Source organism: Carassius auratus, chromosome 9 (genome assembly GCF_003368295.1).
Source record: "Carassius auratus strain Wakin chromosome 9, ASM336829v1, whole genome shotgun sequence".
In the NCBI taxonomy this organism is placed as follows: domain Eukaryota; kingdom Metazoa; phylum Chordata; class Actinopteri; order Cypriniformes; family Cyprinidae; genus Carassius; species Carassius auratus.
In genome coordinates, this window is record NC_039251.1 from 32,817,697 (window position 1) to 32,959,361 (window position 141,665).

Here is a 141,665-nt window from a genome sequence, read left to right on the forward strand (position 1 = left end):
ATTCAGACCTTTACTTATTTGAATTCGTTTTACCCCTCTTCCTATTTTGGTTATACACTTAACCACTATTGTTTTACTTATTGATTTCCTCTTTTAATTTCATTTTTGCATATTTTGCCCATTTATTATTTTTTTTTAATTTTACTTTTTCTTACCATTTCTTTACTTTTGTGTATCCTAGCCTGGGAACGACAAACCTGAGCCCTAAAAGGAGACATTGTTATCCCTCACTACGAGTTCAAATAAATTAGAAAGACAACCCCCTTTCACTTAAAGTTTATTTTGTTTGATTAGTTGTGCAGCAACTAACACAACACTCTCCTTGTAGTTGAGATAACCGCTACTGAGACTTACCATCTCCTTCCTCTCTCTCCTTTACTTTCCTCTTCTCTTTTTACATTTGTAGGACATGTAAGAACCATCAATCAATTCTAAGTGAAGTAAATACACAATCGTGCCAAAGACGACGAATCATCCTTATGAATTTGATTGTAATCATCCTCTCATTTGTTCTTCCTAACCTCCCTACATTTGGAAACGCAATCCAAGTTTTAGCATCTCATCCAACTTTGAGATCAATTTAATAGAGATACGTGTTGAACAACTGTCGCCTTCGCAGCCTCCCTGGTGCGCGGTCCAACTGAAAGGTGTACGGTGTCAATCCTGTCAGACTAAGAAAAGAGATATCAGAATTATTATTGTATTCTTTTGTCCAAAGCAAGAAATATAATAATAGTGTTTACGTTTTTGATAACATTTAATTGGAAAAAATAATTTTCCCCATTTGAAAAACAGAAATTTTGCTTGTCATTTGAATTTGTTTTTCACCTCTGTCTCTTTTTTCCTCTTCCTCATTAGAGTGACAAAGTCTTCGCATCTCTAGTCTACTTAGACACCCTGAGACCAACACAGTCATCACCACATTTCACTAGTGGTTCACAATCACTGATACAACACTTAGTTGTCCCACCACACATAGGCTTTTACTCCACACAGATCTGTGTCAGTCTCTCTTCTCCCCAGCGTGCCAACATGCCGCAGACTGCAGACCCCATTTCCCATGGGGAAGATGTGAACATTTGGCTGAGAGGCATAACAGACAGCCTCACTCCAAAGACATTTGAACTGTTATTATTTTTAATAATAATCCTAATCCTGAGAAGATTCCTGACACAAGATTCAAGCCAGAACAACAACCACGAAGAGCTAGTCATGATCACGAGCTCACTAAGCTATGCCTTCACAACCCAGCTGAAACTGAGCGACAAGCACATCACCCACCTTCAAGAGGAGCTGACACGTGCTCAACGTCGCATAGACAAGCTGGAAGTGAAAGTTCAAAATCAACTCAAAGCACCCAACGAGAGGGAGCAGGATACAACAGAACAAGTTATGAAGCTCCTAGCAGCCCTGGCAGCAGCTCAGCTCGACCAGCAACATGCAACGGCTGCTCAGAGAGACCTGGTAAACAGACTCCAGTATGCCGAACAGCTACTGGAGAAAGCCAAGATAGACATCAGAAACAAGAATTCCGAAATCAGCGCTTTGAAAGACCACCTTGAAAGGTACAGAACTGAAATGGACAATCTGACCCAACAACTAGATGATACCAACGATGAGCTCTACATGGTCAGAAAAGAACTCCAAAATGCTTACAAGCACAACTGTCACGTTGTTGAAAGAGAAACCTCTCTTAGCCTCATCACTGCTGAGCAGAGCAGAGTCCCACGTCCAAGAACTGGCATATGACGAAAGGAGCGAAGGGCCACAACCCAAAACCTCACCTGCCTTCGCCACACAACCCTTTCCTGCCAACGAAAGAAAACCTTCCGTCCAAGACCTTGAAGCTGCACACGGGATGACAATCAAAGACCTCAACAAGCTGTCTAAAAACATCAGCAGGTTCAACCCGAACTCCACAGAGAGCCCCGACATCCAAGCTTATCTGCGAGATATCGAATTTCAACTGGAAGTGAGACCTCATGTGACTGACAGAGACTGGTTATACCTCCTTAGAGCCACGTCCAGTTCCGAGGTACGAAACTTTCTAGATCGACAGCCCAGTCAAACCAAGTCAAACTACCAGCGACTTCGTGAGGTCCTGATTAAAGAGTTTACAGACCCAGAGTCTGAACATGGACTGTTAACTGCCTTGGAAACCAAACAAGGTCGTCAAGAGACTCCACAAGCTTATTACAACCGACTCCGACAAGCCTACTTTGGTGCACACAACAGCCCTGACCTTGAAGAGGATGTGAACTTCAAAACCCTCTTCCTAAAAAATCTGCACCCCGGAGTCAGTCACCATCTAGGTGTCATGGCCTGTCCGAACTCCATGACCATCCAACAGTTGCGTGACCTAACACAGAAGGCCTATAACAAGCAGAAGTTGGCCTCAAAGAAAGGTAACAAAACCTCCACACTCTTGAACTCTGTCAACAAAGACTCAAGCCTTGCACTGGACGACACCCAGTGGCATCACAACACCAGAGTCTTCCATCAAGAGCACAGAGAACGTGACGCCCATATCCACGACCGCTTTCAGCCCAACTGCTGGAAAAATCCATGGGACCAGCCACGCTTCTCAAGAAACCAAAAGGATAACATCTGGAAACCTAACCAGAGATCCAAAGGTAATCACCTGACTCATCCAAGAGCAACTCGTGTGGGTAAGCGACAACAAAACCCACCTCAGCACCACTCAGACATGCACAGTGCTGAGTATGCACAAGAACATAACCGCTTACCATTAGAAGACACGGAACAAGTCATGGAACAACAAAGAGAGTTCCTTCAAGACAATTTACATGCATATGACCACAAAGTTGAGTCATGCTCGCTGTGACCAGCGACAGAACGGAAGGCCGGTGAACACCTGGTGCACCACATCAGAGATGACAAGCACCTGTTCAACAACAACCCAGAATGAACAAGTCTTTCACGGCCAACTGTTGATGAAAAATCTGAGGTACTAAAGGACATCACCTCAGTCACTAACAAACTGTCAAATGAACTCCAACTCCAAGTTCCAAATTCCCTGTCTGTGCAACAGCAACCACCAGAGCACAGAAGGTCAGAAAGTCTGCTACAGCCAGAAGGCATCACAAGAAGAATGCAACATAGGAGACAAGTTTTGCAACTCAGCTTCACACAGCCATGCCAAACTGCCTCCGACTGTCTGCTAAAGAACTTCCTGCCTTGCTGGACTGACCCCTCATTAGACCATGGACACGCCCTCATCCAAGCCAAGGATGCTGAGAGCCAGTCTTAAGTGACATGCTAGAAAAAGGGGGAGACAACACAGACTTGAACAGATCTGACCACACATGCACTACACCAGTAATACACAACATTACCTACACCCAGAGGTAAACACATCTACTGATAACACAGTCAACAAACATATTCTTCCCACAGGTAGAATATCCAACTTTTAGCGTAACAAAGTTACACATACCCACCATGAAGAAACGTGCAGCCATCCTCACAATAGGTAGAACACCTGACACTAAGTTAAGGTTCACGACACACTAGCTGCACCTGACATCCTAGCTCAATAGTAGTTGTAACACATGCTAGGAAAACCCACAGCAGCCTTGTTTTGTTTTGTTCTTCTTTTACCTATCCTTCTCCTTCCCCTCTTTCCTGAGTAGGTGAAACGCCTAGACACCCTGCAAGGGTCGAAGGTCTGATATTAGGATTGACTCGCAACACCTAATATCCGCCAGCCACTCTAAACTGAATGGAAGCCAGAGAGCTCCATGCATGATAGGTCAATTCATTGAATTGAAAATGAAATTACTAGACAACTAATGGTAAACATGTAAAGTAAGACAACCTAGAAGAACCAAACAAAGTTAACCACAAATTTGATTGATGAATCAAAATAAAAACAATTTCCAAGACGATCTAAACTATCCTCAATGTGCTAAACTACATTGACTAATTGAACTTAACCACGTCTACCTAAATAACCTGATGCCTGCACCAGTACAGTAACTGTCATGGAGGTGTTGTCTTGCTGTTTGCTGTGTTTGTATGCTTCTTCTGCCTTTGTTTCTCCAGCGATCGACGATGTCTTCACCTAAACACCTCGCCGATCGAAAGGGGGATATATGTAGCAGAAATGAGTCAAATCAGACAAATCAAAGAGTCTATCAGAGCTGTGTGCATTGAAACATGAGCTGAATTCCTCAGGAAGTCATAAATCAGTTCTAGTGCCACAAGAACCAAGCAAGATAACCAACCAACCAACTTGTTCACACAACAGCTTTCAACATTAACACCAATAGAACAATTATTGACAATTTTAATTCGAAGAAGAGATTGTCAAATTTATTGTTTGTGATTGGAATGCAACGCTGGACATCACATGTAAACCCAGGAGATCAAGTTAAATACTTGCATTGACTTCCTCCCCCCCCCCCCCCCAGCCAGTGAAACCAGACTGAAATTCCTAAGGGGGAAGGGCTTTAAACCTTTGTCTTCACAGAAAAGTCCTTTGCCAGAGAATGGCAAAGAAACCCTTTTTATACATTATATATGGACCAGAATGAACTCAAAAAAGACTCATGAATGAATCATTCCATTGCTTAACTCCATATTCATTTACGTGTAACCCACACATTTGACTATCATGTATAATCACTTATTGTGTATGTCTTTTGATAACTATAGGATACCTAGTCATGTCTAGTATTGAAATAATCGCATTTTCTTGCTTGATATTGTCCTGACAATCATTTATTTGTAAAATATATCATAATCATGTTATAGGAATCATGTCCAAAATTAGACCCTGTGAGGCAAGAACCACATGCTTGGTAAGATAAACAAATGATTTATGATACCCACCCCAAGAACATATCTGATTGGTCAAGGCAACATTTGAGGGGTGGCCAACAAGGAAGTTTTAAATACTTTGGATCCCATGAAATTTTGCTTTTAGTCTGCTTTTAGTTCTAGTCTAGCTGCTGCTATTAGCCATGTCGGCTTTTAGTTCCAGCCTTGCTCGTGCTATCAGTCATGCCTGCTCTTAGCTTGTAGCTTTGCTACCTAGCTTTAGCTTGTAGCATCTAGCCATGCGGTTAGTCATCATGGTTCTTTGAGCGCGGTTCCAGCATGCCTGCCTGCTGCTACTTATGCCACAATGAGAAGGAACACAACCTAGTCTCTTCAAACTTTATTTCTTTCCTTTTCCGTTTGAGAGTTTCGTGTTCTGAGTTAAGTTTTGTAACGTCCATTCAACTTCAACCAGCGAACACGACTCTGCACTTTCAGCCAACGCCCAACAACCACGGGCTTCCCAAGACGTCACTTCACTACTGAACTTCAAGCCAATCAGCGACACCGGGATACCCCTTTCAACTGGAGTCCCTTTCACAGCAAACTAAGGCAACGTATTCCCAGATATTTGTTGTGCTGGTGTATCTAATATAATTTTAACCCCATTGAGGAACTCAATGCGAGTGCTAATTACGTGATTGATGGTTGTTCATGTCTATGCAATTTATGTATTGCTGTAAACTTGGGATTCCATATTTCCATTCTCTTAAACTCATCTTTCCCTAACTTTCGACCTTCCTGCAACTTGTGTGAATGTGTGTGTGCGTGCGTTTATGTGTTAGATTAGTTTATATGTCTTAGATTTATCTAATAAAGCCTTATTCATATTGAAAAGAGAAGTATCTTGTGTTTTGTGCTTACAAGTTAATGTCTTAAACTGCCGATCTTGTTACTGTGCTAATTGATAGTGGTTTCACTATAGTTTGGATATTAGTATCCAGCGCAGATTTGATGTTAAACGGCTCGTTCACTGAACCGCAGGCGCGTCTCCGTGAACAGCCGTGAAACAGTGATTCTGTTCAAATTCCCTTTAAAATCTTAAATGATTCCCTTTGAGCTAAATTGACCTGTTTCCCTTACACCGGTCTTCACAGTAATTGCACTTCTGTTAATTGCACCAGGTGCAGGCACTCTTAGAGTTGGGGTACTCGAACTTGGACTCGGACTCGAGTCCGGACTCGAGTCCAATTTTGAATGAACTCGGACTTGTCACGCACTCGGGTGAATTTGTACTCGGACTTGACACGGACTTGAACATTTTGGACTCGGAAAATATTCTGAGTACAGTCGAGTCCACGTCATGTGTAACAATAAAACCAGCATAAAATTGAAATGATAAATTAATGAATGTCTCCCCTTCTGTCATTTTACTGCACCACACCGGCAGGCAGAAGTCTCATGCTTGCAGACGAAACACACGCACCACTCACTGGATATCAATGTGGATTAGTTGATGGGAAGTTCGATTCTTTTCCGAGAACCGGTTCTTTCGGACGGTTTGATTCAATAAACCGGTTGAAAAAAAAAAACAGTTCACCGGATACATAATCCATTGCGATGTATTTGTTATTAAATGAACTTACGTTTCGTCAGATTGCCCTTCATTCAAGCCCTCGGTTTACCTGCACTCGTTACATTAGCACAAAATCAGTTCAGAATCAATCACCAAAAGAATCAGTTCGGTTCAGACGCGCTGTGAGTCATTCGGCTTCATGCTGAATAATGAATGAGCAGTATCATCAGCTCTTCGGTTCTCGAATCGGACGCGTCCGAATGAAATGGTTTTCGGTTCAGTTTACTGATGATCTGAAAACTGATACAACCGGTTCTTGACTCGAGAACGAGAATCGCTCAAAACCCGGGTAGGAAAATCTGACAGGGTAGGATAAAATGTCAGGACACCGGCACATGCTGCAGTTCAGTATCATCAGCTGCTCTACTCGTGTTCATGTTCTGTTTACTACAAACTCAGTTTGTGAATCTGTCATCATTAACTATAAATACAGTACAGATATTTCATAAATCATCCCTTATTCATATTAAACATGGAGTCTTTAGAGTCTTAACTATTGTCCAACTTCCCTGAAAACCCCTTTGGCCCATACATAATCTACAATATACAGATTAGAAACATGTAGCCCCTATCTTAAAACAAAAACGTATATATATATATATATTTATTTATTGTTTTATCAGACTTTCCGATGTTTAACAAAATACTTGAAAAATTACCCGCATGCGCAGTATCATCAGTTCATCGGTTCTCAAATCGGACGCCTCCGAAAGAAACGGTTTTCGGTTCAGTGTACTGGTGATCCGACAACCGATGCAACCGACTACCAAAGACAGCAGCAGCAACCAACAGATTCTGCACAGCTCAGCATTGCAGGATTTGCAAGACCAGAACTGACCAAACAAGCAGTGCAACTCTATGATGCAAGTTCTCCAAGACAACAAGAAATTCATAATGCCATCATTAAGGATCTCCTCATTGGCTGCACTTTACCTCTGTCAAATGTGGGGGAGAGGAATTAAATAACTGAAATGTCATCTTTAACTGGAGGACAATATAGTGTGATACAATAATAAAATAGGTTCATTTGTATTTTCATGCACTTGTAATACAATAAAACCTTTGAAACCTTTTTTGATAGGAAACTAGTTCTGTTGACATAAAATAAAAATGTTCAATGGCAATGACTAGATGTAACAGTGGTATTTTTTTTATTACATTTTTATATTGCCATTGGTTTAATGGGTTGAAAGGTTAAAATATTAATAGAATGTAAAAATGTACAATACCAATTTATAATCTTTTTTAATTTAATTACTTTCTGGACTCGGGCGGACTCGACTCGGACTCGGCCTTTAAGAACTCGGACTTGAGTCCAACTCGGCCCCTTTTGGACTCGGACTCGGACTTAGACTCGATGTTTGTGGACTTGGTCTTGACTCGTACTCGACAAAGGTGGACTCGGACCCAACTCTAGGCACTCTATTGTCATTAGCCTCCCTATATATTCCAGTCTTTTCCTGTTGTTAGTATGGAGTCCTTACCCTTCGTGTATGCAGAATTCTCGTCTCCCGAGATTTACCCTTTGTGTTACCAGCTTTCTCGTATTCTGAGTTTCTCCTTAGTCTTCTCGTCCTCCGAGTTCTCGTTTGTAATAATATTAACTCCATATTCATCGGGAAGAAGGAGGCGGGAACCGGCGGACAATCCAAATGAAACTTTAATAATCACGAAATAAACAAAACACAACTAAAAGCCCAGGCCTGGTCCTCTCTCGTCCTTCACTGTCTTCGCTCCAGTTTAATATCCTTCCATTTCCTATGTGGCACTCGAGGACTCACTCCTTGTTCCCACATCCCTCGGCCCCGCCCCACTCGCCACACCGTTCCTTTCTTTTCCAGTTCCCTCCTTTGTTTCCTTTGTTTGTTTTGGACTGATTGTTTGGTTTTGACCCTGGCTTGTTTCGACCACGATTTAGATTATCCTAATAAATACATCTGCAAATGGATCTACTCTCTCCCTGTGTCTCTCTGGTACATGAATGTCACAGAAGAACTGCATCAACGAGATCCAGTAGTATGTATTTTGATACTTCCTCCCCAGCCACTGAGCGGGATAGAGGAAATGGTTTTGAGGGTACCCGCCTGGTCGTGTTCCGTGGGACCAGGGGAGGTCACTCAGGAGTGAGTAGTTGAGAGGAGGTCCGGCATTGCTCTCCACTGTGGCCCCCTGTCGACCCTGGGTTCGGATGGGAGCCGCCGTCTCTCCATTGTGGATGGAGAGGGGAGAGGAGGCGCAAGTCTGCCGAGCCAGCGCCGCTGCACAAGATGGCCGCCAACCCAGCGCCGCTGCGCAGAATGGCCACCGACCCGGCGCCATTGCACAGGATGGCCACCAACCCAGCACCACGAGGCAAGATAGAAGCCAGCCCAACACCAAAGCACAAGATGGCCGCCAGCTCAGCGCTACGAGGCAAGATGGACGCCAGCCTAGCGCCACAGCACAAGATGGCCACCGGCCCAGCGCCACTGCCCATGATGGCCGCAGGTCCAGCGACACTGCACAAGATGGCCGTCAACCCAGCGCCACGAGGCAAGATGGATGCCAGCACAGCGCCACAGCACAAAGTGGTCACCAGCCCAGCGCCACGGTGTAAGATGGCCATCAGCTCAGCGCCAACGCCCAAGATGGCAGACGATTTTGGATTATTTCTCCAGGTTGTCAAAAATCCTAGAGATTCCCAGGAGTGTTCATATCACATCTGCTGATCCTGAGACTGTTCACGTCATGTCTGCTGAGCCAGCACCACTGTACAAGATGGCCACCAACCCAGCGCCACTGCACAAGGTGGCCGCCAGCCCGCAGCCACTGCAGAGGATGGCAACTACAGTGGGATTTTCTGAGTTGAGTCAGGTTCCGGTTGACACTCCAGAGTTGAGTCAGGGCTAGTTACCAAGGACTTTCCAGGGTCAAGGCTAGTCACCGTTGACCTTTCAGAGTTAAGTCAAGTCACTGGTGATCTTCAAGGACCGAGTCAAGTCACTGGTGATCTTCAAGGACAGTCAAGTCACCGGGGTTCTTCATGGGAGAATTCAAGTCACCAGTGATCTTTATGAACAAAGGCAAGTCACAATTGATCTTCATGGACAAAGGCAAGTCACCATTGATCTTCATGAGAAAATACAAGTCACGAATGATCTTCATGAACAAATGCAAGTCACCAATAATCTTCATGAGAAGAGTCAAGTCAGCAACGATCTTCTGGAATCCAGTATAAACACCATGGGATTACCAGAGTCTCGTCACTCCTCTGTGGAACTACCAGAGCCTCTCCACATCTCTGATGAACTACCAGAACCATTCAACGTCACTGTTGAACTACCAGAGTCTCTCCTCGCCTCTGCGGAACTTCCAGAGACCCGTCATGTTTCAGTCGATCTCTCTGAGCACCTGACTGTTCCTGTTGTGGCCACGGAGGCTACCCTTAACATGTTCATGTTCTATGTTTCAGACTTGCCCAATCAGACTTGTCCTCCTGTGGGTCCGGCCGCACGGTTGTGGTTTTCTTCTGCTCCGCCCTGGGGGGCGTCTGGTTCGACCACACGGACATGGTGGTCTTCTGTTCCACCCTGGGGGACTCCGATCTTGACCACATGGACGTGGTGGTCTTCTGCTCCGCCCTGGGGGGCACCCATTCCGACCATACGGTTGTGGTGGTCTTCTGCTCCGCCCTGGGTGGCTTCTGCCCTGACAACATGGTTGTGGTGGTCTTCTGCTCCGCCCTGGGGGGCGTCCGTCTTGACCACATGGTTGTGGTGGTCTTCTGCTCTGCCCTGGGGGGCATCCGTCCCGACCACATGGTTATGGTGGTCTTCTGCTCCGCCCTGGTGGGTGTCACGTGATGTCCTTCTTGGACTTGTGTTTTTGTGTTTATTTTTTTGTTGTTCTTCTGTCTGTGTCTTTCTTTCTGTTTCCTCCTATGGATGTGGCCCTCCGTTCCTCCCCCTGATCCTCCACCGGTCCACCTCCCTCCTGGGTGTGTTGTCTGTGTCTTTCGTTCTGTTTCCCTCTAAGGACCTGGCCCTCCGTCCCTCCCCCTGATCCTCCGCCATTCCACCCCCCCAGGACTCCTTGTTTTGTGTTGCACTTCTCTTGTCTCTGTTTCCCCATTTTACCTGGTCGTCTTGTCTCTGTTTTACCATTTTATCTGGCCCTCCGTCCCTCCCCCTGATCCTCCGCCACTCCGCCTCCCTCCTGGTCTCTTTGTGTCTTTGGTTTTCCCTTGGGTTCAGGTGGAGCATCTGGCAGCTGCTCCGTGGAGGAAAGGGTAATGTCACGCTGTTTAGTCTCTGTTTCTCTGGGTGTCCACTAGTGGGCTCACTTCTCCTTAGGCACTTCACCTTAGGCACTAGAATTCTTCTAGTCTGGTCCTGTCTTCACAGTAATTGTACCCCTGTTAATTGCACCAGATGCAGGCACTCTATTGTCATTGACCTCCCTATATATTCCAGTCTTTTCCTGTTGTTTGTATGGAGTCCTTACCCTTCATGTATGCAGCATTCTCGTCTCCCGAGATTTATCCTTTGTGTTACCAGCTTTCTCGTATTCTGAGTTTCTCCTTAGTCTTCTTGTCCTCCGAGTTCCGGTTCCTTTCTTTTCCAGTTCCCTCTTTTGTTTCCTTTGTTTGTTTTGTTTTGGACTGATTGTTTGGTTTTGATCCTGGCTTGTTTCGACCACGATTTGGATTATCCTAATAAATACATCTGCAAATGGATCTACTCTCTCCTTGTGTCTCTCTGGTACACGAACGTCACACTATCAGAGCAACCTGGATTTTCATAACACTTGAGCAGTGCCACAGACTGGTCGACTCCATGCCAAGCCGCATTGCTGCAGTAATTCAGGCAATTCAGACAAAAGGAGCCTCAACTAAGTATTGAGTGCTGTACATGCTCATATTTTTCATGTTCATACTTTTCAGTTGGCCAAGATTTCTAAAAATCCTTTTTTTTTTGGTCTTAAATAATGTTCAAATTTTTTGAGAAACTGATCTTGGGATTTTCCTTAGATGTCAGTTATACCCTTACGAAAATTAACCATGGTTTTACTACAAATAAAACCAAAAAACCATGGTTACTGTAGTTAAACCATGGTAACCACAAATTAACCATGGTTTTGCTATATTAACCATAGTTTAACCATGGTATTTGTAGTAAATCTGTGGTTTTACAAATGGCAGTCAATACGCCAAAAAACCATGGGTTACTACAGTTTTACTATAATAAAACCATGGTTATTTTTCGTAAGGGTAATCATGAAAATTTAAATAAATAAATGTTTGAAAGATATAAGTCTGTGTGTAATGAATGAATATAATATACAAGTTTCACTTTTTGAAGGGAATTAGTGAAATAAACTTTTTGGTGATATTCTAATTATATGACCAGCACCTGTATGTATTGTTAGGGTTTGTTATCTCTGCATCAAGAAAACGAGTGAATTGTTGCACCTCTACTAAATACTATATTCAGACATCATTTCCAGATGTCAAATCACATATCCTGCTGATTCCAGTCACATATGTGACTTCTGGAGATTTTTATAAAAACTGGGTGCAGGTCAGTCATTATTAGTCATTGTCCAGAGGCAGATATACATTTCAGATTTTTTTTCCATATATAAGGATGCAAGGAAATAGAAATAGCACTGTGCCACTAATGGATGAGGTGAAATGCTTGAGGATGGAGTCATTGGGAAATACCTTGTCTTTCAGTGGGACCAGTCATATGGATGAAGATATGGTGGGTGGGAGGCCAAGATAATTAGCATTAGCTGCTGTTAGAAGTCCCAGTTTCTATAGAAACAGACAGCATTCTGAGACGTGCTCTTAGGACTGTGCACATTCACTGACTGGTCTAGCCTGAAAAAATATGTTCCCTTTCAGTCGGTCATGTTCTACATTACATAAGAAAGAGACTGACAAATGGGATCTTGCCCGATAGTACAATCACCTTCGAGTGGTTACAAAATGAGCCAATGGTAGGCAGAGTACCTTGGTCTGTGGAATTTGCACCCCCCCCCCCCCCCCCCAAAAAAGGAAGGAAATAAATACATCTCAGCTGTAGTCACCTTCTCAGTGAGACTTTGCCATCTGAATGGGAGAACTGAGATATATTGGAGCAGCCTTCCCTGCTCTTAGCCTCCCTAACATGTTGTGGTCCATAAAAAATATAGCATAAAATATTATTTCTATAATCTATAGGCCTATGTAATTATTCATTTATTATGTTTAAATATGTCTTTTATTTATTTTCCATTGCAACTTTAAACAGGTCTAAAGAGTTTGTTGTTTTCATGTAGCCTTGGCAACTAGCCTGAATAATATGCAGGTGAAATGTTTTATGTGCTCAATGTGCACATTAGCACACACACGCAAGGTCTCTCGCTCCATCTCACCCTCTGCTGTGCGCGCGCTACACGGTTTGAAACACATTATATGTTTCGCATGCACGCATTTGCTCGCTCGGTCTACATTCCGGGACTAATTTGCGGGTCTCAGGGAGCCGCTTTCAATATGCGGGAGACTCCCGGATCTTCCGGGAGACTTGGGATGTCTGTGTGTGACGGCACGATTCAGCGGTTCATCTGGGTTTCCTGCAGTCTGCTCCCGCGTTCCCCTGAGCGCTTCAGCGCCACTGAAAGAGCTTTTTCTCTCACAAAAGAGTAACGGGTTGAATTTGTGTCTTTTAAAGATGCCATTTCGGCCGTGTGTTTCTGGGTGCAGTCGATATCTCTCTCCTTGTGACGGCCACAATAGCTGTGTCACATGTCTGGGCTTTTGGCACCCTGAGACTGCGTTTGTGGATGACTAATGTTTTCATTGCGGGGACATGATCATCTCTGTGTTAAGAACAAGCCTTAAAAGGTTACCTTAAAGGTACAGATTCCAGGGTGATCTGAGGGTTACCGAGTGGGCTTCCCCGACGAGCCAGCCTCCTTGGGCCACACCGCCCTCACAAATGCTGCAGCCGGTTGAGTTTCTGGATGAGTTCCTTGACCCTCTCAGGCTCCTGACATCTCATTTGGGGCTCAAGAGGAAGACCTTATGTCGATCGTCAAATCACAAGGCGAGCTTGAGTCCTCGGGAGATGAGAATTCGGCTGCGTTGCCTCGAGATTGATCCCGAGCTGACAGCCATGCTTTCCCGGGAAGCTGAGAGCATCGGGCTTGACTGGAATCCACCACCATTCCCCTACCGCTCGAGGCTGGATGATTGGTTGCTGGGGGCTGCTCGTGCTGACCCAGCACCCCCCACTTTTCGGAAGTGCACCAGGAAGTGACCAGTTCATGGAGGGCCCCTTTAAATGCCCGAAAATGTTCTGGTGCTTCCTCCGCATTCACTGCACTCTATGGCGGAGCGGCCAAGGGGTTTGCTGGGATTCCCCCAGTGGAGTGTTCTGTTGCGATGCAACTGTGTCCTCAGAGCTCCTCTGCATGGCGTGGTGGTCCCAAGCTTCCCTCCAAGGCCTGTAAGTTGTCGTCCACGCTGTGGCCAAGGTTTACAAAGCTGCGGGTCAGACCGCTTCTGCCCTGCACACCATGGCCACCCTTCAAGTCTAACAGACCAAGCTGCTCAAAGAGCTGCACAGGGGCAGTGCTGAGCCAGGGGTTTTGCAGGAGGTGTGCAATGCTACGGACCTTGTTCTCTGGTCGATGAAGGTTACTGCGCGCTCCTTGGGTCAGGTGATGTCCACTTTGGTGGTCCAGCAGCTCAACCTATGGCTGACCATGGTAGAGATGGGGGAGTCTGAAAGGACCAAACTCCGCAGCATCTATACAGTGCGCGTAAAGGAGCTCAAGGAGTTTTGTGACTTTGTACAGCTTGACTATCAGAAATTACTGCAGCATGGTAGCAACTCTCTTGGTCCATCTCTTGAACGAATTCTGCACCTTTTTGATGGTCTCCGTGCATACTTTCTTTCTCAAGAAAAGTGCCCAAAGTTTCTAAAAGACACATTCAGCAAGCCTTGCACAAAACTTTGGCTTGGATTTGCACTTAAGCAAACTGCAGCTTGCCATCGTGCATTGGAGACAGTAGAGCAAGACAATATATCTGCCACAGAAGTGGCTTTGCACATTTATGATCTGAGAAATGTCTTGCAGGCCAGGCTGGAGGAATCATTTATTCCCTCTGACATCAAAACACAGTTAGACACCCTTGTTGAAGCTGGTGACATAAAAGCTGATGATTTTCATTGTGCAGTGAAAAGCTTTTACTCAGCATCAGTGGATTACCTTGATAATTGGAGCTGCTCACTAGAGAATACAAAAGAACTAGAGTGGGTTCTACTGAGAAGTGTTCCAGAATGGAGAGACATTCAGAACAGCCTCAGCAACCTCTACTCAAGAATACCTGCTCTCACATCGGTTGACGAAACCATGCTCTTTGATGAGTGGGCCTGTGCTAAAAACATTGTCACTTGTCACATCACTGAGTGGAACAAAAACAAGGTGGCTGTGTCTGATAGATGGACAGACGTGTTTAGTGAGATGGGGAGCAAGTCACTCAACTTTGGAGTCTTATCTTTGGCTGTGGAGTTTGTGTGTTCTCGTTAATGAATGCATCATGGACGGATGAAAAATCTCGACAGAGTGTAACAACAATGAAGGCAATGCTTTTCGTACGAATTAATTTCGGACTGGACTGCTCCGCATTTTATGATAAACTCTTGAAAGACAAGCGCACGCTGGCAAAAATTGGTTCCAGTGGAAAATACAAAACAGCAACAGTGAATGATGCTGTTGCACCATCTTGTTCCCACTGATCTGCAATTTTATGTAAGTCTACATTTATTTTTTTACATAGCTAACAATAGTATTAAGTGTAAATACTTGTACGTGTCCAGTAGGTGTTGTGGGTCTGTGGGTTCTGTGTCTGTCCCGTATTCCACTCTGAGAAATCTGGTCACCCTACTTCTACCACGCTACAACCCATCACGCACCCTAAGGTCACAAAACGCTGGACTTTCGGTAGTTCCTAGGATAGTAAATTCCACTAAAGGAGGTAGAGCTTTTTCACATTTGGCTCCCAAACTCTGGAATAGCCTTACTGATAATGTTCGGGGTTCAGACACACTCTCTCTGTTTAAATCTAGATTTAAAACGCATCTCTTTCACCAAGCATTCACATAATGCATCTCTTAAATTGTGAGTATAGTTGCATCTGATCAAATGTGCATTTTTATTCATTAGCTTGTGTTAAACTAATTTTACTTTGTTGGATCAGCAGCTATCCTAATGATGTCTCTATTTTGTTTCTATGTTTTGCCACGGGATTTACATTTACACAAGCTCCAGTCTGGATCCAGAACACCTGAGAAGAGATGATGCTGACCCTCAGAGGACCCCAGATGATGCTAACCCTGAATCAACAAACATAACTAACAATTAATGCTACATATGTGACTGCATCATATAACAATTATTAATTAATAATGTTAATAATATTCATCGTCTAGCTGACTACGTCTTGTATTAATTTTTTCAAAAAATCCCGTCATATGTGCACAAACTGACAGTCACCACATATAAGCTACTACTAAATATTGTAGAAACATTATTTTCTGTAAAGTTGCTTTGTAACGATTCGTATTGTAAAAAGCGCTATACAAATAAACTTGAATTGAATTAAACAAACAACAAACAGCTGTTTTTTTATTAACTAATACTTACAAAGTTTAATGAATAATTTAACAAATTTATTGCTCATAGTAAATATTAGTTAAGACATCAATGTAAAAAAAAACATATTGTAAAGTGTTGCCTTTAAAAACAATATTCTGCCTGAGAGAAAAATATATAGTTGAGAAAACAAAAAAATTGTCATAAGAGTTTAGTTACCCTCTGTTAAGTGACATTAACCAAATTAGCAAACAGACCCCGCTATATCCACTAAAACATTTATTTAGATTTTAGTTTCAGTTGCCAATTCAAGTCAAATAAAATAAATAAATAAATAAACCACTCATTCATTCATTCATGCGGAAGTAGCAGTCTATAGAACAGAAGCCAGCAAGCTCTTCATCTGAACAGAACGCTGTGAAGACCCCCTTCGTTTCATGGCCACAGTATCCAGTGGTGTTTTTATAGATGCATCTGCAGCCATCACACCTCACATCTGGACCGACAGACTTCCAGTCAACGATTCCTACAAAAATAAATAAATGAAATCTCTGAATAAATGCAATAAACTTTCTAAATATCTTTATAAAACTTGTTCAGTTAATAAAATTGTAAATATTCATAATGTCCAGCCAGGTAAAGTGAGCTCTTCTTTGAAAACTGATGCCATAAAACTTTCTGCACACTAGTGACAGAGTGAGAAAGCCTCCTTCTCCTTCTTTATAGACAACATCTAGAAGAATGTCTGAGCAGCTCTGATGGTAGCTGAATAATAACAAAAAAAATAATATATATACAAAACTATTTAAAATATGAAATTACAACAAAAATACACACAGAAAAATCAAGTTACAAGAATGTATCTAAAAGAGTACAAATGCCGACCTGCCAACCTTGAAAATTTGTTTTAAGTACCATCAGTGTGGCGGGCAGTCGAGGGGGGCGGGGGGTAAACAGTTTACTGTTTTATGTAACTGTTTAGTTAGGTTTTGCTATTTTTTATGACATTTTTAAAATTAAATAAACAAAATAAAAAATCCAGACCACTTTTTGAATAACTCCAGTACACGTCTGTTATATTATAATTTTAAAGCAGAAGTTAGTTACAAAGCTAAAAATGAAAATAATAAAAAGCAGAGACTATGGCCTAATGGAGTAAGCTTCCTGCTTGTTTATGTTACTTTGTTAAAATGAGCCAAAGCAAAGTCATTCTTTAACATTTTGTCACAATTTGATTTAATTATATTCAGTGCTTTTGAATGTGTAAAATTTAAACATTTCTATTCCGTAAACATTGTGGGGACTACTTGAATTACTACTTAATTTTTTGGTGACTTAAATTCTGTCTAACACCAAGTGGACTTTTTTCCATGAATACATTATGCTAGTTAACACTCTGCCCCAGACTCTTTCTGATCCTGTTCTGCTTCTTGACACTTTTCTCCCTTCTCTCGACTGTATTTGTGGAGAAACTACACATATTGATCTGTGGCCCGTCGGGCTGAGGTTTCAGCTGCTGTGTGTTCAGACTCCTCCAGCATCCACACAGAGCCCCTCACAGACTGGAGCAGAGGATCAAAACCCTTCATTGTGTGGCGGCCATTAGTCCATGATCCTCTGCTCTTTCTGTAGGTGATCAGGAAGCTGTTCTCTGCACTTCCTGTGTCACTCCTGCTCACCCTATACAAACAATCAGAAGCATTTATCTAGTCTGATCCTAACAAGACAATCCAGCCATGACTGCTGTGAGTCAGATAAGTGTGTGTCACTGGCCACCTGCTCAGTGTAACCAGGGGTGGCGCTCAATGTCGTCTAAACTGGGCCGATCTGATGCCGCTGCACTGAGGCACCAGCGAATCAGCTGACGGCACTCTGTTACACACAACACAGTGTTCAGGAACACAAAACCACACGCTTCACCTGGATCTGGACCTGATTTCTGTCTCTTGCCTGTCGACAGCTCTCTAGGAAAGAGCAGTCTGCTTTTGGAGGTGACCCTCAATGCGCCTCTGAAGGGGAAACAGCTGCACAGGACGTGGTAGAGCGTCACCCCCACTGACCAAACCGTAGCCGGTCCCGCATGATAACGGTGATGCCGAAACCACTCAGGAGGGGCGTACTGAAGAGTGCCTGAGAGACCCAACAAGACCACAAACATCATCTGAAGAGGCCCCAGTCCAAACAGATTCCCTTCGCTCGATCATCAAAAGTCCACAAACAAACACAGATCACTGCAGGGAGATCAAACCAACCTGCAAAGTGTTTGTAGGCCGAGTCTTTCAGCAGATCTCCACAGCCGAAGTCCAGCAGCTTGATGTCATGTGAGTCTGTGGAGATCAGCAGGTTCTCTGGTTTGACGTCCCGGTGCAGGACTCCACGGCTCTCGCAGTGTTTCAGCGCCGTGATCAGCTGCAGCAGCACTTTCTTGGCCAGACTCTCCTCCAGGCGTCCGTTCTCCTCACAGAAACTCTCCAGATCTTGGCAAGGAAGCGGGCGCTCCAGGATCATGGTGTAGCGTCTGGGACGGTCAAACCACTCCAGCAGCTGCAGGACGTTGGGGCAGGCAGGAGCCGAATTGACCAGGGTCATCAACGCCACCTCCAGCGGCAGCCGACCCTGACCTTCCTGCAGGACAAACGCTCCGTTATATCCAGCGCTGAATCAGACCAAACAGAGCAACAGATTCACTCTCAACTCACAACTCTCAGTCTCTGTGTTCCTCGTTTAGAGACGTACTTGATGGCAACCTGTAGACGGATGAAGCACAGTAAACCACGCTGCCTAATTATCACCCACGAGGGACATTTACTGACATCAACATTTCTAAAAGCTGTTTAACTGCAGGAGGTAAGAAAATGTCTCACTGGCAGTCCATCAGACCTGCGGGTCCCAGCATACACAGAGCCGAATCCTCCTCGCCCCAGCAATGGGCCCTTCACATACGCTTCTGCAACACACAAGATCACAAGAAACGTCTTTAACAGAAAACATGCTGCAGCATCTAAACCTGTTACAGAACGTTACTGTAATTCAGCTGAAGAACATTTTCAGTGACTAATCATTGAGTGAGTCTTTAATCAGGTGTTTAATATGAGTGTATCTGACCTCTGCGGGAGCGTTTGGCAGCTCTTCTGTATGAAGGAGACGGATGCTCATCCTCCTGGCTGCCGCTCTGCCACTTCCTCTTCCTGTGAGGCTGATCTGTGGACACAGAAACGGCCAACTCTGAAGGCAGAGGTGCGATGTATCCAGGCAGCTCTTGGCTCAGCGGCTGGTTTGGGTTTGGCAGCGGTTCCTGAGCGCCGTCACCAGAGCCACGTCTCTCAAGCTCCTGATCATCCGTCTGAGAGACAGCAGCACTCCTGGATCTGGAGCGGCCCGAGCCTGCAATATTACACACATCAAACACTTACAGCCTTTATTAGCAACATTTATTAATAATCAACCACCAATGGTACTGCTCACATCCAATTAGGTTACTTTACATTTTAATTGTCTTGAATTGCATTTGAGCAGCTCTATAATTTTCCAGCGTTATAATTGTGTCAAAGAATTAAACACATATTTTACTGATTTTCATACACAAGGAATAAAATACATGTGATGAGTGAGCTGGTATAAATGTGTGATTAAATGAGTTAACCTGCACACATTTCTTCACATCACTTCATTAACACAATGAACAACATCGTACTATAATAACATATCAATAATAAACAAACTAAATTAAAACACTCACCTCGTCTTTCACCCAAATGAGCCATTGACAAACTCCTCCAAGCTCCAATCAAAACAAGAAATTAATCAACAAAAAGGTAATTAATTAATCAATTAATTAATTACAGAAAGCAAGAAAGAAAGAAATAAAAATCTGAAATAAGAATAGAAAAATAGAATAAGTCTTTCCTCAGAAATAATCAGAAATCCTTCAAAAATAAAACTCTACTCAAAGAAAAATCCTCCGATCTCCTAAAATAAAAGTCTCTTCTCTGAACTCCATCGAAAATCACAATCTCAGCACAGAAAATGTTCTCCAGAAGTCTCTGAAGTCGCCTCGTCTCTCAACCAGCAGATATCGATCAGATCATAACACGCGTCGCTATAGCAACTACAATTCGCGTGCGTTAGTACAAAACTATTGAAAAGATTAATAAACTCTAATTCAGTTTAACCAGAGCTCATTATAGCATCTCTGATATATACTGATTTATGCCTTTATTAATAAATCTCACAAGTTAATATAAAAAAGTATATAAAAATTCAATGTATAAGATAAATGTGTGCGCTCGCGCTTTTGCGCACGCGACGTCAGGCGAGCATAAGTGAATCTAAAGGCGGTCGCACACCGGACGAGACGCGCCGCGTCGCGTCGCGCCACATGTAGGACAACTCGAGGTATCGCACACTGGACGCGCACATTCTATATGCGTGAGCTCAATTTCGCAGCAAGATGGGAGAGTTTTAACTTCATCTATTATTTTAATTTTAAATATATGATTTTAATTGATAAAAGATTAGTTTTTAACGTTAATTAATGAAAAGAATCTGTGTTATTATAATACGTCTGTTATTGTTTTGTTGTATCTGTTGTCTAGGCAACTGTGCTGCTGAAAACGTAACCAAACACTTTGTAATGTTTTATTTGAATGAAACAAGTGTGCTGTACTTTAATTTCAGTTTCAGTTTATAACATCTGGGTTTTTTAATATAAAACTATGCGGATGGCGCTCTGTGGCGCGGCAGAAATTTGAACAGCGTTCTGAGTCGTAGCTGGGCGCCGCGGACAGACGCCGAATGGCGCCGCCGGTGTGTGTACTCACATAGAGAATAATGTGTTCGAATTTTAAAGACGTGGCGCGACGCGACGCGGCGCTGCGCTTCTCGTCCGGTGTGCGACCCCCTTAATTGTAGTTGCTATAGCGACGCGTGTTGTGTTATGATTTCGGCATAAATATTTGTACACGTTTTCAACTAAAACCTTGAGATATAACGTAATGTTGTTGTAGAATATTGTTGTGAATAATTCCCAACCATAAAGTGCTCAGAAATGGTTAAAAAAAATTATTAATAGATATTGTCTTTCTCCCGCATGGGATTTATCTGGGCTATGTGGGTGTCAACTGGGCATGGGCTCAGAGTGGGGACTTTGATGGGCTGAATGTGTGCCCAGCTTGGATACAGTTGTGGACCCAGTTAGGCTGCCCATTATTGTTTATTTGTGGGTCCCAGATGGGCCACATTTGGGCTATATTAGGATATATTTATAGTTACATAATTTTTTCGTTATTATTTATTTTTATGCAGTTATTGGTAGCTACATAACCCTAATAATTAAATTGATTTAATTGTATGTATTTCATGTTTTATTCATTAAGGGTTATATCATAATGTAACAATATAAGATTATTTATTTTATGAAGAATCCTATTTTATTTATTTATAAGTACCTCAAAGTGTTTTTTGTTGGCCGACCGGCTGGACCATCATGAGGCAGGCGGGAAGAGTCATCGCCATAAAGAAGAACATTTTATGTTTTGAGATGATATGTGTTCTCTGAATATTGTTGTATAGTCTTTCTAATTAAGTACATTAACTCTTTTAAAATTGTATTTTTATATTTACACCCATTATTTTCCACTGGCAAAATGTGTTATCTGTGATTTTACTTGTAGGCTATGTTCATTGATGAAATAAGGTTAATATTCTCATAATTCTGTGTTGTTAAAGTTCAGCTTTGAAAAACAAAAGATGAATCATGAATAAAGCTGTTGGTGTGAAGCAATAACTTGTGTTATTGAATATATAACAAAATGAAAAATAATAAAATAATATTACTTTTAAAATTACATTTCTAAACTGAATAGTGTCACTTTTAACTTGTTCATATTACCTTTAGTAGTATAACTATACCTTTAAGTGACATTTTTGTACTGGCACAACTTATAACCATGCATGCTTTTTAATGCTTTTGTGAATGTTTTAGTGGTATTTTAAAATAATTGCCTTGTCTGTTTTTCTTTCTTTACTGTTTTATTTTTTATTTTTTAGGTATGAACCTGAGAAGTCTGCACAGGCCCTGGAATAATACCATTTCATTCTGTTCTGTTCAAGTATTTTTGTGTTCAAGTATTTTTGTATTAACACTTTCTATGAAGCCCATATTATACATTATAAGGGTATTCTTAAAGCATTATAAGGACTGCATTATGATACAACTTATAATATGTTGGATCATCTCATGAATATTCATAAGAACAAGTTTAATATATTTACTTATTTGTGGTTATAGCTTTTAAGAGTATGATTATTTATAATCTCTTGTTAAACTCAGGACCTAGTCAAAACCATGTGAAAGCTACATGCAGGTAGGAGAAATGGGCATGCCAAAGGTAGGGGGCATTCCAAAAGGTTTCTCATTGGTGAAACAAAAGGTGGCGGGCGTGCCAAAAGGTTTCTCATTGGTAAAACGAAAGATGCGTTTTTAATATATAGATTTAAACAGAGAGAGTGTGTCTGAACCCCGAACATTATCAGGAAGGCTATTCCAGAGTTTGGGAGCCAAATATGTAAAAGCTCTACCTCCTTTAGTGGACTTTGCTATCCTAGGAACTACCGAAAGTCCAGCATTTTATGACCTTAGGGAGCATGATGAATTATAACGTGGTATAAGGCTAGTTAGGTACGCAGGAGCTAAACCATTTAGGGCCTTATAGGTAAGTAATGATAATTTGTAACTGATACAGAACTGAATAGGTTGCCAGTGCAGAGACTGTAAAATTGGGGTAATATGATCATATTTTCTTGACCTGGTAAGGACTCTAGCTGCTGAATTTTGGACTACCTGTAGCTTGTTTATTGAAGAAGCAGGACAACCATCTAGAAGGGCATTACAATAGTCCAGTCTAGAGGTCATGAATGTATGAACTAGCTTTTCTGCTTCAGAAACCGATAACATGTTTCATAGCTTGGCAATGTTTCAAAGATGGAAGAATGCAATTTTTGTAACATGGGAAATATGATTTTCAAAAGACAAGTTGCTTTCTTATATAACACCCAGATTTTTGACTGTAGAGGTAGTAACAGTACATCCGTCTAGTTGCAGACTGTAATTACAAGATTCTGTGTACGTCTTTTTGTTGCAATATTTAATATCTCTGTCTTATCCGAATTTAATAGGATAAAATTATTGGTCATCCAATCTTTTACATTTTTAACACACTCTGTTATATTAGATGATTTAGAAGTTGAATCTGGTCTCGTTGAGATATATAGCTGAGTATCATCAGGATAACAGTGGAAGCTAATTCCGTATTTTCTAATAATATTACAAAGGGGCAACGTGTATATTGAAAATATAAGTGGACCTAGGACGGATCCTTGTGGCACTCCACATTTTACTGGTGATAAATGAGATGATTCCCCATTTAAATAAAAAAAATGGTAGCGATCGGACAGGTAGGATCTAAACCATCTTAGAGCCTGCCCTTGAATACCTCTATAGGTTAGTAATTGATCTATGAGTATGTCATGATCTATGGTGTTGAATGCAGCACTAAGATCAAGTAAAACTAGCAATGAGATGCAGCCTTGATCTGTCGCAAGAAGCAGGTCATTTGTTATTTTAACAAGTGCAGTTTCGGTGCTATGGTGGGGGCTGAAACCTGACTGAAATTTTTCATACAGATATTTTTTTTTTGCAGGAAGGAGATCAATTGAGCAGATACAACTTTTTCTAAAATTTTAGACATAAATGGAAGATTTGAAATAGGCCTATAATTTGCCAGTTCACTAGGATCTAATTTTGGTTTCTTAGTAAGAGGCTTAATAACCGCCAGCTTGAATGGTTTTGGGACGTGACCTAAAGATAACGATGAGTAAATGATATTGAGAAGCGGTTCTTCAGCTACAGGTAACAACTCTTTCGTTAATTTAGTGGGTACAGGATCTAATAAACATGTTGTTGGTTTAGTTACAGTGATAAGTTCATTTAGCTCTTCTTGTCCTATATTTGTAGGCACTGCAGTTTATCTTTGGGTGCGTTGGATGAAACTGAAGTGTTAGAGGCTGTAGATTTTACATTCGCTATTGTATTTCAAATGTTATCTATTTTATCAGTGAAGAAATTCATAAAGTCATTACTATTAAACGTTGATGGAATATTTGAATCAGGTGTCATATGGTAATTTGTTAAATTTTTCCACTCTGTTAAATAAAATCCTTGGATTGTTTTGGTTATTTTCAATGAGTTTGTGTATATGCTCTGCCCCAGCAGTTTTTAGAGCCTGTCTATAGCTGGACATACTGTTTTTCAATGCAATTCTAAAAACTTCCATGTTAGTTTTTCTCCATTTGCGTTCAAGACTACGAGTTTCTTTTTTGAGAGAGTGAGTATTACTGTTATACCATGGCACAGTACATTTTTCTCTAACCTTTTTCAATTTGATGGGGGCAACAGCTTCTAATGTATTAGAGAAAATAGTGCCCATGTTGCCAGTCATTTCGTCTAGTTCATGTGTAGACATATAGTTAATATCAGTGATACGCAGCATGCACAATACAAGGACATGGTCTGTAATATGATCACATTGAGGTACGATTTCTATATCAGTAAGATCGATTCCATGCGATATAATTAAATCTAGCGATGATTAAAACGATGAGTGGGCTCGGTGACATTTTGCTTGACTCCAAAAGAGTTTATTAGGTCAGTAAACGCAAGTCCTAATGCATAATTTGAATTGTCAACGTGAATATTAAAATCTCCCATGATTAGCAACTTATCAACTGTAACCAGAAGGTCTGAGAGGAAATCTGCAAATTCTTTTAAGAATTCTGGAGGCCTTCTGCCTGATAGAGAAAAATATATAGTTGACAAAACAAAAAAAGTGTCATGAGAGTTTAGTTACCCTCTGTCAAGTGACATTAACCAATTTAGCAAACAGACAAAGCTTTATCAAAGAATAATGCTTAACCTTTTTATCAAAGCAAACAGACACAGCTTTATCCACTAAAACATTTATTTAGATTTTAGTTTCAGTTGCCAGTTCAAGTCAAATAAAATAAATAAATAAATAAACCAATCATTCATTCATTCATTTATGCGGAAGTAGCAGTCTATAGAACAGAAGCCAGCAAGCTCTTCGTCTGAACAGAACGCTGTGAAGACCCCCTTCGTTTCATGGCCACAGTATCCAGTGGTGTTTTTGTAGATGCATCTGCAGCCATCACACCTCACATCTGGACCGACAGACTTCCAGTCAACGATCCCTAAGAAAATAAATAAATAAAATCTCTGTAATGTAATAAACTTTCTAAATATCTTAAAAAAACTTGTTCAGTTAATAAAATTGTAAATATTCATAATGTCCAGCCAGGTAAAGTGAGCTCTTCTTTGAAAACTGATGCCATAAAACTTTCTGCACACTAGTGACAGAGTGAGAAAGGCTCCTTCTCCTTCTTTATAGACAACATCTAGAAGAATGTCTGTGCAGCTCTGATGGTAGCTGAATAATAACAAAAAATATATATATATATACAAAACTATTTAAAATATGAAATTAAAACAAAAATACACACAGAAAAATCAAGTTACACGAATGTACCTAAAAGAGTACAAATGCCGACCTGCCAACCTTGGAAATTTGTTTTAAGTAACATCAGTGTGGCGGGCGGTCGAGGGGGGCGGGGGGTAAACAGTTTACTGTTTTATGTAACTGTTTAGTTAGGTTTTGCTATTTTTTTTTAATGACATTTTAAAAAAGATAATAAAAAGTCGAGTACACTTTATGAAAAACTCTTTATGAATTTTTTTTTATGAACAAATAAAGTGAATGTAAGCATGTATTATGTGCAAAAAAAGGGTTAAAATCACAAATCACATTGTAATCTTAAAACAAAAATAAGCCTTTTAAAGCAGAAGTTAAAGTTACTAAGCTAAAAATGAAAATAATAAAAAGCAGAGACTAGGGCCTAATGGAGTAAGCTTCCTGCTTGTTTATGTTACTTTGTTAAAATGAGCCAAAGCAAAGTCATTCTTTAACATTTTGTCACAATTTGATTTAATTATATTCATTGCTTTTGAATGTGTAAAATTTCAACATTTCTGTTTCGTAAACATTGTGGGGACTACTTGAATTACTACTTAATTTTTTGGTGACTTAAATTCTGTCTAACACCAAGTGGACTTTTTTCCATGAATACATTATGCTAGTTAACACTCTGCCCCAGACTCTTTCTGATCCTGTTCTGCTTCTTGACACTTTTCTCCATTCTCTCGACTGTATTTGTGGAGAAACTACACATATTGATCTGTGGCCCGTCGGGCTGAGGTTTCAGCTGCTGTGTGTTCAGACTCCTCCAGCATCCACACAGAGCCCCTCACAGACTGGAGCAGAGGATCAAAACCCTTCATTGTGTGGCGGCCATTAGTCCATGATCCTCTGCTCTTTCTGTAGGTGATCAGGAAGCTGTTCTCTGCACTTCCTGTGTCACTCCTGCTCACCCTATACAAACAATCAGAAGCATTTATCTAGTCTGATCCTAACAAGACAATCCAGCCATGACTGCTGTGAGTCAGATAAGTGTGTGTCACTGGCCACCTGCTCAGTGTAACCAGGGGTGGCGCTCAATGTCGTCTAAACTGGGCCGATCTGATGCCGCTGATTTCGGCATAAATATTTGTACACGTTTTCAACTAAAACCTTGAGATATAACGTAATGTTGTTGTAGAATATTGTTGTGAATAATTCCTATCCATAAAGTGCTCAGAAATGGTTAAAAAAATATATTAATAGATATTGTCTTTCTCCCGCATGGGATTTATCTGGGCTATGTGGGTGTCAACTGGGCATGGGCTCAGAGTGGGGACTTTGATGGGCTGAATGTGTGCCCAGCTTTGATACAGTTGTGGACCCAGTTAGGCTGCCCATTATTGTTTATTTGTGGGTCCCAGATGGGCCACATTTGGGCTATATTAGGATATATTTATAGTCACATAATTTTTTTCATATTATTTATTTTTATGCAGTTATTGGTAGCTACATAACCCTAATAATTAAATTGATTTAATTGTATGTATTTCATGTTTTATTCATTAAAGGTTATATCATAATGTAACAATATAAGATTATTTATTTTATGAAGAATCCTATTTTATTTATTCATAAGTACCTCAAAGTGTTTTTTGTTGGCCGACCGGCTGGACCATCATGAGGCAGGCGGGAAGAGTCATCGCCATAAAGACCATTTTATGTTTTGAGATGATATGTGTTCTCTGAATATTGTTGTATAGTCTTTCTAATTAAGTACATTAACACTTTTAAAATTGTATTTTTATATTTACGCCATTTATTTTCCACTGGCAAAATGTGTTATCTGTGATTTTACTTGTAGGCTGTGTGAAGCAATAACTTGTGTTATTGAATATATAACAAAATGAAAAATAATAAAATAATATTACTTTTAAAATTACATTTCTAAACTGAATAGTGTCACTTTTAACTTGTTCATATTACCTTTAGTAGTATAACTATACCTTTGAGTGACAGTTTTGTACTGGCACAACTTATAACCATGCATGCTTTTTAATGCTTTTGTGAATGTTTTAGTGGTATTTTAAAATAATTGCCTTTTCTGTTTTTCTTTCTTTACTGTTTTATTTTTTATTTTTTAGGTATGAACCTGAGAAGTCTGCACAGGCCCTGGAATAATACCATTTCATTCTGTTCTGTTCAAGTATTTTTGTATTAAGACTTTCTATGAAGCCCATATTATACATTATAAGGGTATTCTTAAAGCATTATAAGGACTGCATTATAATACAACTTATAATATGTTGGATCATCTCATGAATATTCATAAGAACAAGTTTAATATATTTACTTATTTGTGGTTATAGCTTTTAAGAGTATGATTATTTATAATCTCTTGTTAAACACAGCTCAGGACCTAGTCAAAACCATGTGAAAGCTACATGCAGGTAGGAGAAATGGGCATACCAAAGGTAGGGGGTATTCCAAAATGTTTCTCATTGGTGAAACAAAAGGTGGCGGGCGTGCCAAAAGGTTTCTCATTGGTAAAACGAAAGATGCGTTTTTAATATATAGATTTAAACAGAGAGAGTGTGTCTGAACCCCGAACATTATCAGGAAGGCTATTCCAGAGTTTGGGAGCCAAATGTGAAAAAGCTCTACCTCCTTTAGTGGACTTTTCTTATTGGATAGCTGTGCCAGGTAGGACAGTGATAAACGGATAAGCAGATTAAGGAATCGCGAGGAAAAGCCCCACGGATACCGCTTTGAGAAAGTATAAGTGAAATTCTCGAAGGACAGAAATAGGTGGGCCCTTAAGGAGCTCTAGGTGAGCTGTGTTTTGTTGTGTGGATGTATCTGTGTCCGGACGAATGAATGTGTGAACAAATAAATTCTGTGTTGGGTGGGTAAAAGTTGCGCACCATTCTTGGACCGTCACTTCAGGCTGGCTGGGTGGAGTTGGACGCAACTAGTATCCACTTGAGAGTCTATTAAATCATTTTACAAAGAGGAAGGGAACTAGTTGCTTAAAGAATTAAATTTAATTATTTTATTTACAGTAATAGGAATTATTTTATGTTGGTTAGGAAACATTAATTCACAAATACTAGATTATTCTGAATCATGTATACAAATATAGAAGAAAAATGATGATTGAAGTCTTTATTTTACCATATGCATGTCATGCTGATATAAAAGGAAGGTTTATTTTGTTTTATTGCAGTATACTTAGATAATAAAGGTAGCTGGTTTCTGCATTATGCAAAGAAGAAAAAATGCTTGCTATTTTCCTGCAATGAACAGAGATGTATAGTAACGAAGTAGAACTACTTCACTACTGTACTTAAGTACTAAAAGGCGGTATCTGTACTTTACTAGAGTATTACTTTTTTTCTCCTACTTCCACTTTTACTTCAGTACATATTTTCGCTGAGTTTAATACTTTTACTCCGATATTTTTTTTATGTGCTGCATCGTTACTCGTTACAATTATAAAAATGTTACGAATCATTCCATTACAAACCACTGCCAGAACTGTAGATGGCAGGTTTGATGAAGCTGCCACATCATTGAGCGAATCAAGCGAGACTGCGCGTGCTGACTGAACTGCTGTGAAGAGAGAGATAAACACCGAGCCGAGCCAGATAATGACTCGTTCACGAGTCAAGAACCGGTTGCATCAGTTCTCGGATGACCAGTAACGTTAGTTCTTTCTGACAGTTCAATTCAATAAACCAGTAGAAGAAAACAGTTCACCGATTCTTTTGCGCTCGATGCAATGGCGTCATTGGCGTTGACTGCACCTGGGCTCATAACATTAACACAGAATCAGTTCAGAATCAATCACCAAGAGAATCAGTTCGGTTCAGACGCTATGTGTCTGTGTGTCGGTTTGCTTCACGCTAAATCACACATGCGCAGTATCATCAGCTCCTCGGTTCATGAATCGGACGCGTCTGACAGAAACGGTTCTTGACTCGTGAACGAGTCATTATCTGGCTCGGCTCGGTGTTCATCTTCAGTTCTCTCTTCACATCAGTTCAGTCAGTGTACTGTTTGAGTCAATGAATTACTCCGGGATATTGGTTTGTTTTAACTCAGAGGGAGTGTCAGACACATTAAACAAGTTAACAGCTTAATTCATCTGTGGATTAATGCGTATTGGAGACGCGAACCGTTTAAAACGATTCAGTTCGATTTGGTGAACTGTTTCAAAAAGATCCGGTTACATCGAATGATTCGTTCGCGAACCAGATATCACAAACTGCTTTGTTTTTAACTGTCTTACAACAGACACAGAAGAGAAGACAATGCTGAATAAAGTCGTAGTTTTTTGCTATTTTTGGACCAAAATGTATTTTCGATGCTGTAAAAAATTCTAAATGACCCTCAGATGTCTTACGGGTTTGGAACAACATGAGGTTAAGTTATTAATGACATAATTTTGCAAATTGGGCTAACTAACCCTAGTAACCGTTTTTTGTTTACAAGAAGTTACAGTCAAAGGAATTGTGATTGACCTTTAGGTTAAACATTTGAAATAGTAAAAACAATATGTTCAAACTTTGGACTACTTTCTTTAATAGCTACATAACACAATACTTCTACTTTTACTTTCAGTACTTGAGTAGTAAATTTTAAAATAGACTACTTGCGATACTTAAGTACAAAAAATGTTGAATACTTTAGTACTTCTACTTAAGTGTGGTGCTTAAAGAGCACTTCAACTTCTACTCAAGTCACTTTTTTGATAGAGCAGTTGTACTTTTACTCAAGTATGGGTCTCTAGTACTTTATACATCTCTGGCAATGAAGAACTTGCTTTACTAACAAAGAATAAGAGAACTGCGGTTTTCAACCAGATGATTTTGTTTTTATTAAGGGACCACTGAAAGAAGAGGTTGAAAAGTGAAAATTAGGAAAAGAGCTGATTGCTCAGACACAATTTGGTCAGAAGTTACATAGGTACATTTGATTAATGCAGTCTCTGAGTGTTCAAATTTCAGATGACTTTCGGAACAGTGCCTTGACAAAGGAAAGCAATGAAATAGAGTCTGTCGAGGAATGGCAAAGCAGCAAACAGCTGAAGAAAGAAGAAGAGGGAGGGGCTGATGGATGTTCCCCTCCCCTCTTGAAAGAGAAGAACACACTTCTAAATTCGCCCATTGGCCTCGGACCATCATGGCCTCCTAACAGTCCCCATATCTACTGATTGGCTTCATCACTCTGTCTCCTCTCCACCAGTAAGCTGGTGTGTGGTGGGCGTTCTGGCGCACTATGGCTGCCGTCGCATCATCCAGGTGGATGCTGCACACTGGTGGTGGATGAGGAGATACCCCCTGTCTATGTAAAGCGCTTTGAGTGCTAGAAAAGCGCTATATAAATGTAAGGAATTATTATTATTATTATTATTATTACACTTCAGCAAGGAGAAGCAGGAAAAGGTGAATCTTTCACTTGAGACTTTTCCTGAGGGTGAAAAGAACATTATGAAATGCAAAACTCTGGCAGAAAGCAACCAGAAGCCAGACTGAGAAGAAGCAGAGAAACAACGGAGACCGTACACCACAACATCAGGTCTTTGAGTGCCATCACAGCCTGACAACCCGGTAAAACAGCCCAGACTGATGATGTAACCAGAAGGACTTCCATCCCTTAAGTGCACAGGTGCTGCATATTCAATGAACACTATAGAGACTGCTTCAAATGTTAAATATTTTATTTCATTATCTTGTTTACTATGTTTTACTCTTGATTATTCACTGGTCTCACAGCACTTCCTTAAATTCTGTGTTTTAACTAACTCTCTCAATCTGCTTTTCAATAGGTACCAGACCAGCCTTATGTCTTAAAGAAAAAAATAATTTTGACAGACAGAAGTGAGTACTTGACTCACCAATCAGATAAACACGGAGCTGGATTTGGCAGAGTAAGACTGTTTCATTAAACAACTAGGGGAAAATGCACAACTGAATACTTGACAACAATGCTGAGCTCTTTGGGAAAGAAGAGAATAAATAAATGAATAAAAAAGGGTATCTTGATGAACAATAGAAAAAATGTATATGGTTGACAAAATAGAAATATTGGTCACTCCATTTTGTTTTAAGGTAATTTTCTAAGGTAAAACTGAATAAAATAATAATGAATAAAAGATTATTCCAAAGATCCAAAATCATGTAATCACATATACTGTCATCACTGGGGATAACCAGATGGAAATGTTGATGGCCATGGATCCAAGATTTACAGAGATCTCCAATCCTCTTCTCAGAGTTGCTCATGAGCAATAACAAAAAAGTATTTGACTAAACTTTAAATTAGACAAACACATGACATTTGAGAAATGATAATTGGCTCTCTCAAATGCCCAATGCCTAGGCCTAATATTCTAAACAAATTAATCTATGAGATTTTGAGAAAAAAAAAAAAAGGGGGAATGAAAGTGTGTGAAAAAGTATGAATGATGGTGTTGTATGGCATGAAAGAGAGTGTCTGACGAGACACTGAGGCAATTCAATCAATTTGCCCAAACAGCTGTATACAAATTCGATTGTGGACCCACAGGGCAAACTTATGCCCAGAAAAATAATGACCATGGATGTATTTGGTTAAGTTTCCTGGTCAGTACCAAGGTCTTTGTTGTGGCAGAAAGAAAAACAGTGCCACACATGCGCAGCGTATAACATGGGAAGGCAGAGCAAAGCAAGCTTGCTCTGTCCACCCACATCTAACTTTCTTTTCAGCATATCATGATGGAGCAGATTGTGTCAAAAGGATGAAATATTATCTTTCTGACTGTTAAAATAAATACAGTGGGTTGAGTGTTTTCCAGGTCAAAAGGCCTATGCTACCGAGCAACATAGGCCTAGATAAATTATCCATTAAAATAGTGGAACTCAGTTTACACAACAAAGAGATAACTGAATAAGGAAATTGCTGAGAATTAAATTGAAAGGAATAAAAAAATAGTAAAGACAGCACTGAAATTGTGAAAACTCAAAAAGGGGCCAAGACAGCCCTAAACCCACATTAAATTTCCACAGGTCACACCAAGAAGGACGACTGGCAAGATGAACAAATTAGCATGCTTGATAACACTAACAAAAAATTCTTAAGTTTTCCATTTACAGGTGACAGCAGTTCCAGTAAGACCAAGGAATGCTTCGCTCCATCAAAGAGAACCAGTGAGGGTGCAGTTATGAGCTCAAGAGAGCCTGGCATTTATCAGCAAAATGGTTACAGAGTGACACCTGAGTTCACATCTCTAACCTTAAAATACCCCAACCAGCTTCAACAACTCCACACAGCATAAAGTGAGGGATGAAGGGAGTGCTAGTAACGACCCACCCTTGCCAACGAGGGAAAGACCATTGCAACGACTCGCAAAGAGTCTCCCTGGTGAAGATGGAATGAGAGAGTGATGGGACTGCTACTGAGATCAAAATACTTGGGAGCAGATATGAGCCAACAAATAGAAAAGAAAAGGTGGAAAGAGAATGTTAAGTAATGGTAGATGAAGAATTTGAAGGTTATGAGAAGGGAAATATGGATGTAGGAAGATTTGAAGGGAAAATAGAGCAATTGGATGCAACAAATAGAATGAAAGGAGCAAAATAGAAAATTGAAGAAGGAAAAGTATGTGTTATGTTTTGGGGAAAATGCTGTATTTATAGAAGGGAGCATTTAATGAAGTAATGATCAAATTGAAAAGGCTAAGAATAGTAGATAAAGAAAATGTTGGAAAAGATAATAAAATGTAAGACTGGTTCGATTTACAGTTAGGAGCATGGGTAGCATAGTTTATAACTAAATAGGGAAAGTTTTTAGGAATGGCATTAATGACAGGAGATTTACTATTTTACTGTATACTTCCTATTGAGGTCACTAGTCAAAGCCACAGCTAAGCAAATTAAATTCAAAGATATCAAAATAATGGGAAATTGATACATATCTAAGCTGAAGTTCAACTCTTATAATCTTGTGATATTCAATGTGTGATGTGATTTGTATTTGTATGTGTATGTATTTTTATGCCTTTTATACAAAACTGTGATAACCAGGCAAATGCTGAACCATTTGCACATTCATGCTTTTAACAATGTTTACTATTAAAGAGGGGTTAGGGAGACTGGATCTTTTACTCACTCCTTGTCAAATTAGGAGAGAGATGTTTGGTCCAGTAATCCCTCAGAGTGGAATTTCATAATCTAGTCACTGGTGATAATATAATGTGACCTATTTAGTCACTAGGTAGTGTAACTAATATGACTGGATTATGGAGTAGCACTCTGGATAAGAACAATCAAATGTGAGACTTATTACGTCTCAAAGGGGAGAATATGTGGAAGATTTTTATTAGTAAGATTTTAATCAATCAAGAATAATCAATGTGAATCAAGCCATTTTGTTGCTAGTTGTTTTTCCATTATAATCCTATAGGTAATGGATAGAAAGTTGCCTACGCCCTGGAATGTTCAGAACTGAGGAGAAACATATGGCCAGAAAGGGCCTATCTTCATACTAAATCAAGCAGAGGGCCTCTCCTCTCCTGGGATGGATGAAAAGTGTAGTCTAAAAGAAAAGTTTGACTATGTGGAACCGCCCAACATAGTGTATATAAGGAGAAACCAAATTGCATTCGAGAGATCTCCTTGCAAGGACCTCTTGGCTTTGTTTTGCTTAAAATTAAATCTTTTCTTCTGAGAGAAAAATCCCTGGCTGAGTTCGATTGTTTGGAGAACCGGCAAAATACACCACATAATTTAGTGGGTACAGGATCTAATAAACATGTTGTTGGTTTAGTTACAGTGATAAGTTCATTTAGCTCTTCTTGTCCTATATTTGTAGGCACTGCAGTTTATCTTTGGGTGCGTTGGATGAAACTGAAGTGTTAGAGGCTGTAGAATTTACATTCGCTATTGTATTTCAAATGTTATCTATTTTATCAGTGAAGAAATTCATAAAGTCATTACTATTAAACGTTGATGGAATATTTGAATCAGGTGTCATCTGGTAATTTGTTAATTTATCCACTGTGTTAAATAAAAACCTTGGATTGTTTTGGTTATTTTCAATGAGTTTGTGTATATGCTCTGCCCTAGCAGTTTTTAGAGCCTGTCTATAGCTGGACATACTGTTTTTCCATGCAATTCTAAAAACTTCCAAGTTAGTTTTTCTCCATTTGCATTCAAGACTACGAGTTTCTTTCTTGAGAGAGTGAGTATTACTGTTATACCATGGCACAGTACGTTTTTCTCTAACCTTTTTCAATTTGATGGGGGCAACAGCTTCTAATGTATTAGAGAAAATAGTGCCCATGTTGCCAGTCATTTCGTCTAGTTCATGTGTAGTTTTAGGTACAAATAGCAGTTGAGATAGATCAGACGGGCTATTTGCGAATCTGTCTATAGACGGTAACGCTGAGACATGTAGTTAATATCAGTGATACGCAGCATGCACAATACAAGGACATGGTCTGTAATATTATTACATTGAGGTACGATATCTATATCAGTAAGATTGATTCCATGCGATATAATTAAATCTAGCGATGATTAAAACGATGAGTGGGCTCGGTGACATTTTGCTTGACTCCAAAAGAGTTTATTAGGTCAGTAAACGCAAGTCCTAATGCATCATTTGAATTGTCAACGTGAATATTAAAATTTCCCATGATTAGCAACTTATCAACTGTAACCAGAAGGTCTGAGAGGAAATCTGCAAATTCTTTTAAGAATTTTGGAGGCCTTCTGCCTGATAGAGAAAAATATATAGTTGACAAAACAAAAAAAAGTGTCATAAGAGTTTAGTTAACCTCTGTCAAGTGACATTAACCAATTTAGCAAACAGACAAAGCTTTATCAAAGAATAATGCTTAACCTTTTTATCAAAGCAAACAGACACAGCTTTATCCACTAAAACATTTATTTAGATTTTAGTTTCAGTTGCCAATTCAAGTCAAATAAAATAAATAAATAAATAAACCACTCATTCATTCATTCATCCATTTATGCGGAAGTAGCAGTCTATAGAACAGAAGCCAGCAAGCTCTTCGTCTGAACAGAACGCTGTGAAGACCCCCTTCGTTTCATGGCCACAGTATCCAGTGGTGTTTTTGTAGATGCATCTGCAGCCATCACACCTCACATCTGGACCGACAGACTTCCAGTCAACGATTCCTAAGAAAATAAATAAATAAAATCTCTGTAATGTAATAAACTTTCTAAATATCTTAAAAAAACTTGTTCAGTTAATAAAATTGTAAATATTCATAATGTCCAGCCAGGTAAAGTGAGCTCTTCTTTGAAAACTGATGCCATAAAACTTTCTGCACACTAGTGACAGAGTGAGAAAGGCTCCTTCTCCTTCTTTATAGACAACATCTAGAAGAATGTCTGAGCAGCTCTGATGGTAGCTGAATAATAACAGAAAAAAATATATGTATATATATAAAACTATTTAAAATATGAAATTAAAACAAAAATACACACAGAAAAATCAAGTTACACGAATGTACCTAAAAGAGTACAAATGCCGACCTGCCAACCTTGTAAATTTGTTTTAAGTACCATCAGTGTGGCGGGCGGTCGAGGGGGGCGGGGGGTAAACAGTTTACTGTTTTATGCAACTGTTTAGTTAGGTTTTGCTATTTTTTTATGACATTTTAAAAAAGAAAATAAAAAGTCGAGTACACTTTATGAAAAACTCTTTCTGATTTTTTTTTATAAACAAATAAAGTGAATGTAAGCATGTATTATGTGCAAAAAAAGGGTTAAAATCACAAATCACATTGTAATCTTAAAACAAAAATAAGCCTTTTAAAGCAGAAGTTAAAGTTACTAAACTAAAAATGAAAATAATAAAAAGCAGAGACTAGGGCCTAATGGAGTAAGCTTCCTGCTTGTTTATGTTACTTTGTTAAAATGAGCCAAAGCAAAGTCATTCTTTAACATTTTGTCACAATTAGATTTAATTATATTCATTGCTTTTGAATGTGTAAAATTTCAACATTTCTATTTCGTAAACATTGTGGGGACTACTTGAATTACTACTTAATTTTTTGGTGACTTAAATTCTGTCTAACACCAAGTGGACTTTTTTCCATGAATACATTATGCTAGCCCCAGACTCTTTCTGATCCTGTTCTGCTTCTTGACACTTTTCTCCCTTCTCTCGACTGTATTTGTGGAGAAACTACACATATTGATCTGTGGCCCGTCGGGCTGAGGTTTCAGCTGCTGTGTGTTCAGACTCCTCCAGCATCCACACAGAGCCCCTCACAGACTGGAGCAGAGGATCAAAACCCTTCATTGTGTGGCGGCCATTAGTCCATGATCCTCTGCTCTTTCTGTAGGTGATCAGGAAGCTGTTCTCTGCACTTCCTGTGTCACTCCTGCTCACCCTATACAAACAATCAGAAGCATTTATCTAGTCTGATCCTAACAAGACAATCCAGCCATGACTGCTGTGAGTCAGATAAGTGTGTGTCACTGGCCACCTGCTCAGTGTAACCAGGGGTGGCGCTCAATGTCGTCTAAACTGGGCCGATCTGATGCCGCTGCACTGAGGCACCAGCGAATCAGCTGACGGCACTCTGTTACACACAACACAGTGTTCAGGAACACAAAACCACACGCTTCACCTGGATCTGGACCGGATTTCTGTCTCTTGCCTGTCGACAGCTCTCTAGGAAAGAGCAGTCTGCTTTTGGAGGTGACCCTCAATGCGCCTCTGAAGGGGAAACAGCTGCACAGGATGTTGTAGAGCGTCACCCCCACTGACCAAACCGTAGCCGGTCCCGCATGATAACGGTGATGCCGAAACCACTCAGGAGGGGCGTACTGAAGAGTGCCTGAGAGACCCAACAAGACCACAAACATCATCTGAAGAGGCCCCAGTCCAAACAGATTCCCTTCGCTCGATCATCAAAAGTCCACAAACAAACACAGATCACTGCAGGGAGATCAAACCAACCTGCAAAGTGTTTGTAGGCCGAGTCTTTCAGCAGATCTCCACAGCCGAAGTCCAGCAGCTTGATGTCATGTGAGTCTGTGGAGATCAGCAGGTTCTCTGGTTTGACGTCCCGGTGCAGGACTCCACGGCTCTCGCAGTGTTTCAGCGCCGTGATCAGCTGCAGCAGCACTTTCTTGGCCAGTCTCTCCTCCAGGCGTCCGTTCTCCTCACAGAAACTCTCCAGATCTTGGCAAGGAAGCGGGCGCTCCAGGATCATGGTGTAGCGTCTGGGACGGTCAAACCACTCCAGCAGCTTCAGGACGTTGGGGCAGGCAGGAGCCGAATTGACCAGGGTCATCAACGCCACCTCCAGCGGCAGCCGACCCTGACCTTCCTGCGGGACAAACGCTCCGTTATATCCAGCGCTGAATCAGACCAAACAGAGCAACAGATTCACTCTCAACTCACAACTCTCAGTCTCTGTGTTCCTCGTTTAGAGACGTACTTGATGGCAACCTGTAGACAGATGAAGCACAGTAAACCACGCTGCCTAATTATCACCCATGAGGGACATTTACTGACATCAACATTTCTAAAAGCTGTTTAACTGCAGGAGGTAAGAAAATGTCTCACTGGCAGTCCATCAGACCTGCGGGTCCCAGCATACACAGAGCCGAATCCTCCTCGCCCCAGCAATGGGCCCTTCACATACGCTTCTGCAACACACAAGATCACAAGAAACGTCTTTAACAGAAAACATGCTGCAGCATCTAAACCTGTTACAGAACGTTACTGTAATTCAGCTGAAGAACATTTTCAGTGACTAATCATTGAGTGAGTCTTTAATCAGGTGTTTAATATGAGTGTATCTGACCTCTGCGGGAGCGTTTGGCAGCTCTTCTGTATGAAGGAGACGGATGCTCATCCTCCTGGCTGCCGCTCTGCCACTTCCTCTTCCTGTGAGGCTGATCTGTGGACACAGAAACGGCCAACTCTGAAGGCAGAGGTGCGATGTATCCAGGCAGCTCTTGGCTCAGCGGCTGGTTTGGGTTTGGCAGCGGTTCCTGAGCGCCGTCACCAGAGCCACGTCTCTCAAGCTCCTGATCATCCGTCTGAGAGACAGCAGCACTCCTGGATCTGGAGCGGCCCGAGCCTGCAATATTACACACATCAAACACTTACAGCCTTTATTAGCAACATTTATTAATAATCAACCACCAATGGTACTGCTCACATCCAATTAGGTTACTTTACATTTTAATTGTCTTGAACTGCATTTGAGCAGCTCTATAATTTTCCAGCATTATAATTGTGTCAAAGAATTAAACACATATTTCACTGATTTTCATACACAAGGAATAAAATACATGTGATCAGTGAGCTGGTATAAATGTGTGATTAAATGAGTTAACCTGCACACATTTCTTCACATCACTTCATTTAACACAATGAACAACATCGTACTATAATAACATACCAATAATAAACAAACTAAATTAAAACACTCACCTTGTCTTTCACCCAAATGAGCCATTGACAAACTCCTCCAAACTCCAATCAAAACAAGAAATTAATCAACAAAAAGGTAATTAATTAATCAATTAATTAATTACAGAAAGAAAGAAAGAAAGAAAGAAAGAAAGAAAAATCTGAAATAAGAAGAGAAAAATAGAATAAGTCTTTCCTCAGAAATAATCAGAAATCCTTCAAAAATAAAACTCTACTCAAAGAAAAATCCTCCGATCTCCTAAAATAAAAGTCTCTTCTCTGAACTCCGTCGAAAATCACAATCTCAGCACAGAAAATGTTCTCCAGAAGTCTCTGAAGTCGCCTCGTCTCTCAACCAGCAGATATCGATCAGATCATAACACGCGTCGCTATAGCAACTACAATTCGCGTGCGTGAGTTCAAAACTATTGAAAACCTTAATAAACTCTAATTCAGTTTAACCAGAGCTCATTATAGCATCTCTGATATATACTGATTTATGCCTTTATTAATAAATCTCACAAGGTAATATAAAAAGTATATTAAAATTCAATGTATAAGATAAATGTGTGCGCTCGCGCTTTTGCGCACGCGACATCAGGCGAGCATAAGTGAATTCGAATTGTAGTTGCTATAGCGACGCGTGTTATGTTATGATTTCGGCATAAATATTTGTACACGTTTTCAACTAAAACCTTGAGATATAACGTAATGTTGTTGTAGAATATTGTTGTGAATAATTCCTAACCATAAAGTGCTCAGAAATGGTAAAAAAAAAAAAATATTAATAGATATTGTCTTTCTCCCAGCCAACATGTCCATGTGGGTCCCGCATGGGATTTATCTGGGCTATGTGGGTGTCAACTGGGCATGGGCTCAGAGTGGGGACTTTGATGGGCTGAATGTGTGCCCAGCTTGGATACAGTTGTGGACCCAGTTAGGCTGCCCATTATTGTTTATTTGTGGGTCCCAGATGGGCCACATTTGGGCTATATTAGGATATATTTATAGTTACATAATTTTTTTCACATTATTTATCTTTATGCAGTTATGGGTAGCTACATAACCCTAATAATTAAATTGATTTAATTGTTCAGGCCCTGGAATAATACCATTTCATTCTGTTCTGTTCAAGTATTTTTGTATTAACACTTTCTATGAAGCCCATATTATACATTATAAGGGTATCCTTAAAGCATTATAAGGACTGCATTATGATACAACTTATAATATGTTGGATCATCTCATGAATATTCATAAGAACAAGTTTAATATATTTACTTATTTGTGGTTATAGCTTTTAAGAGTATGATTATTTATAATCTCTTGTTAAACACAGCTCAGGACCTAGTCAAAACCATTTAAAAGCTACATGCAGGTAGGAGCAATGGGCATGCCAAAAGGTTTCTCATTAGTCAAACGAAAGGCGGGGAACACGCCAAAATGTTTCTCATTGGTGAAACGAAAGGTGGGGAACGTGCCGAAAGGTTTCTCATTGGTGAAACGAAAGGTGGGGGCCTTTTCAATTAAATTCAATTATTATTTTTTTGTGCTTTGTACAATACAAACCATTACAAACTTTAAAGGAAATAACGTTTCTACAATATTTAGTAGTAGCTTATAAGTGGTGACTGTCAGTTTGTGCGCATATGAAAATTAATACAAGACGTAGTCAGCCAGATGGTGAATATTATTAACAGCAATTATTATGATGCAGTCACACTTGTAGCAATATTTGTTAGTTCTGTTTGTTGATTCAGGATAAGCATCAGGGTCAGCATCATCTCTTCTCAGGTGTTCTGGATCCAGACTGGAGCTTGTGTAAATCCTACATCCCGTAGCAAAACATAGAAACAAATAGAGACATCATCAGCATAGCTGCTGTTCCAACAAAGTAAAATTAATTAGTTTAACCCAAGCTAAAGAATAAGAATGCGCATTTGATCAGATGCAACTACACTCACAATTTAAGAGCTGCATTATTCGAATGCTTGGCGAAAGAGATGCATTTTTAATATATAGATTTAAACAGAGAGAGTGTGTCTGAACCCCGAACATTATCAGGAAGGCTATTCCAGAGTTTGGTAGCCAAATATGTAAAAGCTCTACCTCCTTTAGTGGACTTTGCTATCCTAGGAACTACCGAAAGTCCAGCGTTTTATGACCTTAGGGAGCGTGACGAATTATAACGTGGTATAAGGCTAGTTAGGTACGCAGGAGCTAAACCATTTAGGGCCTTATAGGTAAGTCATGATCATTTGTAACTGATATGGAACTCAATAGGTAGCCAGTGCAGAGACTATAAAACTGGGGTAATATGATCATATTTTCTTGACCTGGTAAAGACTCTAGCTGCTGAATTTTGGACTACCTGTAGCTTATTTATTGAAGAAGCAGGACAACCACCTAGAAGTGCATTACAATAGTCCAGTCTAGAGGTCATGAATGTATGAACTAGCTTTTCTGCTTCAGAAACCGATAACATGTTTCATAGCTTGGCAATGTTTCTAAGATGGACGAATGCAATTTTTGTAACATGGGAAATATGATTTTCAAAAGACAAGTTGCTTTCTAATATAACACCCAGATTTTTGACTGTAGAGGTAGTAACAGTACATCCGTCTAGTTGCAGATTGTAATTACAAGATTCTGTGTACATTTTTTTGTTGCAATATTTAATATCTCTGTCTTATCCAAATTTAATAGGATAAAATTATTGGTCATCCAATCTTTTAAATTTTTAACACACTCTGTTATATTAGATAATTTAGAAGTTGAATCTGGTCTCGTTGAGATATATAGCTGAGTATCATCAGCATAACAGTGGAAGCTAATTCCGTATTTTCTAATAATATTACAAAGGGGCAACATGTATATTGAAAATATAAGTGGACCTAGGACGGATCCTTGTGGCACTCCACATTTTACTGGTGATAAATGAGATGATTCCCCATTTAAATAAACAAAATGGTAGATATCGGACAGGTAGGATCTAAACCATCTTAGATCCTGCCCTTGAATGCCTCTATAGATTAGTAATTGATCTATGAGTATGTCATGATCTATGGTGTTGAATGTAGCACTAAGATCAAGTAAAACTAGCAATGAGATGCAGCCTTGATCTGTCGCAAGAAGCAGGTCATTTGTTATTTTAACAAGTGCAGTTTCGGTGCTATGGTGGGGGCTGAAACCTGACTGAAATTCTTCATACAGATAATTTTTTTTTGCAGGAAGGAGTTCAATTGAGCAGATACAACTTTTTCTAAAATTTTAGACATAAATGGAAGATTTGAAATAGGCCTATAATTTGCCGGTTCACTAAGATCTAATTTTGGTTTCTTAATAAGAGGCTTAATAACCGCCAGCTTGAATGGTTTTGGGACGTGACCTAAAGATAACGATGAGTAAATGATATTGAGAAGCGGTTCTTCAGCTACAGGTAACAACTCTTTCAGTAATTTAGTGGGTACAGGATCTAATAAACATGTTGTTGGTTTAGTTACAGTGATAATTTTATTTAGCTCTTCTTGTCCTATATTTGTAGGCACTGCAGTTTATCTTTGGGTGCGTTGGATGAAACTGAAGTGTTAGAGGCTGTAGAATTTACATTCGCTATTGTATTTCAAATGTTATCTATTTTATCAGTGAAGAAATTCATAAAGTCATTACTATTAAACGTTGATGGAATATTTGAATCAGGTGTCATCTGGTAATTTGTTAATTTATCCACTGTGTTAAATAAAAACCTTGGATTGTTTTGGTTATTTTCAATGAGTTTGTGTATATGCTCTGCCCCAGCAGTTTTTAGAGCCTGTCTATAGCTGGACATACTGTTTTTCCATGCAAATCTAAAAACTTCCAAGTTAGTTTTTCTCGGTGACATTTTGCTTGACTCCAAAAGAGTTTATTAGGTCAGTAAATGCAAGTCCTAATGCATCATTTGAATTGTCAACGTGAATATTAAAATCTCCCATGATTAGCAACTTATCAACTGTAACCAGAATGTCTGGGAGGAAATCTGCAAATTCTTTTAAGAATTCTGGAGGCCTTCTGCCTGATAGAGAAAAATATATACAGTATTGTTCAAAATAATAGCAGTACAATGTGACTAACCAGAATAATCAAGGTTTTTCGTATATTTTTTTATTGCTACGTGGCAAACAAGTTACCAGTAGATTCAGTAGATTCTCAGAAAACAAATGAGACCCAGCATTCATGATATGCACGCTCTTAAGGCTGTGCAATTGGGCAATTAGTTGAATTAGTTGAAAGGGGTGTGTTCAAAAAAATAGCAGTGTGGCATTCAATCACTGAGGTCATCAATTTTGTGAAGAAACAGTTGTGAATCAAGTGGCCCCTATTTAAGGATGAAGCCAACACTTGTTGAACATGCATTTGAAAGCTGAGGAAAATGGGTCGTTCAAGACATTGTTCAGAAGAACAGTGTACTTTGATTAAAAAGTTGATTAGAGAGGGGAAAACCTATAAAGAGGTGCAAAAAATGATAGGCTGTTCAGCTAAAATGATCTCCAATGCCTTAAAATGGAGAGCAAAACCAGAGAGACGTGGAAGAAAACGGAAGACAACCATCAAAATGGATAGAAGAATAACCAGAATGGCAAAGGCTCAGCCAATGATCACCTCCAGGATGATCAAAGACAGTCTGGAGTTACCTGTAAGTACGGTGACAGTTAGAAGACGTCTGTGTGAAGCTAATCTATTTTCAAGAATCCCCCGCAAAGTCCCTCTGTTAAAAAAAAGGCATGTGCAGAAGAGGTTACAATTTGCCAAAGAACACATCAACTGGCCTAAAGAGAAATGGAGGAACATTTTGTGGACTGATGAGAGTAAAATTGTTCTTTTTGGGTCCAAGGGCCACAGGCAGTTTGTGAGACGACCCCCAAACTCTGAATTCAAGCCACAGTACACAGTGAAGACAGTGAAGCATGGAGGTGCAAGCATCATGATATGGGCATGTTTCTCCTACTATGGTGTTGGGCCTATTTATCGCATACCAGGGATCATGGATCAGTTTGCATATGTTAAAATACTTGAAGAGGTCATGTTGCCCTATGCTGAAGAGGACATGCCCTTGAAATGGTTGTTTCAACAAGACAATGACCCAAAACACACTAGTAAACGGGCAAAGTCTTGGTTCCAAACCAACAAAATTAATGTTATGGAGTGGCCAGCCCAATCTCCAGACCTTAATCCAATTGAGAACTTGTGGGGTGATATCAAAAATGCTGTTTCTGAAGCAAAACCAAGAAATGTGAATGAATTGTGGAATGTTGTTAAAGAATCATGGAGTGGAATAACAGCTGAGAGGTGCCACAAGTTGGTTGACTCCATGCCACACAGATGTCAAGCAGTTTTAAAAAACTGTGGTCATACAACTAAATATTAGTTTAGTGATTCACAGGATTGCTAAATCCCAGAAAAAAAAAATGTTTGTACAAAATAGTTTTGAGTTTGTACAGTCAAAGGTAGACACTGCTATTTTTTTGAACACACCCCTTTCAACTAATTGCCCAATTGCACAGCCTTAAGAGCGTGCATATCATGAATGCTGGGTCTTGTTTGTTTTCTGACAATCTACTGAACCTACTGGTAACTTGTTTGCCACGTAGCAATAAAAAATATACTAAAAACCTTGATTATTCTGGTTAGTCACATTGTACTGCTATTATTTTGAACAATACTGTAGTTGACAAAACAAAAAAAGTGTCATAAGAGTTTAGTTACCCTCTGTCAAGTGACATGAACCAATTTAGCAAACAGACAAAGCTTTATCAAAGAATAATGCTTAACCTTTTTATCAAAGCAAACAGACACAGCTTTATCCACTAAAACATTTATTTAGATTTTAGTTTCAGTTGCCAATTCAAGTCAAATAAAATAAATAAATAAATAAACCATTCATTCATTTATGCGGAAGTAGCAGTCTATAGAACAGAAGCCATCAAGCTCTTCGTCTGAACAGAACGCTGTGAAGACCCCCTTCGTTTCATGGCCACAGTATCCAGTGGTGTTTTTGTAGATGCATCTGCAGCCATCACACCTCACATCTGGACCGACAGACTTCCAGTCAACCATTCCTACCAAAATAAATACATGTAAATTAAATCTCTGAATTAATGCAATAAACTTTCTAAATATCTTTAAAAAACTTGTTCAGTTAAGAAAAGTGTAAATATACACAATGTCCAGCCAGGTAAAGTGAGCTCTTCTTTGAAAACTGATGCCATAAAACTTTCTGCACACTAGTGACAGAGTGAGAAAGCCTCCTTCTCCTTCTTTATAGACAACATCTAGAAGAATGTCTGAGCAGCTCTGATGGTAGCTGAATAATAACAGAAAAAAAAAAATATATATATATATATAAAACTATTTAAAATATGAAATTAAAACAAAAATACACACAGAAAAATCAAGTTACACGAATGTACCTAAAAGAGTACAAATGCCGACCTGCCAACCTTGGAAATTTGTTTTAAGTACCATCAGTGTGGCGGGCAGTCGAGGGGGGCGGGGGGTAAACAGTTTACTGTTTTATGGAACTGTTTAGTTAGGTTTTGCTATTTTTTTTATGACATTTTAAAAAAGAAAATAAAAAGTCGAGTACACTTTATGAAAAACTTTTTATGAATTTTTTTTTATAAACAAATAAAGTGAATGTAAGCATGTATTATGTGCAAAAAAAGGGTTAAAATCACAAATCACATTGTAATCTTAAAACAAAAATAAGCCTTTTAAAGCAGAAGTTAAAGTTACTAAACTAAAAATGAAAATAATAAAAAGCAGAGACTAGGGCCTAATGGAGTAAGCTTCCTGCTTGTTTATGTTACTTTGTTAAAATGAGCCAAAGCAAAGTCATTCTTTAACATTTTGTCACAATTAGATTTAATTATATTCATTGCTTTTGAATGTGTAAAATTTCAACATTTCTATTTCGTAAACATTGTGGGGACTACTTGAATTACTACTTAATTATTTGGTGACTTAAATTCTGTCTAACACCAAGTGGACTTTTTTCCATGAATACATTATGCTAGTTAACACTCTGCCCCAGACTCTTTCTGATCCTGTTCTGCTTCTTGACACTTTTCTCCCTTCTCTCGACTGTATTTGTGGAGAAACTACACATATTGATCTGTGGCCCGTCGGGCTGAGGTTTCAGCTGCTGTGTGTTCAGACTCCTCCAGCATCCACACAGAGCCCCTCACAGACTGGAGCAGAGGATCAAAACCCTTCATTGTGTGGCGGCCATTAGTCCATGATCCTCTGCTCTTTCTGTAGGTGATCAGGAAGCTGTTCTCTGCACTTCCTGTGTCACTCCTGCTCACCCTATACAAACAATCAGAAGCATTTATCTAGTCTGATCCTAACAAGACAATCCAGCCATGACTGCTGTGAGTCAGATAAGTGTGTGTCACTGGCCACCTGCTCAGTGTAACCAGGGGTGGCGCTCAATGTCGTCTAAACTGGGCCGATCTGATGCCGCTGCACTGAGGCACCAGCGAATCAGCTGACGGCACTCTGTTACACACAACACAGTGTTCAGGAACACAAAACCACACGCTTCACCTGGATCTGGACCTGATTTCTGTCTCTTGCCTGTCGACAGCTCTCTAGGAAAGAGCAGTCTGCTTTTGGAGGTGACCCTCAATGCGCCTCTGAAGGGGAAACAGCTGCACAGGATGTTGTAGAGCGTCACCCCCACTGACCAAACCGTAGCCGGTCCCGCATGATAACGGTGATGCCGAAACCACTCAGGAGGGGCGTACTGAAGAGTGCCTGAGAGACCCAACAAGACCACAAACATCATCTGAAGAGGCCCCAGTCCAAACAGATTCCCTTCGCTCGATCATCAAAAGTCCACAAACAAACACAGATCACTGCAGGGAGATCAAACCAACCTGCAAAGTGTTTGTAGGCCGAGTCTTTCAGCAGATCTCCACAGCCGAAGTCCAGCAGCTTGATGTCATGTGAGTCTGTGGAGATCAGCAGGTTCTCTGGTTTGACGTCCCGGTGCAGGACTCCACGGCTCTCGCAGTGTTTCAGCGCCGTGATCAGCTGCAGCAGCACTTTCTTGGCCAGTCTCTCCTCCAGGCGTCCGTTCTCCTCACAGAAACTCTCCAGATCTTGGCAAGGAAGCGGGCGCTCCAGGATCATGGTGTAGCGTCTGGGACGGTCAAACCACTCCAGCAGCTTCAGGACGTTGGGGCAGGCAGGAGCCGAATTGACCAGGGTCATCAACGCCACCTCCAGCGGCAGCCGACCCTGACCTTCCTGCGGGACAAACGCTCCGTTATATCCAGCGCTGAATCAGACCAAACAGAGCAACAGATTCACTCTCAACTCACAACTCTCAGTCTCTGTGTTCCTCGTTTAGAGACGTACTTGATGGCAACCTGTAGACAGATGAAGCACAGTAAACCACGCTGCCTAATTATCACCCATGAGGGACATTTACTGACATCAACATTTCTAAAAGCTGTTTAACTGCAGGAGGTAAGAAAATGTCTCACTGGCAGTCCATCAGACCTGCGGGTCCCAGCATACACAGAGCCGAATCCTCCTCGCCCCAGCAATGGGCCCTTCACATACGCTTCTGCAACACACAAGATCACAAGAAACGTCTTTAACAGAAAACATGCTGCAGCATCTAAACCTGTTACAGAACGTTACTGTAATTCAGCTGAAGAACATTTTCAGTGACTAATCATTGAGTGAGTCTTTAATCAGGTGTTTAATATGAGTGTATCTGACCTCTGCGGGAGCGTTTGGCAGCTCTTCTGTATGAAGGAGACGGATGCTCATCCTCCTGGCTGCCGCTCTGCCACTTCCTCTTCCTGTGAGGCTGATCTGTGGACACAGAAACGGCCAACTCTGAAGGCAGAGGTGCGATGTATCCAGGCAGCTCTTGGCTCAGCGGCTGGTTTGGGTTTGGCAGCGGTTCCTGAGCGCCGTCACCAGAGCCACGTCTCTCAAGCTCCTGATCATCCGTCTGAGAGACAGCAGCACTCCTGGATCTGGAGCGGCCCGAGCCTGCAATATTACACACATCAAACACTTACAGCCTTTATTAGCAAAATTTATTAATAATCAACCACCAATGGTACTGCTCACATCCAATTAGGTTACTTTACATTTTAATTGTCTTGAATTGCATTTGAGCAGCTCTATAATTTTCCAGCATTATAATTGTGTCAACGAATTAAACACATATTTCACTGATTTTCATACACAAGGAATAAAATACATGTGATCAGTGAGCTGGTATAAATGTGTGATTAAATGAGTTAACCTGCACACATTTCTTCACATCACTTCATTAACACAATGAACAACATCGTACTATAATAACATATCAATAATAAACAAACTAAATTAAAACACTCACCTCGTCTTTCACCCAAATGAGCCATTGACAAACTCCTCCAAACTCCAATCAAAACAAGAAATTAATCAACAAAAAGGTAATTAATTAATCAATTAATTAATTAATTACAGAAAGAAAGAAAGAAAGAAAGAAAGAAAGAAAGAAAGAAAGAAAAATCTGAAATAAGTATCGAAAAATAGGATAACTTAAGTCTTTCCTCAGAAATAATCAGAAATCCTTCAAAAATAAAACTCTACTCAAAGAAAAATCCTCCGATCTCCTAAAATAAAAGTCTCTTCTCTGAACTCCGTCGAAAATCACAATCTCAGCACAGAAAATGTTCTCCAGAAGTCTCTGAAGTCGCCTCGTCTCTCAACCAGCAGATATCGATCAGATCATAACACGCGTCGCTATAGCAACTACAATTCGCGTGCGTGAGTACAAGACTATTGAAAAGATTAATAAACTCTAATTCAGTTTAACCAGAGCTCATTATAGCATCTCTGATATATACTGATTTATGCCTTTATTAATAAATCTCACAAGTTAATATAAAAAAGTATATAAAAATTCAATGTATAAGATAAATGTGTGCGCTCGCGCTTTTGCGCACGCGACGTCAGGCGAGCATAAGTGAATCGAATTGTAGTTGCTATAGCGACGCGTGTTATGATATGATTTCGGCATAAATATTTGTACACGTTTTCAACTAAAACCTTGATATATAACGTAATGTTGTTGTAGAATATTGTTGTGAATAATTCCTATCCATAAAATGCTCAGAAATGGTTAAAAAAAAAATATTAATAGATATTGTCTTTCTCCCACATGGGATTTATCTGGGCTATGTGGGTGTCAACTGGGCATGGGCTCAGAGTGGGGACTTTGATGGGCTGAATGTGTGCCCAGCTTGGATACAGTTGTGGACCCAGTTAGGCTGCCCATTATTGTTTATTTGTGGGTCCCAGATGGGCCACATTTGGGCTATATTAGGATATATTTATAGTCACATAATTTTTTTCATATTATTTATTTTTATGCAGTTATTGGTAGCTACATAACCCTAATAATTAAATTGATTTAATTGTATGTATTTCATGTTTTATTCATTAAGGGTTATATAATGTAACAATATAAGATTATTTATTTTATGAAGAATCCTATTTTATTTATTCATAAGCACCTCAAAGGGTTTTTTGTTGGCCGACCGGCTGGACCATCATGAGGCAGGCGGGAAGAGTCATCGCCATAAAGAAGACCATTTTATGTTTTGAGATGATATGTGTTCTCTGAATATTGTTGTATAGTCTTTCTAATTAAGTACATTAACTCTTTTAAAATTGTATTTTTATATTTACACCATTTCTTTTCCACTGGCAAAATGTGTTATCTGTGATTTTACTTGTAGGCTATGTTCATTGATGAAATATGGTTAATATTCTCATAATTCTGTGTTGTTAAAGTTCAGCTTTGAAAAATAAAAGATGAATCATGAATAAAGCTGTTGGTGTGAAGCAATAACTTGTGTTATTGAATATATAACAAAATGAAAAATAATAAAATAATATTACTTTTAAAATTACATTTCTAAACTGAATAGTGTCACTTTTAACTTGTTCATATTACCTTTAGTAGTATAACTATACCTTTGAGTGACATTTTTGTACTGGCACAACTTATAACCATGCATGCTTTTTAATGCTTTTGTGAATGTTTTAGTGGTATTTTAAAATAATTGCCTTTTCTGTTTTTCTTTCTTTACTGTTTTATTTTTTATTTTGTAGGTATGAATCTGAGAAGTCTGCACAGGCCCTGGAATAATACCATTTCATTCTGTTCTGTTCAAGTATTTTTGTATTAACACTTTCTATGAAGCCCATATTATACATTATAAGGGTATTCTTAAAGCATTATAAGGACTGCATTATAATACAACTTATAATATGTTGGATCATCTCATGAATATTCATAAGAACAAGTTTAATATATTTACTTATTTGTGGTTATAGCTTTTAAGAGTATGATTATTTATAATCTCTTGTTAAACACAGCTCAGGACCTAGTCAAAACCATGTGAAAGCTATATGCAGGTAGGAGCAATGGGCATGCCAAAGGTAGGGGGCATTCCAAAAGGTTTCTCATTGGTAAAACGAAAGATGCGTTTTTAATATATAGATTTAAACAGAGAGAGTGTGTCTGAACCCCGAACATTATCAGGAAGGCTATTCCAGAGTTTGGGAGCCAAATGTGAAAAAGCTCTACCTCCTTTAGTGGACTTTGCTATGCTAGGAACTACCGAAAGTCCAGCATTTTATGACCTTAGGGAGCGTGATGAATTATAACGTGGTATAAGGCTAGTTAGGTACGCAGGAGCTAAACCATTTAGGGCCTTATAGGTAAGTAATGATAATTTGTAACTGATATGTGTCACAGTGTCTGGGTTGTTGTTCCCTGGGGTTCCACTAGATGTCCTCCTTTCTCACGATGTCTGTCACCAGATCACTTCCTGTTCCCTTATTTGGTCACCTTCCTCCTTGTTATGTAATTGATTGTCCCCCACCCTTCTCTTGTTCCCTCATTATCCTTCTGTCTACTTATACCCAGTCTGTCTTAGTCTGTGTACGGAGTCCTTGTTTAACGTTATGTTATTTCATGTCCGTCATCCTTGCCTTGTCTTCTTGTCTTGCTTTCATGTTTATTTCGGATTTGGATTCTCTGGTTTTGACCCTGCCTGGACTGTTTACCCGATTGGATTACCCCTATTAAACTAACATACCTGCACTTGGTTCTCTCGCTTTGTTCCTGCAACGCCGAACGTGACAGAAGGACTCCGTCACAAAGAGAACCAGCGGTATGTCATTTTTCCGTTCCCCAGCCAAGATGGCGGTTAATCGCCCTCCGCCAAGAGGACAATGAAGTGGGTGCCCTGGCTCAGGTGTTCTGGTCCCTGGCAGAGGGCATGGGGTACAACGACACGGCCCTTAAAGATTATTTTAATGGCGGTCTGGATGATCCAGTGTCTCTGGAGGAGATGGCGCAGGTAGAGACACTGGAATTCTGGGAATTCATGCGCTACCTGCAGCATTGGTGTCGGTGGGATGCCCAGCCACTCCTGTCTCTTCCAGCGGGGTGGTCGTCAGCCCAGCACCACTGCAAAAGATGGCCGCCAGCCTAGCGCCACAACACAAGATGGCCGCCAGCCTAGCGCCACAGCACAAGATGGCCGCTAACCCAGCGCCACAGCCCAAGATGGCCGCTAACCCAGCGCCACAGCCCAAGATGGCCGTCAGCCTAGCGCCACAGCCCAAGATGGCCGTGAGCCTAGCGCCACAGCACAAGATGACTGTCAGTCCAGCGCCACAGTACAAGATGGTGCCCGATGCAGAGGTGGTGCTCGATGCTGTTCCGGAGGCAGAGGTAGTGCCCGATGCTGTTCCGGAGGTCGAGGCGGTGCCCAATGCTGTTCCGGAGGTCGAGGCGGTGCCCGATGCTGTTCCGGAGGTCGAGGCGGTGCCCGATGCCGAGGCGGTACCCGATGCTGTTCCGGAGGCCGAGGCGGTGCCCGATGCCGTTCCGGAGGCCGAGGCGGTGCCCGATGCCGTTCCGGAGGCCGAGGCGGTGCCCGATGCTGTTCCGGAGGCCGAGGCGGTGCCCGATGCCGTTCCGGAGGTCGAGGCGCTGCCCGATGCCGTTCCGGAGGTCGAGGCGGTGCCCGATGCCGTTCCGGAGGTCGAGGCGGTGCCCGATGCCGTTCCGGAGGTCGAGGCGGTGCCTGATGCCGAGGCCGTTCCCGATACCATTCCGGGTGCCCGATGCCGTTCCGGAGGCCGAGGCGGTGCCCGATGCCGTTCCGGAGGCCGAGGCGGTGCCCGATGCCGTTCCGGAGGCCGAGGTGGTGCCCGATGCTGTTCCGGAGGCCGAGGTGGTGCCTGATGCCGAGGCCGTTCCCGATGCAGTGTCTGAGGCCGTTCCAGAGACAGTGCCCGAAGCCGAGGCGCCTCAGGTTTCCACAGACAGTCCGGAGTCATGTCATGTTCCCGTGAACTCTCCAGAGTCGAGTCATGTTCCGGTGGACTCTCAGGAGTCGAGTCATGTTCCGGTGGACTCTCAGGAGTCGAGTCAGGTTCCGGTGGACTCTCAGGAGTCGAGTCAGGTTCCAGTGGACTCTCAGGAGTCGAGTCAGGTTCCGGTGGACTCTCAGGAGTCGAGTCAGGTTCCGGTGGACTCTCAGGAGTCGAGTCAGGTTCCGGTGGACTCTCAGGAGTCGAGTAAGGTTCCGGTGGACTCTCCGGAGTCAGGGCTAGTCACCGCTGACCCTCCAGAGTCAGGGCTAGTCACCGCTGACCCTCCAAAGTCAGGGCTAGTCACCGCTGACCCTCCAGAGTCAGGTCAAGTCACCGATCTTCTGGAGTCCAGTAAAGACACCAGGGGGTTACCGGAGTTTCGTAGTGGTGGGCACCTCAACACGCCCTTCTTGGACTTTATTTTGTGTTCTTGGTTTCTGTTTTGTTTCTGTCTGTTCCCCATAAGTTAGTCTTGCCCTCCATCCCTCCCCCTGAACCTCCTCCGGTCCTCCTCCCTCCTGGTCTCCCTGTTTTATGTTTACATTTCTGGTGTTTGTTCCCCATGTTTTTCTTTTCCGGCCCTCCGTCCCTCCCCCTGAGCATCCACCTGTCCGCCTCCATCCTGGTCTCTGTGTTGTGTCTTGTCATGGAGCGTCTGGGAGCCGCTCCGTAGTGGGGGGTACTGTCACAGTGTCTGGGTTGTTGTTCCCTGGGGTTCCACTAGATGTCCTCCTTTCTCACGGTGTCTGTCACCAGATCACTTCCTGTTCCCTTATTTGGTCACCTTCCTCCTTGTTATGTAATTGATTGTCCCCCACCCTTCTCTTGTTCCCTCGTTATCCTTCTGTCTACTTATACCCAGTCTGTCTTAGTCTGTGTTACGGAGTCCTTGTTTAACGTTATGTTATTTCATGTCCGTCATCCTTGCCTTGTCTTCTTGTCTTGCTTTCATGTTTATTTTGGATTTGGATTCTCTGGTTTTGACCCTGCCTGGACTGTTAACCCGGTTGGATTACCCCTATTAAACTAAAATACCTGCACTTGGTTCTCTCGCTTCGTTCCTGCAACGCCGAACGTGACAATATGGAACTCAATAGGTAGCCAGTGCAGAGACTGTAAAATTGGGGTAATATGATCATATTTTCTTGACCTGGTAAGGACTCTAGCTGCTGAATTTTGGACTACCTGTAGCTTGTTTATTGAAGAAGCAGGACAACCATCTAGAAGTGCATTACAATAGTCCAGTCTAGAGGTCATGAATGTATGAACTAGCTTTTCTGCTTCAGAAACCGATAACATGTTTCATAGCTTGACAATGTTTCAAAGATGGAAGAATGCAATTTTTGTAACATGGGAAATATGATTTTCAAAAGACAAGTTGCTTTCTTATATAACACCCAGATTTTTGACTGTAGAGGTAGTAACAGTACATCCGTCTAGTTGCAGACTGTAATTACAAGATTCTGTGTACGTCTTTTTGTTGCAATTTTTAATATCTCTGTCTTATCCGAATTTAATAGGATAAAATTATTGGTCATCCAATCTTTTACATTTTTAACACACTCTGTTATATTAGATAATTTAGAAGTTGAATCTGGTCTCGTTGAGATATATAGCTGAGTATCATCAGGATAACAGTGGAAGCTAATTCCGTATTTTCTAATAATATTACAAAGGGGCAACGTGTATATTGAAAATATAAGTGGACCTAGGACGGATCCTTGTGGCACTCCACATTTTACTGGTGATAAATGAGATGATTCCCCATTTAAATAAAAAAAAATGGTAGCGATCGGACAGGTAGGATCTAAACCATCTTAGAGCCTTTGAATGCCTCTATAGATTAGTAATTGATCTATGAGTATGTCATGATCTATGGTGTTGAATGCAGCACTAAGATCAAGTAAAACTAGCAATGAGATGCAGCCTTGATCTGTCGCAAGAAGCAGGTCATTTGTTATTTTAACAAGTGCAGTTTTGGTGCTATGGTGGGGACTGAAACCTGACTGAAAGTCTTCATACAGATAATTTTTTTTTTTTTTTTGCAGGAAGGAGATCAATTGAGCAGATACAACTTTTTCTAAAATTTTAGACATAAATGGAAGATTTGAAATAGGCCTATAATTTGCCAGTTCACTAGGATCTAATTTTGGTTTCTTAGTAAGAGGCTTAATAACCGCCAGCTTGAATGGTTTTGGGACGTGACCTAAAGATAACGATGAGTAAATGATATTGAGAAGTGGTTCTTCAGCTACAGGTAACAACTCTTTCGTTAATTTAGTGGGTACAGGATCTAATAAACATGTTGTTGGTTTAGTTACAGTGATAAGTTTATTTAGCTCTTCTTGTCCTATATTTGTAGGCACTGCAGTTTATCTTTGGGTGCGTTGGATGAAACTGAAGTGTTTGACACTGTAGAATTTACATTCGCTATTGTATTTCAAATGTTATCTATTTTATCAGTGAAGAAATTCATAAAGTCATTACTATTAAACGTTGATGGAATATTTGAATCAGGTGTCATCTGGTAATTTGTTAAATTATCCACTGTGTTAAATAAAAACCTTGGATTGTTTTGGTTATTTTTTATGAGTTTGTGGATATGCTCTGCCCTAGCGGTTTTTAGAGCCTGTCTATAGCTGGACATACTGTTTTTCAATGCAATTCTGAAAACATCCAAGTTAGTTTTTCTCCATTTGCGTTCAAGACTACGAGTTTCTTTCTTGAGAGAGTGAGTATTACTTTTATACCATGGCACAGTACGTTTTTCTCTAACCTTTTTCAATTTGATGGGGGAAACAGCTTCTAATGTATTAGAGAAAATAGTGCCCATGTTGTCAGTCATTTCATCTAGTTCATGTGTAGTTTTAGGTACAAATAGCAGTTGAGATAGATCAGACGGGCTATTTGCGAATCTGTCTATAGACGGTAACGCTGAGACATATAGTTAATATCAGTGATACGCAGCATGCACAATACAAGGACATGGTCTGTAATATTATCACATTGAGGTACGATTTCTATATCATTAAGATCGATTCCATGCGATATAATTAAATCTAGCGATGATTAAAACGATGAGTGGGCTCTGTGACATTTTGGTTGACTCCAAAAGAGTTTATTAGGTCAGTAAACGCAAGTCCTAATACATCATTTGAATTGTCAACGTGAATAATAAAATCCCCCATGATTAGCAACTTATCAACTGTAACCAGAAGGTCTGAGAGGAAATCTGCAAATTCTTTTAAGAATTCTGGAGGCCTTCTGCCTGATAGAGAAAAATATATAGTTGACAAAACAAAAAAAAGTGTCATAAGAGTTTAGTTAACCTCTGTCAAGTGACATTAACCAATTTAGCAAACAGACAAAGCTTTATCAAAGAATAATGCTTAACCTTTTTAATAAAGGAAACAGACAAAGCTTTATCCACTAAAACATTTATTTAGATTTTAGTTTCAGTTGCCAATTCAAGTCAAATAAAATAAATAAATGAATAAACCAATCATTCATTCATTCATTTATGCGGAAGTAGCAGTCTATGGAACAGAAGCCAGCAAGCTCTTTGTCTGAACAGAACGCTGTGAAGACCCCCTTCGTTTCATGGCCACAGTATCCAGTGGTGTTTTTGTAGATGCATCTGCAGCCATCACACCTCACATCTGGACCGACAGACTTCCAGTCAACGATTCCTACGAAAATAAATACATGTAAATAAAATCTCTGAATTAATGTAATAAACTTTCTAAATATCTTTAAAAAACTTGTTCAGTTAATAAAAGTGTAAATATACATAATGTCCAGCCAGGTAAAGTGAGCTCTTCTTTGAAAACTGATGCCATAAAACTTTCTGCACACTAGTGACAGAGTGAGAAAGGCTCCTTCTCCTTCTTTATAGACAACATCTAGAAGAATGTCTGAGCAGCTCTGATGGTAGCTGAATAATAACAGAAAAAAAAAATTATATATATATATATATATATATATATATATATAAAACTATTTAAAATATGAAATTAAAACAAAAATACACACAGAAAAATCAAGTTACACGAATGTACCTAAAAGAGTACAAATGCCGACCTGCCAACCTTGGAAATTTGTTTTAAGTACCATCAGTGTGGCGGGCGGTCGAGGGGGGCGGGGGGTAAACAGTTTACTGTTTTATGGAACTGTTTAGTTAGGTTTTGCTATTTTTTTATGACATTTTAAAAAATAAAATAAAAAGTCGGTACACTTTATGAAAAACTCCTTATGAATTTTTTTTTATAAACAAATAAAGTGAATGTAAGCATGTATTATGTGCAAAAAAAGGGTTAAAATCACAAATAACATTGTAATCTTAAAACAAAAAATAAGCCTTTTAAAGCAGAAGTTAAAGTTACTAAGCTAAAAATGAAAATAATAAAAAGCAGAGACTAGGGCGTAATTGAGTAAGCTTCCTGCTTGTTTATGTTACTTTGTTAAAATGAGCCAAAGCAAAGTCATTCTTTAACATTTTGTCACAATTTGATTTAATTATATTCATTGCTTTTGAATGTGTAAAATTTCAACATTTCTATTTCGTAAACATTGTGGGGACTACTTGAATTTACAACTTAATTTTTTGGTGACTTAAATTCTGTCTAACACCAAGTGGACTTTTTTCCATGAATACATTATGCTAGTTAACACTCTGCCCCAGACTCTTTCTGATCCTGTTCTGCTTCTTGACACTTTTCTCCCTTCTCTCGACTGTATTTGTGGAGAAACTACACATATTGATCTGTGGCCCGTTGGGCTGAGGTTTCAGCTGCTGTGTGTTCAGACTCCTCCAGCATCCACACAGAGCCCCTCACAGACTGGAGCAGAGGATCAAAACCCTTCATTGTGTGGCGGCCATTAGTCCATGATCCTCTGCTCTTTCTGTAGGTGATCAGGAAGCTGTTCTCTGCACTTCCTGTGTCACTCCTGCTCACCCTATACAAACAATCAGAAGCATTTATCTAGTCTGATCCTAACAAGACAATCCAGCCATGACTGCTGTGAGTCAGATAAGTGTGTGTCACTGGCCACCTGCTCAGTGTAACCAGGGGTGGCGCTCAATGTCGTCTAAACTGGGCCGATCTGATGCCGCTGCACTGAGGCACCAGCGAATCAGCTGACGGCACTCTGTTACACACAACACAGTGTTCAGGAACACAAAACCACACGCTTCACCTGGATCTGGACCTGATTTCTGTCTCTTGCCTGTCGACAGCTCTCTAGGAAAGAGCAGTCTGCTTTTGGAGGTGACCCTCAATGCGCCTCTGAAGGGGAAACAGCTGCACAGGATGTTGTAGAGCGTCACCCCCACTGACCAAACCGTAGCCGGTCCCGCATGATAACGGTGATGCCGAAACCACTCAGGAGGGGCGTACTGAAGAGTGCCTGAGAGACCCAACAAGACCACAAACATCATCTGAAGAGGCCCCAGTCCAAACAGATTCCCTTCGCTCGATCATCAAAAGTCCACAAACAAACACAGATCACTGCAGGGAGATCAAACCAACCTGCAAAGTGTTTGTAGGCCGAGTCTTTCAGCAGATCTCCACAGCCGAAGTCCAGCAGCTTGATGTCATGTGAGTCTGTGGAGATCAGCAGGTTCTCTGGTTTGACGTCCCGGTGCAGGACTCCACGGCTCTCGCAGTGTTTCAGCGCCGTGATCAGCTGCAGCAGCACTTTCTTGGCCAGACTCTCCTCCAGGCGTCCGTTCTCCTCACAGAAACTCTCCAGATCTTGGCAAGGAAGCGGGCGCTCCAGGATCATGGTGTAGCGTCTGGGACGGTCAAACCACTCCAGCAGCTTCAGGACGTTGGGGCAGGCAGGAGCCGAATTGACCAGGGTCATCAACGCCACCTCCAGCGGCAGCCGACCCTGACCTTCCTGCAGGACAAACGCTCCGTTATATCCAGCGCTGAATCAGACCAAACAGAGCAACAGATTCACTCTCAACTCACAACTCTCAGTCTCTGTGTTCCTCGTTTAGAGACGTACTTGATGGCAACCTGTAGACAGATGAAGCACAGTAAACCACGCTGCCTAATTATCACCCGTGAGGGACATTTACTGACATCAACATTTCTAAAAGCTGTTTAACTGCAGGAGGTAAGAAAATGTCTCACTGGCAGTCCATCAGACCTGCGGGTCCCAGCATACACAGAGCCGAATCCTCCTCGCCCCAGCAATGGGCCCTTCACATACGCTTCTGCAACACACAAGATCACAAGAAACGTCTTTAACAGAAAACATGCTGCAGCATCTAAACCTGTTACAGAACGTTACTGTAATTCAGCTGAAGAACATTTTCAGTGACTAATCATTGATTGAGTCTTTAATCAGGTGTTTAATATGAGTGTATCTGACCTCTGCGGGAGCGTTTGGCAGCTCTTCTGTATGAAGGAGACGGATGCTCATCCTCCTGGCTGCCGCTCTGCCACTTCCTCTTCCTGTGAGGCTGATCTGTGGACACAGAAACGGCCAACTCTGAAGGCAGAGGTGCGATGTATCCAGGCAGCTCTTGGCTCAGCGGCTGGTTTGGGTTTGGCAGCGGTTACTGAGCGCCGTCACCAGAGCCACGTCTCTCAAGCTCCTGATCATCCGTCTGAGAGACAGCAGCACTCCTGGATCTGGAGCGGCCCGAGCCTGCAATATTACACACATCAAACACTTACAGCCTTTATTAGCAACATTTATTAATAATCAACCACCAATGGTACTGCTCACATCCAATTAGGTTACTTTACATTTTAATTGTCTTGAATTGAATTTAAGCAGCTCTGTAATTTTACAGCGTTATAATTGTGTCAAAGAATTAAACACAAATTTCACTGATTTTCATACACAAGGAATAAAATACATGTGATCAGTGAGCTGGTAGAAATGTGTGATTAAATGAGTTAACCTGCACACATTTCTTCACATCACTTCATTAACACAATGAACAACATCGTACTATAATAACATACCAATAATAAACAAACTAAATTAAAACACTCACCTCGTCTTTCACCCAAATGAGCCATTGACAAACTCCTCCAAGCTCCAATCAAAACAAGAAATTAATCAACAAAAAGGTAATTAATTAATCAATTAATTACAGAAAGAAAGAAAGAAAGAAAGAAAAATCTGAAATGAGAAGAGAAAAATAGAATAATTCTTTCCTCAGAAATAATCAGAAATCCTTCAAAAATAAAACTCTACTCAAAGAAAAATCCTCCGATCTCCTAAAATAAAAGTCTCTTCTCTGAACTCCGTCGAAAATCACAATCTCGGCACAGAAAATGTTCTCCAGAAGTCTCTGAAGTCGCCTCGTCTCTCAACCAGCAGATATCGATCAGATCATAACACGCGTCGCTATAGCAACTACAATTCGCGTGCGTGAGTTCAAAACTATTGAAAACCTTAATAAACTCTAATTCAGTTTAACCAGAGCTCATTATAGCATCTCTGATATATACTGATTTATGCCTTTATTAATAAATCTCACAAGTTAATATAAAAAGTATATAAAAATTCAATGTATAAGATAAATGTGTGCGCTCGCGCTTTTGCGCACGCGACATCAGGCGAGCATAAGTGAATCGAATTGTAGTTGCTATAGCGACGCGTGTTATGTTATGATTTCGGCATAAATATTTGTAAACGTTTTCAACTAAAACCTTGATATATAACGTAATGTTGTTGTAGAATATTGTTGTGAATAATTCCTATCCATAAAGTGCTCAGAAATGGTTAAAAAAAATGATTAATAGATATTGTCTTTCTCCCGCATGGGATTTATCTGGGCTATGTGGGTGTCAACTGGGCATGGGCTCAGAGTGGGGACTTTGATGGGCTGAATGTGTGCCCAGCTTGGATACAGTTGTGGACCCAGTTAGGCTGCCCATTATTGTTAATTTGTGGGTCCCAGATGGGCCACATTTGGGATACATTAGGATATATTTATAGTTACATAATTTTTTTCACATTATTTATTTTTATGCAGTTATGGGTAGCTACATAACCCTAATAATTAAATTGATTTAATTGTATGTATTTCATGTTTTATTCATTAAGGGTTATATAATGTAACAATACAAGATTATGTATTGTATGAATAATCCTATTTTATTTATTCATAAGTACCTCAAAGGGTTTTTTGCTGGCCGACCGGCTGGACCATCATGAGGCAGGCGGGAAGAGTCATTGCCATAAAGAAGAACATTTTATGTTTTGAGATGATATGTGTTCTCTGAATATTGTTGTATAGTCTTTCTAATTAAGTACATTAACTCTTTTAAAATTTTATTTTTATATTTACACCATTTATTTTCCACTGGCAAAATGTGTTATCTATGATTTTACTTGTAGGCTATGTTCATTGATGAAATATGGTTAATATTCTCATAATTCTGTGTTGTTAAAGTTCAGCTTTGAAAAATAAAAGATGAATCATGAATAAAGCTGTTGGTGTGAAGCAATAACTTGTGTTATTGAATATATAACAAAATGAAAAATAATAAAATAATATTACTTTTAAAATTACATTTCTAAACTGAATAGTGTCACTTTTAACTTGTTCATATTACCTTTAGTAGTATAACTATACCTTTGAGTGACATTTTTGTACTGGCACAACTTATAACCATGCATGCTTTTTAATGCTTTTGTGAATGTTTTAGTGGTATTTTAAAATAATTGCCTTTTCTGTTTTTCTTTCTTTACTGTTTTATTTTTTAATTTTTTAGGTATGAACCTGAGAAGTCTGCACAGGCCCTGGAATAATACCATTTCATTCTGTTCTGTTCAAGTATTTTTGTATTAACACTTTCTATGAAGCCCATATTATACATTATAAGGGTATCCTTAAAGCATTATAAGGACTGCATTATGATACAACTTATAATATGTTGGATCATCTCATGAATATTCATAAGAACAAGTTTAATATATTTACTTATTTGTGGTTATAGCTTTTAAGAGTATGATTATTTATAATCTCTTGTTAAACACAGCTCAGGACCTAGTCAAAACCATGTGAAAGCTACATGCAGGTAGGAGCAATGGGCATGCCAAAGGTAGGGGGCATTCCAAAAGGTTTCTCATTGGTGAAACAAAAGATGCGTTTTTAACATATAGATTTAAACAGAGAGAGTGTGTCTGAACCCCGAACATTATCAGGAAGGCTATTCCAGAGTTTGGGAGCCAAATGTGAAAAAGCTCTACCTCCTTTAGTGGACTTTGCTATGCTAGGAACTACCGAAAGTCCAGCATTTTATGACCTTAGGGAGCGTGATGAATTATAACGTGGTATAAGGCTAGTTAGGTACGCAGGAGCTAAACCATTTAGGGCCTTATAGGTAAGTAATGATAATTTGTAACTGACATGGAACTCAATAGGTAGCCAGTGCAGAGACTGTAAAATTGGGGTAATATGATCATATTTTCTTGACCTGGTAAGGACTCTAGCTGCTGAATTTTGGACTACCTGTAGCTTGTTTATTGAAGAAGCAGGACAACCACCTAGAAGTGCATTACAATAGTCCAGTCTAGAGGTCATGAATGTATGAACTAGCTTTTCTGCTTCAGAAACAGACAACATGTTTCATAGCTTGGCAATGTTTCAAAGATGGAAGAATGCAATTTTTGTAACATGGGAAATATGATTTTCAAAAGACAAGTTGCTTTCTTATATAACACCCAGATTTTTGACTGTAGAGGTAGTAACAGTACATCCGTCTAGTTGCAGACTGTAATTACAAGATTCTGTGTACGTTTTTTTGTTGCAATATTTAATATCTCTGTCTTATCCGAATTTAATAGGATAAAATTATTGGTCATCCAATCTTTAAAATTTTTAACACACTCTGTTATATTAGATAATTTAGAAGTTGAATCTGGTCTCATTGAGATATATAGCTGAGTATCATCAGGATAATAGTGGAAGCTAATTCCGTATTTTCTAATAATATTACAAAGGGGCAACGTGTATATTGAAAATATAAGTGGACCTAGGACGGATCCTTGTGGCACTCCACATTTTACTGGTGGTAAATGAGATGATTCCCCATTTAAATAAAAAAAAAATGGTAGCGATCGGACAGGTAGGATCTAAACCATCTTAGAGCCTGCCCTTGAATGCCTCTATAGATTAGTAATTGATCTATGAGTATGTCATGATCTATGGTGTTGAATGCAGCACTAAGATCAAGTAAAACTAGCAATGAGATGCAGCCTTGATCTGTCGCAAGAAGCAGGTCATTTGTTATTTTAACAAGTGCAGTTTCGGTGCTATGGTGGGGGCTGAAACCTGACTGAAATTCTTCATACAGATAATTTTTTTTTTTTGCAGGAAAGGAGATCAATTGAGCAGATACAACTTTTTCTAAAATTTTAGACATAAATGGAAGATTTGAAATAGGCCTATAATTTGCCAGTTCACTAAGATCTAATTTTGGTTTCTTAATAAGAGGCTTAATAACCGCCAGCTTGAATGGTTTTGGGACGTGACCTAAAGATAACGATGAGTAAATGATATTGAGAAGTGGTTCTTCAGCTACAGGTAACAAGTCTTTCGTTAATTTAGTGGGTACAGGATCTAATAAACATGTTGTTGGTTTAGTTACAGTGATAAGTTTATTTAGCTCTTCTTGTCCTATATTTGTAGGCACTGCAGTTTATCTTTGGGTGCGTTGGATGAAACTGAAGTGTTAGACACTGTAGAATTTACATTCGCTATTGTATTTCAAATGTTATCTATTTTATCAGTGAAGAAATTCATAAAGTCATTACTATTAAATGTTGATGGAATATTTGAATCAGGTGTCATCTGGTAATTTGTTAATTTATCCACTGTGTTAAATAAAAACCTTGGATTGTTTTGGTTATTTTCTATGACTTTGAGTTATTTGCGTTCAAGACTACGAGTTTCTTTCTTGAGAGAGTGAGTATTACTGTTATACCATGGCACAGTACGTTTTTCTCTAACCTTTTCAATTTGATGGGGGCAACAGCTTCTAATGTATTAGAGAAAATAGTGCCCATGTTGCCAGTCATTTCATAGTTCATGTGTAGTTTTTGGTAAAAATAGCAGTTGAGATAGATCAGGCAGGCTATTTGCGAATCTGTCTATAGACGGTAACGCTGAGACATAGTTAATATCAGTGATACGCAGCATGCACAATACAAGGACATGGTCTGTAATATTATTACATTGAGGTACGATTTCTATATCATTAAGATCGATTCCATGCGATATAATTAAATCTAGCGATGATTAAAACGATGAGTGGGCTCTGTGACATTTTGCTTGACTCCAAAAGAGTTTATTAGGTCAGTAAACGCAAGTCCCAATGCATCATTTGAATTGTCAACGTGAATAATAAAATCTCCCATGATTAGCAACTTATCAACTGTAACCAGAAGGTCTGAGAGGAAATCTGCAAATTATTTTAAGAATTCTGGAGGCGTTCTGCCTGATAGAGAAAAATATATAGTTGACAAAACAAAAAAAAGTGTCATAAGAGTTTAGTTAACCTCTGTCAAGTGACATGAACCAATTTAGCAAACAGACAAAGCTTTATCAAATAATAATGCTTAACCTTTTTAATAAAGGAAGCAGACACAGCTTTATCCACTAAAACATTTATTTAGATTTTAGTTTCAGTTGCCAATTCAAGTCAAATAAAATAAATAAATAAATAAGCCAATCATTCATTCATTCATTTATGCGGAAGTAGCAGTCTATAGAACAGAAGCCAGCAAGCTCTTCGTCTGAACAGAACGCTTTGAAGACCCCCTTCGTTTCTTGGCCACAGTATCCAGTGGTGTTTTTGTAGATGCATCTACAGCCATCACACCTCACATCTGGACCGACAGACTTCCAGTCAACGATTCCTACCAAAATAAATACATGTAAATAAAATCTCTGAATTAATGTAATAAACTTTCTAAATATCTTTAAAAAACTTGTTCAGTTAATAAAAGTGTAAATATACATAATTTCCAGCCAGGTAAAGTGAGCTCTTCTTTGAAAACTGATGCCATAAAACTTTCTGCACACTAGTGACAGAGTGAGAAAGGCTCCTTCTTTATAGACAACATCTAGAAGAATGTCTGAGCAGCTCTGATGGTAGCTGAATAATAACAAAAAAAAAAAAAAAAAAAAAAAATATATATATATATATATATAAACTATTTAAAATATGAAATTAAAACAAAAATACACACAGAAAAATCAAGTTACACGAATGTACCTAAAAGAGTACAAATGCCGACCTGCCAACATTGGAAATTTGTTTTAAGTACCATCAGTGTGGCGGGCGGTCGAGGGGGGCGGGGGGTAAACAGTGTACTGTTTTATGGAACTGTTTAGTTAGGTTTTGCTATTTTTTTAGGACATTTTAAAAAATAAAATAAAAAGTCGAGTACACTTTATGAAAAACTCTTTCTGAATTTTTTTTTATAAACAAATAAAGTGAATGTAAGCATGTACGCATGTATTATGTGCAAAAAAAGGGTTAAAATCACAAATCACATTGTAATCTTAAAACAAAAATTATTTTAAAGCAGAAGTTAAAGTTACTAAGCTAAAAATGAAAATAATAAAAAGCAGAGACTAGGGCCTAATTGAGTAAGCTTCCTGCTTGTTTATGTTACTTTGTTAAAATGAGCCAAAGCAAAGTCATTCTTTAACATTTTGTCACAATTTGATTTAATTATATTCATTGCTTTTGAATGTGTAAAATTTCAACATTTCTGTTTCGTAAACATTGTGGGGACTACTTGAATTACTACTTAATTTTTTGGTGACTTAAATTCTGTCTAACACCAAGTGGACTTTTTTCCATGAATACATTATGCTAGTTAACACTCTGCCCCAGACTCTTTCTGATCCTGTTCTGCTTCTTGACACTTTTCTCCCTTCTCTCGACTGTATTTGTGGAGAAACTACACATATTGATCTGTGGCCCGTCGGGCTGAGGTTTCAGCTGCTGTGTGTTCAGACTCCTCCAGCATCCACACAGAGCCCCTCACAGACTGGAGCAGAGGATCAAAACCCTTCATTGTGTGGCGGCCATTAGTCCATGATCCTCTGCTCTTTCTGTAGGTGATCAGGAAGCTGTTCTCTGCACTTCCTGTGTCACTCCTGCTCACCCTATACAAACAATCAGAAGCATTTATCTAGTCTGATCCTAACAAGACAATCCAGCCATGACTGCTGTGAGTCAGATAAGTGTGTGTCACTGGCCACCTGCTCAGTGTAACCAGGGGTGGCGCTCAATGTCGTCTAAACTGGGCCGATCTGATGCCGCTGCACTGAGGCACCAGCGAATCAGCTGACGGCACTCTGTTACACACAACACAGTGTTCAGGAACACAAAACCACACGCTTCACCTGGATCTGGACCTGATTTCTGTCTCTTGCCTGTCGACAGCTCTCTAGCAAAGAGCAGTCTGCTTTTGGAGGTGACCCTCAATGCGCCTCTGAAGGGGAAACAGCTGCACAGGATGTTGTAGAGCGTCACCCCCACTGACCAAACCGTAGCCGGTCCCGCATGATAACGGTGATGCCGAAACCACTCAGGAGGGGCGTACTGAAGAGTGCCTGAGAGACCCAACAAGACCACAAACATCATCTGAAGAGGCCCCAGTCCAAACAGATTCCCTTCGCTCGATCATCAAAAGTCCACAAACAAACACAGATCACTGCAGGGAGATCAAACCAACCTGCAAAGTGTTTGTAGGCCGAGTCTTTCAGCAGATCTCCACAGCCGAAGTCCAGCAGCTTGATGTCATGTGAGTCTGTGGAGATCAGCAGGTTCTCTGGTTTGACGTCCCGGTGCAGGACTCCACGGCTCTCGCAGTGTTTCAGCGCCGTGATCAGCTGCAGCAGCACTTTCTTGGCCAGTCTCTCCTCCAGGCGTCCGTTCTCCTCACAGAAACTCTCCAGATCTTGGCAAGGAAGCGGGCGCTCCAGGATCATGGTGTAGCGTCTGGGACGGTCAAACCACTCCAGCAGCTTCAGGACGTTGGGGCAGGCAGGAGCCGAATTGACCAGGGTCATCAACGCCACCTCCAGCGGCAGCCGACCCTGACCTTCCTGCGGGACAAACGCTCCGTTATATCCAGCGCTGAATCAGACCAAACAGAGCAACAGATTCACTCTCAACTCACAACTCTCAGTCTCTGTGTTCCTCGTTTAGAGACGTACTTGATGGCAACCTGTAGACAGATGAAGCACAGTAAACCACGCTGCCTAATTATCACCCATGAGGGACATTGACTGACATCAACATTTCTAAAAGCTGTTTAAATGCAGGAGGTAAGAAAATGTCTCACTGGCAGTCCCAGGTCCCAGCATACACAGAGCCGAATCCTCCTCGCCCCAGCAATGGGCCCTTCACATACACTTCTGCAACACACAAGATCACAAGAAACGTCTTTAACAGAAAACATGCTGCAGCATCTAAACCTGTTACAGAACGTTACTGTAATTCAGCTGAAGAACATTTTCAGTGACTAATCATTGAGTGAGTCTTTAATCAGGTGTTTAATATGAGTGTATCTGACCTCTGCGGGAGCGTTTGGCAGCTCTTCTGTATGAAGGAGACGGATGCTCATCCTCCTGGCTGCCGCTCTGCCACTTCCTCTTCCTGTGAGGCTGATCTGTGGACACAGAAACGGCCAACTCTGAAGGCAGAGGTGCGATGTATCCAGGCAGCTCTTGGCTCAGCGGCTGGTTTGGGTTTGGCAGCGGTTCCTGAGCGCCGTCACCAGAGCCACGTCTCTCAAGCTCCTGATCATCCGTCTGAGAGACAGCAGCACTCCTGGATCTGGAGCGGCCCGAGCCTGCAATATTACACACATCAAACACTTACAGCCTTTATTAGCAACATTTATTAATAATCAACCACCAATGGTACTGCTAACATCCAATTAGGTTACTTTACATTTTAATTGTCTTGAATTGAATTTGAGCAGCTCTGTAATTTGCCAGCGTTATAATTGTGTCAAAGAATTAAACACATATTTCACTGATTTTCATACACAAGGAATAAAATACATGTGATCAGTGAGCTGGTAGAAATGTGTGATTAAATGAGTTAACCTGCACACATTTCTTCACATCACTTCATTAACACAATGAACAACATCGTACTATAATAACATACCAATAATAAACAAACTAAATTAAAACACTCACCTCGTCTTTCACCCAAATGAGCCATTGACAAACTCCTCCAAACTCCAATCAAAACAAGAAATTAATCAACAAAAAGGTAATTAATTAATCAATTAATTAATTACAGAAAGAAAAAAAAGAAAGAAAGAAAAATCTGAAATAAGAAGAGAAAATTAGGATAAAAGTCTTTCCTCAGAAATAATCAGAAATCCTTCAAAAATAAAACTCTACTCAAAGAAAAATCTTCCGATCTTGTAAAATAAAAGTCTCTTCTCTGAACTCCGTCGAAAATCACAATCTCAGCACAGAAAATGTTCTCCAGAAGTCTCTGAAGTCGCCTCGTCTCTCAACCAGCAGATATCGATCAGATCATAACACGCGTCGCTATAGCAACTACAATTCGCGTGCGTGAGTTCAAAACTATTGAAAACCTTAATAAACTCTAATTCAGTTTAACCAGAGCTCATTATAGCATCTCTGATATATAATGATTTATGCCTTTATTAATAAATCTCACAAGTTAATATAAAAAAGTATATAAAAATTCAATGTATAAGATAAATGTGTGCGCTCGCGCTTTTGCGCACGCGACGTCAGGCGAGCATAAGTGAATCTAATTGTAGTTGCTATAGCGACGCGTGTTATGTTATGATTTCGGAATAAATATTTGTACACGTTTTCAACTAAAACCTTGATATATAACGTAATGTTGTTGTAGAATATTGTTGTGAATAATTCCTATCCATAAAATGCTCAGAAATGGTTAAAATGGTTTAAAAAATTATTAATAGATATTGTCTTTCTCCCGCATGGGATTTGTCTGGGCTATGTGGGGGTCAACTGGGCATGGGCTCAGAGTGGGGACTTTGATGGGCTGAATGTGTGCCCAGCTTGGATACAGTTGTGGACCCAGTTAGGCTGCCCATTATTGTTTATTTGTGGGTCCCAGATGGGCCACATTTGGGCTATATTAGGATATATTTATAGTCACATAATTTTTTTCATATTATTTATTTTTATGCAGTTATTGGTAGCTACATAACCCTAATAATTAAATTGATTTAATTGTATGAATTTCATGTTTTATTCATTAAGGGTTATATCATAATGTAACAATATAAGATTGTTTATTTTATGAAGAATCCTATTTTATTTATTCATAAGTACCTCAAAGTGTTTTTTGTTGGCCGACCGGCTGGACCATCATGAGGCAGGCGGGAAGAGTCATCGCCATAAAGAAGACCATTTTATGTTTTGAGATGATATGTGTTCTCTGAATATTGTTGTATAGTCTTTCTAATTAAGTACATTAACTCTTTTAAAATTGTATTTTTATATTTACACCATTTATTTTCCACTGGCAAAATGTGTTATCTGTGATTTTACTTGTAGGCTATGTTCATTGATGAAATATGGTTAATATTCTCATAATTCTGTGTTGTTAAAGTTCAGCTTTGAAAAATAAAAGATGAATCATGAATAAAGCTGTTGGTGTGAAGCAATAACTTGTGTTATTGAATATATAACAAAATGAAAAATAATAAAATAATATTACTTTTAAAATTACATTTCTAAACTGAATAGTGTCACTTTTAACTTGTTCATATTACCTTTAGTAATATAACTATACCTTTGAGTGACATTTTTATACTGGCACAACTTATAACCATGCATGCTTTTTAATGCTTTTGTGAATGTTTTAGTGGTATTTTAAAATAATTGCCTTTTCTGTTTTTCTTTCTTTACTGTTTTATTTTTTATTTTTTAGGTATGAACCTGAGAAGTCTGCACAGGCCCTGGAATAATACCATTTCATTCTGTTCTGTTCAAGTATTTTTGTATTAACACTTTCTATGAAGCTCATATTATACATTATAAGGGTATTCTTAAAGCATTATAAGGACTGCATTATAATACAACTTATAATATGTTGGATCATCTCATGAATATTCATAAGAACAAGTTTAATATATTTACTTATTTGTGGTTATAGCTTTTAAGAGTATGATTATTTATAATCTCTTGTTAAACACAGCTCAGGACCTAGTCAAAACCATGTGCAAGCTACATGCAGGTAGGAGCAATGGGCATGCCAAAGGTAGGGGGCATTCCAAAAGGTTTCTCATTGGTAAAACGAAAGATGCGTTTTTAATATATAGGTTTAAACAGAGAGAGTGTGTCTGAACCCCGAACATTATCAGGAAGGCTATTCCAGAGTTTGGGAGCCAAATGTGAAAAAGCTCTACCTCCTTTAGTGGACTTTGCTATGCTAGGAACTACCGAAAGTCCAGCATTTTATGACCTTATGGAGCGTGATGAATTAAAACGTGGTATAAGGCTAGTTAGGTACGCAGGAGCTAAACCATTTAGGGCCTTATAGGTAAGTAATGATAATTTGTAACTGATATGTGTCACAGTGTCTGGGTTGTTGTTCCCTGGGGTTCCACTAAATGTCCTCCTTTCTCACGGTGTCTGTCACCAGATCACTTCCTGTTCCCTTATTTGGTCACCTTCCTCCTTGTTATGTAATTGATTGTCCCCCACCCTTCTCTTGTTCCCTCATTATCCTTCTGTCTACTTATACCCAGTCTGTCTTAGTCTGTGTTACGGAGTCCTTGTTTAACGTTATGTTATTTCATGTCCGTCATCCTTGCCTTGTCTTCTTGTCTTGCTTTCATGTTTATTTCGGATTTGGATTCTCTGGTTTTGACCCTGCCTGGACTGTTTACCCAATTGGATTACCCCTATTAAACTAACATACCTGCACTTGGTTCTCTCGCTTTGTTCCTGCAACGCTGAACGTGACAGAAGGACTCCGTCACAAAGAGAACCAGCGGTATGTCATTTTTCCGTTCCTCAGCCAAGATGGCGGTTAATCGCCCTCCGCCAAGAGGACAATGAAGTGGGTGCCCTGGCTCAGGTGTTCTGGTCCCTGGCAGAGGGCATGGGGTACAACGACACGGCCCTTAAAGATTATTTTAATGGCGGTCTGGATGATGTCTCTGGAGGAGATGGCGCAGGTAGAGACACTGGAATTCTGGGAATTCGTGCGCTACCTGCAGCATTGGTGTCGGTGGGATGCCCAGCCACTCCTGTCTCTTCCAGCGGGGTGGTCGTCAGCCCAGCACCACTGCAAAAGATGGCCGCCAGCCTCGCGCCACAACACAAGATGGCCGCTAGCCTAGCGCCACAGCACAAGATGGCCGCTAACCCTGCGCCACAGCCCAAGATGGCCGCTAACCCAGCGCCACAGCCCAAGATGGCCGTCAGCCTAGCGCCACAGCCCAAGATGGCCGCGAGCCTAGCGCCACAGCACAAGATGACTGTCAGTCCAGCGCCACAGTACAAGATGGTGCCCGATGCAGAGGTGGTGCTCGATGCTGTTCCGGAGGCCGAGGTAGTGCCCGATGCTGTTCCGGAGGTCGAGGCGGTGCCCGATGCTGTTCCGGAGGTCGAGGCGGTGCCCGATGCTGTTCCGGAGGTCGAGGCGGTGCCCGATGCTGTTCCGGAGGTCGAGGCGGTGCCCGATGCCGAGGCGGTACCCGATGCCGAGGCGGTGCCCGATGCTGCCGAGGCGGTGCCCGATGCCGTTCCGGAGGCCGAGGCGGTGCCCGATGCCGTTCCGGAGGTCGAGGCGGTGCCCGATGCCGTTCCGGAGGTCGAGGCGGTGCCCGATGCCGTTCCGGAGGTCAAGGCGGTGCCCGAAGCCGTTCCAGAGGCCGAGGCGGTGCCCGATACCGTTCCGGGTGCCCGATGCCGTTCCGGAGGCCGAGGCGGTGCCCGAAGCCGTTCCAGAGGCCGAGGCGGTGCCCGATACCGTTCCGGGTGCCCGATGCCGTTCCGGAGGCCGAGGCGGTGCCCGATGCCGTTCCGGAGGCCGAGGTGGTGCCCGATGCTGTTCCGGAGGCCGAGGTGGTGCCTGATGCCGAGGCCGTTCCCGATGCAGTGTCTGAGGCCGTTCCAGAGACAGTGCCCGAAGCCGAGGCGCCTCAGGTTTCCACAGACAGTCCGGAGTCAAGTCATGTTCCCGTGAACTCTCCAGAGTCGAGTCATGTTCCGGTGGACTCTCCGGAGTCGAGTCAGGTACTGGTGGACTCTCCGGAGTCGAGTCATGTTCCGGTGGACTCTCAGGAGTCGAGTCATGTTCCGGTGGACTCTCAGGAGTCGAGTCATGTTCCGGTGGACTCTCAGGAGTCGAGTCAGGTTCCGGTGGACTCTCAGGAGTCGAGTCAGGTTCCGGTGGACTCTCAGGAGTCAGGGCTAGTCACCGCTGACCCTCCAGAGTCAGGGCTAGTCACCGCTGACCCTCCAGAGTCAGGGCTAGTCACCGCTGACCCTCCAGAGTCAGGTCAAGTCACCGATCTTCTGGAGTCCAGTAAAGACACCAGGGGGTTACCGGAGTTTCGTAGTCCCGTTGGTACGGCCGCACAGAGGTCAGCTACGCCTTGGGGGGCTCTCGCCCTGACCACATGGCTGTGGTGGTCTTCCGCTCCGCCCAGGTGGACTCCGGCCTGGACCACAAAGATGTGGTGGTCTTCTGCTCCGCCCTGGGGGGCTTCCGCCCTGACCACACTGTTGTGGTGGTCCTCTGCTCCGCCCTGGTGGGCACCTCAACACGCCCTTCTTGGACTTTATTTTGTGTTCTTGGTTTCTGTTTTGTTTCTGTCTGTTCCCCATAAGTTAGTCTTGCCCTCCATCCCTCCCCCTGAACCTCCTTCGGTCCTCCTCCCTCCTGGTCTCCCTGTTTTATGTTTACATTTCTGGTGTTTGTTCCCCATGTTTTATACTGGGGGTACTGTCACAGTGTCTGGGTTGTTGTTCCCTGGGGTTCCACTAGATGTCCTCCTTTCTCACGGTGTCTGTCACCAGATCACTTCCTGTTCCTGTGTTATTTGGTCACCTTCCTCCTTGTTATGTAATTGATTGTCCCCCACCCTTCTCTTGTTCCCTCGTTATCCTTCTGTCTACTTATACCCAGTCTGTCTTAGTCTGTGTTACGGAGTCCTTGTTTAACGTTATGTTATTTCATGTCTGTCATCCTTGCCTTGTCTTCTTGTCTTGCTTTCATGTTTATTTTGGATTTGGATTCTCTGGTTTTGACCCTGCCTGGACTGTTTACCCGATTGGATTACCCCTATTAAACTAACATACCTGCACTTGGTTCTCTCGCTTCGTTCCTGCAACGCCGAACGTGACAATATGGAACTCAATAGGTAGCCAGTGCAGAGACTGTAAAATTGGGGTAATATGATCATATTTTCTTGACCTGGTAAGGACTCTAGCTGCTGAATTTTGGACTACCTGTAGCTTGTTTATTGAAGAAGCAGGACAACCATCTAGAAGTGCATTACAATAGTCCAGTCTAGAGGTCATGAATGTATGAACTAGCTTTTCTGCTTCAGAAACCGATAACATGTTTCATAGCTTGACAATATTTCAAAGATGGAAGAATGCAATTTTTGTAACATGGGAAATATGATTTTCAAAAGACAAGTTGCTTTCTTATATAACACCCAGATTTTTGACTGTAGAGGTAGTAACAGTACATCCGTCTAGTTGCAGACTGTAATTACAAGATTCTGTGTACGTCTTTTTGTTGCAATTTTTAATATCTCTGTCTTATCCGAATTTAATAGGATAAAATTATTGGTCATCCAATCTTTTACATTTTTAACACACTCTGTTATATTAGATAATTTAAAAGTTGAAACTGGTCTCGTTGAGATATATAGCTGAGTATCATCAGCATAACAGTGGAAGCTAATTCCCTATTTTCTAATAATATTACAAAGGGGCAACGTGTATATTGAAAATATAAGTGGACCTAGGACGGATCCTTGTGGCACTCCACATTTTACTGGTGATAAATGAGATGATTCCCCATTTAAATGAAAAAAAAATGGTACCGATCGGACAGGTAGGATCTAAACCATCTTAGAGCCTGCCCTTGAATGCCTCTATAGATTAGTAATTGATCTATGAGTATGTCATGATCTATGGTGTTGAATGCAGCACTAAGATCAAGTAAAACTAGCAATGAGATGCAGCCTTGATCTGTCGCAAGAAGCAGGTCATTTGTTATTTTAACAAGTGCAGTTTCGGTGCTATGGTGGGGGCTGAAACCTGACTGAAAGTCTTCATACAGATAATTTTTTTTTTTTGCAGGAAGGAGATCAATTGAGCAGATACAACTTTTTCTAAAATTTTAGACATAAATGGAAGATTTGAAATAGGCCTATAATTTGCCAGTTCACTAGGATCTAATTTTGGTTTCTTAGTAAGAGGCTTAATAACCGCCAGCTTGAATGGTTTTGGGACGTGACCTAAAGATAACGATGAGTAAATGATATTGAGAAGTGGTTCTTCAGCTACAGGTAACAAGTCTTTCATTAATTTAGTGGGTACAGGATCTAATAAACATGTTGTTGGTTTAGTTACAGTGATAAGTTTATTTAGCTCTTCTTGTCCTATATTTGTAGGCACTGCAGTTTATCTTTGGGTGCGTTGGATGAAACTGAAGTGTTTGACACTGTAGAATTTACATTCGCTATTGTATTTCAAATGTTATCTATTTTATCAGTGAAGAAATTCATAAAGTCATTACTATTAAATGTTGATGGAATATTTGAATCAGGTGTCATCTGGTAATTTGTTAAATTATCCACTGTGTTAAATAAAAACCTTGGATTGTTTTGGTTATTTTTTATGAGTTTGTGGATATGCTCTGCCCTAGCAGTTTTTAGAGCCTGTCTATAGCTGGACATACTGTTTTTCAATGCAATTCTGAAAACATCCAAGTTAGTTTTTCTCCATTTGCGTTCAAGACTACGAGTTTCTTTCTTGAGAGAGTGAGTATTACTGTTATACCATGGCACAGTAAGTTTTTCTCTAACCTTTTTCAATTTGATGGGGGCAACAGCTTCTAATGTATTAGAGAAAATAGTGCCCATGTTGTCAGTCATTTCATCTAGTTCATGTGTAGTTTTAGGTACAAATAGCAGTTGAGATAGATCAGGCAGGCTATTTGCGAATCTGTCTATAGACGGTAACGCTGAGACATATAGTTAATATCAGTGATACGCAGCATGCACAATACAAGGACATGGTCTGTAATATTATCACATTGAGGTACGATTTCTCAATCAATCAATCAATCACCTTTATTTATATAGTGCTTTAAACAAAATACATTGCGCCAAAGCACTGAACATTTATTCTATACATTTATTCATCTGATTTCTATATCATTAAGATCGATTCCATGCGATATAATTAAATCTAGCGATGATTAAAACGATGAGTGGGCTCTGTGACATTTTGCTTGACTCCAAAAGAGTTTATTAGGTCAGTAAACGCAAGTCCTAATACATCATTTGAATTGTCAACGTGAATAATAAAATCCCCCATGATTAGCAACTTATCAACTGTAACCAGAAGGTCTGAGAGGAAATCTGCAATTTCTTTTAAGAATTCTGGAGGCATTCTGCCTGATAGAGAAAAATATATAGTTGACAAAACGAAAAAAAGTGTCATAAGAGTTTAGTTAACCTCTGTCAAGTGACATGAACCAATTTAGCAAACAGACAAAGCTTTATCAAAGAATAATGCTTAACCTTTTTAATAAAGGAAACAGACAAAGCTTTATCCACTAAAACATTTATTTAGATTTTAGTTTCAGTTGCCAATTCAAGTCAAATAAAATAAATAAATAAATAAACCACTCATTCATTCATTCATTCATTTATGCGGAAGTAGCAGTCTATAGAACAGAAGCCAGCAAGCTCTTCTTCTGAACAGAACGCTGTGAAGACCCCCTTCGTTTCATGGCCACAGTATCCAGTGGTGTTTTTGTAGATGCATCTGCAGCCCTCACACCTCACATCTGGACCGACAGACTTCCAGTCAACGATTCCTACCAAAATAAATACATGTAAATAAAATCTCTGAATTAATGTAATAAACTTTCTAAATATCTTAAAAAAACTTGTTCAGTTAAGAAAAGTGTAAATATACATAATGTCCAGCCAGGTAAAGTGAGCTCTTCTTTGAAAACTGATGCCATAAAACTTTCTGCACACTAGTGACAGAGTGAGAAAGGCTCCTTCTCCTTCTTTATAGACAACATCTAGAAGAATGTCTGAGCAGCTCTGATGGTAGCTGAATAATAACAGAAAAAAAAAATTATATATATATATATATATATATATAAAACTATTTAAAATATGAAATTAAAACTAAAATACACACAGAAAAATCAAGTTACACGAATGTACCTAAAAGAGTACAAATGCCGACCTGCCAACCTTGGAAATTTGTTTTAAGTAACATCAGTGTGGCGGGCGGTCGAGGGGGGCGGGGGGTAAACAGTTTACTGTTTTATGTAACTGTTTAGTTAGGTTTTGCTATTTTTTTATTACATTTTAAAAAATAAAATAAAAAGTCGAGTACACTTTATGAAAAACTCTTTTTGAATTTTTTTTTATAAACAAATAAAGTGAATGTAAGCATGTATTATGTGCAAAAAAAGGGTTAAAATCACAAATCACATTGTAATCTTAAAACAAAAATAAGCCTTTTAAAGCAGAAGTTAAAGTTACTAAGCTAAAAATGAAAATAATAAAAAGCAGAGACTATGGCCTAATGGAGTAAGCTTCCTGCTTGTTTATGTTACTTTGTTAAAATGAGCCAAAGCAAAGTCATTCTTTAACATTTTGTCACAATTTGATTTAATTATATTCATTGCTTTTTGAATGTGTAAAATTTCAACATTTCTGTTTCGTAAACATTGTGGGGACTACTTGAATTACTACTTAATATTTTGGTGACTTAAATTCTGTCTAACACCAAGTGGACTTTTTTCCATGAATACATTATGCTAGTTAACACTCTGCCCCAGACTCTTTCTGATCCTGTTCTGCTTCTTGACACTTTTCTCCATTCTCTCGACTGTATTTGTGGAGAAACTACACATATTGATCTGTGGCCCGTCGGGCTGAGGTTTCAGCTGCTGTGTGTTCAGACTCCTCCAGCATCCACACAGAGCCCCTCACAGACTGGAGCAGAGGATCAAAACCCTTCATTGTGTGGCGGCCATTAGTCCATGATCCTCTGCTCTTTCTGTAGGTGATCAGGAAGCTGTTCTCTGCACTTCCTGTGTCACTCCTGCTCACCCTATACAAACAATCAGAAGCATTTATCTAGTCTGATCCTCACAAGACAATCCAGCCATGACTGCTGTGAGTCAGATAAGTGTGTGTCACTGGCCACCTGCTCAGTGTAACCAGGGGTGGCGCTCAATGTCGTCTAAACTGGGCCGATCTGATGCCGCTGCACTGAGGCACCAGCGAATCAGCTGACGGCACTCTGTTACACACAACACAGTGTTCAGGAACACAAAACCACACGCTTCACCTGGATCTGGACCTGATTTCTGTCTCTTGCCTGTTGACAGCTCTCTAGGAAAGAGCAGTCTGCTTTTGGAGGTGACCCTCAATGCGCCTCTGAAGGGGAAACAGCTGCACAGGATGTTGTAGAGCGTCACCCCCACTGACCAAACCGTAGCCGGTCCCGCATGATAACGGTGATGCCGAAACCACTCAGGAGGGGCGTACTGAAGAGTGCCTGAGAGACCCAACAAGACCACAAACATCATCTGAAGAGGCCCCAGTCCAAACAGATTCCCTTCGCTCGATCATCAAAAGTCCACAAACAAACACAGATCACTGCAGGGAGATCAAACCAACCTGCAAAGTGTTTGTAGGCCGAGTCTTTCAGCAGATCTCCACAGCCGAAGTCCAGCAGCTTGATGTCATGTGAGTCTGTGGAGATCAGCAGGTTCTCTGGTTTGACGTCCCGGTGCAGGACTCCACGGCTCTCGCAGTGTTTCAGCGCCGTGATCAGCTGCAGCAGCACTTTCTTGGCCAGACTCTCCTCCAGGCGTCCGTTCTCCTCACAGAAACTCTCCAGATCTTGGCAAGGAAGCGGGCGCTCCAGGATCATGGTGTAGCGTCTGGGACGGTCAAACCACTCCAGCAGCTTCAGGACGTTGGGGCAGGCAGGAGCCGAATTGACCAGGGTCATCAACGCCACCTCCAGCGGCAGCCGACCCTGACCTTCCTGCAGGACAAACGCTCCGTTATATCCAGCGCTGAATCAGACCAAACAGAGCAACAGATTCACTCTCAACTCACAACTCTCAGTCTCTGTGTTCCTCGTTTAGAGACGTACTTGATGGCAACCTGTAGACAGATGAAGCACAGTAAACCACGCTGCCTAATTATCACCCATGAGGGACATTTACTGACATCAACATTTCTAAAAGCTGTTTAAATGCAGGAGGTAAGAAAATGTCTCACTGGCAGTCCATCAGACCTGCGGGTCCCAGCATACACAGAGCCGAATCCTCCTCGCCCCAGCAATGGGCCCTTCACATACGCTTCTGCAACACACAAGATCACAAGAAACGTCTTTAACAGAAAACATCCTGCAGCATCTAAACCTGTTACAGAACGTTTCTGTAATTCAGCTGAAGAACATTTTCAGTGAGTAATCATTGAGTGAGTCTTTAATCAGGTGTTTAATATGAGTGTATCTGACCTCTGCGGGAGCGTTTGGCAGCTCTTCTGTATGAAGGAGACGGATGCTCATCCTCCTGGCTGCCGCTCTGCCACTTCCTCTTCCTGTGAGGCTGATCTGTGGACACAGAAACGGCCAACTCTGAAGGCAGAGGTGCGATGTATCCAGGCAGCTCTTGGCTCAGCGGCTGGTTTGGGTTTGGCAGCGGTTACTGAGCGCCGTCACCAGAGCCACGTCTCTCAAGCTCCTGATCATCCGTCTGAGAGACAGCAGCACTCCTGGATCTGGAGCGGCCCGAGCCTGCAATATTACACACATCAAACACTTACAGCCTTTATTAGCAACATTTATTAATAATCAACCACCAATGGTACTGCTCACATCCAATTAGGTTACTTTACATTTTAATTGTCTTGAATTGCATTTGAGCAGCTCTATAATTTTCCAGCATTATAATTGTGTCAACGAATTAAACACATATTTCACTGATTTTCATACACAAGGAATAAAATACATGTGATCAGTGAGCTGGTATAAATGTGTGATTAAATGAGTTAACCTGCACACATTTCTTCACATCACTTCATTAACACAATGAACAACATCGTACTATAATAACATATCAATAATAAACAAACTAAATTAAAACACTCACCTCGTCTTTCACCCAAATGAGCCATTGACAAACTCCTCCAAACTCCAATCAAAACAAGAAATTAATCAACAAAAAGGTAATTAATTAATCAATTAATTAATTACAGAAAGAAAGAAAGAAAAATCTGAAATAAGAAGAGAAAAATAGAATTAGTCTTTCCTCAGAAATAATCAGAAATCCTTCAAAAATAAAACTCTACTCAAAGAAAAATCCTCCGCTCTCCTAAAATAAAAGTCTCTTCTCTGAACTCCGTCGAAAATCACAATCTCAGCACAGAAAATGTTCTCCAGAAGTCTCTGAAGTCGCCTCGTCTCTCAACCAGCAGATATCGATCAGATCATAACACGCGTCGCTATAGCAACTACAATTCGCGTGCGTGAGTTCAAAACTATTGAAAACCTTAATAAACTCTAATTCAGTTTAACCAGAGCTCATTATAGCATCTCTGATATATACTGATTTATGCCTTTATTAATAAATCTCACAAGTTAATATAAAAAGTATATAAAAATTCAATGTATAAGATAAAAAAGGCGAGCATAAGTGAATCGAATTGTAGTTGCTATAGCGACGCGTGTTATGATATGATTTCGGCATAAATATTTGTACACGTTTTCAACTAAAACCTTGAGATATAACGTAATGTTGTTGTAGAATATTGTTGTGAATAATTCCTAACCATAAAGTGCTCAGAAATGGTTAAAAAAAAAATATTAATAGATATTGTCTTTCTCCCGCATGGGATTTATCTGGGCTATGTGGGTGTCAACTGGGCATGGGCTCAGAGTGGGGACTTTGATGGGCTGAATGTGTGCCCAGCTTGGATACAGTTGTGGACCCAGTTAGGCTGCCCATTATTGTTTATTTGTGGGTCCCAGATGGGCCACATTTGGGCTATATTAGGATATATTTATAGTTACATAATTTTTTTCACATTATTTATTTTTATGCAGTTATGGGTAGCTACATAACCCTAATAATTAAATAGATTTAATTGTTCAGGCCCTGGAATTATACCATTTCATTCTGTTCTGTTCAAGTATTTTTGTATTAACACTTTCTATGAAGCCCATATTATACATTATAAGGGTATTCTTAAAGCATTATAAGGACTGCATTATGATACAACTTTTAATATGTTGGATCATCTCATGAATATTCATAAGAACAAGTTTAATATATTTACTTATTTGTGGTTATAGCTTTTAAGTGTCAGGGTTGACAAGGGAGGAACTCAAGTGCAGACAGGATTCTCAACACAAAAGGGTTTATTTACAAAAAGGGAAAACAAAAACCCACGAGGGGGAAAACAAGGACTAGGGCAGATACAAAATAACTAAACAGGACTGATTAGACAAGATAAACAAAGACTCAAAACTAGAGAACACTAACTACAAATAAACACTCACGGTTATACAGGACACAATATCTCAAAGGGGTTACCAGGGTATAATCACAGGTGAGGAACACAATGAACCGACGTAAGACAGAGCACACTAGGAAAGCTAAATAGGGGAACAATTAAGACACGACAGGTGGCACAGATAGCAATCACGACACGACTAGGTTAACAAGGGGGACGGGGCAAGGGAACGAGACAACACAAGCACATGGCCCAAAGGCAAGGCCATGTGCTTGTACACAAAACATGGGTCTGTCATGATCCTGCCTCAAGGCTAGGAAAAATCAAGGACACGAGGGCAGAATCATGACAGAACCCCTCCCTTAAGGAGCGGCTTCCAGACACTCCTCAAGGGAACATCAAACACGGGACATGACTGACATGACAGACTGGGACACAGACACAAACCAACAAGACATGACAAATAACAACAAAGGCAAACATGAGTACACAACGGCAGGGTTAGGGTGACAAATAAAAAAAAAACAAACAGGGAAGGGGAGGGGGCGGGACCACAAAGTTCATGGGGGACAGACCAGGGCGGGTGGGTAGGGTAGGAATCTTAGGAGGACAGGACGAAGGCTGACGACGGGGGGTACGGGCAGGTCTGGGTGGTGAGGGGCGGGGAGGGGTCTCGGGACAACTGACAGGGGACATGACAGGAGCAGACAAGGGACGCGGGGCAACACTTATGGGACGCGGGGCAAGACTTACGGGACGCGGGGAGACGACAGCTGGACACGGGGGGACAACATCTACTGGACACGGGGGGACAACAGGACACGGGACACCTACAGGACACGGGGCAACATCAACAGGACACATGACTACATCAGCAGGACACGGGGCAACACTCACGGGACACGGGGAGACGACATATATGGGACACGGGGAGACAACGGCAGGACACTCGGGATTTCTGGGGACAGGGTCTGGGGACAAGACAGGACTGACGGGGACTTCTAGGATCCGGACAAGACTAGACAAATAATCTGAAAAGGCTTTAGCAGCTAGGATAATTGGCATCTCCTTACGAGATGAGACAGACTGTACTAGAGTCTTTGCTGCAGAGTCGGCCGCGGCACTCTCCTCCGCTCTCACGACTGCAGACTTGCATACAGCTCTCCTCTTCGCCGGCTCGGGCACGCCAGCGCTCACCGCTGCTGGCTCGGGCACGCTCACCACTGCTGGCTCGGGCACGCTCACCGCTGCTGGCTCGGGCACGCTCACCGCTGCTGGCACGGGCACGCCAGCTCTCTCCGCTGCTGGCACGGGCACGCCAGCTCTCACCGCTGCTGGCACGGGCACGCCAGCGCTCACCGCTGCTGGCACGGGCACGCCAGCTCTCTCCGCTGCTGGCACGGGCACGCCAGCTCTCTCCGCTGCTGGCACGGGCACGCCAGCTCTCTCCGCTGCTGGCACGGGCACGCTCACCGCTGCAGGAGGTGACAAAGTCGCAGGACCGGGAGACCCCTTCTTCCTCTTCCTTCTAGGCCGCGGTGCAGAGGTCACCGCTGGGACAGAGACGGGTTGGGGAAGTTTGGTCTCGGGCAGGGCAGACTCTGACGCCGACGCCTCCGAGGCTGACTCCCATGACAATCGTCTCCCTCGCTTCATGGGGAGACTGCAGGCTGTGGAAGGCGCCTCGGGGCTCTGGGGGGGACTTGCCTGATCCCCCAGGGTTGCCACGGCCAGGACACGACCCTCTGGAATCGTTGGCAGGTGGGTAGGTGGAGGGGACCTCTGTGGCTCCTCGTCTCGACCGCTTGCTCCGGAGCGACCTCCCCTGGTCCCCCGGAACACCACTAGGCGAGAGCCCTCAAAACCATCCCGCTTGCTGGCTGATGACATCCAGCATTGCCTCCTGTCTGCTGAGTTCCCTTTTGGTCGGTTCATTCTGTCAGGGTTGACAAGGGAGGAACTCAAGTGCAGACAGGATTCTCAACACAAAAGGGTTTATTTACAAAAAGGGAAAACAAAAACCCACGAGGGGGAAAACAAGGACTAGGGCAGATACAAAATAACTAAACAGGACTGATTAGACAAGATAAACAAAGACTCAAAACTAGAGAACACTAACTACAAATAAACACTCACGGTTATACAGGACACAATATCTCAAAGGGGTTACCAGGGTATAATCACAGGTGAGGAACACAATGAACCGACGTAAGACAGAGCACACTAGGAAAGCTAAATAGGGGAACAATTAAGACACGACAGGTGGCACAGATAGCAATCACGACACGACTAGGTTAACAAGGGGGGCGGGGCAAGGGAACGAGACAACACAAGCACATGGCCCAAAGGCAAGGCCATGTGCTTGTACACAAAACATGGGTCTGTCATGATCCTGCCTCAAGGCTAGGAAAAATCAAGGACACGAGGGCAGAATCATGACATTAAGAGTATGATTATTTATAATCTCTTGTTAAACACAGCTCAGGACCTAGTCAAAACCATTTAAAAGCTACATGCAGGTAGGAGCAATGGGCACGCCAAAAGGCGGGGAACATGCCAAAAGGTTTCTCATTAGTCAAACGAAAGGCGGGGAACACGCCAAAAGGTTTCTCATTGGTGAAACGAAAGGCGGGGAACACGCCAAAAGGTTTCTCATTGGTGAAACAAAGGCGGGGAACGTGCCGAAAGGTTTCTCATTGGTGAAACGAAAGGCGGGGAACGTGCCAAAAGGTTTCTCTTTGGTGAAACGAAAGGCGGGGAACATGCCAATAGGTTTCTCATTAGTCAAACGAAAGGCGGGGAACATGCCAAAAGGTTTGTCATTGGTGAAACAAAAGTAAGGACACATGCTAAAAGGTTTCTCATTGGTGAAATGAAAGGTGGGGGCCTTTTCAATTAAATTCAATTATTTTTTTTTTGTGCTTTGTACAATACAAATCATTACAAAGCAACTTTAAAGGAAATAACGTTTCTACAATATTTAGTAGTAGCTTATAAGTGATGACTGTCAGTTTGTGCGCGTATGACAGGATTTTTCAGAAAAATTAATACAAGACGTAGTCAGCCAGACGGTGAATATTATTAACAGCAATTATTATGATGCAGTCACACTTGTAGCAATATTTGTTAGTTCTGTTTGTTGATTCAGGATAAGCATCAGGGTCAGCATCATCTCTTCTCAGGTGTTCTGGATCCAGACTGGAGCTTGTGTAAATCCTACATCCCGTAGCAAAACATAGAAACAAATAGAGACATCATTAGCATAGCTGCTTTTCCAACAAAATAAAATAAATTAGTTTAACCCAAGCTGAAGAATAAGAATGCGCATTTGATCAGATGCAACTACACTCACAATTTAAGAGCTGCATTATTCGAATGCTTGGCGAAAGAGATGCATTTTTAATATATAGATTTAAACAGAGAGAGTGTGTCTGAACCCCGAACATTATCAGGAAGGCTATTCCAGAGTTTGGTAGCGAAATATGTAAAAGCTCTACCTCCTTTAGTGGACTATGCTATCCTAGGAACTACCGAAAGTCCAGCGTTTTATGACCTTAGGGAGCGTGACGAATTATAACGTGGTATAAGGCTAGTTAGGTACGCAGGAGCTAAACCATTTAGGGCCTTATAGGTAAGTAATGATAATTTGTAACTGATATGGAACTCAATAGGTAGCCAGTGCAGAGACTGTAAAATTGGGGTAATATGATCATATTTTCTTGACCTGGTAAGGACTCTAGCTGCTGAATTTTGGACTACCTGTAGCTTGTTTATTGAAGAAGCAGGACAACCACCTAGAAGTGCATTACAATAGTCCAGTCTAGAGGTCATGAATATATGAACTAGCTTTTCTGCTTCAGAAACAGACAACATGTTTCCAAGCTTGGCAATGTTTCTAAGATGGACGAATGCAATTTTTGTAACATGGGAAATATGATTTTCAAAAGACAAGTTGCTTTCTAATATAACACCCAGATTTTTGACTGTAGAGGTAGTAACAGTACATCCGTCTAGTTGCAGATTGTAATTACAAGATTCTGTGTACATGTTTTTGTTGCAATATTTAATATCTCTGTCTTATCCAAATTTAATAGGATAAAATTATTGGTCATCCAATCTTTTACATTTTTAACACACTCTGTTATATTAGATAATTTAGAAGTTGAATCTGGTCTCATTGAGATATATAGCTGAGTATCATCAGCATAACAGTGGAAGCTAATTCCGTATTTTCTAATAATATTACAAAGGGGCAACATGTATATTGAAAATATAAGTGGATCTAGGACGGATCCTTGTGGCACTCCACATTTTACTGGTGATAAATGAGATGATTCCCCATTTAAATAAAGAAAATGGTAGCGATCGGACAGGTAGGATCTAAGATCCTGCCCTTGAATGCCTCTATAGATTAGTAATTGATCTATGAGTATGTCATGATCTATGGTGTTGAATGTAGCACTAAGATCAAGTAAAACTAGCAATGAGATGCAGCCTTGATCTGTCGCAAGAAGCAGGTCATTTGTTATTTTAACAAGTGCAGTTTCGGTGCTATGGTGGGGGCTGAAACCTGACTGAAATTCTTCATACAGATAATTTTTTTTTTGCAGGAAGGAGTTCAATTGAGCAGATACAACTTTTTCTAAAATTTTAGACATAAATGGAAGATTTGAAATAGGCCTATAATTTGCCAGTTCACTAAGATCTAATTTTGGTTTCTTAATAAGAGGCTTAATAACCGCCAGCTTGAATGGTTTTGGGACGTGACCTAAAGATAACGATGAGTAATTGATATTGAGAAGTGGTTCTTCAGCTACAGGTAACAACTCTTTCAGTAATTTAGTGGGTACAGGATCTAATAAACATGTTGTTGGTTTAGTTACAGTGATTGTCCTATATTTGTAGGCACTGCAGTTTATCTTTGGGTGCATTGGATGAAACTGAAGTGTTAGAGGCTGTAGAATTTACATTCGCTATTGTATTTCAAATGTTATCTATTTTATCAGTGAAGAAATTCATAAAGTCATTACTATTAAACGTTGATGGAATATTTGAATCAGGTGTCATCTGGTAATTTGTTAATTTATCCACTGTGTTAAATAAAAACCTTGGATTGTTTTGGTTATTTTCAATGAGTTTGTGTATATGCTCTGCCCCAGCAGTTTTTAGAGCCTGTCTATAGCTGGACATACTGTTTTTCCATGCAATTCTAAAAACTTCCAAGTTAGTTTTTCTCGGTGACATTTTGCTTGACTCCAAAAGAGTTTATTAGGTCAGTAAATCATTTGAATCGTCAACGTGAATATTAAAAACTCCCATGATTAGCAACTTATCAACTGTAACCAGAAGGTCTGGGAGGAAATCTGCAAATTATTTTAAGAATTCTGGAGGCTTTCTGCCTGATAGAGAAAAATATATAGTTGACAAAACAAAAAAATTGTCATAAGAGTTTAGTTAACCTCTGTCAAGTGACATTAACCAATTTAGCAAACAGACAAAGCTTTATCAAAGAATAATGCTTAACCTTTTTAATAAAGGAAGCAGACACAGCTTTATCCACTAAAACATTTATTTAGATTTTAGTTTCAGTTGCCAATTCAAGTCAAATAAAATAAATAAATAAATAAACCACTCATTCATTCATTCATTTATGCCGAAGTAGCAGTCTATAGAACAGAAGCCAGCAAGCTCTTCGTCTGAACAGAACGCTGTGAAGACCCCCTTCGTTTCATGGCCACAGTATCCAGTGGTGTTTTTGTAGATGCATCTGCAGCCATCACACCTCACATCTGGACCGACAGACTTCCAGTCAACGATTCCTACCAAAATAAATAAATAAAATCTCTGTAATGTAATAAACTTTCTAAATATCTTAAAAAAACTTGTTCAGTTAATAAAATTGTAAATATTCATAATGTCCAGCCAGGTAAAGTGAGCTCTTCTTTGAAAACTGATGCCATAAAACTTTCTGCACACTAGTGACAGAGTGAGAAAGGCTGCTTCTCCTTCTTTATAGACAACATCTAGAAGAATGTCTGAGCAGCTCTGATGGTAGCTGAATAATAACAAAATATATATATATATACAAAACTATTTAAAATATGAAATTACAACAAAAATACACACAGAAAAATCAAGTTACAAGAATGTACCTAAAAGAGTACAAATGCCGACCTGCCAACATTGGAAATTTGTTTTAAGTAACATCAGTGTGGCGGGCGGTCGAGGGGGGCGGGGGGTAAACAGTTTACTGTTTTATGGAACTGTTTAGTTAGGTTTTGCTATTTTTTTATGACATTTTTAAAATTAAATAAACAAAATAAAAAATCCAGACCACTTTATGAATAACTCCAGTACACGTCTGTTATATTATAATTTTAAAGCAGAAGTTAGTTACTAAGCTAAAAATTTAAATAATAAAAAGCAGAGACTATGGCCTAATGGAGTAAGCTTCCTGCTTGTTTATGTTACTTTGTTAAAATGAGCCAAAGCAAAGTCATTCTTTAACATTTTGTCACAATTTGATTTAATTATATTCATTGCTTTTGAATGTGTAAAATTTCAACATTTCTGTTTCGTAAACATTGTGGGGACTACTTGAATTACTACTTAATTTTTTGGTGACTTAAATTCTGTCTAACACCAAGTGGACTTTTTTCCATGAATACATTATGCTAGTTAACACTCTGCCCCAGACTCTTTCTGATCCTGTTCTGCTTCTTGACACTTTTCTCCCTTCTCTCGACTGTATTTGTGGAGAAACTACACATATTGATCTGTGGCCCGTCGGGCTGAGGTTTCAGCTGCTGTGTGTTCAGACTCCTCCAGCATCCACACAGAGCCCCTCACAGACTGGAGCAGAGGATCAAAACCCTTCATTGTGTGGCGGCCATTAGTCCATGATCCTCTGCTCTTTCTGTAGGTGATCAGGAAGCTGTTCTCTGCACTTCCTGTGTCACTCCTGCTCACCCTATACAAACAATCAGAAGCATTTATCTAGTCTGATCCTAACAAGACAATCCAGCCATGACTGCTGTGAGTCAGATAAGTGTGTGTCACTGGCCACCTGCTCAGTGTAACCAGGGGTGGCGCTCAATGTCGTCTAAACTGGGCCGATCTGATGCCGCTGCACTGAGGCACCAGCGAATCAGCTGACGGCACTCTGTTACACACAACACAGTGTTCAGGAACACAAAACCACACGCTTCACCTGGATCTGGACCTGATTTCTGTCTCTTGCCTGTCGACAGCTCTCTAGGAAAGAGCAGTCTGCTTTTGGAGGTGACCCTCAATGCGCCTCTGAAGGGGAAACAGCTGCACAGGATGTTGTAGAGCGTCACCCCCACTGACCAAACCGTAGCCGGTCCCGCATGATAACGGTGATGCCGAAACCACTCAGGAGGGGCGTACTGAAGAGTGCCTGAGAGACCCAACAAGACCACAAACATCATCTGAAGAGGCCCCAGTCCAAACAGATTCCCTTCGCTCGATCATCAAAAGTCCACAAACAAACACAGATCACTGCAGGGAGATCAAACCAACCTGCAAAGTGTTTGTAGGCCGAGTCTTTCAGCAGATCTCCACAGCCGAAGTCCAGCAGCTTGATGTCATGTGAGTCTGTGGAGATCAGCAGGTTCTCTGGTTTGACGTCCCGGTGCAGGACTCCACGGCTCTCGCAGTGTTTCAGCGCCGTGATCAGCTGCAGCAGCACTTTCTTGGCCAGACTCTCCTCCAGGCGTCCGTTCTCCTCACAGAAACTCTCCAGATCTTGGCAAGGAAGCGGGCGCTCCAGGATCATGGTGTAGCGTCTGGGACGGTCAAACCACTCCAGCAGCTTCAGGACGTTGGGGCAGGCAGGAGCCGAATTGACCAGGGTCATCAACGCCACCTCCAGCGGCAGCCGACCCTGACCTTCCTGCAGGACAAACGCTCCGTTATATCCAGCGCTGAATCAGACCAAACAGAGCAACAGATTCACTCTCAACTCACAACTCTCAGTCTCTGTGTTCCTCGTTTAGAGACGTACTTGATGGCAACCTGTAGACAGATGAAGCACAGTAAACCACGCTGCCTAATTATCACCCGTGAGGGACATTTACTGACATCAACATTTCTAAAAGCTGTTTAACTGCAGGAGGTAAGAAAATGTCTCACTGGCAGTCCATCAGACCTGCGGGTCCCAGCATACACAGAGCCGAATCCTCCTCGCCCCAGCAATGGGCCCTTCACATACGCTTCTGCAACACACAAGATCACAAGAAACGTCTTTAACAGAAAACATGCTGCAGCATCTAAACCTGTTACAGAACGTTACTGTAATTCAGCTGAAGAACATTTTCAGTGACTAATCATTGAGTGAGTCTTTAATCAGGTGTTTAATATGAGTGTATCTGACCTCTGCGGGAGCGTTTGGCAGCTCTTCTGTATGAAGGAGACGGATGCTCATCCTCCTGGCTGCCGCTCTGCCACTTCCTCTTCCTGTGAGGCTGATCTGTGGACACAGAAACGGCCAACTCTGAAGGCAGAGGTGCGATGTATCCAGGCAGCTCTTGGCTCAGCGGCTGGTTTGGGTTTGGCAGCGGTTCCTGAGCGCCGTCACCAGAGCCACGTCTCTCAAGCTCCTGATCATCCGTCTGAGAGACAGCAGCACTCCTGGATCTGGAGCGGCCCGAGCCTGCAATATTACACACATCAAACACTTACAGCCTTTATTAGCAACATTTATTAATAATCAACCACCAATGTTACTGCTCACATCCAATTAGGTTACTTTACATTTTAATTGTCTTGAATTGCATTTGAGCAGCTCTATAATTTTCCAGCGTTATAATTGTGTCAAAGAATTAAACACATATTACACTGATTTTCATACACAAGGAATAAAATACATGTGATCAGTGAGCTGGTAGAAATGTGTGATTAAATGAGTTAACCTGCACACATTTCTTCACATCACTTCATTAACACAATGAACAACATCATACTATAATAACATACCAATAATAAACAAACTAAATTAAAACACTCACCTCGTCTTTCACCCAAATGAGCCATTGACAAACTCCTCCAAACTCCAATCAAAACAAGAAATTAATCAACAAAAAGGTAATTAATTAATCAATTAATTAATTACAGAAAGAAAGAAAGAAAAACATAAAGAAAGAAAAATCTGAAATAAGAAGAGAAAAATAGAATAAGTCTTTCCTCAGAAATAATCAGAAATCCTTCAAAAATAAAACTCTACTCAAAGAAAAATCCTCCGATCTCCTAAAATAAAAGTCTCTTCTCTGAACTCCGTCGAAAATCACAATCTCAGCACAGAAAATGTTCTCCAGAAGTCTCTGAAGTCGCCTCGTCTCTCAACCAGCAGATATCGATCAGATCATAACACGCGTCGCTATAGCAACAACAATTCGCGTGCGTGAGTTCAAAACTATTGAAAACCTTAATAAACTAATTCAGTTTAACCAGAGCTCATTATAGCATCTCTGATATATACTGATTTATGCCTTTATTAATAAATCTCACAAGTTAATATAAAAAAGTATATAAAAATTCAATGTATAAGATAAATGTGTGCGCTCGCGCTTTTGCGCACGCGACATCAGGCGAGCATAAGTGAATCGAATTGTAGTTGCTATAGCGACGCGTGTTATGATATGATTTCGGAATAAATATTTGTACACGTTTTCAACTAAAACCTTGAGATATAACGTAATGTTGTTGTAGAATATTGTTGTGAATAATTCCTAACCATAAAGTGCTCAGAAATGGTTAAAAAAAATATTAATAGATATTGCCTTTCTCCCAGCCAACATGTCCATGTGGGTCCCGCATGGGATTTATCTGGGCTATGTGGGTGTCAACTGGGCATGGGCTCAGAGTGGGGACTTTGATGGGCTGAATGTGTGCCCAGCTTGGATACAGATGGGCCACATTTGGGCTATATTAGGATATATTTATAGTTACATAATATTTTTCACATTATTTATTTTTATGCAGTTATGGGTAGCTACATAACCCTAATAATTAAATTGATTTAATTGTTCAGGCCCTGGAATAATACCATTTCATTCTGTTCTGTTCAAGTATTTTTGTATTAACACTTTCTATGAAGCCCATATTATACATCATAAGGGTATTCTTAAAGCATTATAAGGACTGCATTATGATACAACTTATAATATGTTGGATCATCTCATGAATATTCATAAGAACAAGTTTAATATATTTACTTATTTGTGGTTATAGCTTTTAAGAGTATGATTATTTATAATCTCTTGTTAAACACAGCTCAGGACCTAGTCAAAACCATTTAAAAGCTACATGCAGGTAGGAGCAATGGGCATGCCAAAAGGTTTCTCATTAGTCAAACGAAAGGCGGGGAACACGCCAAAAGGTTTCTCATTGGTGAAACGAAAGGCGGGGAACATGCCAAAAGGTTTCTCATTGGTGAAACGAAAGTAAGGCAACATGCTAAAAGGTTTCTCATTGGTGAAATGAAAGGTGGGGGCCTTTTCAATTAAATTCAATTATTTTTTTTTTTGTGCTTTGTACAATACAAATCATTACAAAGCAACTTTAAAGGAAATAACGTTTCTACAATATTTAGTAGTAGCTTATAAGTGGTGACTGTCAGTTTGTGCGCGTATGAAAATTAATACAAGACGTAGTCAGCCAGACGGTGAATATTATTAACAGCAATTATTATGGTGCAGTCACACTTGTAGCAATATTTGTTAGTTCTGTTTGTTGATTCAGGATAAGCATCAGGGTCAGCATCATCTCTTCTCAGGTGTTCTGGATCCAGACTGGAGCTTGTGTAAATCCTACATCCCGTAGCAAAACATAGAAACAAATAGAGACATCATTAGCATAGCTGCTGTTCCAACAAAGTAAAATTAATTAGTTTAACCCAAGCTAAAGAATAAGAATGCGCATTTGATCAGATGCAACTACACTCACAATTTAAGAGCTGCATTATTCGAATGCTTGGCGAAAGAGATGCATTTTTAATATATAGATTTAAACAGAGAGTGTGTCTGAACCCCGAACATTATCAGGAAGGCTATTCCAGAGTTTGGGAGCCAAATGTGAAAAAGCTCTACCTTCCTAGGACTTTGCTATCCTAGGAACTACCGAAAGTCCAGCATTTTATGACCTTAGGGAGCGTGACGAATTATAACGTGGTATAAGGCTAGTTAGGTATGCAGGAGCTAAACCATTTAGGGCCTTATAGGTAAGTAATGATAATTTGTAACTGATATGGAACTCAATAGGTAGCCAGTGCAGAGACTGTAAAACTGGGGTAATATGATCATATTTTCTTGACCTGGTAAAGACTCTAGCTGCTGAATTTTGGACTAGCTGTAGCTTTTTTATTGAAGAAGCAGGACAACCACCTAGAAGTGCATTACAATAGTCCAGTCTAGAGGTCATGAATGTATGAACTAGCTTTTCTGCTTCAGAAACCGATAACGTGTTTCATAGCTTGGCAATGTTTCTAAGATAGAAGAATGCAATTTTTGTAACATGGGAAATATGATTTTCAAAAGACAAGTTGCTTTCTAATATAACACCCAGATTTTTGACTGTAGAGGTAGTAACAGTACATCCGTCTAGTTGCAGACTGTAATTACAAGATTCTGTATACGTTTTTTTGTTGCAATATTTAATATCTCTGTCTTATCCGAATTTAATAGGATAAAATTATTGGTCATCCAATCTTTTAAATTTTTAACACACTCTGTTATATTAGATCATTTAGAAATTGAATCTGGTCTCGTTGAGATATATAGCTGAGTATCATCAGCATAACAGTGGAAGCTAATTCCGTATTTTCTAATAATATTACAAAGGGGCAACATGTATATTGAAAATATAAGTGGACCTAGGACGGATCCTTGTGGCACTCCACATTTTACTGGTGATAAATGAGATGATTCCCCATTTAAATAAAGAAAATGGTAGCGATCGGACAGGTAGGATCTAAACCATCTTAGAGCCTGCCCTTGAATGCCTCTATAGACTAGTAATTGATCTATGAGTATGTCATGATCTATGGTGTTGAATGTAGCACTAAGATCAAGTAAAACTAGCAATGAGATGCAGCCTTGATCTGTCGCAAGAAGCAGGTCATTTGTTATTTTTTATTATTTTATTTTTTTTCTCATCTCTTTATTCAATTTCTTGAAACAACACATATACAATGTCACCGGGTAGCTACTATTCAAGAATGATGCAACAACAAACACTCTTAGCTGTATACTATAAATAACTTTGAAGCCAAGAAATTTAAAACTTATATTAAAACACTTAATGCATGTAAGACCAGTTTTACTGGTTTCCAGATCTTGATAAAAATGTATAATTTATCTTTTAATATAAATCTCAATTCTTCCAGATGTAACACATTTCCTAGTTTCCTTGCCAACATCTCAAACATAGGAACAGAATCTGATTTCCACATCTGTAAGATTAGCTTTTTAGCAAGCAACATGCAAAGCGAAATGGCCTGTGTTTGATATTTACTACAAAAGGCATTCTCTGCACCTAGAAGTCCAATACAGGGCTCAGGTTCCAAGTCGACAGAATATACTTCAGACAGAAATTTAAATATACATTTCCAAAATGGCTGAATCTTAATACATGACCATAAAGAATTAAACAAGGTACCTTCTAATGTTTTACATTTATTACAGAGTGGAGAGATAGTGGGATAAATTTTATGAAGCTTTGATTTAGAATAATGAAGCCTATGAATTATCTTGAATTGAATCAGATTATGTCTAGCATTTACAGAACAAGTATGTATATTTCTTAAACACTCATTCCACATGACAACATGAATATTAAAACCCATTTCTTCTTCCCAATCATGTTTTATTTTGTGAGTGTTATTGTCCACCTTTTCTACCAATAATTTATAAAAGTTTGACACGGTACCTCTCGCACCAGAGTGTATACTAGCAATATTCTCTAAAGTTGGATTTAAATTCAGAGTTTCAAAGTCTGAAATATGCTTCCTAAGTAAGTCTCTGACTTGCAAGTAACGAAAAAAATGAGCGGGAACAAGATCATAAAATTGTTTTAGTTTTTCAAAAGAACTAAATGTACCTTCCCTATAAAGATCTTGTATTGTTACTATACCCATATGTTTCCACTGAAAAAGGTCTTATCATGTAATCCCGGAGGGAAAGCATGATTATTACAGATTGGGGTATCCAGATACAAATCTGGAATTTTCAAATATACCTTGATTTGTTTCCATATTTTAATTAGATTTGAAATAATTATGTTACCATTGATATTTTTGAGTTCAATTTTGTTAGGACTGTTAAGCAGAGCTGTTAATGATGTCTTATTACAAGAAGCTTCTTCAATTGCTAACCATTCTGGCTTGTCACCTAACTCCACTGAACCAATCTTTCTCCACCATGCTAAAGTATTTAAGTTAGCTGCCCAATAATAAAATGTAAAATTGGGAAGCCCAAACCCTCCTTGATCTTTGGATTTGTTTAGATGTTTCTTGTTAATCCTTGCAGTCTTGTTATCCCAAATGAAGCTGCTTATAATAGATTCTAGCTGTTTAAAATACTTAAGGGGAATAAAGAAAGGAATAGATTGAAATACATATAAAAATCTTGGAAGTACCACCATTTTTATAGCGTTAATTCTGACTACCATGGACATTGGGAGTGTCTTCCAAAACATTATATTATCTTTAAGCTGATCAATTTTCTTTTTATAATTCAATTTTAATAACATTTCAGGTTTTTTGGTGATTATTACACCCAAATATTTAAAGGAATGATTTGTAATTTTAAATTTGGTGCTAGCTAAATATTTTTGATCTAAATCATCAGAGACTGGCATTAATTCGCTTTTTTCCCAATTAATCGTGAATCCAGAAAGACTGCTAAATTTATCAATTATCTCAAGTAGTAGTGGAATGGACATTTCAGGGTTGGAAACATACAGAAGAATATCATCTGCATACAGTGAAAGATATTGGGGTCTGCCCTCTGTCACTGTTAGTATAATGCTAGGATGTTGTCTGATACAGGATAGAGATTCCATAGAGATATCAAACAAGAAAGGAGACAAGGGGCATCCTTGACGTGTACCTCGAGACAACTGAAATGGACTAGAAATGTCTTGGTTGGTAATAACAGATGCTACTGGATGTGCATAAATTATTTCAATCCATTTAATAAATTCCGAACCAAATCCAAATTTCTTTAAAACTGAAATCATGTATTTCCACTCTAACTGGTCGAAGGCTTGTTGAGCATCTAATGAAATAACACATGTCTTTATGTTTTTCTTGTTATAAATTATATTAAACAGCCGTCTCAAATTAAAGTATATGTCTCTTTGGCATAAAACCGGTCTGGTCTGGATGAATTATAGAGCAGATATAATCTTTCAGTCTGTTTGCAAGAATTTTGGTAATAATCTTAGATTCAGTGGAAATTAGAGAAATTGGACGATAGGAAGACATTTGCAGCTTGTCCCGCCCTGGTTTTGGAATTAATACTATATTCGCTTCATACATTGTTGGTGGGAATTTATTTTGTGTTGTTGCACTTTTAACCAATCTTTGAATTAAAGGTACAAGTCTACTCCTAAATTTTTTATAGAATTCGGCACTAAAGCCATCTGGACCTGCAGATTTATTAGTAGGTAACTGAGATATTACTTCATTTAGTTCTTCTTCTGTAATTACTTTATCTAAGGATTGTTTTGCTTCAGTGCTAAGAATAGGAAGATCCAATTGAGAAAAAAAGTCTTCTATTGCGTCTTGGCTAGTTTTACACTTTGATTCATAGACTTCTTTATAAAATTCAGCAAAACAACGATTAATTTCCTTGGGGTCAACAGTTACTTTTCCATTATTCAATTTTATTTTATGTATTGCACGAGATGCCTGAGATTGCTTTAATTGACGCGCAAGTAATTTTTGAGGTTTATCACCTATTTCAAACTGTCTTTGCCTGACATACCTAAGTTGTTTCGATACTTTCGTAGAAAGAATTGAGTTGCATTCACTTCTCAGTGCAACAATTTTCTTAAGAGTAGTCTCACAACTTGTTGATCTATATTCACTCTCTAATTTAGTAACTTGTATGTCAATTTCATTTAATTTGGCTTTGTTCTCTCTATTCTTAACTGTTTGATATGCTATAATATCGCCTCTGATAACTGCCTTCATTGTCTCCCAAAGAACTGAATCCGATACATCTCCTTTATCATTATTTTCTAAGAACAGTGCAAACTTGTTCGAAAGATACTCATAAAATTTGTCATCGTTCAGTAGCATATTATCGAATTTCCAAGAATAATTCCCTCTACTAAATTTTATATTTAAATTAAGAGTAACAGGAGCATGATCTGATAATAATCTATTATGGTATTCAGTTGAGTCAATATATTGCAACAATCTGGAATCGATTAGGAAAAAGTTAATTCTAGAGTACGTTTTATGAACCGAGGAATAAAATGAAAAATCATGATCAGAGGGATGCAAAACTCTCCAGCTATCTATCAAATTTAACTTTCGCATATAATTATTTAATACACCAGCAGATTTACTTATTGCGGTTCGCCGGGGAAGTGTGTCTAATCTCGCATTTAACACGCAATTGTAATCACCAGCCATGATGACTTGTGAATGCATAAAGTCTGGTATAATCTTGAAGACGTTTTCAAAAAATAAAGGATCGTCAGAATTAGGACCATACACATTCACTAAAGTAATGGGAAATGAATTTATCTCCCCACACACAATTAAATACCTGCCATTCCTATCTTTAATAGTTTGCTTGTGTACAAAGGGGACAGACTTTTTAATAACAATTGCTACTCCTCTAGCTTTGTTGGTGAAATTTGACTGGTAGACTTGAGACATCCAAGGGGCTTTAATACTAAATTTTGTTGTTGTTTTAATATGCATTTCTTGGAGAAAAACTATTTCCGCTCCTAATTTTTTAAGATGCGCATAGACCTTTCCTCTTTTGACTGGACTGTTAAGTCCACGTACATTCCAGCTTAATAAGTTTAGTTTGCCGCCAACACGAACCTTCACTCCGTTAATCATTATGTAAAATAAAATATATTTTGCCTGATTCTTTTAAATAAAATCTGCACATTAAACCTGCCAGCTCAAACTCAAAATAAGTAACCTTCCCATAAACCTGAACGTTACAAACCTTGTAAAAAGGAACGAACAACCCCACTGTACCCGCCTCCCCCAAAAAATTGCATCCCATGAGAACATTATGGATGCTCACCCCAGAAAAAATAATATTTGCATCGTTCAACTCACCATCGATGCCACCTAACATTCTTCCGTTAGTTTTTTTAAATGACTACAAGGTAGACTGAGAGAAATTGTCACAGGCGTGTGGGGAGCTATAAAAAACACGTTCACTCCATTCAGTGCCGGAAGCCGTCCCGTCATTTGTTATTTTAACAAGTGCAGTTTCGGTGCTATGGTGGGGGCTGAAACCTGACTGAAATTCTTCATACAGATAATTTTTTTGCAGGAAGGAGTTCAATTGAGCAGATACAACTTTTTCTAAAATTTTAGACATAAATGGAAGATTTGAAATAGGCCTATAATTTGCCAGTTCACTAAGATCTAATTTTGGTTTCTTAATAAGAGGCTTAATAACCGCCAGCTTGAATGGTTTTGGGACGTGACCTAAAGATAACGATGAGTAAATGATATTGAGAAGCGGTTCTTCAGCTACAGGTAACAACTCTTTCAGTAATTTAGTGGGTACAGGATCTAATAAACATGTTGTTGGTGTAAGGACCTCAAATAATTATTTAATTTGTTTAATGTCTGTGTTTATTGTAGATATTTGTTACTAATATAATGTAGAGGATAAATGTTAAAAGTTTCATAAATGATGTACTGTTGGGGGCGCTGTGAGAAGAAGGAGGGGTAACACGTTTTGTTCATGTAAAAACTTTTCAGCCCCAGAATCTGTCACAGAAAACAAAAGAGGAAAAAACAACCGGGGCAAATAAATCTACAAAAAAAGAAAAGCTGTCGTTGTCATTGTCCAAGGGGGCAACATAAAATTGGTGTTTCTGCTCGGTTTGTGACGGATTTCGGGAGGAAGAGAGCGGCGAGTGCAGAGCGGCCATCGAGTGATGAAACGAGCCGCGAGCCGCGAGTGCAGCGCGAGCTGAGAACGAGCCGCGAATCACGGAGAGAGTGGCTTTGAAACGGCGAAAAAACAACTGCAAAAGTGAGTTAATCTGTTCATTGAGTGGCCATAATGTTGCCTGTGTGGGAAGAGACGCTGGATGAAATCGAGGGTAAATTGCTCGAGTTATCTGCTTCGCAACTGAGAGATTTGTGTGAAATGTTAATGCTAAATGTGAGGGAGGATGAGACACACACGCCTCGCGCGCTGAGGAGACGTATTCTGCAGTATTTAGAGGGAGATGATGTTGTTTCACTTGAAGATGAAGGACTATCTATGTTATTAGATACAAAGGGAAAAATTGACAGTTTGATAAATGTTGATGAAGAGAAAACCGAGAGATCATCCAGTGGAGAAAATGAGCAAACCAACGAGGGGCAGCAAAAAGTTGACCTGGAGCACCACTCTGTGGGCGTTAGTGGAATTGCATCAGAAGCACCTGTGATAAACACTGCAACAGAATCAGTACGTGCCACAACAGACCGAAAAATGCCAAATTCATCAGTTTCGGGAGAAAATGTCACACTAGTGCATCCAGTGTACAAAAAAGAACTCAAAATAATTGGACAAATTGGTGAACCTGGCCAGAGAGACAAATTAAATTTTACCAGCCTGGACAGACAGATTCACAGGGCATGCAAAAGGGGTTATGATGAGGGAGAAATTGTTGAGGCAGTCATTCAAGCCATCATCCCAGGTGTCAATTTGAGAAGTTATCTGGAGAGTAGAACAGACTTAACATTGCCTGTCCTTAAACAAATTCTCAGAGCACATTTTATAGAAAAGGATCCAACTGAATTGTATCACTCACACGTGCAGTTCAAGAACCCAAGGAAACGCCTATCCAGTTCTTAGTTCGAGCCATGGATCTCAGGCAGAGGGTTTTGTCAGCATCTGAAAATGCAAAGACAGGATTAAGATATAATTATGAACTAATCCAGAATCAGTTTCTGCAGACAGTTATGACTGGCCTTCATGATGACAGCATACGCACAGATCTAAAACCCTACTTGGAAAACCCATGCGTAGAAGATGAAGTGCTTATGGAGAAAATGAACATGTCATATAGTCTCGAGCTTGAACGAAAATCAAAGTTCTCAACCACTCGACCAAAAATAGCCAAGGTGGCCACAGTGATGGAAGAGGAACAGGCACATGCTGAACAAGATAAAGGTGTCATTATAAAAAAAGAGAAAGCTCCAAAGCCTAACAACCTGATGGAAAAGCTTGATGCACGAGACAAAGTGATTTGTGAAGCAATCCAGAGCCTTACGTCTCAAGTAGCGAGCCTTGCTCAAACATCACAACCTCAGACAATCAGAAACAGTAACCAGAGATTCACTCGAAATCGATTTCCACCTGTTCGTGCAAGCACCAGGCGCTGTACCCAATGTGAGCAGTCCAACCCAGAGGGAAGATGTGAACACTGCTACAAGTGTGGCAGCAGTGAGCACTGGGCAGCTGGTTGTCGGAAACGAACTGTAACCAATGTGACGTCAAGCAAGATTGAGATTACATCAGACATCATTGAAAGCTTACCAAAAGCTTGCTTATCTGAAGCACCATGGTCGAACAAACAGGAGAAAACAGCCAGTTTGGTGGGACGCAAATGCTTGGTGAAATGTTCTCTTGGAGGTGTTAATACAGCAGTGCTTTGGGACACAGGGTCACAGGTGTCAATCGTGGGCTCGGAGTGGAAGAAGAGACATCTCCCTGACACAGAGGTGAGACCAGTGAGAGAGCTACTTGAGGAGGGAGAACTCAACCTCACAGCGGCAAATGGGACGAGCATACCATATGAAGGCTGGATGGAAGTGGAATTTTGTCTGTCTGGAAACACTGAGACTGAAGGAGGGGGCACACACCTGCTGGCACCAATTCTCATTACATCCAGTGAATTGGAGAAACCCATAATTGGCTTTAATGTGATTGAGGAATTGGTCCAAGCTAACGCAGCCCAGCAGATTCCTTTGAGTTTTCTTGTGAACACACTGAGTTCATCTCTGGAAGTTAGCCCTAGGAAAGCAAAAGCCGTTCTGTCACTGCTGAAGAAACGCAAAAACAGCAGCAGCTGTCAAATTGCAAGACTGGGACGAAAATCCATAATTCTTCCAAGGTGCGCGAGAGTGAACGTCAGCTGTGGCAAACTGAATAGGACGGTTACCCTTGGAACACACGTGATGCTGGAGCCCAATTCAGAAGTACCCTGGCCGGCAGGTATTAAGGTAAACAAACAGCTTATTCAGATGCCTCAAAACGAGAATGACAACATTACAGTGATGGTGGAAAATACCACGAAAGAAGAGGTGACACTTACAGCACAAACTGTCCTGGGGTGGCTGCATACAGTGGATGCCATCCATCAGCTGGAAGTGAAACCACCGCCTCCATCTGAATCCCAATTTCAGATATCACAATGTGAAAATGACTCAACTCCAGAGACTCCAATCAGGGTTCAGGAGAGTGAAGGATGGGACCCTCCAGTGGACCTCAGTCACTTACCTGGGGAACAACAGGAGCGTGTGAGACAGCTGTTGAGAGAGAATAGTGGAGTGTTTGCTAAGGATGACTGGGATACTGGATGTATTCAGGATCTCACAATGGACATTCGTTTGAAAGACAACATCCCTGTTCAAAAGACGTACAATGCAATACCATGACCCCTGTATCAAGAGGTGAAGACCCACATACAGAACTTGCTGAGTCAGGGGTGGATCCAAAAGTCAACATCCTCCTATTCCTCGCCGGTTGTGTGTGTGAGAAAGAAGGATGGGAGCTTGCGTCTATGTGTGGACTACCGGCTGCTCAACGAGAAGACATACCCTGACAGGCATCCTATCCCACGAATCCAAGAGATCCTAGAAAATCTAGGGGGGAACTCCTGGTTCACTGTGCTGGACCAGGGTAAAGCTTATCATCAGGGCTTCATGGGTAAAGACAGTAGGGCATACACAGCATTCATAACACCCTGGGGGCTTTACGAATGGGTGCGGATACCTTTTGGCCTCACAAATGCACCAGCCGCTTTTCAGAGGTACATGGAAGAGTGTCTAGGAGAGTTAAGGGATGATATCTGTGTTCCCTATCTTGACAACGTGTTAGTCTTCAGCAAGGACTTCGAACAGCACCTAGAGGACTTGAAGAAAGTGCTACAGCGACAGGAACAGTGTGGTATCAAGCTAAGGCCAAGGAAATGTGACTTCTTTAAGCGGGAAGTCTGCTATGTGGGCCGCATCATCTCTGAACAGGGGTACAGCATGAACCCCAAAGAAAAAGAGGCTGTGCAAGCACTAAAGTGGGAAACACCAAGCACTGTTCGTGAGGTGAGGAAGCTCATGGGTTTCCTTGGTTACTACAGATCATACATTGCAGACTTTGCCAGAATAGCCAAGCCTTTATATGAACTGTTAACAAAGCCCAGTATGTGCAAGACGAAAGGCTCAGGAAAAAGAGGGAACTCATCCTCGCAAGCACCTCCATCACAGCCAGTAGAGTGGACAGGGCGACATCAGGAAGCGCTGGAGAAGCTGATCGCGGAGTTGTCAAACCCACCCATAATGGCATACCCAGACTTTGAACAGCCGTTTGTCCTTCATGTTGATGCGTCAGAAGAAGGGCTGGGAGCCGTACTGTACCAACGACAGGGAGGCAAACTCCGAGTAATTGGTTATGGGTCTCGGACCCTGACCCCTGCCGAAAAGAACTACAAGCTGCATTCTGGGAAGTTGGAGTTCCTCGGACTCAAATGGGCGATCACAGAGCGTTTCCGGGATTTCCTATTTCATGCGCCACATTTCACTGTCTACAGTGATAATAACCCGTTGACATATGTCATGAAAACGGCAAAGCTCAATGCAGCGGGTCAACGGTGGGTTTCTGAGCTGGCAGACTACCGTTTCACTTTGAAATATAGACCAGGAACGGCAAATCGAGATGCAGATTTCTTATCACGGAGATCAGTTCCCATTGAAGTCACAGTCAGAGAGTGTACTCAGGAATGTGAGCCAGAAGTGCTGGGATCAATTGGGGAAGTCCTAAAAGCCCAACGACGTGCGGACGTGGATTGGATATCTGCAATCACTTGCAATATAGATGTCTTACCAGAGGAGCTGAAGGGTGGACCAGAGATCTGTCAACGGCTAACACCGCAGGATATCAGGAGTGCCCAGCTGAGTGATCCAGTCATCAGCCGAGTACTTGATCTGAAACAAAAACAAATCAATCTCAAACACAAAGAAAAATTGAGGGAACCGGAAGCTGTGAGACGACTCTTACGAGAATGGCATCACCTGCAGATTAATGAGGAAGGTATCCTACAAAGAAAAATAATGACCAGAACTCAGTTAGTTATTCCAGAAAACTTGAAAAGTATGATATATAAGTACTTACATGAAGACATGGCCCACCTAGGTGCCGATCGTATGGTGGCAGCAGCTCGTGCACGGTTCTTCTGGCCGAAAATGAGAGAAGAGATGGAACATTATGTCACAAGAGTGTGTCGATGCCTAAGACAAAAGAAACCAAACCGGATCACCAGAACTCCAATCCAGAGCATTGAGACAGCAGCTCCATTTGAGATGATTTCGATTGATTACCTGCACCTGGAGAGAAGCAGAGGGGGAGCAGAGTATATCCTCGTGGTCATTGACCATTTTTCAAAGTTTGCTCAGGCTTATGCCACCAGAAACAAGTCTGGAAAGACCGCAGCCCGGAAAATCTTTGAAGATTTCATCATGCGTTTTGGTTATCCTGGAAAGATCCACCATGACCAGGGGAGGGAGTTTGAGAACAGCCTGTTCCAAAAGCTACAGAGTTACTGTGGGATTAGGCATTCTCGTACAACCCCCTACCACCCCCAAGCTAACCCGGCAGAGAGGTTTAATAGGACATTGTTGGGGATGTTGAGGACCCTAGAGGAAACAGAGAAGTCGAATTGGGCAGAACACCTGAACAAAGTTGTCCACGCCTATAATTCTACTGTGCACGAGTCAACCGGGTTTTCTCCATTCTTTCTACTTTTTGGTCGAGAGCCAGTTCTTCCAATTGATCTTGTGTTCCCCACAAAGCAAGTAAAGAACACTCCGTCTCACACCGACTACGCTGAAAAGTGGAAAAGGTCTATGCAAGAAGCATACGAGATTGCAAAAAAGAACATGAAGAAGGCTGCTGCAAGGGGGCAAAGAAATTACAATCGGAAGGCATGGAGTTCTGTCCTGGAGCCAGGGGATCATGTGTTGGTGAGGAACCTGTCAGAAAGAGGTGGCCCAGGAAAACTGCGAGCGTTCTGGGAAAAGCAAACGTATGTGGTGAAAGAAAGGAGAGGAGATGGCCCGGTGTATGTAGTCGGACCGTTGGATGTGACTGGAAGGGAAAGAGTGCTGCACCGGAACCTTCTATTGCCTTGTCCTTACCTGGTTGATGAGCAGAGGACACCTGATGTTCGTCTGGAAAGAAAAGGATGTCAGAGGAACAGTTCAAAACAGAGAGCACAACCACGACTAAATACTCACCATGAAAGCACTGACAGTTCCAACGATGAGGAGGTTGACTTGTGGGTTCCAATGCAGAGAGCAGGAACATATCTGGATCCATGTGCAGCAGAATTTCATCCTGGAAGAGAGGAGAGAAACAGGAAACCTGAAAAGGAAACTGACATTGAAGAACTCGTTGACGAATCTGTAAACATACCTGATTCGGATAAGTCAGATGAAGAAGTGCTGGGAGATCTTCAAGGGGAGCAGGAGCTGGAGGAAAGATTCATTGGAGAAGCCGAGCATGAAGATAGTGATTTGGCATCTGAACCTATCAGGAGAACTTCTGCCAGAACCAGGCAAACTAGGAATCTGTACACGTATGACACCCTGGGTGAGCCCACGCTTCGACCGGAGTTGCTGACCAGTGAACTGGAGTTTGTGGTGGAAATACTGACGTGAGAACCTGCTGTGTACAACCCCAGCTGAGCATCGATCACCTGAATTTGTATCCTTCATACTAAGTAACACTAGTGAGAGTTGGAAAAAATTTATGTTCAAAGTAATAATTTTGTTAAGTGAGTTATATACAGTTTAGGGTTTTGTAAGTTTACAATCACAATAATGCTTTAAAGCAGAGTTATAGGTTGGTCAGCTAAAGGTATATTTGATAGGCTGGATGAAACGCTAAGAGATTAATGCAATACTTAGGTGACATTTGAAATGTGTTAATACATTGTGGAGGTGTAGATGGTTGTGTCCACTTGTCATTGCAGGATGTTCTGGGGGGCCCACCAGCGAGCCTAAAGACAAGACATCTCTCAACATGCAATAAATCTAAAAGTTTAGATCATTGTTATTATGTGACAGTTGTATGGAAGTAAACTATATTGTTAAGCTGAAAAAGCATGTACATTACACTGTAATTGAAACTTACATTTTCAGTATATACCCAGAGATAGTAAATAAAAAATGTTTTGTAACATTTTATTTTTTTTAGTGGGGGAGGGTGTAAGGACCTCAAATAATTATTTAATTTGTTTAATGTCTGTGTTTATTGTAGATATTTGTTACTAATATAATGTAGAGGATAAATGTTAAAAGTTTCATAAATGATGTACTGTTGGGGGCGCTGTGAGAAGAAGGAGGGGTAACACGTTTTGTTCATGTAAAAACTTTTCAGCCCCAGAATCTGTCACAGAAAACAAAAGAGGAAAAAACAACCGGGGCAAATAAATCTACAAAAAAAGAAAAGCTGTCGTTGTCATTGTCCAAGGGGGCAACATTGGTTTAGTTACAGTGATAAGTTTATTTAGCTCTTCTTGTCCTATATTTGTAGGCACTGCAGTTTATCTTTGGGTGCGTTGGATGAAACTGAAGTGTTAGAGGCTGTAGAATTTACATTCGCTATTGTATTTCAAATGTTATCTATTTTATCAGTGAAGAAATTCATAAAGTCATTACTATTAAACGTTGATGGAATATTTGAATCAGGTGTCATCTGGTAATTTGTTAATTTATCCACTTTGTTAAATAAAAACCTTGGATTGTTTTGGTTATTTTCAATGAGTTTGTGTATATGCTCTGCCCCAGCAGTTTTTAGAGCCTGTCTATAGCTGGACATACTGTTTTTCCATGCAATTCTAAAAACTTCCAAGTTAGTTTTTCTCCATTTGTGTTCAAGACTACGAGTTTCTTTCTTGAGAGAGTGAGTATTACTGTTATACCATGGCACAGTACATTTTTCTCTAACCTTTTTCAATTTGATGGGGGCAAAAGCTTGTAATGTATTAGAGAAAATAGTGCCCATGTTGTCAGTCATTTCATCTAGTTCATGTGTAGACCTATAGTTAATATCAGTGATACGCAGCATGCACAATACAAGGACATGGTCTGTAGTATTATCACATTGAGGTACGATTTCTATATCAGTAAGATCGATTCCATGCGATATAATTAAATCTAGCGATGATTAAAACGATGAGTGGGCTCGGTGACATTTTGCTTGACTCCAAAAGAGTTTATTAGGTCAGTAAACGCAAGTCCTAATGCATCATTTGAATTGTCAATGTGAATAATAAAATCTCCCATGATTAGCAACTTATCAACTGTAACCAGAAGGTCTGGGAGGAAATCTGCAAATTCTTTTAAGAATTCTGGAGGCCTTCTGCCTGATAGAGAAAAATATATAGTTGACAAAACAAAAAAATTGTCATAAGAGTTTAGTTACCCTCTGTCAAGTGACATTAACCAATTTAGCAAACAGACAAAGCTTTATCAAAGAATAATGCTTAACCTTTTTATCAAAGCAAACAGACACAGCTTTATCCACTAAAACATTTATTTAGATTTTAGTTTCAGTTGCCAATTCAAGTCAAATAAAATAAATAAATAAATAAACCACTCATTCATTCATTCATTCATTTATGCGGAAGTAGCAGTCTATAGAACAGAAGCCAGCAAGCTCTTCGTCTGAACAGAACGCTGTGAAGACCCCCTTCGTTTCATGGCCACAGTATCCAGTGGTGTTTTTGTAGATGCATCTGCAGCCATCACACCTCACATCTGGACCGACAGACTTCCAGTCAACGATTCCTACCAAAATAAATAAATAAAATCTCTGTAATGTAATAAACTTTCTAAATATCTTAAAAAAACTTGTTCAGTTAATAAAAGTGTAAATATACATAATGTCCAGCCAGGTAAAGTGAGCTCTTCTTTGAAAACTGATGCCATAAAACTTTCTGCACACTAGTGACAGAGTGAGAAAGCCTCCTTCTCCTTCTTTATAGACAACATCTAGAAGAATGTCTGAGCAGCTCTGATGGTAGCTGAATAATAAAAAAAAAAATATATATATATATACAAAACTATTTAAAATATGAAATTAAAACAAAAATACACACAGAAAAATCAAGTTACACGAATGTACCTAAAAGAGTACAAATGCCGACCTGCCAACATTGGAAATTTGTTTTAAGTACCATCAGTGTGGCGGGCGGTCGAGGGGGGCGGGGGGTAAACAGTTTACTGTTTTATGTAACTGTTTAGTTAGGTTTTGCTATTTTTTTATGACATTTTAAAAAAGAAAATAAAAAGTTGAGTACACTTTATGAAAAACTCTTTCAGATTTTTTTTTTATAAACAAATAAAGTGAATGTAAGCATGTATTATGTGCAAAAAAAGGGTTAAAATCACAAATCACATTGTAATCTTAAAACAAAAATAAGACTTTTAAAGCAGAAGTTGAAGTTACTAAGCTAAAAATGAAAATAATAAAAAGCAGAGACTATGGCCTAATGGAGTAAGCTTCCTGCTTGTTTATGTTACTTTGTTAAAATGAGCCAAAGCAAAGTCATTCTTTAACATTTTGTCACAATTACATTTAATTATATTCATTGCATTTGAATGTGTAAAATTTCAACATTTCTGTTTCGTAAACATTGTGGGGACTACTTGAATTACTACTTAATTTTTTGGTGACTTAAATTCTGTCTAACACCAAGTGGACTTTTTTCCATGAATACATTATGCTAGTTAACACTCTGCCCCAGACTCTTTCTGATCCTGTTCTGCTTCTTGACACTTTTCTCCCTTCTCTCGACTGTATTTGTGGAGAAACTACACATATTGATCTGTGGCCCGTCGGGCTGAGGTTTCAGCTGCTGTGTGTTCAGACTCCTCCAGCATCCACACAGAGCCCCTCACAGACTGGAGCAGAGGATCAAAACCCTTCATTGTGTGGCGGCCATTAGTCCATGATCCTCTGCTCTTTCTGTAGGTGATCAGGAAGCTGTTCTCTGCACTTCCTGTGTCACTCCTGCTCACCCTATACAAACAATCAGAAGCATTTATCTAGTCTGATCCTAACAAGACAATCCAGCCATGACTGCTGTGAGTCAGATAAGTGTGTGTCACTGGCCACCTGCTCAGTGTAACCAGGGGTGGCGCTCAATGTCGTCTAAACTGGGCCGATCTGATGCCGCTGCACTGAGGCACCAGCGAATCAGCTGACGGCACTCTGTTACACACAACACAGTGTTCAGGAACACAAAACCACACGCTTCACCTGGATCTGGACCTGATTTCTGTCTCTTGCCTGTCGACAGCTCTCTAGGAAAGAGCAGTCTGCTTTTGGAGGTGACCCTCAATGCGCCTCTGAAGGGGAAACAGCTGCACAGGATGTTGTAGAGCGTCACCCCCACTGACCAAACCGTAGCCGGTCCCGCATGATAACGGTGATGCCGAAACCACTCAGGAGGGGCGTACTGAAGAGTGCCTGAGAGACCCAACAAGATCACAAACATCATCTGAAGAGGCTCCAGTCCAAACAGATTCCCTTCGCTCGATCATCAAAAGTCCACAAACAAACACAGATCACTGCAGGGAGATCAAACCAACCTGCAAAGTGTTTGTAGGCCGAGTCTTTCAGCAGATCTCCACAGCCGAAGTCCAGCAGCTTGATGTCATGTGAGTCTGTGGAGATCAGCAGGTTCTCTGGTTTGACGTCCCGGTGCAGGACTCCACGGCTCTCGCAGTGTTTCAGCGCCGTGATCAGCTGCAGCAGCACTTTCTTGGCCAGACTCTCCTCCAGGCGTCCGTTCTCCTCACAGAAACTCTCCAGATCTTGGCAAGGAAGCGGGCGCTCCAGGATCATGGTGTAGCGTCTGGGACGGTCAAACCACTCCAGCAGCTTCAGGACGTTGGGGCAGGCAGGAGCCGAATTGACCAGGGTCATCAACGCCACCTCCAGCGGCAGCCGACCCTGACCTTCCTGCAGGACAAACGCTCCGTTATATCCAGCGCTGAATCAGACCAAACAGAGCAACAGATTCACTCTCAACTCACAACTCTCAGTCTCTGTGTTCCTCGTTTAGAGACGTACTTGATGGCAACCTGTAGACAGATGAAGCACAGTAAACCACGCTGCCTAATTATCACCCACGAGGGACATTTACTGACATCAACATTTCTAAAAGCTGTTTAACTGCAGGAGGTAAGAAAATGTCTCACTGGCAGTCCATCAGACCTGCGGGTCCCAGCATACACAGAGCCGAATCCTCCTCGCCCCAGCAATGGGCCCTTCACATACGCTTCTGCAACACACAAGATCACAAGAAACGTCTTTAATAGAAAACATGCTGCAGCATCTAAACCTGTTACAGAACGTTACTGTAATTCAGCTGAAGAACATTTTCAGTGACTAATCATTGAGTGAGTCTTTAATCAGGTGTTTAATAAGAGTGTATCTGACCTCTGCGGGAGCGTTTGGCAGCTCTTCTGTATGAAGGAGACGGATGCTCATCCTCCTGGCTGCCGCTCTGCCACTTCCTCTTCCTGTGAGGCTGATCTGTGGACACAGAAACGGCCAACTCTGAAGGCAGAGGTGCGATGTATCCAGGCAGCTCTTGGCTCAGCGGCTGGTTTGGGTTTGGCAGCGGTTCCTGAGCGCCGTCACCAGAGCCACGTCTCTCAAGCTCCTGATCATCCGTCTGAGAGACAGCAGCACTCCTGGATCTGGAGCGGCCCGAGCCTGCAATATTACACACATCAAACACTTACAGCCTTTATTAGCAACATTTATTAATAATCAACCACCAATGGTACTGCTCACATCCAATTAGGTTACTTTACATTTTAATTGTCTTGAATTGCATTTGAGCAGCTCTATAATTTTCCAGCGTTATAATTGTGTCAAAGAATTAAACACATATTTCACTGATTTTCATACACAAGGAATAAAATACATGTGATCAGTGAGCTGGTAGAAATGTGTGATTAAATGAGTTAACCTGCACACATTTCTTCACATCACTTCATTAACACAATGAACAACATCGTACTATAATAACATACCAATAATAAACAAACTAAATTAAAACACTCACCTCGTCTTTCACCCAAATGAGCCATTGACAAACTCCAATCAAAACAAGAAATTAATCAACAAAAAGTTATTAATTAATCAATTAATTAATTTACAGAAAGAAAGAAAGAAAGAAAGAAAGAAAGAAAAATCTGAAATAAGAAGAGAAAAATAGAATAAGTCTTTCCTCAGAAATAATCAGAAATCCTTCAAAAATAAAACTCTACTCAAAGAAAAATCCCCCGATCTCCTAAAATAAAAGTCTCTTCTCTGAACTCCGTCGAAAATCACAATCTCAGCACAGAAAATGTTCTCGAGAAGTCTCTGAAGTCGCCTCGTCTCTCAACCAGCAGATATCGATCAGATCATAACACGCGTCGCTATAGCAACTACAATTCGCGTGCGTGAGTTCAAAACTATTGAAAACCTTAATAAACTCTAATTCAGTTTAACCAGAGCTCATTATAGCATCTCTGATATATACTGATTTATGCCTTTATTAATAAATCTCACAAGTTAATATAAAAAAGTATATAAAAATTCAATGTATAAGATAAATGTGTGCGCTCGCGCTTTTGCGCACGCGACGTCAGGCGAGCATAAGTGAATCTAATTGTAGTTGCTATAGCGACGCGTGTTATGTTATGATTTCGGCATAAATATTTGTACACGTTTTCAACTAAAACCTTGAGATATAACGTAATGTTGTTGTAGAATATTGTGAATAATTCCTATCCATAAAGTGCTCAGAAATGGTTAAAAAAAAAATGATTAATAGATATTGTCTTTCTCCCAGCCAACATGTCCATGTGGGTCCCGCATGGGATTTATCTGGGCTATGTGGGTGTCAACTGGGCATGGGCTCAGAGTGGGGACTTTGATGGGCTGAATGTGTGCCCAGCTTGGATACAGTTGTGGACCCAGTTAGGCTGCCCATTATTGTTTATTTGTGGGTCCCAGATGGGCCACATTTGGGCTATATTAGGATTTATTTATAGTTACATAATTTTTTTCATATTATTTATTTTTATGCAGTTATTGGTAGCTACATAACCCTAATAATTAAATTGATTTAATTGTATGTATTTCATGTTTTATTCATTAAGGGTTATATCATAATGTAACTGTCACAGCCACACCTTCTACACTCCCGGAATCGGACACTTACGCCACACCCACTCGTCCCCAATCACCCGAATTCTGAACTCCTGTGCATCATCACCAGAACCACATATAAAGCCATCAGTCACCATCACTCATCGTCTGGTCTTGCACCGATCTCCTCACTTGCCTGAACGCCATTATTAAACCTCCCTGAACTCTTGAACCCTCTTCATCCTCGTCAGTCTTCCTGTCCCCATCATCTTCATCTGAGCACCATCTGGATCACCGTTCACCATAAGGGAAGTTGTGTTGTCACCGTTCTATCCACGTGTCAAGATTCACCTGTGTCTGAAACCTCTGATTCACATTAAACTACCTTATCACTGAATCCTCTGTGTCCTCGTCTGTGTCTGACAGAAGACCAGACCGCATGCAGAGCTCTTCGGACACGGGCGAGGACCGCACCGCGGATCCCTTCACGCAACTGGTTCACGCTGTACGGTCCTCACTGATGCAACAAACTCCCCCTTCTTCACCGGCTGTCAACAACTCAAACACCGCTACAACTCCGGTCACTTCTTCAGTTGCCCCTGCGAGTCCCATGGCCAAACCAGTGACATACAGCGGCACGGCGGAGGATTCCAGCGGGTTCCTGCTACAGTGTTCCCTCTATATGGAATCCAACTCTCATTTATTCACCTCCGAACGCAGTCGAGTAGCCTTCATCATCAACCTACTCTCAGGTAAGGCCCTCCAATGGGCTGAATCCCTTTGGGACTCGAACTCACCTGCCCTTGGATCCGTCACTAACTTCTGTTCCCAGTTAAAATCCGTCTTTGGCCATCAAACTTCTGCATTGTCTGTCCATGACCAATTATTTACCATTCACCAACAGAGAGATGAATCTGTGAGTGATTATGCCATACGCTTCCGTACTCTCGCTTACATAAGCGGCTGGAATGAAACTGCCTTAATTACAGCATATCGCCACGGATTGAATGACAAGATACAAAGTTTGATAGTTGTGTACGAAGACTCACTAGGACTAGAGAATCTCATTCAGAAATCCATTCGAGTTGCCCAGAGACTCACTGCCTGTCATCCGCTCACTCCCGCTGTACTTCCTCCGCCCGCTATACCATCTGTCGCTCCTCCAGCACCTGAACCCATGCAAGTGGACTCTCACCATCTGTCCGCATCGGAACGTCAGCGGAGGATCAACGCCGGGCTATGTCTCTATTGTGGGGGAGATGGACACCTCTTACCATCCTGTCCAGTTCGACCTCCACGCCCAGCGGTGAGTACCATCCATATACCTCCTCACACTGCTCATCTAACTAAGACCTGGGTTACTCTAAGACACCTTTGCTCTTCTGTTTCAGTACAAGCCCTCATCGACTCCGGTTCGGCCGGGAACTTCATCAACCGGCAAACCTTAACTCGTCTCAACGCCAAACATCACCGAAGCCCTGTCGAACTCAAAGTAACCACCATACAGGGAAAGCCGCTGGGCAAGGGTCGTGTCCACTATTTCTCCCCCACAATCATCCTCCGCGTGGGACTCCTGCACGAAGAAGACATCACGTTCATGGTGCTGGAGGAATCCACCGCAGACATCATCCTGGGATGCCCCTGGCTTAACCTCCACCAACCTCACATCCATTGGCCCACTGGCGAGATCCTGAAATGGGGAATGTCCTGCCATCATACCTGCATCACTCCTCCAGCTAAAATCCCCAAGGTCAGTCCTCCCTTAAGGAAGTCTTCCCTACCGGTCTAGTCCACATCAGTGGAGAGCCCCGACACGAAGATGGATCATATCATCCCTCCTGAATATCGGGCGTTCCAGGATGTGTTCAGTAAGCGGTTGGCAACGAAGCTACCACCTCATAGGCCATGGGACTGCGCCATTGACCTCCTGCCTGGAGCAACCCTTCCTAAAGGACGAATCTATCCCCTGTCCATCCCGGAGCAGAAGGCCATGGAGGAGTATATACAGGAAGCCCTCGCTCAGGAGTTCATCCGACCATCTACTTCCCCTGCCGCTTCCAGCTTCTTCTTCGTGGCCAAGAAGGACGGAGGCTTGAGGCCGTGCATCGATTATCGCCACCTCAATTCACAAACCGTCAAATTCAGTTATCCTCTTCCCCTGGTCGCAGCGGCGTTGGAACAACTACGCGGAGCCAGGATCTTCACGAAACTGGACTTGAGGAGCACCTACAACCTAATCCGCATCCGGAAGGGGGACGAATGGAAGACCGCTTTCATCACTCCTTCCGGGCACTATGAATACCGGGTCATGCCGTATGGGTTATCCAACAGTCCATCCGTCTTCCAAAACTACATGAATGAAGTCTTCAGAGATTACCTTAACAAGTTTAACTTTACAGAAAATTATGTTTCTACAATATTTAGTAGTAGCTAGTAGTTTGTGCACATTTGACAGGATTTTAGAAAAAATAATAATAATAATACAAGACGTAGTCAGCTAGACGATGAACTATCAATATTATTAAGTTATTATATGATTCAGTCACACATTTAGCAATAATTGTTAATTGTAATTGTCTACATCGACGACATCCTCATCTACTCCACATCCAAGCAAGAACATATCCATCATGTCATCCTCGTACTCCGAAAACTCCGGGAACACCACCTTTACCTCAAATCCGAAAAATGTGAGTTCCATACGCCCTCAGTCCAGTTCCTAGGTTACATCATCGACCCATGTGGCGTGAAGATGGACCAGGGGAAGGTGGACGCCATCACACACTGGCCTCAACCCGGCTCCATAAAAGAACTTCAACGCTTCCTGGGCTTTGCCAACTTTTATCGAAGATTCATCAAGGACTACAGTTTACTCAGCGCCCCTCTAACTTCTCTCCTCCGGAACCGGCCCAAGTCTCTGTCCTGGAACCCCGAGGCCACTGAAGCTTTCCACCTGCTCAAACAAGCCTTCAAGACCGCTCCAATCCTCATCTACCCTGATCCCAGCCACCAGTTCATCGTGGAAGTGTACGCCTCATCCACCGGGGTCGGAGCAGTCCTCTCCCAGCGGCAGGGGAATCCACCACGACTCCATCCATGTGCCTTCTTCTCGAAGAAGCTATCCCCGGCGGAGCAGAATTATGACATCGGTAACCGTGAACTACTGGCCATTAAGCTGGCTCTGGAAGAATGGCGTCACTGGCTGGAGGGAGCCCAGTTCCCTTTCGAGGTGGTAACCGACCACCGGAACCTGGAATACCTCCGTGAAGCAAAAAGACTGAATCATCGCCAAGCTAGATGGGCCTTGTTCTTCACGAGATTCAACTTCAAGGTCACCTATCGCCCTGGCTCCCAGAACAATAGAGCCGACGCCCTCTCCCGTCTTCATCAAGCAGATCCCGAACCCGAATCTCCAGAACCAATCCTCCCTCCAGCCATGATAGTTAGTCCTATCCAGTGGAGTATTGATCATCTGATTGCACAGGAAAACCTTCAACACCCTGCTCCGCCGGGAGGTCCAGAAGGGAAACTCTTCATCCCCCCTCAACATCGGATTACCCTCCTGGACTTAGCTCACACCTCTCCGGGCTCTGGACACCCAGGCAGGAGGCGGACCCTCTCGCTCCTACAACAGCGTTACTGGTGGCCATCGATGGCTCTGGATACGGTCCGCTACCTCAAAGGATGCTCCGTCTGCGCCATAGCAGACACCCCTAGAAGACTCCCGGAAGGTAAACTGGTGCCTCTGCCCATTCCTGAACGTCCATGGACCCATATCGGCATTGATTTCATGACTGACCTCCCTCTCTCTCAAGGCTACACCTGTGTACTGGTAGTGGTCGACAGGTTTTCAAAATCATGTAAACTCATCCCTCTCAAAGGACTCCCCACTGCGTTCGAAGCGGCAGAGGCACTATTCCACAACGTCTTCCGTCACTTTGGCATCCCAGAAGATATTGTCTCCGACAGAGGCCCCCAATTCATCTCTAGAGTCTGGTCAGCTTTCTTCCGTCTTCTAGGGGTGTCCGTCAGTCTCTCCTCGGGATACCATCCTCAGACCAACGGCCAGACGGAGCGTAAGATTCAGGAGCTGGGGAGGTTCCTGAGGATTTACTGCCACCGTAACCAGGACTGTTGGAGCCAGTACCTACCCTGGGCCGAATACGCTCAGAACTCCCTCCAGCAATCTACCACCGGGCTCACCCCCTTCCAATGTGTCCTTGGATAACAACCTCCGCTCTTCCCATGGTCAGGTGAGCCCTCGCAGGTCCCAGCGGTAGATCACTGGTTCCGACAGAGCGAGAGGGTCTGGGACTCGGCTCACGTGCATCTCCAGCGGGCAGTGCGGAGGCATAAGGAGCAAGCGGACGCTCGTCGAGGACCCACGCCGCAATACCAACCTGGACAACAAGTCTGGCTCTCGACGAGGGACATCCACCTCCGACTGCCCTGCCGTAAGCTGAGTCCCCGATACATCGGACCATTCACTATTGAACGGCAACTGAACGAAGTGACCTATAGACTCCAACTCCCTGCACAGTACCGTATCTCACCTTCATTCCATGTCTCACTCCTCAAACCCTTCACTGAACCTTTGTCTCCTCCATCCACAGAACCTGGTGATGATGCCGTACCTCCTCCTCCGGCCATCGAAGACGACAACGACATCTTCCGGCTGAGAGCTATCCTCGACTCTCGACGACGGGGTCCTCAACTGGAGTACCTTGTGGACTGGGAAAACTACGGCCCGGAGGAGCGTTTCTGGGTTAATCGTAACGACATCCTGGACCCCAGCCTTCTCACTGACTTTCATCAAGACCATCCAGACCACCCCGCTCCCCGTGGCCGAGGTAGACCCCGTCGTCGCACAAGATCCCAGCCGTCAGGAGCCGCCCGTGGAGGAGGGGGTACTGTCACAGCCACACCTTCTACACTCCCGGAATCGGACACTTACGCCACACCCACTCGTCCCCAATCACCCGAATTCTGAACTCCTGTGCATCATCACCAGAACCACATATAAAGCCATCAGTCACCATCACTCATCGTCTGGTCTTGCACCGATCTCCTCACTTGCCTGAACGCCATTATTAAACCTACCTGAACTCTTGAACCCTCTTCATCCTCGTCAGTCTTCCTGTCCCCATCATCTTCATCTGAGCACCATCTGGATCACCGTTCACCATAAGGGAAGTTGTGTTGTCACCGTTCTATCCACGTGTCAAGATTCACCTGTGTCTGAAACCTCTGATTCACATTAAACTACCTTATCACTGAATCCTCTGTGTCCTCGTCTGTGTCTGACAGTAACAATATAAGATTATTTATTTTATGAAGAATCCTATTTTATTTATTCATAAGTACCTCAAAGGGTTTTTTGCTGGCCGACCGGCTGGACCATCATGAGGCAGGCGGGAAGAGTCATTGCCATAAAGAAGAACATTTTATGTTTTGAGATGATATGTGTTCTCTGAATATTGTTGTATATTCTTTCTAATTAAGTACATTAACTCTTTTAAAATTGTATTTTTATATTTACACCATTTATTTTCCACTGGCAAAATGTGTTATCTGTGATTTTACTTGTAGGCTATGTTCATTGATGAAATATGGTTAATATTCTCATAATTCTGTGTTGTTAAAGTTCAGCTTTGAAAACTAAAAGATGAATCATGAATAAAGCTGTTGGTGTGAAGCAATAACTTGTGTTATTGAATATATAACAAAATGAAAAATAATAAAATAATATTACTTTTAAAATTACATTTCTAAACTGAATAGTGTCACTTTTAACTTGTTCATATTACCTTTAGTAGTATAACTATACCTTTGAGTGAAATTTTTGTACTGGCACAAGTTATAACCATGCATGCTTTTTAATGCTTTTGTGAATGTTTTAGTGGTATTTTAAAATAATTGCCTTTTCTGTTTTTCTTTCTTTACTGTTTTATTTTTTATTTTTTAGGTATGAACCTGAGAAGTCTGCACAGGCCCTGGAATAATACCATTTCATTCTGTTCTGTTCAAGTATTTTTGTATTAACACTTTCTATGAAGCCCATATTATACATTATAAGGGTATTCTTAAAGCATTATAAGGACTGCATTATAATACAACTTATAATATGTTGGATCATCTCATGAATATTCATAAGAACAAGTTTAATATATTTACTTATTTGTGGTTATAGCTTTTAAGAGTATGATTATTTATAATCTCTTGTTAAACACAGCTCAGGACCTAGTCAAAACCATGTGAAAGCTACATGCAAGTAGGAGCAATGGGCATGCCAAAGGTAGGTGGCATTCCAAAAGGTTTCTTATTGGTAAAACGAAAGATGCGTTTTTAACATATAGATTTAAACAGAGAGAGTGTGTCTGAACCCCGAACATTATCAGGAAGGCTATTCCAGAGTTTGGGAGCCAAATGTGAAAAAGCTCTACCTCCTTTAGTGGACTTTGCTATGCTAGGAACTACCGAAAGTCCAGCATTTTATGACCTTAGGGAGCGTGATGAATTATAACGTGGTATAAGGCTAGTTAGGTACGCAGGAGCTAAACCATTTAGGGCCTTATAGGTAAGTAATGATAATTTGTAACTGACATGGAACTCAATAGGTAGCCAGTGCAGAGACTGTAAAATTGGGGTAATATGATCATATTTTCTTGACCTGGTAAGGACTCTAGCTGCTGAATTTTGGACTACCTGTAGCTTGTTTATTGAAGAAGCAGGACAACCACCTAGAAGTGCATTACAATAGTCCAGTCTAGAGGTCATGAATGTATGAACTAGCTTTTCTGCTTCAGAAACAGACAACATGTTTCATAGCTTGGCAATGTTTCAAAGATGGAAGAATGCAATTTTTGTAACATGGGAAATATGATTTTCAAAGTTGCTTTCTTATATAACACCCAGATTTTATAACACCCAGTTGCAGACTGTAATTACAAGATTCTGTGTACGTTTTTTTGTTGCAATATTTAATATCTCTGTCTTATCCGAATTTAATAGGATAAAATTATTGGTCATCCAATCTTTTAAATTTTTAACACACTCTGTTATATTAGATAATTTAGAAGTTGAATCTGGTCTCGTTGAGATATATAGCTGAGTATCATCAGGATAACAGTGGAAGCTAATTCCGTATTTTCTAATAATATTACAAAGGGGCAACGTGTATATTGAAAATATAAGTGGACCTAGGACGGATCCTTGTGGCACTCCACATTTTACTGGTGGTAAATAAGATGATTCCCCATTTAAATAAAAAAAAAATGGTAGCGATCGGACAGGTAGGATCTAAACCATCTTAGAGCCTGCCCTTGAATGCCTCTATAGATTAGTAATTGATCTATGAGTATGTCATGATCTATGGTGTTGAATGCAGCACTAAGATCAAGTAAAACTAGCAATGAGATGCAGCCTTGATCTGTCGCAAGAAGCAGGTCATTTGTTAATTTAACAAGTGCAGTTTCGGTGCTATGGTGGGGGCTGAAACCTGACTGAAATTCTTCATACAGATAATTTTTTTTTTTTGCAGGAAGGAGATCAATTGAGCAGATACAACTTTTTCAAAAATTTTAGACATAAATGGAAGATTTGAAATAGGCCTATAATTTGCCAGTTCACTAGGATCTAATTTTGGTTTCTTAGTAAGAGGCTTAATAACCGCCAGCTTGAATGGTTTTGGGACGTGACCTAAAGATAACGATGAGTAAATGATATTGAGAAGTGGTTCTTCAGCTACAGGTAACAAGTCTTTCGTTAATTTAGTGGGTACAGGATCTAATAAACATGCTGTTGGTTTAGTTACAGTGATAAGTTTATTTAGCTCTTCTTGTCCTATATTTGTAGGCACTGCAGTTTATCTTTGGGTGCGCTGGATGAAACTGAAGTGTTAGACACTGTAGAATTTACATTTGCTATTGTATTTCAAATGTTATCTATTTTATCAGTGAAGAAATTCATAAAGTCATTACTATTAAATGTTGATGGAATATTTGAATCAGGTGTCATCTGGTAATTTGTTAATTTATCCACTGTGTTAAATAAAAACCTTGGATTGTTTTGGTTATTTTCAATGAGTTTGTGTATATGCTCTGCCCTAGCAGTTTTTAGAGCCTGTCTATAGCTGTACATACTGTTTTTCAATGCAATTCTGAAAACATCCAAGTTAGTTTTTCTCCATTTGCGTTCAAGACTACGAGTTTCTTTCTTGAGAGAGTGAGTATTACTGTTATACCATGGCACAGTACGTTTTTCTCTAACCTTTTCAATTTGATGGGGGCAACAGCTTCTAATGTATTAGAGAAAATAGTGCCCATGTTGCCAGTCATTTCATAGTTCATGTGTAGTTTTAGGTAAAAATAGCAGTTGAGATAGATCAGGCAGGCTATTTGCGAATCTGTCTATAGACGGTAACGCTGAGACATATAGTTAATATCAGTGATACGCAGCATGCACAATACAAGGACATGGTCTGTAATATTATTACATTGAGGTACGATTTCTATATCATTAAGATCGATTCCATGCGATATAATTAAATCTAGCGATGATTAAAACGATGAGTGGGCTCTGTGACATTTTGCTTGACTCCAAAAGAGTTTATTAGGTCAGTAAACGCAAGTCCTAATGCATCATTTGAATTGTCAACGTGAATAATAAAATCTCCCATGATTAGCAACTTATCAACTGTAACCAGAAGGTCTGAGAGGAAATCTGCAAATTATTTTAAGAATTCTGGAGGCCTTCTGCCTGATAGAGAAAAATATATAGTTGACAAAACAAAAAAAAGTGTCATAAGAGTTTAGTTAACCTCTGTCAAGTGACATTAACCAATTTAGCAAACAGACAAAGCTTTATCAAAGAATAATGCTTAACCTTTTTAATAAAGGAAGCAGACACAGCTTTATCCACTAAAACATTTATTTAGATTTTAGCTTCAGTTGCCAATTCAAGTCAAATAAAATAAATAAATAAATAAACCACTCATTCATTCATTCATTTATGCGGAAGTAGCAGTCTATAGAACAGAAGCCAGCAAGCTCTTCGTCTGAACAGAACGCTGTGAAGACCCCCTTCGTTTCATGGCCACAGTATCCAGTGGTGTTTTTGTAGATGCATCTGCAGCCATCACACCTCACATCTGGACCGACAGACTTCCAGTCAACGATTCCTACCAAAATAAATACATGTAAATAAAATCTCTGAATTAATGTAATAAACTTTCTAAATATCTTTAAAAAACTTGTTCAGTTAATAAAAGTGTAAATATACATAATGTCCAGCCAGGTAAAGTGAGCTCTTCTTTGAAAACTGATGCCATAAAACTTTCTGCACACTAGTGACAGAGTGAGAAAGCCTCCTTCTCCTTCTTTATAGACAACATCTAGAAGAATGTCTGAGCAGCTCTGATGGTAGCTGAATAATAACAAAAAAAAAAAAAAAAAATATATATATATATATATATATATATATATATATAAACTATTTAAAATATGAAATTAAAACAAAAATACACACAGAAAAATCTAGTTACACGAATGTACCTAAAAGAGTACAAATGCCGACCTGCCAACCTTGAAAATTTGTTTTAAGTACCATCAGTGTGGCGGGCGGTCGAGGGGGGCGGGGGGTAAACAGTTTACTGTTTTATGGAACTGTTTAGTTAGGTTTTGCTATTTTTTTATGACATTTTAAAAAAGAAAATAAAAAGTCGAGTACACTTTATGAAAAACTCTTTCTGAATTTTTTTTTATAAACAAATAAAGTGAATGTAAGCATGTATTATGTGCAAAAAAGGGTTAAAATCACAAATCACATTGTAATCTTAAAACAAAAATAAGCCTTTTAAAGCAGAAGTTAAAGTTACTAAGCTAAAAATGAAAATAATAAAAAGCAGAGACTATGGCCTAATGGAGTAAGCTTCCTGCTTGTTTATGTTACTTTGTTAAAATGAGCCAAAGCAAAGTCATTCTTTAACATTTTGTCACAATTAGATTTAATTATATTCATTGCTTTTGAATGTGTAAAATTTCAACATTTCTGTTTCGTAAACATTGTGGGGACTACTTGAATTACTACTTAATTTTTTGGTGACTTAAATTCTGTCTAACAGCAAGTGGACTTTTTTCCATGAATACATTATGCTAGTTAACACTCTGCCCCAGACTCTTTCTGATCCTGTTCTGCTTCTTGACACTTTTCTCCCTTCTCTCGACTGTATTTGTGGAGAAACTACACATATTGATCTGTGGCCCGTCGGGCTGAGGTTTCAGCTGCTGTGTGTTCAGACTCCTCCAGCATCCACACAGAGCCCCTCACAGACTGGAGCAGAGGATCAAAACCCTTCATTGTGTGGCGGCCATTAGTCCATGATCCTCTGCTCTTTCTGTAGGTGATCAGGAAGCTGTTCTCTGCACTTCCTGTGTCACTCCTGCTCACCCTATACAAACAATCAGAAGCATTTATCTAGTCTGATCCTAACAAGACAATCCAGCCATGACTGCTGTGAGTCAGATAAGTGTGTGTCACTGGCCACCTGCTCAGTGTAACCAGGGGTGGCGCTCAATGTCGTCTAAACTGGGCCGATCTGATGCCGCTGCACTGAGGCACCAGCGAATCAGCTGACGGCACTCTGTTACACACAACACAGTGTTCAGGAACACAAAACCACACGCTTCACCTGGATCTGGACCTGATTTCTGTCTCTTGCCTGTCGACAGCTCTCTAGGAAAGAGCAGTCTGCTTTTGGAGGTGACCCTCAATGCGCCTCTGAAGGGGAAACAGCTGCACAGGATGTTGTAGAGCGTCACCCCCACTGACCAAACCGTAGCCGGTCCCGCATGATAACGGTGATGCCGAAACCACTCAGGAGGGGCGTACTGAAGAGTGCCTGAGAGACCCAACAAGACCACAAACATCATCTGAAGAGGCCCCAGTCCAAACAGATTCCCTTCGCTCGATCATCAAAAGTCCACAAACAAACACAGATCACTGCAAGGAGATCAAACCAACCTGCAAAGTGTTTGTAGGCCGAGTCTTTCAGCAGATCTCCACAGCCGAAGTCCAGCAGCTTGATGTCATGTGAGTCTGTGGAGATCAGCAGGTTCTCTGGTTTGACGTCCCGGTGCAGGACTCCACGGCTCTCGCAGTGTTTCAGCGCCGTGATCAGCTGCAGCAGCACTTTCTTGGCCAGACTCTCCTCCAGGCGTCCGTTCTCCTCACAGAAACTCTCCAGATCTTGGCAAGGAAGCGGGCGCTCCAGGATCATGGTGTAGCGTCTGGGACGGTCAAACCACTCCAGCAGCTTCAGGACGTTGGGGCAGGCAGGAGCCGAATTGACCAGGGTCATCAACGCCACCTCCAGCGGCAGCCGACCCTGACCTTCCTGCAGGACAAACGCTCCGTTATATCCAGCGCTGAATCAGACCAAACAGAGCAACAGATTCACTCTCAACTCACAACTCTCAGTCTCTGTGTTCCTCGTTTAGAGACGTACTTGATGGCAACCTGTAGACAGATGAAGCACAGTAAACCACGCTGCCTAATTATCACCCATGAGGGACATTTACTGACATCAACATTTCTAAAAGCTGTTTAACTGCAGGAGGTAAGAAAATGTCTCACTGGCAGTCCATCAGACCTGCGGGTCCCAGCATACACAGAGCCGAATCCTCCTCGCCCCAGCAATGGGCCCTTCACATACGCTTCTGCAACACACAAGATCACAAGAAACGTCTTTAACAGAAAACATGCTGCAGCATCTAAACCTGTTACAGAACGTTACTGTAATTCAGCTGAAGAACATTTTCAGTGACTAATCATTGATTGAGTCTTTAATCAGGTGTTTAATATGAGTGTATCTGACCTCTGCGGGAGCGTTTGGCAGCTCTTCTGTATGAAGGAGACGGATGCTCATCCTCCTGGCTGCCGCTCTGCCACTTCCTCTTCCTGTGAGGCTGATCTGTGGACACAGAAACGGCCAACTCTGAAGGCAGAGGTGCGATGTATCCAGGCAGCTCTTGGCTCAGCGGCTGGTTTGGGTTTGGCAGCGGTTCCTGAGCGCCGTCACCAGAGCCACGTCTCTCAAGCTCCTGATCATCCGTCTGAGAGACAGCAGCACTCCTGGATCTGGAGCAGCCCGAGCCTGCAATATTACACACATCAAACACTTACAGCCTTTATTAGCAACATTTATTAATAATCAACCACCAATGGTACTGCTCACATCCAATTAGGTTACTTTACATTTTAATTGTCTTGAATTGCATTTGAGCAGCTCTATAATTTTCCAGCATTATAATTGTGTCAAAGAATTAAACACATATTTCACTGATTTTCATACACAGGGAATAAAATACATGTGATCAGTGAGCTGGTAGAAATGTGTGATTAAATGAGTTAACCTGCACACATTTCTTCACATCACTTCATTAACACAATGAACAACATCGTACTATAATAACATACCAATAATAAACAAACTAAATTAAAACACTCACCTCGTCTTTCACCCAAATGAGCCATTGACAAACTCCTCCAAGCTCCAATCAAAACAAGAAATTAATCAACAAAAAGGTAATTAATTAATCAATTAATTAATTACAGAAAGAAAGAAAGAAAGAAAGAAAGAAAGAAAGAAAGAAAGAAAGAAAGAAAAATCTGAAATAAGAAGAGAAAAATAGAATAAGTCTTTCCTCAGAAATAATCAGAAATCCTTCAAAAATAAAACTCTACTCAAAGAAAAATCCTCCGATCTCCTAAAATAAAAGTCTCTTCTCTGAACTCCGTCGAAAATCACAATCTCAGCACAGAAAATGTTCTCCAGAAGTCTCTGAAGTCGCCTCGTCTCTCAACCAGCAGATATCGATCAGATCATAACACGCGTCGCTATAGCAACTACAATTCGCGTGCGTGAGTTCAAAACTATTGAAAACCTTAATAAACTCTAATTCAGTTTAACCAGAGCTCATTATAGCATCTCTGATATATACTGATTTATGCCTTTATTAATAAATCTCACAAGTTAATATAAAAAAGTATATAAAAATTCAATGTATAAGATAAATGTGTGCGCTCGCGCTTTTGCGCACGCGACGTCAGGCGAGCATAAGTGAATCTAATTGTAGTTGCTATAGCGACGCGTGTTATGTTATGATTTCGGCATAAATATTTGTACACGTTTTCAACTAAAACCTTGATATATAACGTAATGTTGTTGTAGAATATTGTTGTGAATAATTCCTAACCATAAAGTGCTCAGAAATGGTTAAAAAAAATTATTAATATATATTGTCTTTCTCCCAGCCAACATGTCCATGTGGGTCCCGCATGGGATTTATCTGGGCTATGTGGGTGTCAACTGGGCATGGGCTCAGAGTGGGGACTTTGATGGGCTGAATGTGTGCCCAGCTTGGATACAGTTGTGGAACCCAGTTAGGCTGCCCATTATTGTTTATTTGTGGGTCTCAGATGGGCCACATTTGGGCTATATTAGGATATATTTATATGTACATAATTTTTTTCACATTATTTATTTTGATGCAGTTATGGGTAGCTACATAACCCTAATAATTAAATATATTTAATTGTTCAGGCCCTGGAATAATACCATTTCATTCTGTTCTGTTCAAGTATTTTTGTATTAACACTTTCTATGAAGCCCATATTATACATTATAAGGGTATCCTTAAAGCATTATAAGGACTGCATTATGATACAACTTATAATATGTTGGATCATCTCATGAATATTCATAAGAACAAGTTTAATATATTTACTTATTTGTGGTTATAGCTTTTAAGAGTATGATTATTTATAATCTCTTGTTAAACACAGCTCAGGACCTAGTCAAAACCATTTAAAAGCTACATGCAGGTAGGAGCAATGGGCATGCCAAAAGGCGGGGAACATGCCAAAAGGTTTCTCATTGGTGAAACGAAAGGCGGGGAACACGCCTAAAGGTTTCTCATTGGTGAAACGAAAGGCGGGGAACAGGCCAAAAGGTTTCTCATTGGTGAAACGAAAGGCAGGGAACGTGCCGAAAGGTTTCTCATTGGTCAAACGAAAGGCGGGGAACATGCCAAAAGGTTTCTCATTGATGAAACGAAAGGCGGGGAACATGTCGAAAGGTTTCTCATTAGTCAAACGAAAGGCGGGGAACACGGCAAAAGGTTTCTCATTGGTGAAACGAAAGGCGGGGAACGTGCCGAAAGGTTTCTCATTAGTCAAACGAAAGGCGGGAAACACGCCAAAAGGTTTCTCATTAGTCAAACGAAAGGCGGGGAACACGCCAAAAGGTTTCTCATTGGTGAAACGAAAGGCGGGGAACATGTCGAAAGGTTTCTCATTAGTCAAACGAAAGGCGGGGCACACGCCAAAAGGTTTCTCATTGGTGAAACGAAAGGCGGGGAACGTGCCGAAAGGTTTCTCATTGGTGAAACGAAAGGCGGGGGAACATGCTAAAATGCTTCTCATTGGTGAAACGAAAGGCGGGGAACGTGCCGAAAGGTTTCTCATTGGTGAAACGAAAGGCGGGGAACATGCCAAAAGGTTTCTCATTGGTGAAACGAAAGGCGGGGAACACGCCAAAAGGTTTCTCATTGGTGAAACGAAAGGCGGGGAACGTGCCGAAAGGTTTCTCATTAGTCAAACGAAAGGCGGGGAACACGCCAAAAGGTTTCTCATTAGTCAAACGAAAGGCGGGGAACACGCCAAAAGGTTTCTCATTGGTGAAACGAAAGGCGGGGAACATGTCGAAAGGTTTCTCATTAGTCAAACGAAAGGCGGGGAACACGCCAAAAGGTTTCTCATTGGTGAAACGAAAGGCGGGGAACACGGCAAAATGCTTCTCATTGGTGAAACGAAAGGCGGGGAACGTGCCGAAAGGTTTCTCATTGGTGAAACGAAAGGCGGGGAACGTGCCAAAAGGGTTCTCATTGGTGAAACGAAAGGTGGGGAACGTGCCAAAAGGTTTGTCATTGGTGAAACAAAAGTAAGGCAACATGCTAAAAGGTTTCTCATTGGTGAAATGAAAGGTGGGGGCCTTTTCAATTAAATTCAACTTGAGAGAGTGAGTATTACTGTTATACCATGGCACAGTACGTTTTTCTCTAACCTTTTCAATTTGATGGGGGCAACAGCTTCTAATGTATTAGAGAAAATAGTGCCCATGTTGCCAGTCATTTCATAGTTCATGTGTAGTTTTAGGTAAAAATAGCAGTTGAGATAGATCAGGCAGGCTATTTGCGAATCTGTCTATAGACGGTAACGCTGAGACATATAGTTAATATCAGTGATACGCAGCATGCACAATACAAGGACATGGTCTGTAATATTATTACATTGAGGTACGATTTCTATATCATTAAGATTGATTCCATGCGATATAATTAAATCTAGCGATGATTAAAACGATGAGTGGGCTCTGTGACATTTTGCTTGACTCCAAAAGAGTTTATTAGGTCAGTAAACGCAAGTCCTAATGCATCATTTGAATTGTCAACGTGAATAATAAAATCTCCCATGATTAGCAACTTATCAACTGTAACCAGAAGGTCTGAGAGGAAATCTGCAAATTATTTTAAGAATTCTGGAGGCCTTCTGCCTGATAGAGAAAAATATATAGTTGACAAAACAAAAAAAAGTGTCATAAGAGTTTAGTTACCCTCTGTCAAGTGACATTAACCAATTTAGCAAACAGACAAAGCTTTATCAAAGAATAATGCTTAACCTTTTTAATAAAGGAAGCAGACACAGCTTTATCCACTAAAACATTTATTTAGATTTTAGCTTCAGTTGCCAATTCAAGTCAAATAAAATAAATAAATAAATAAACCACTCATTCATTCATTCATTTATGCGGAAGTAGCAGTCTATAGAACAGAAGCCAGCAAGCTCTTCGTCTGAACAGAACGCTGTGAAGACCCCCTTCGTTTCTTGGCCACAGTATCCAGTGGTGTTTTTGTAGATGCATCTGCAGCCATCACACCTCACATCTGGACCGACAGACTTCCAGTCAACGATTCCTACCAAAATAAATACATGTAAATAAAATCTCTGAATTAATGTAATAAACTTTCTAAATATCTTTAAAAAACTTGTTCAGTTAATAAAAGTGTAAATATACATAATGTCCAGCCAGGTAAAGTGAGCTCTTCTTTGAAAACTGATGCCATAAAACTTTCTGCACACTAGTGACAGAGTGAGAAAGCCTCCTTCTCCTTCTTTATAGACAACATCTAGAAGAATGTCTGAGCAGCTCTGATGGTAGCTGAATAATAACAAAAAAAAAATAAAATAAAAAAATATATATATATATATATATATATATATATATATATATATATATATATATATATATATATATATATAAACTATTTAAAATATGAAATTAAAACAAAAATACACACAGAAAAATCAAGTTACACGAATGTACCTAAAAGAGTACAAATGCCGACCTGCCAACCTTGAAAATTTGTTTTAAGTACCATCAGTGTGGCGGGCGGTCGAGGGGGGCGGGGGGTAAACAGTTTACTGTTTTATGGAACTGTTTAGTTAGGTTTTGCTATTTTTTTATGACATTTTAAAAAAGAAAATAAAAAGTCGAGTACACTTTATGAAAAACTCTTTCTGAATTTTTTTTTATAAACAAATAAAGTGAATGTAAGCATGTATTATGTGCAAAAAAGGGTTAAAATCACAAATCACATTGTAATCTTAAAACAAAAATAAGCCTTTTAAAGCAGAAGTTAAAGTTACTAAGCTAAAAATGAAAATAATAAAAAGCAGAGACTATGGCCTAATGGAGTAAGCTTCCTGCTTGTTTATGTTACTTTGTTAAAATGAGCCAAAGCAAAGTCATTCTTTAACATTTTGTCACAATTAGATTTAATTATATTCATTGCTTTTGAATGTGTAAAATTTCAACATTTCTGTTTCGTAAACATTGTGGGGACTACTTGAATTACTACTTAATTTTTTGGTGACTTAAATTCTGTCTAACAGCAAGTGGACTTTTTTCCATGAATACATTATGCTAGTTAACACTCTGCCCCAGACTCTTTCTGATCCTGTTCTGCTTCTTGACACTTTTCTCCCTTCTCTCGACTGTATTTGTGGAGAAACTACACATATTGATCTGTGGCCCGTCGGGCTGAGGTTTCAGCTGCTGTGTGTTCAGACTCCTCCAGCATCCACACAGAGCCCCTCACAGACTGGAGCAGAGGATCAAAACCCTTCATTGTGTGGCGGCCATTAGTCCATGATCCTCTGCTCTTTCTGTAGGTGATCAGGAAGCTGTTCTCTGCACTTCCTGTGTCACTCCTGCTCACCCTATACAAACAATCAGAAGCATTTATCTAGTCTGATCCTAACAAGACAATCCAGCCATGACTGCTGTGAGTCAGATAAGTGTGTGTCACTGGCCACCTGCTCAGTGTAACCAGGGGTGGCGCTCAATGTCGTCTAAACTGGGCCGATCTGATGCCGCTGCACTGAGGCACCAGCGAATCAGCTGACGGCACTCTGTTACACACAACACAGTGTTCAGGAACACAAAACCACACGCTTCACCTGGATCTGGACCTGATTTCTGTCTCTTGCCTGTCGACAGCTCTCTAGGAAAGAGCAGTCTGCTTTTGGAGGTGACCCTCAATGCGCCTCTGAAGGGGAAACAGCTGCACAGGATGTTGTAGAGCGTCACCCCCACTGACCAAACCGTAGCCGGTCCCGCATGATAACGGTGATGCCGAAACCACTCAGGAGGGGCGTACTGAAGAGTGCCTGAGAGACCCAACAAGACCACAAACATCATCTGAAGAGGCCCCAGTCCAAACAGATTCCCTTCGCTCGATCATCAAAAGTCCACAAACAAACACAGATCACTGCAGGGAGATCAAACCAACCTGCAAAGTGTTTGTAGGCCGAGTCTTTCAGCAGATCTCCACAGCCGAAGTCCAGCAGCTTGATGTCATGTGAGTCTGTGGAGATCAGCAGGTTCTCTGGTTTGACGTCCCGGTGCAGGACTCCACGGCTCTCGCAGTGTTTCAGCGCCGTGATCAGCTGCAGCAGCACTTTCTTGGCCAGACTCTCCTCCAGGCGTCCGTTCTCCTCACAGAAACTCTCCAGATCTTGGCAAGGAAGCGGGCGCTCCAGGATCATGGTGTAGCGTCTGGGACGGTCAAACCACTCCAGCAGCTTCAGGACGTTGGGGCAGGCAGGAGCCGAATTGACCAGGGTCATCAACGCCACCTCCAGCGGCAGCCGACCCTGACCTTCCTGCAGGACAAACGCTCCGTTATATCCAGCGCTGAATCAGACCAAACAGAGCAACAGATTCACTCTCAACTCACAACTCTCAGTCTCTGTGTTCCTCGTTTAGAGACGTACTTGATGGCAACCTGTAGACAGATGAAGCACAGTAAACCACGCTGCCTAATTATCACCCATGAGGGACATTTACTGACATCAACATTTCTAAAAGCTGTTTAACTGCAGGAGGTAAGAAAATGTCTCACTGGCAGTCCATCAGACCTGCGGGTCCCAGCATACACAGAGCCGAATCCTCCTCGCCCCAGCAATGGGCCCTTCACATACGCTTCTGCAACACACAAGATCACAAGAAACGTCTTTAACAGAAAACATGCTGCAGCATCTAAACCTGTTACAGAACGTTACTGTAATTCAGCTGAAGAACATTTTCAGTGACTAATCATTGATTGAGTCTTTAATCAGGTGTTTAATATGAGTGTATCTGACCTCTGCGGGAGCGTTTGGCAGCTCTTCTGTATGAAGGAGACGGATGCTCATCCTCCTGGCTGCCGCTCTGCCACTTCCTCTTCCTGTGAGGCTGATCTGTGGACACAGAAACGGCCAACTCTGAAGGCAGAGGTGCGATGTATCCAGGCAGCTCTTGGCTCAGCGGCTGGTTTGGGTTTGGCAGCGGTTCCTGAGCGCCGTCACCAGAGCCACGTCTCTCAAGCTCCTGATCATCCGTCTGAGAGACAGCAGCACTCCTGGATCTGGAGCAGCCCGAGCCTGCAATATTACACACATCAAACACTTACAGCCTTTATTAGCAACATTTATTAATAATCAACCACCAATGGTACTGCTCACATCCAATTAGGTTACTTTACATTTTAATTGTCTTGAATTGCATTTGAGCAGCTCTATAATTTTCCAGCATTATAATTGTGTCAAAGAATTAAACACATATTTCACTGATTTTCATACACAGGGAATAAAATACATGTGATCAGTGAGCTGGTAGAAATGTGTGATTAAATGAGTTAACCTGCACACATTTCTTCACATCACTTCATTAACACAATGAACAACATCGTACTATAATAACATACCAATAATAAACAAACTAAATTAAAACACTCACCTCGTCTTTCACCCAAATGAGCCATTGACAAACTCCTCCAAGCTCCAATCAAAACAAGAAATTAATCAACAAAAAGGTAATTAATTAATCAATTAATTAATTACAGAAAGAAAGAAAGAAAGAAAGAAAGAAAGAAAGAAAGAAAGAAAGAAAAATCTGAAATAAGAAGAGAAAAATAGAATAAGTCTTTCCTCAGAAATAATCAGAAATCCTTCAAAAATAAAACTCTACTCAAAGAAAAATCCTCCGATCTCCTAAAATAAAAGTCTCTTCTCTGAACTCCGTCGAAAATCACAATCTCAGCACAGAAAATGTTCTCCAGAAGTCTCTGAAGTCGCCTCGTCTCTCAACCAGCAGATATCGATCAGATCATAACACGCGTCGCTATAGCAACTACAATTCGCGTGCGTGAGTTCAAAACTATTGAAAACCTTAATAAACTCTAATTCAGTTTAACCAGAGCTCATTATAGCATCTCTGATATATACTGATTTATGCCTTTATTAATAAATCTCACAAGTTAATATAAAAAAGTATATAAAAATTCAATGTATAAGATAAATGTGTGCGCTCGCGCTTTTGCGCACGCGACGTCAGGCGAGCATAAGTGAATCTAATTGTAGTTGCTATAGCGACGCGTGTTATGTTATGATTTCGGCATAAATATTTGTACACGTTTTCAACTAAAACCTTGATATATAACGTAATGTTGTTGTAGAATATTGTTGTGAATAATTCCTAACCATAAAGTGCTCAGAAATGGTTAAAAAAAATTATTAATATATATTGTCTTTCTCCCAGCCAACATGTCCATGTGGGTCCCGCATGGGATTTATCTGGGCTATGTGGGTGTCAACTGGGCATGGGCTCAGAGTGGGGACTTTGATGGGCTGAATGTGTGCCCAGCTTGGATACAGTTGTGGAACCCAGTTAGGCTGCCCATTATTGTTTATTTGTGGGTCTCAGATGGGCCACATTTGGGCTATATTAGGATATATTTATATTTACATAATTTTTTTCACATTATTTATTTTGATGCAGTTATGGGTAGCTACATAACCCTAATAATTAAATATATTTAATTGTTCAGGCCCTGGAATAATACCATTTCATTCTGTTCTGTTCAAGTATTTTTGTATTAACACTTTCTATGAAGCCCATATTATACATTATAAGGGTATCCTTAAAGCATTATAAGGACTGCATTATGATACAACTTATAATATGTTGGATCATCTCATGAATATTCATAAGAACAAGTTTAATATATTTACTTATTTGTGGTTATAGCTTTTAAGAGTATGATTATTTATAATCTCTTGTTAAACACAGCTCAGGACCTAGTCAAAACCATTTAAAAGCTACATGCAGGTAGGAGCAATGGGCATGCCAAAAGGCGGGGAACATGCCAAAAGGTTTCTCATTGGTGAAACGAAAGGCGGGGAACACGCCTAAAGGTTTCTCATTGGTGAAACGAAAGGCGGGGAACAGGCCAAAAGGTTTCTCATTGGTGAAACGAAAGGCAGGGAACGTGCCGAAAGGTTTCTCATTGGTCAAACGAAAGGCGGGGAACATGCCAAAAGGTTTCTCATTGATGAAACGAAAGGCGGGGAACATGTCGAAAGGTTTCTCATTAGTCAAACGAAAGGCGGGGAACACGCCAAAAGGTTTCTCATTGGTGAAACGAAAGGCGGGGAACGTGCCGAAAGGTTTCTCATTAGTCAAACGAAAGGCGGGAAACACGCCAAAAGGTTTCTCATTAGTCAAACGAAAGGCGGGGAACACGCCAAAAGGTTTCTCATTGGTGAAACGAAAGGCGGGGAACATGTCGAAAGGTTTCTCATTAGTCAAACGAAAGGCGGGGCACACGCCAAAAGGTTTCTCATTGGTGAAACGAAAGGCGGGGAACGTGCCGAAAGGTTTCTCATTGGTGAAACGAAAGGCGGGGGAACATGCTAAAATGCTTCTCATTGGTGAAACGAAAGGCGGGGAACGTGCCAAAAGGTTTCTCATTGGTGAAACGAAAGGCGGGGAACATGCCAAAAGGTTTCTCATTGGTGAAACGAAAGGCGGGGAACACGCCAAAAGGTTTCTCATTGGTGAAACGAAAGGCGGGGAACGTGCCGAAAGGTTTCTCATTAGTCAAACGAAAGGCGGGGAACACGCCAAAAGGTTTCTCATTAGTCAAACGAAAGGCGGGGAACACGCCAAAAGGTTTCTCATTGGTGAAACGAAAGGCGGGGAACATGTCGAAAGGTTTCTCATTAGTCAAACGAAAGGCGGGGAACACGCCAAAAGGTTTCTCATTGGTGAAACGAAAGGCGGGGAACACGGCAAAATGCTTCTCATTGGTGAAACGAAAGGCGGGGAACGTGCCGAAAGGTTTCTCATTGGTGAAACGAAAGGCGGGGAACGTGCCAAAAGGTTTCTCATTGGTGAAACGAAAGGTGGGGAACGTGCCAAAAGGTTTGTCATTGGTGAAACAAAAGTAAGGCAACATGCTAAAAGGTTTCTCATTGGTGAAATGAAAGGTGGGGGCCTTTTCAATTAAATTCAATTATTTATTTTTTTGTGCTTTGTACAATACAAATCATTACAAAGCAACTTTAAAGGAAATAACATTTCTACAATGTTTAGTAGTAGCTTATAAGTGGTGACTGTCAGTTTGTGCGCGCATGAAAATTAATACAAGACGTAGTCAGCCAGATGGTGAATATTATTAACAGCAATTATTATGATGCAGTCACACTTGTAGCAATATTTGTTAGTTCTGTTTGTTGATTCAGGATAAGCATCAGGGTCAGCATCAAATAGAGACATCATTAGCATAGCTGCTGTTCCAACAAAGTAAAATTAATTAGTTTAACCCAAGCTAAAGAATAAGAATGCGCATTTGATCAGATGCAACTACACTCACAATTTAAGAGCTGCATTATTCGAATGCTTGGCGAAAGAGATGCATTTTTAATATATAGATTTAAACAGAGCGAGTGTGTCTGAACCCCGAACATTATCAGGAAGGCTATTCCAGAGTTTGGGAGCCAAATGTGAAAAAGCTCTACCTTCCTAGGACTTTGCTATCCTAGGAACTACCGAAAGTCCAGCGTTTTACCTTAGGGAGCGTGACGAATTATAACGTGGTATAAGGCTAGTTAGGTACGCAGGAGCTAAACCATTTAGGGCCTTATAGGTAAGTAATGATAATTTGTAACTGATATGGAACTCAATAGGTAGCCAGTGCAGAGACTGTAAAATTGGGGTAATATGATCATATTTTCTTGACCTGGTAAAGACTCTAGCTGCTGAATTTTGGACTACCTGTAGCTTGTTTATTGAAGAAGCAGGACAACCACCTAGAAGTGCATTACAAAAGTCCAGTCTAGAGGTCATGAATGTATGAACTAGCTTTTCTGCTTCAGAAACCGATAACATGTTTCATAGCTTGGCAATGTTTCTAAGATGGAAGAATGCAATTTTTGTAACATGGGAAATATGATTTTCAAAAGACAAGTTGCTTTCAAATATAACAGATTTTTGACTGTAGAGGTAGTAACAGTACATCCGTCTAATTGCAGATTGTAATTACAAGATTCTGTGTACATTTTTTTGTTGCAATATTTAATATCTCTGTCTTATCCGAATTTAATAGGATAAAATTATTGGTCATCCAATCTTTTAAATTTTTAACACACTCTGTTATATTAGATAATTTAGAAGTTGAATCTGGTCTCGTTGAGATATATAGCTGAGTATCATTAGCATATCAGTGGAAGCTAATTCCGTATTTTCTAATAATATTACAAAGGGGCAACATGTATATTGAAAATATAAGTGGACCTAGGACGGATCCTTGTGGCACTCCACATTTTACTGGTGATAAATGAGATGATTCCCCATTTAAATAAACAAAATGGTAGCGATCGGACAGGTAGGATCTAAACCATCTTAGAGCCTGCCCTTGAATGCCTCTATAGATTAGTAATTGATCTATGAGTATGTCATGATCTATGGTGTTGAATGTAGCACTAAGATCAAGTAAAACTAGCAATGAGATGCAGCCTTGATCTGTCGCAAGAAGCAGGTCATTTGTTCTTTTAACAAGTGCAGTTTCGGTGCTATGGTGGGGGCTGAAACCTGACTGAAATTCTTCGTACAGAAAAATTTTTTTTGCAGGAAGGAGTTCAATTGAGCAGATACAACTTTTTCTAAAATTTTAGACATAAATGGAAGATTTGAAATAGGGCTATAATTTGCCAGTTCACTAAGATCTAATTTTGGTTTCTTAATAAGAGGCTTAATAACCGCCAGCTTGAATGGTTTTGGGACGTGACCTAAAGATAACGATGAGTAAATGATATTGAGAATTGGTTCTTCAGCTACAGGTAACAACTCTTTCAGTAATTTAGTGGGTACAGGATCTAATAAACATGTTGTTGGTTTAGTTACAGTGATAAGTTTATTTAGCTCTTCTTGTCCTATATTTGTAGGCACTGCAGTTTATCTTTGGGTGCGTTGAATGAAACTGAAGTGTTAGAGGCTGTAGAATTTACATTCGCTATTGTATTTCAAATGTTATCTATTTTATCAGTGAAGAAATTCATAAAGTCATTACTATTAAACGTTGATGGAATATTTGAATCAGGTGTCATCTGGTAATTTGTTAATTTATCCACTGTGTTAAATAAAAACCTTGGATTGTTTTGGTTATTTTCAATGAGTTTGTGTATATGCTCTGCCCCAGCAGTTTTTAGAGCCTGTCTATAGCTGGACATACTGTTTTTCCATGCAATTCTAAAAACTTCCAAGTTAGTTTTTCTCGGTGACATTTTGCTTGACTCCAAAAGAGTTTATTAGGTCAGTAAACGCAAGTCCTAATGCATCATTTGAATTGTCAACGTGAATATTAAAATCTCCCATGATTAGCAACTTATCAACTGTAACCAGAAGGTCTGGGAGGAAATCTGCAAATTCTTTTAAGAATTCTGGAGGCCTTCTGCCTGATAGAGAAAAATATATAGTTGACAAAACAAAAAAATTGTCATAAGAGTTTAGTTACCCTCTGTCAAGTGACATGAACCAATTTAGCAAACAGACAAAGCTTTATCAAAGAATAATGCTTAACCTTTTTATCAAAGCAAACAGACACAACTTTATCCACTAAAACATTTATTTAGATTGTTTTTTAATTATAACGTGGTATAAGGCTAGTTAGGTACGCAGGAGCTAAACCATTTAGGGCCTTATAGGTAAGTAATGATAATTTGTAACTGATATGGAACTCAATAGGTAGCCAGTGCAGAGACTGTAAAATTGGGGTAATATGATCATATTTTCTTGACCTGGTAAAGACTCTAGCTGCTGAATTTTGGACTACCTGTAGCTTGTTTATTGAAGAAGCAGGACAACCACCTAGAAGTGCATTACAAAAGTCCAGTCTAGAGGTCATGAATGTATGAACTAGCTTTTCTGCTTCAGAAACCGATAACATGTTTCATAGCTTGGCAATGTTTCTAAGATGGAAGAATGCAATTTTTGTAACATGGGAAATATGATTTTCAAAAGACAAGTTGCTTTCAAATATAACAGATTTTTGACTGTAGAGGTAGTAACAGTACATCCGTCTAATTGCAGATTGTAATTACAAGATTCTGTGTACATTTTTTTGTTGCAATATTTAATATCTCTGTCTTATCCGAATTTAATAGGATAAAATTATTGGTCATCCAATCTTTTAAATTTTTAACACACTCTGTTATATTAGATAATTTAGAAGTTGAATCTGGTCTCGTTGAGATATATAGCTGAGTATCATTAGCATATCAGTGGAAGCTAATTCCGTATTTTCTAATAATATTACAAAGGGGCAACATGTATATTGAAAATATAAGTGGACCTAGGACGGATCCTTGTGGCACTCCACATTTTACTGGTGATAAATGAGATGATTCCCCATTTAAATAAACAAAATGGTAGCGATCGGACAGGTAGGATCTAAACCATCTTAGAGCCTGCCCTTGAATGCCTCTATAGATTAGTAATTGATCTATGAGTATGTCATGATCTATGGTGTTGAATGTAGCACTAAGATCAAGTAAAACTAGCAATGAGATGCAGCCTTGATCTGTCGCAAGAAGCAGGTCATTTGTTATTTTAACAAGTGCAGTTTCGGTGCTATGGTGGGGGCTGAAACCTGACTGAAATTCTTCGTACAGAAAAAAATTTTTTGCAGGAAGGAGTTCAATTGAGCAGATACAACTTTTTCTAAAATTTTAGACATAAATGGAAGATTTGAAATAGGGCTATAATTTGCCAGTTCACTAAGATCTAATTTTGGTTTCTTAATAAGAGGCTTAATAACCGCCAGCTTGAATGGTTTTGGGACGTGACCTAAAGATAACGATGAGTAAATGATATTGAGAATTGGTTCTTCAGCTACAGGTAACAACTCTTTCAGTAATTTAGTGGGTACAGGATCTAATAAACATGTTGTTGGTTTAGTTACAGTGATAAGTTTATTTAGCTCTTCTTGTCCTATATTTGTAGGCACTGCAGTTTATCTTTGGGTGCGTTGAATGAAACTGAAGTGTTAGAGGCTGTAGAATTTACATTCGCTATTGTATTTCAAATGTTATCTATTTTATCAGTGAAGAAATTCATAAAGTCATTACTATTAAACGTTGATGGAATATTTGAATCAGGTGTCATCTGGTAATTTGTTAATTTATCCACTGTGTTAAATAAAAACCTTGGATTGTTTTGGTTATTTTCAATGAGTTTGTGTATATGCTCTGCCCCAGCAGTTTTTAGAGCCTGTCTATAGCTGGACATACTGTTTTTCCATGCAATTCTAAAAACTTCCAAGTTAGTTTTTCTCGGTGACATTTTGCTTGACTCCAAAAGAGTTTATTAGGTCAGTAAACGCAAGTCCTAATGCATCATTTGAATTGTCAACGTGAATATTAAAATCTCCCATGATTAGCAACTTATCAACTGTAACCAGAAGGTCTGGGAGGAAATCTGCAAATTCTTTTAAGAATTCTGGAGGCCTTCTGCCTGATAGAGAAAAATATATAGTTGACAAAACAAAAAAATTGTCATAAGAGTTTAGTTACCCTCTGTCAAGTGACATGAACCAATTTAGCAAACAGACAAAGCTTTATCAAAGAATAATGCTTAACCTTTTTATCAAAGCAAACAGACACAACTTTATCCACTAAAACATTTATTTAGATTTTAGTTTCAGTTGCCAATTCAAGTCAAATAAAATAAATAAATAAATAAACCACTCATTCATTCATTCATCCATTTATGCGGAAGTAGCAGTCTGTAGAACAGAAGCCAGCAAGCTCTTCGTCTGAACAGAACGCTGTGAAGACCCCCTTCGTTTCATGGCCACAGTATCCAGTGGTGTTTTTGTAGATGCATCTGCAGCCATCACACCTCACATCTGGACCGACAGACTTCCAGTCAACGATTCCTACGAAAATAAATAAATAAAATCTCTGTAATGTAATAAACTTTCTAAATATCTTAAAAAAAACTTGTTCAGTTAATAAAAGTGTAAATATACATAATGTCCAGCCAGGTAAAGTGAGCTCTTCTTTGAAAACTGATGCCATAAAACTTTCTGCACACTAGTGACAGAGTGAGAAAGGCTCCTTCTCCTTCTTTATAGACAACATCTAGAAGAATGTCTGAGCAACTCTGATGGTAGCTGAATAATAACAAAAAAAATAATATATATACAAAACTATTTAAAATATGAAATTAAAACAAAAATACACACAGAAAAATCAAGTTACACGAATGTACCTAAAAGAGTACAAATGCCGACCTGCCAACATTGGAAATTTGTTTTAAGTACCATCAGTGTGGCGGGCGGTTGAGGGGGGCGGGGGGTAAACAGTTTACTGTTTTATGGAACTGTTTAGTTAGGTTTTGCTATTTTTTTATGACATTTTAAAAAATAAAATAAAAAGTCGAGTACACTTTATGAAAAACTCTTTCTGAATTTTTTTTTATAAACAAATAAAGTGAATGTAAGCATGTATTATGTGCAAAAAAAGGGTTAAAATCACAAATCACATTGTAATCTTAAAACAAAAATTATTTTAAAGCAGAATTTAAAGTTACTAAGCTAAAAATGAAAATAATAAAAAGCAGAGACTAGGGCCTAATGGAGTAAGCTTCCTGCTTGTTTATGTTACTTTGTTAAAATGAGCCAAAGCAAAGTCATTCTTTAACATTTTGTCACAATTTGATTTAATTATATTCATTGCTTTTGAATGTGTAAAATTTCAACATTTCTGTTTCGTAAACATTGTGGGGACTACTTGAATTACTACTTAATTTTTTGGTGACTTAAATTCTGTCTAACACCAAGTGGACTTTTTTCCATGAATACATTATGCTAGTTAACACTCTGCCCCAGACTCTTTCTGATCCTGTTCTGCTTCTTGACACTTTTCTCCCTTCTCTCGACTGTATTTGTGGAGAAACTACACATATTGATCTGTGGCCCGTCGGGCTGAGGTTTCAGCTGCTGTGTGTTCAGACTCCTCCAGCATCCACACAGAGCCCCTCACAGACTGGAGCAGAGGATCAAAACCCTTCATTGTGTGGCGGCCATTAGTCCATGATCCTCTGCTCTTTCTGTAGGTGATCAGGAAGCTGTTCTCTGCACTTCCTGTGTCACTCCTGCTCACCCTATACAAACAATCAGAAGCATTTATCTAGTCTGATCCTAACAAGACAATCCAGCCATGACTGCTGTGAGTCAGATAAGTGTGTGTCACTGGCCACCTGCTCAGTGTAACCAGGGGTGGCGCTCAATGTCGTCTAAACTGGGCCGATCTGATGCCGCTGCACTGAGGCACCAGCGAATCAGCTGACGGCACTCTGTTACACACAACACAGTGTTCAGGAACACAAAACCACACGCTTCACCTGGATCTGGACCTGATTTCTGTCTCTTGCCTGTCGACAGCTCTCTAGGAAAGAGCAGTCTGCTTTTGGAGGTGACCCTCAATGCGCCTCTGAAGGGGAAACAGCTGCACAGGATGTTGTAGAGCGTCACCCCCACTGACCAAACCGTAGCCGGTCCCGCATGATAACGGTGATGCCGAAACCACTCAGGAGGGGCGTACTGAAGAGTGCCTGAGAGACCCAACAAGACCGCAAACATCATCTGAAGAGGCCCCAGTCCAAACAGATTCCCTTCGCTCGATCATCAAAAGTCCACAAACAAACACAGATCACTGCAGGGAGATCAAACCAACCTGCAAAGTGTTTGTAGGCCGAGTCTTTCAGCAGATCTCCACAGCCGAAGTCCAGCAGCTTGATGTCATGTGAGTCTGTGGAGATCAGCAGGTTCTCTGGTTTGACGTCCCGGTGCAGGACTCCACGGCTCTCGCAGTGTTTCAGCGCCGTGATCAGCTGCAGCAGCACTTTCTTGGCCAGACTCTCCTCCAGGCGTCCGTTCTCCTCACAGAAACTCTCCAGATCTTGGCAAGGAAGCGGGCGCTCCAGGATCATGGTGTAGCTGTCATGATTCTGCCCTCGTGTCCTTGATTTTTCCTAGTCTTGAGGCAGGATCATGACAGACCCGTGTTTTGTGTACAAGCACATGGCCTTGCCTTTGGGCCATGTGCTTGTGTTGTCTCGTTCCCTTGCCCCGCCCCCCTTGTTAACCTAGTCGTGTCTTGATTGTCCCATCTGTGCCACCTGTCGTGTCTTGATTGTTCCCCCTATTTAGATCTCCTAGTGTGCTCTGTCTTGCGTCGGTTCATTGTTCATCACTTGAGATTTGTTCCCTAAGGATTCTGATTGTGATTCGTGATAATACCCTGGTAACCCCTTTAAGATACTGTGTCCTGTATACCGTGAGTGTTTATTTGTAGTCAGTGTTCTCTAGTTTTGAGTCTTGGTTTATCTTGCCTTATCAGTCCTGTTTAGTTATTTTTGTATCTGCCCTAGTCCTCGTTTTCCCCCTCGTGGGTTTTTATTTTCCCCTTTTTGTAAATAAACCTGTTTGTGTTGTAAATCCTGTCTGCACCTGAGTTCCTCCCTTACCAAAACCCTGACAGAATGAACCGACCACCAAGGAACTCAGCAGGCAGGAGGGCCTCTGAGCTTCAGCGTCAGGCGGAGTTCCGGAGGCTGTGCTGGACGTCATCCCCCGCCGACAGGAAGGGGGTCACCCTCCCATACTCGCCTGAGGGGGAATGGGTCCTCCGTAATTATGCCCGGCTGTGGGAAAGCATCTCCCAGGAGGAGCCACAGAGGTCCCCTCCACCTACCCAGCTGCCAACGATCCCTGAGGGTCGTGTCCTGGCCGTGGCAACCCTGGGGGATCAGGCAAGCCCCTCCCAGAGTCCTGAGGTGCCCTCCACAGCCAGCAGTCTCCCCGTGAAACGAGGGAGACGGTTTTCATGGGAGTCAACTTCTGAGTCTTCGGCGTCCGAGACTGCCCTGCCCGAGACCAAACTCCCCCAACCCGCCTCTGACCCAGCTGTGGCCTCTGCACCGCGCCCAAGGAGGAAGAGGAGGAAGAGGGGGCCTGCCGGTCCTGTGACCCTGTCTCCTCCCGTGCCAGCAGCGGAGAGCGCTGGCGTGCCCGTGCCAGCAGCGGAGAGCGCTGGCGTGCCCGTGCCAGCAGCGGAGAGCGCTGGCGTGCCCGTGCCAGCAGCGGAGAGCGCTGGCGTGCCCGACCCAGCAGCGGTGAGCGTGCCCGAGCCAGCAGCGGAGAGAGCTGGCGTGCCCGTGCCAGCAGCGGTGAGAGCTGGCGTGCCCGTGCCAGCAGCGGTGAGCGCTGGCGTGCCCGAGCCAGCAGCGGTGAGCGTGTCCGAGCCAGCAGCGGAGAGCGCTGGCGTGCCCGAGCCAGCAGCGGTGAGCGCTGGCGTGCCCGAGCCGGCAAAGAAGAGGGCAGTATGCAAGTCGGCAGTCGTGAGAGCGCAGGAGAGTGCCGCGGCCGACTCTGCAGCAAAGACTTTAGTACAGTGTGTCTCATCTCGTAAGGAGATGCCAATTGTCTTAGCGGCTAAAGCCTTTTCAGATTATTTGTCTAGTCTTGTCCGTATCCTAGAAGTCCCCGTCAGTCCTGTCTTGTCCTCAGACCCTGTCCCCAGAAATCCCGAGTGTCCTGATGTCGTCTCCCCGTGTCCCGTAGATGTCGTCTCCCCGTGTCCCGTGAGTGTTGCCCCGTGTCCTGCTGATGTAGTCATGTATCCTGTTGATGTGGCCCCGTGTCCCGTAGATGTCCCGTGTCCTGTTGTCCCCCCGTGTCCAGTAGATGTTGCCCCGTGTCCCGTAGATGTCCCGTGTCCAGTAGATGTTGTCGTCCCGTGTCCAGCTGTGGTCCCCCCGTGTCCGGCTGTCGTCTCCCCGCGTCCCGTAAGTCTTGCCCCGCGTCCCGTAAGTGTTGCCCCGTGTCCCTTGTCTGCTCCTATCATGTCCCCTGTCAGTTGTCCCGAGACCCCTCCCCGCCCCTCACCACCCAGACCTGCCCGTACCCCCCGTCGTCAGCCTTCGTCCTGTCCTCCTAAGAAGCCGCTCCTTAAGGGAGGGGTTCTGTCATGATTCTGCCCTCGTGTCCTTGATTTTTCCTAGTCTTGAGGCAGGATCATGACAGACCCGTGTTTTGTGTACAAGCACATGGCCTTGCCTTTGGGCCATGTGCTTGTGTTGTCTCGTTCCCTTGCCCCGCCCCCCTTGTTAACCTAGTCGTGTCTTGATTGTCCCATCTGTGCCACCTGTCGTGTCTTGATTGTTCCCCCTATTTAGATTTCCTAGTGTGCTCTGTCTTGCGTCGGTTCATTGTTCATCACTTGAGATTTGTTCCCTAAGGATTGTGATTGTGATTCGTGATAATACCCTGGTAACCCCTTTAAGATACTGTGTCCTGTATACCGTGAGTGTTTATTTGTAGTCAGTGTTCTCTAGTTTTGAGTCTTGGTTTATCTTGCCTTATCAGTCCTGTTTAGTTATTTTTGTATCTGCCCTAGTCCTCGTTTTCCCCCTCGTGGGTTTTTATTTTCCCCTTTTTGTAAATAAACCTGTTTGTGTTGTAAATCCTGTCTGCACCTGAGTTCCTCCCTTACCAAAACCCTGACAGTAGCATCTGGGACGGTCAAACCACTCCAGCAGCTGCAGGACGTTGGGGCAGGCAGGAGCCGAATTGACCAGGGTCATCAACGCCACCTCCAGCAGCAGCCGACCCTGACCTTCCTGCAGGACAAACGCTCCGTTATATCCAGCGCTGAATCAGACCAAACAGAGCAACAGATTCACTCTCAACTCACAACTCTCAGTCTCTGTGTTCCTCGTTTAGAGACGTACTTGATGGCAACCTGTAGACAGATGAAGCACAGTAAACCACGCTGCCT

The 141,665-nt window shown here is 41.1% G+C and overlaps 11 protein-coding genes across 16 annotated transcripts in view; all 11 read right to left on the minus strand.

Annotated features, from left to right (window-relative positions):
• Nucleotides 1–17,331: 17,331 nt before the first annotated feature.
• LOC113109079 (serine/threonine-protein kinase pim-3-like) lies at nt 17,332–19,862 on the minus strand. Of its 2 annotated transcripts, XM_026272622.1 has the most exons (7): nt 19,779–19,862; nt 19,145–19,423; nt 18,904–18,986; nt 18,739–18,786; nt 18,292–18,664; nt 17,990–18,169; nt 17,332–17,911 (listed from the first exon to the last, which is right to left on the minus strand). In XM_026272622.1, the coding sequence occupies exons 1-7, from the start codon at nt 19,801–19,803 to the stop codon at nt 17,820–17,822; spliced, it is 1,080 nt and encodes a 359-aa protein (XP_026128407.1). In that variant the 5' UTR covers nt 19,804–19,862; the 3' UTR covers nt 17,332–17,819. The 2 variants fall into 2 exon arrangements, with proteins under 2 accessions (XP_026128407.1, XP_026128406.1); XM_026272621.1 differs by having other exon boundaries at nt 17,332–18,169.
• A 16,835-nt stretch (nt 19,863–36,697) lies between these two features.
• Nucleotides 36,698–38,702, minus strand: LOC113109081 (serine/threonine-protein kinase pim-3-like; the record flags this gene model as incomplete). The annotated part of the gene is made up of 6 exons (XM_026272624.1): nt 36,698–37,165; nt 37,244–37,423; nt 37,546–37,918; nt 37,993–38,040; nt 38,158–38,240; nt 38,399–38,702. Coding segments are annotated over 6 exons (1,080 nt in total), but the record flags the coding sequence as incomplete, so codon positions are not given.
• Nucleotides 38,703–45,990: 7,288 nt separating this feature from the next.
• Nucleotides 45,991–48,510, minus strand: LOC113109080 (serine/threonine-protein kinase pim-3-like). Its single transcript, XM_026272623.1, has 7 exons — nt 48,419–48,510; nt 47,785–48,063; nt 47,544–47,626; nt 47,379–47,426; nt 46,932–47,304; nt 46,630–46,809; nt 45,991–46,551 (listed from the first exon to the last, which is right to left on the minus strand). The coding sequence occupies exons 1-7, from the start codon at nt 48,441–48,443 to the stop codon at nt 46,460–46,462; spliced, it is 1,080 nt and encodes a 359-aa protein (XP_026128408.1). The 5' UTR covers nt 48,444–48,510; the 3' UTR covers nt 45,991–46,459.
• An 8,382-nt stretch (nt 48,511–56,892) lies between these two features.
• LOC113109082 (serine/threonine-protein kinase pim-3-like) lies at nt 56,893–59,560 on the minus strand. Its single transcript, XM_026272625.1, has 8 exons — nt 59,477–59,560; nt 59,039–59,121; nt 58,843–58,993; nt 58,602–58,684; nt 58,437–58,484; nt 57,990–58,362; nt 57,688–57,867; nt 56,893–57,609 (listed from the first exon to the last, which is right to left on the minus strand). Exons 1-8 carry the CDS (start codon nt 59,499–59,501, stop codon nt 57,518–57,520), a joined length of 1,035 nt encoding a protein of 344 aa, XP_026128410.1. The 5' UTR covers nt 59,502–59,560; the 3' UTR covers nt 56,893–57,517.
• Nucleotides 59,561–65,050: 5,490 nt separating this feature from the next.
• On the minus strand, nt 65,051–66,678 carry LOC113109083 (serine/threonine-protein kinase pim-3-like). 2 transcript variants are annotated; one of them, XM_026272627.1, is made up of 4 exons: nt 66,634–66,678; nt 66,187–66,559; nt 65,711–66,064; nt 65,051–65,614 (listed from the first exon to the last, which is right to left on the minus strand). In XM_026272627.1, exons 2-3 carry the CDS (start codon nt 66,521–66,523, stop codon nt 65,715–65,717), a joined length of 687 nt encoding a protein of 228 aa, XP_026128412.1. In that variant the 5' UTR covers nt 66,524–66,559; nt 66,634–66,678; the 3' UTR covers nt 65,051–65,614; nt 65,711–65,714. The 2 variants fall into 2 exon arrangements, with proteins under 2 accessions (XP_026128412.1, XP_026128411.1); XM_026272626.1 differs by having other exon boundaries at nt 65,051–66,064.
• Nucleotides 66,679–75,321: 8,643 nt separating this feature from the next.
• On the minus strand, nt 75,322–78,980 carry LOC113109085 (serine/threonine-protein kinase pim-3-like). The gene is made up of 8 exons (XM_026272628.1): nt 78,873–78,980; nt 78,435–78,517; nt 78,239–78,389; nt 77,998–78,080; nt 77,833–77,880; nt 77,386–77,758; nt 77,054–77,263; nt 75,322–75,554 (listed from the first exon to the last, which is right to left on the minus strand). Exons 1-8 carry the CDS (start codon nt 78,895–78,897, stop codon nt 75,376–75,378), a joined length of 1,152 nt encoding a protein of 383 aa, XP_026128413.1. The 5' UTR covers nt 78,898–78,980; the 3' UTR covers nt 75,322–75,375.
• A 6,880-nt stretch (nt 78,981–85,860) lies between these two features.
• On the minus strand, nt 85,861–89,372 carry LOC113109086 (serine/threonine-protein kinase pim-3-like). 2 transcript variants are annotated; one of them, XM_026272629.1, is made up of 7 exons: nt 89,265–89,372; nt 88,631–88,909; nt 88,390–88,472; nt 88,225–88,272; nt 87,778–88,150; nt 87,446–87,655; nt 85,861–86,054 (listed from the first exon to the last, which is right to left on the minus strand). In XM_026272629.1, exons 1-7 carry the CDS (start codon nt 89,287–89,289, stop codon nt 85,876–85,878), a joined length of 1,197 nt encoding a protein of 398 aa, XP_026128414.1. In that variant the 5' UTR covers nt 89,290–89,372; the 3' UTR covers nt 85,861–85,875. The 2 variants fall into 2 exon arrangements, with proteins under 2 accessions (XP_026128414.1, XP_026128415.1); XM_026272630.1 differs by lacking the exon at nt 85,861–86,054 and adding an exon at nt 86,669–87,397 and having other exon boundaries at nt 87,476–87,655.
• Nucleotides 89,373–105,287: 15,915 nt separating this feature from the next.
• LOC113109087 (serine/threonine-protein kinase pim-3-like) lies at nt 105,288–108,878 on the minus strand. Of its 3 annotated transcripts, none has more exons than XM_026272631.1 (7): nt 108,814–108,878; nt 108,180–108,458; nt 107,939–108,021; nt 107,774–107,821; nt 107,327–107,699; nt 106,995–107,204; nt 105,288–105,520 (listed from the first exon to the last, which is right to left on the minus strand). In XM_026272631.1, exons 1-7 carry the CDS (start codon nt 108,836–108,838, stop codon nt 105,342–105,344), a joined length of 1,197 nt encoding a protein of 398 aa, XP_026128416.1. In that variant the 5' UTR covers nt 108,839–108,878; the 3' UTR covers nt 105,288–105,341. The 3 variants fall into 3 exon arrangements, with proteins under 3 accessions (XP_026128416.1, XP_026128418.1, XP_026128417.1); XM_026272632.1 differs by lacking the exon at nt 105,288–105,520 and adding an exon at nt 106,337–106,946 and having other exon boundaries at nt 107,025–107,204; XM_026272633.1 differs by lacking the exon at nt 106,995–107,204.
• Nucleotides 108,879–119,778: 10,900 nt separating this feature from the next.
• LOC113108092 (serine/threonine-protein kinase pim-3-like) lies at nt 119,779–122,417 on the minus strand. Its single transcript, XM_026270909.1, has 7 exons — nt 122,393–122,417; nt 121,759–122,061; nt 121,518–121,600; nt 121,353–121,400; nt 120,906–121,278; nt 120,604–120,783; nt 119,779–120,525 (listed from the first exon to the last, which is right to left on the minus strand). Exons 1-7 carry the CDS (start codon nt 122,415–122,417, stop codon nt 120,434–120,436), a joined length of 1,104 nt encoding a protein of 367 aa, XP_026126694.1. The 3' UTR covers nt 119,779–120,433.
• A 4,251-nt stretch (nt 122,418–126,668) lies between these two features.
• LOC113108093 (serine/threonine-protein kinase pim-3-like) lies at nt 126,669–129,307 on the minus strand. The gene is made up of 7 exons (XM_026270910.1): nt 129,283–129,307; nt 128,649–128,951; nt 128,408–128,490; nt 128,243–128,290; nt 127,796–128,168; nt 127,494–127,673; nt 126,669–127,415 (listed from the first exon to the last, which is right to left on the minus strand). Exons 1-7 carry the CDS (start codon nt 129,305–129,307, stop codon nt 127,324–127,326), a joined length of 1,104 nt encoding a protein of 367 aa, XP_026126695.1. The 3' UTR covers nt 126,669–127,323.
• An 8,122-nt stretch (nt 129,308–137,429) lies between these two features.
• The window catches only part of LOC113108094 (serine/threonine-protein kinase pim-3-like), a 5,297-nt gene continuing 1,061 nt past the window's right edge, over nt 137,430–141,665 (minus strand). The window contains exons 4-8 of the mRNA XM_026270912.1: nt 141,582–141,629; nt 141,381–141,507; nt 138,561–138,839; nt 138,259–138,438; nt 137,430–138,180 (exon numbers count right to left, since the gene is read on the minus strand). Of these exons, the coding sequence (XP_026126697.1) occupies nt 138,089–138,180; nt 138,259–138,438; nt 138,561–138,839; nt 141,381–141,507; nt 141,582–141,629 (726 nt within the window). The 3' untranslated portion in view covers nt 137,430–138,088. The remainder of the gene's footprint in view (nt 138,181–138,258; nt 138,439–138,560; nt 138,840–141,380; nt 141,508–141,581; nt 141,630–141,665) is intronic.

What these genes read in the sequence shown, in the direction of transcription:
- LOC113109079 (XM_026272621.1), bottom strand. Translation starts at nt 19,803, where the DNA reads ATGGCTCATTTGGGTGAAAGACGAG. An exon ending in TGCCAAACGCTCCCGCAGAG is followed by an intron (nt 18,987 to 19,144) that starts GTCAGATACACT and finishes TGTGTGTTGCAG; the next exon opens with AAGCGTATGTGAAGGGCCCA. An exon ending in GAACACAGAGACTGAGAGTT is followed by an intron (nt 18,665 to 18,738) that starts GTGAGTTGAGAG and finishes TTTGTCCTGCAG; the next exon opens with GAAGGTCAGGGTCGGCTGCC.
- LOC113109080 (XM_026272623.1), bottom strand. Translation starts at nt 48,443, where the DNA reads ATGGCTCATTTGGGTGAAAGACGAG. An exon ending in GAACACAGAGACTGAGAGTT is followed by an intron (nt 47,305 to 47,378) that starts GTGAGTTGAGAG and finishes TTTGTCCCGCAG; the next exon opens with GAAGGTCAGGGTCGGCTGCC. An exon ending in GGCCTACAAACACTTTGCAG is followed by an intron (nt 46,810 to 46,931) that starts GTTGGTTTGATC and finishes TGGGTCTCTCAG; the next exon opens with GCACTCTTCAGTACGCCCCT.
- LOC113109082 (XM_026272625.1), bottom strand. Translation starts at nt 59,501, where the DNA reads ATGGCTCATTTGGGTGAAAGACGAG. An exon ending in TGCCAAACGCTCCCGCAGAG is followed by an intron (nt 58,685 to 58,842) that starts GTCAGATACACT and finishes TGTGTGTTGCAG; the next exon opens with AAGCGTATGTGAAGGGCCCA. An exon ending in TCCTAGAGAGCTGTCGACAG is followed by an intron (nt 57,610 to 57,687) that starts GCAAGAGACAGA and finishes TGTGTGTAACAG; the next exon opens with AGTGCCGTCAGCTGATTCGC.
- LOC113109083 (XM_026272627.1), bottom strand. Translation starts at nt 66,523, where the DNA reads ATGACCCTGGTCAATTCGGCTCCTGCCTGCCCCAACGTCCTGAAGCTG. An exon ending in GGCCTACAAACACTTTGCAG is followed by an intron (nt 66,065 to 66,186) that starts GTTGGTTTGATC and finishes TGGGTCTCTCAG; the next exon opens with GCACTCTTCAGTACGCCCCT.
- LOC113109085 (XM_026272628.1), bottom strand. Translation starts at nt 78,897, where the DNA reads ATGGCTCATTTGGGTGAAAGACGAG. An exon ending in TCATTTGGGTGAAAGACGAG is followed by an intron (nt 78,518 to 78,872) that starts GTGAGTGTTTTA and finishes GTAATATTGCAG; the next exon opens with GCTCGGGCCGCTCCAGATCC. An exon ending in GAAATCAGGTCCAGATCCAG is followed by an intron (nt 75,555 to 77,053) that starts GTGAAGCGTGTG and finishes TTATTTTGGTAG; the next exon opens with GAATCGTTGACTGGAAGTCT.
- LOC113109086 (XM_026272629.1), bottom strand. Translation starts at nt 89,289, where the DNA reads ATGGCTCATTTGGGTGAAAGACGAG. An exon ending in GCAGGTCTGATGGACTGCCA is followed by an intron (nt 88,273 to 88,389) that starts GTGAGACATTTT and finishes ATCTGTCTACAG; the next exon opens with GTTGCCATCAAGTACGTCTC. An exon ending in GGCCTACAAACACTTTGCAG is followed by an intron (nt 87,656 to 87,777) that starts GTTGGTTTGATC and finishes TGGGTCTCTCAG; the next exon opens with GCACTCTTCAGTACGCCCCT.
- LOC113109087 (XM_026272631.1), bottom strand. Translation starts at nt 108,838, where the DNA reads ATGGCTCATTTGGGTGAAAGACGAG. An exon ending in TCATTTGGGTGAAAGACGAG is followed by an intron (nt 108,459 to 108,813) that starts GTGAGTGTTTTA and finishes GTAATATTGCAG; the next exon opens with GCTCGGGCCGCTCCAGATCC. An exon ending in GAACACAGAGACTGAGAGTT is followed by an intron (nt 107,700 to 107,773) that starts GTGAGTTGAGAG and finishes TTTGTCCTGCAG; the next exon opens with GAAGGTCAGGGTCGGCTGCC.
- LOC113108092 (XM_026270909.1), bottom strand. Translation starts at nt 122,417, where the DNA reads ATGGCTCATTTGGGTGAAAGACGAG. An exon ending in TCATTTGGGTGAAAGACGAG is followed by an intron (nt 122,062 to 122,392) that starts GTGAGTGTTTTA and finishes AAAGGCTGTAAG; the next exon opens with TGTTTGATGTGTGTAATATT. An exon ending in GGCCTACAAACACTTTGCAG is followed by an intron (nt 120,784 to 120,905) that starts GTTGGTTTGATC and finishes TGGGTCTCTCAG; the next exon opens with GCACTCTTCAGTACGCCCCT.
- LOC113108093 (XM_026270910.1), bottom strand. Translation starts at nt 129,307, where the DNA reads ATGGCTCATTTGGGTGAAAGACGAG. An exon ending in TCATTTGGGTGAAAGACGAG is followed by an intron (nt 128,952 to 129,282) that starts GTGAGTGTTTTA and finishes AAAGGCTGTAAG; the next exon opens with TGTTTGATGTGTGTAATATT. An exon ending in GAACACAGAGACTGAGAGTT is followed by an intron (nt 128,169 to 128,242) that starts GTGAGTTGAGAG and finishes TTTGTCCTGCAG; the next exon opens with GAAGGTCAGGGTCGGCTGCC.